The sequence below is a fragment of the Cervus canadensis genome, chromosome 16 (genome assembly GCF_019320065.1).
Source record: "Cervus canadensis isolate Bull #8, Minnesota chromosome 16, ASM1932006v1, whole genome shotgun sequence".
Taxonomy (NCBI): Eukaryota; Metazoa; Chordata; class Mammalia; order Artiodactyla; family Cervidae; genus Cervus; species Cervus canadensis.
The window spans coordinates 23,144,886-23,289,064 of record NC_057401.1 but is presented as its reverse complement, the minus strand read 5'-3'; the positions used below and the strand labels follow the sequence as shown (position 1 = coordinate 23,289,064).

The 144,179-nt window shown below is 42.1% G+C and overlaps 2 protein-coding genes across 3 annotated transcripts; both read right to left on the bottom strand.

Moving 5' to 3' along the window:
- Positions 1 to 36,833: 36,833 nt before the first annotated feature.
- On the bottom strand, positions 36,834 to 72,493 carry LOC122454403 (chondroitin sulfate proteoglycan 4-like). The gene is made up of 4 exons (XM_043488866.1): positions 72,478 to 72,493; positions 60,272 to 60,444; positions 43,463 to 43,646; positions 36,834 to 42,822 (listed from the first exon to the last, which is right to left on the bottom strand). Exons 3-4 carry the CDS (start codon positions 43,614 to 43,616, stop codon positions 41,573 to 41,575), a joined length of 1,404 nt encoding a protein of 467 aa, XP_043344801.1. The 5' UTR covers positions 43,617 to 43,646; positions 60,272 to 60,444; positions 72,478 to 72,493; the 3' UTR covers positions 36,834 to 41,572.
- On the bottom strand, positions 72,384 to 112,005 carry LOC122454404 (chondroitin sulfate proteoglycan 4-like). 2 transcript variants are annotated; one of them, XM_043488868.1, is made up of 6 exons: positions 111,846 to 112,005; positions 100,927 to 100,976; positions 94,927 to 95,397; positions 89,967 to 90,143; positions 76,227 to 76,425; positions 72,384 to 72,609 (listed from the first exon to the last, which is right to left on the bottom strand). In XM_043488868.1, the coding sequence occupies exons 1-6, from the start codon at positions 111,922 to 111,924 to the stop codon at positions 72,551 to 72,553; spliced, it is 1,035 nt and encodes a 344-aa protein (XP_043344803.1). In that variant the 5' UTR covers positions 111,925 to 112,005; the 3' UTR covers positions 72,384 to 72,550. The 2 variants fall into 2 exon arrangements, with proteins under 2 accessions (XP_043344803.1, XP_043344802.1); XM_043488867.1 differs by lacking the exons at positions 72,384 to 72,609; positions 100,927 to 100,976 and adding exons at positions 72,658 to 75,441; positions 97,032 to 100,599 and having other exon boundaries at positions 76,223 to 76,425; positions 111,846 to 111,976.
- Positions 112,006 to 144,179: the final 32,174 nt, after the last annotated feature.

Genomic DNA, 144,179 nt, shown 5'->3' with positions numbered 1-144,179 from the left:
CAAAGCTATGGTTTTTTCATTAGTCGTGTATGAATGTGAGAGTTGGACTATAAAGAAAGCTGGGTGTCAAGAATTGATGCTTTTGAACTGTGGTGTTGGAGAAGACTCTTGAGAGTCTCTTGGAATGCAAGGAGTTCCAACCAGTCAATCCTAAAGGAGATCAGTCCTGAATATTCATTGGAGGGACTGATGCTGAAGCTGAAACGCCAATACTTTGGTCACTTTATATGAAGAACTGACTCACTGGAAAAGACCCTGACACTAGGAAAGATTGATGGCGGGAGAAGGGAACGACAGAGGATGAGATGGTTGGATGGCATCACCGACTCTATGGACATGAGTTTGAGTAAGCTCCGGGAGTTGGTGATGGACAGGGAAGCCTGGTGTTCATGGGGCCGCAAAGAGTCAGACAAGACTGAGTGACTGAACTGAACTGAACTGACCACCCTCTGTCCTCTCTTCTACTTGCTTGCTAAACATCTCCACAGCAAAATCCCTCTTCTCAGCAAGGCAAAGGTCAAATGGCAGCTTAGCCAAAGCAGTTTGAAGGAACAAGCAAAACACCATCTCCTTGTTCTTTGAATGGCTCATCCCTCTAAACTAAGATACTTCATAACAGATGGGTTTTCATTAAAGTGTTAACATATTTCTCAAGGGATGTAGAATGTCAGTAGGACATCTGAAATGGGGTTCAGAATTAAGAGCTCTGCATGCAACTGAATCTGCTTTAAATTATGCTCTGCAAAAGACAAAAATATAGCCCTATGTGTCTAAAAATACTCCTTAGTAGTTGGCCAAAAATGCATTTATTCTTGGATTCATAAAAATGCAGGCCATGTGAAATATGTGGGGGGCATGCACTCTCAAAAAAACTGACCAAAGAAAGAGAACAAAAAGTTAAAATAAACTTTGAAAATCCTTTAGTGAGGGGAAAGAGAGAAGGTGGAAATGGTAAGGCACTGGGGTATGACTGGAAAGAGGAATGGTGAAGATTTGCCTTTGGGGAAGATGACACATCTGAGGACCTGACTCCCCCTACTCCTCAACTCTCCTCCACACACTCCAGGAAGGTCCTGAGCAGCTGTGGGCCAGGGTCCCCACTCTCATCACTTAGGGGAGGCTAGAAAAGCCAGAGTGGAGGGCCCATAACAACCCCAAATATCAGCATTGTGATCAGCATAGTACTTTTCAAAGCATCTAGGATTTGGAACCAGCCTTTTTTTTTTTGCCTCCAATCCAGAGTAAGTCTGACTCTAGGTGAGTGATCACACCATCGTGGTTATCTGGGTCATTAAGACCCTTGTTGTACAGTTTTTCAGTGTATTCTTGCCACCTCTTCTGCTTCTGTTAGGTCCTTGCCATTTCTGTTCTTTATTGTGCCCATCTTTGCATGAAATGTTCCCTTGGTATCTCTCATTTTCTTGAAGAGGTCTCTAGTCTTTCCCATCCTATTGTTTTCCTCTGTTTCTTTGCATTGTTCACTTAAGGCTTTCTTATCTCTCCTTGCTATTCTCTGGAACATTGCATTCAGTTGGGTATATCTTTCCCTTTCTCCTCTGCCTTTTGCCTCTCTTCTTTTCTCAGTTATTTTTAAGGCCTCCTCATACTGGGGATGATTTTAGGTGTGGTCACTCACCTAGAGCCAGACATCCTGAGCGTGAAATCAAATGGGCCTTAGGAAGCATTACTACAAATAAAGCTAATGGAGGTGATGGAATTCCAGCTGAGCTATTTCAAATCCTAAAAGATGATGCTGTTAAGGTGCTGCACTCAATATACCAGCAAACTTGGAAAACTCAGCAGTGGCCACAGGAGTCAAAAGGGTCAGTTTTCGTTCCAATCTTATAGAAAGGCAATGCCAAATAATGTTCAAATTACCCTACAATTGCACTCATTTCACATGCTAGCAAGATTATACCCAAAATTCTTCAAGCTAGGCTTCAGCAGTATGTGAACTGAGAACTTCCAGATGTACAAGCTGGATTTAGAAAAGGCAGAGGAACCAGAAATCAAATTGCCAACATCTGTTGGATTATAGAAAAAGCAGCTGCTGCTGCTGCTAAGTCGCTTCAGTCATGTCCGACTCTGTGCGACCCCATAGACGGCAGCCTACCAGGCTCCCCAGTCCCTGGGATTCTCCAGGCAAGAACACCGGAGTGGGTTGCCATTTCCTTCTCCAATGCACGAAAGTAAAAAGTGAAAGTGAAGTTGCTCAGTCGTGTGTGACTCTTCACAACCCCATGGACTGCAGCCTACCAGGCTCCTTTGTCCATGGATTTTCCAGGCAAGAGTACTGGAGTGGGTTGCCACTGCCTTCTCCATAGAAAAAGCAAGGGAATTTAAAAAGAGATCTACTTCTGCTTCATTGACTACACTAAAGCCTTTGACTGTGTGGATCACAACAAACTGTGGAATAGTCTTAAAGAGATTGCAAATACCAGACCACCTACCTGGCTCCTGAGAAACCTGTATGCAGAACAAGAAGCAACAATTAGAACCGGACGTGGAATAAGGGACTGGTTCCAAATTGGTAACCCATTCCAGTATTCTTGCCTAGAAAATCCCATGGAGAGAGGAACCTGTTGGGCTACAGTCCACGGGGTCGCAAAGAGTCAGACATGACTGAGCAAATGAGCAGGCAGGAGTCATCCTAGCAGCATCCTACAACAATTTCCAGGGCCTTCTCTAGTTTATTTTGGGGGTATCTTGGAAGAGTGCTCCCAAATCAATAAATTTCCTCTCATCCACCTTTGTATGTCACCTGTTGCAGAAGTAATGGTCATCATATTTCCATGTAATGCACCAGTCTTCCCCCTGCAGAAACTAGACAGACACTGAAGCAGGCAGTGGACTAGTGCAAACTCAACTAAGTAGTAGCCCCAGCTGCAGCTACTGTGACAGAGCAGATGAGCGTGTTTTCAGGCTCATGGGATGGAGTCAGACATTCTTTTTGATCAGAAAAGAAGGTTAGATGCTTCACATTTATTTGGAATATGCATTAGTATGTGTCCACTGTCTTTCCCTAGGACTATGTGAACTTTCTCACTGTCTCATAAAATACAGTCTGGAAAGACCTGGATGTCCCACTGAACTCCATTTGGTCTACTCTGTTGATGGCATCATATTAATCAGACTAGAGGAGCACAGTGGCTGCTTAGGTCATTGGAGGCCTTGGTGAGACACACACACCCTAGGGAATGTGAGATAAATCCTTTGAAGATTCTGGGGAGGGCCACATCAGTAAAACTTTTAGGTTCCCAGTAGAAAATGGCAAACCATTCCAACCCATTCCAGTATTCTTGCCTGGGAAATTCCATGGACAGAGGAGCTTATTAGGCTACAGGCCATGGGGTCACAAGGAGACACGACTGAGCACAGTGCCACCACCAACACCTTTTATAAGTGTTGTGATACAAGCAATATGTATCACCTGCTATTGCAAAGAAGAGAGAGAGAGAGAGAAGGGAGGGAAAAAGGAAGAAAGGAAGGGAGGGAGGAAGGGACAAAGGAAAAAAGCGAGGTAAGGAGTAAACAGATATCATTATGGCAGAGAAGGAAATTACCCTCCATCCTTCTAGGTTCTTCTGACTGGCCTAAGAATTAAATTGACACAACCAGATTAAAAGGAAAACATCAAGCAAAAATTTAATAACACATAGACAAGGCAGAAACCCAGAAAAACTGAGTCATTTGCCAAAATGGCTGAAGCCCTCACCTTAAATACAATCTTCAGCTAAGGGCAAAAGAGCATGCTGAGGGTAGGCATTTGGGACTTCAAAGGGGAGCAAGACATTTTATGTGGAGATGAAAAAGCAGATGTTTATAAAACAAATATTTGTCAAGCCAGGCAGAGACAGTGGGACACAGAAAGGAGCTTTTACAAACAGACTTTGCTAGGTCCCTCCCTGTCTACACACCTAGTTCATACTATACTTATTTATGGTGATAGTTCCCTCCCAGGAACAGGTCTTCTATCTACATTTTTTAGGCAGTTAGGGGGAAAGTCAAAGGTTTTTCCTGAGGCTTTTGAGTCCAAAAAATAATCAGGCTAAATTAATCCTCAAGGAAATGAGACATATTTGAGGACAGCAAATTTTGTTTCCCTACACCAGATATGATGATAAAACATAGAAGAAAAGAAATCATGTTTAAACTAATGTTTAATGTTGAAAAGATGATACAGACCAGAAAGGCTATCCTGAAGATTATCAGTAGAGAAGATAATCCCTCCTCTTAAAAAAAGTCACCAAATGTGGTTTATACATCCTATGGATATTATTCAGCCTTTAAAAAGAAGGAAATTCTGACATATGCTTGAAGTGAAATAAGCCTGTCAAAAGGACAAATATTGTATTCCACTTATACGGGATGCCTGAAATAGTCAAATTCAGAGAGACAGAAAGTGGACTGCTAATTACCAGGGTCTGGGGGGTAGGGGGTGGGCAATTTTTGTTTAATGAGTATAGAATTTCCATTTGAAAAGGTGAGAAATTTCTGGAGATGGATGGCAGAGATGGTTACACAATAGTGCGAATGTTCAGCATTAATGTCATTAAAATGTATACTTAAAATGGTTAAAATGGTAGATTTTTTTGTTATGTAAATGTTACCATAATTTTTTTTAAATCTAGAATTTAAACAAAATCTTCTCCAATATTCACATAATTCAACACTCATTATAAGCTCAGAAAGCAGACCCAGTCCTGCTGAATTCTGAAATGGACTGAGTCTCTTCAGTTACCATGTGGATTTAGATGAGAAAATTTTACTTCAGGGAGGGACAGGGCAAAATGTGTCCTCTTTCACTGGCAGCCACTCTCTGAAAGGAAGTAGAACCTGAGGATGCATTTGGTTCTGTGAGCCCCATTCAGCTAGAGAGCTGGGGGCCAACGAACTTCACCTTTTTCCTCTTCCCCAAAGCCTGCCTTTCTCAGACATAACATCTCAATGTCTGTTGTTTTTGTTTTTTCTTTATAGATGAGCCTTGATGCAGGTGTTTTAATGCCCTATCTTAGTCCCTAATCCTGAACCCAGTCTCCTGGCCTCTGTGGCTCTCATTTAAACTCACTACAGAGTAAAATTTTTTCTCTTTCTGTGAGAAAGAGCGTATCTTAGATATTGCTTTATTTATGATTTCCCCTCTGTGTTTTGCGTTTCCAAAACTGGAATTGTTTTTTTTTTCATCAGAAGTCTATATAATTTCTAATTTGAAAAAAATAGATAAACAACAAAGGTTTACTGAACAGCCCAGAGAACAGTCAATATCTTGTAATAACCTATTATGGAAAATAATCTGAAAAATAATATATGTGTATATGGAAAACTGAATCACCTTGTTGTGCACCTGAAACATTATAAGTCAACTATTCTCCTTGTGACCCCACGGACTATAGCCTGCCAGGCTCCTCTGTCCATGGAATTCTCCAGGCAAGAATATTGGAGTGGGTTGCTATGCCCTCCTCCAGGGAATCTTCATGACCCAGGAATCAAACTGGGGTCTCCTCTGTTATAGGTGGATTCTTTACCAGCTGAGCTACCAGGGAAGACCATTTATATAACAGAATCACCTTGCTGTGTACCTGGAACATTGTAAGTTAACTATACTTCAATAAAATATATATATTAAGGGAAAAAAGTTTTTTTAAATCAAAAGTCTATAAAAATAATTACACACAATAAACCTTGAAAATATTTCTTTCTGTAAAAGAAAAAAAAAAAAAGTAAAACTGAAAAAACCAATCTTCTAGCTTCCAGAGAGTATACTTTCTTTTGCTAATGAGGAATTAGGGTTCTGTTTTCACTTATGCAAATTAACCATGACCTTGAGAAGACAAATGGACAAACTCCTGAATTGCTCAAAGCAAAGCAGGCAGAGGGAAGCTGTGCTGGAAAAGAAGTGTTCTTTCTTGAAAGTGATCCCCCATCCCACCCAGAGTGTGGTCTCTTCTTAAACACTACTGTAGAACCTGTTTCTTAAACCAGCTTTCAAACTCAGTCTCCCAAGTTACATAGCAGAACTTTAACTTGTACCCAAAACCTTCTTTGTAACACTTCTGAAATTTTGGTTTTTAAGCTTTACTGAGTTGAGAATCATTGCCTAAGTAATAAATCAGAGAATGCAGACATATGTTACCTGGATAGTACTAGACGGCTCATGATGTAGCAAATAGAATTAGTAAAATTAGGATCCTTTTCCATTTGCTGTTTATAATAATGACTCTGGCTTCAATTGGTCATATACATGTATATTTATACACTCATGGGAAATTAACTTATCCTAGGATGATCATACTGAGTGGTGGTATCTATTCATCTTGTCTACCCAGCAACGTTTCACATCTCTTCTTTAGTAACACATCTGCTCCCCTAATCATAATGCCCCAATTGCCAGGCAACAGAGATCAGCTCAATGGACAACTATTTACTTATCAGTTGTATGGTGGTGGTGATTTAGTCACTAAATCATGTCCGACTTTTGCGGCCCCATGGACCAAAGCCCACCAGGTTCCTCTGTCCATGGAATTCTCCAGGTGAGAATACTAGAGTGAATAGTCATTTCCTTCTCCAGGGGATCTTTCTGATCCCGGGATGAAACCCAGGTCTCCTACATTGCAGGCAGATTCTTTACCAACTGAACTACCAGGGAAGCCACTATTTACCTTTTGCTGCACAACAATTTTTTAAAACGTTGTGACTTAAAACATAAGTAATGATCTATTATAGCTCATGGGTGCTGTGGGTCAGGAATTTGGACAGGGCAGAGCAGGATGGCTCATCTCTGTTACACAGTGTTTGGGGTCACAGCTGGAAGAACTGAAGGCTAGGGCTGAAATCAGGTGCAGACTCACAAACATGTCTGCATGTTGATGCTCATATTGCATCTCCATGTGGCCTGGGCTTCCTCACAACATGGAGGCTGGGATCAAAAAATGAGTATCCAAAGAGAGACAGTGTGGATGCCAGCCATAAAGTGTTTCTGACATCCTTTTGATATCCTTTTGATGTCCTATCCTGAAGAGTTCCATGTTACCACTTCTAAAGTACTCTGTTGGTTGGAACCATGAAGTCCCCACCCAAAAAGAAGAAAGGGAAATATAGGAACCCCCACCAATCCCTGTCCCCTTCTCTCACTTGGTAGAAGGAGTATCAAATACGTTGTAAGATGCTTATTTAGAATGAAGAATGAATGTATTGATGTGATCATCATCTCACCAATGAAAACATCATCTGCCATGGTTGGGCATGTGACACAAGCAGAGCCATTCCAAATATTTCCCTCAGAGTGACAGATGCTGAAAAAAAGTAGTTCCCTTTTCTTGGAACTTCTAAGCTGAAGGGTGTAAATCAAGGGCAGAGGAAGTCAGCTTCTCTACCATGTAGAAAAAAAGTCTAAATGAAAAGCTAAGATCAAGTAACAATAAGGCAAGAAGAGAAAAGATCAGAGAAAAAGAGTTCTGATGGCATTGTCACTGCCCTCCAGAATCTAGCATTGAGTGAGTGACTGGCATATAGCTGTGGTCAATAATATTTAGTGAAAGAATAAAATGAAAGTCTTAATAATGAACTATTAGCCATGAAAAAGAACAAAATAATGCCATTTGCAGCAACATGGATGGACTTAGAGCTTATCATACTAACTGAAGTAAGTCGGACAGAGAAAGACAAACGCCATATGATATTTCCATTCATTTGCGGAATCTCATTTTAAAATGGATGCCTCTTGAGAAACCTATATGCAGATCAGGAAGCAACAGTTAGAACTGGATATGGAACAACAGACTGGTTCCAAATAGGAAAAGTGGTACGTCAAGGCTGTATATTGTCACCCTGCTTATTTAACTTATATGCAGAGTACATCATGAGAAACGCTGGGCTGGAGGAAGCACAAGCTGGAATCAAGGTTGACGAGAGAAATATCAATAATCTCAGATATGCAGATGACACCACCTTATGGCAGAAAGGGAAGACCTAAAGAGCCTCTTGATGAAAGTGAAAGAAGAGAATGAAAAAGTTGGCTTAAAGCTCAACATTCAGAAAACTGAGATCATGGCATCTGGTCCCATCACTTCATGGCAAATAGATGGGGAAACAGTGTCAGACTTTATTTTTCTGGGCTCCAAAATCACTACAGATGGTGACTACAGCCATGAAATTAAAAGACGCTTACTTCTTGGAAGAAAGTTATGGCCAAACTAGACAGCATATTGAAAAGCACAGACATTACTTTGTCAACAAAGTTCCGTCTAGTCAAGGCTATGGTTTTTCCAGTGGTCATGTATGGATGTGAGAGTTGGACTAAAAGATAGCTGAGCACTGAAGAACTGATGCTTTTGAACTGTGGTGTTGGAGAAGACTCTTGAGAGTCCCTTGGACAGCAAGGAGATCCAACCAGTCCATCCTAAAGGAGATCAGTCCTGGGTATTCATTGGAAGGACTGATATTGAAGCTGAAACTCCAATACTTTGGCCACCTGATGTGAAGAGTTGACTCATTTGAAAAGACCCTGATGCCGGGAAAGATTGAGGGCAGGAGGAGAAGGAGATGACAGAGGATGAGATGGTTGGATGGCATCACTGACTCAATGGACATGGGTTTGGGTGGACTCCGGGGGTTGGTGATGGACAGGGATGTCTGATGTGCTGCAGTTCATGGGGTCGCAAAGAGTCGGACACGACTGAGCAACTGAACTGAACTGATACTCATAAATGAACTTATTTACAAAACAGAGACAGCCTTACAGATTTTGAAAACAAGCTCATGGTTACCAAAGGGGAAATGTGGGGTGAGGGATAGATTAGGAATTGGGGATTAACGTACACACATTACTATTATATAATAGGTAATCAATAAGGACTTACTGTACAGTGTAGGGAACTCTACTCACTATTGTGTAAAAACCTATATGAGAAAAGAATCTGAAAAAGAATGAATATATGTATATGTATACCTGAATCACTTTACTGTACATTTGAAACTAACAACATTGTAAATCAATTAAAAAAAAAAAAAAAGCCTTAGCATTACTTGTTAAAAAAAAATGAAAGTCTTGACAAACAAAACATATTCAAGGTATCTAAAACCACTAGAAAAGAGAGCTCAAAATTTTGAAGATAACTGACCTATGTTTTTTCCTTGAGGCATGTGGTGATTATCCACATGTATCCCTTCTCCTTGAGGATGGATGGGTCTAATATTACCCAACCTCTGGAGCTTCTCTGGTGGTTCAGTGATATAGAATCCACCTGCCAATGCAGGAGATGTAGTTTCGATCCCTGTGTTGGGAAGATCCGTTGGAAAAAGAAATGTCAACCCACTCCAGTATTCTTGCCTGGGAAATCCCATGGACAGAAGAGCTGAGTGGGCTATAGTCCATGGGGTCTCAAAGAGTCAGACATGACTTTGTGATTAAACAACTACAAACAAGCCAACCTCCAAGGATGAGACTTTTTATTCTTTCCACCCTTTGCTAGGTACTGCCTCTGCAGCTAGAGCACAATTAATTTTAGTGACTACTGCTGCTGGCCAAGGTATTCTTCCTAGAAAAAAGAGCCTTACTCCCTTTGTCTACAAATGCGGCATTTATTCCTGTATCCTGTAAACCTTCCTGCTCTTATATCCTCCAGTCGTTTTAAACTGGCTGTCTCCTTACCCATGAGCTACAGATTTCCACTTAGAAGAATTTTTTCCCAGCGACTTTAGAATTCCACCCTTAGGGTGGTTTTGATACACATTTCAGATGAGGAAACTGGCAAATACATGAAACCATCTGCAGAAGAATCACTGTAAAACCTTATAAACTACACAAGGGCTAAGACCCTGCAGTGCCCTTGCTACTGAATTAGAATATTTGGGCTCATTACCTGACAATTATATTTCTAGAAAGCTCCAGAGATGACTTCAATACATACCCAAGAACCACTGGGATTTGCATTGCACTTGGGATAGAGGTAACAAGAGAGCTCCATCTTCCCTCTGTCCCCAAACCTCTAAAACAACTTTTTAAAAATTTGACCATTTATTTATTTATTTACTCATTTATCTTCATTTAGTAGTATTTTATTTTCACTTTTTTTCTTCTGGTTTTAAGATATAATTGACCTACAGCACTGTATAAGTTTGAGGTGTATAGCATAATGATTTGACTTACGGGCATCATAAAATGATGACCACAATAAGATCAGCAAACATCCATTATCTCATATAGATATAAAATTAAAGAAACAGAAAAAAACTTTTTTTCTTGTGATGAGAATTCTTATGATTTACTCTCACATTAACTTTCAATATATAATATGCAGCTGTGTTAATTGTATTTATCATATTGTACATTACATAAATAAAAGCTTATTTATCTTATATCTGGAATTTTGTACATTTTGACCACCTTCATGCAATTATCCAACCCCACCTCCCTCTAGTAATATAAATTTTCTGTCTTTCTCTATGAGTTTGTTTATTGAAGTATATTATGTAAGTTTCAGGTGTACAACATAGTGATTCATAATTTTTAAAGGTTACACTCCATTTATGCTGTGCTGTGCTTAGTCGCTCGGTTGTGTCCAACTCTTTGCAATCCCATGGACTGTAGTCCTCCAGGCACCTCTGTCCATGGGGATTCTCCAGGCAAGAATACTGGAGTGGGTTGCCATTCCCTCCTCCAGGGGATCTTCCCAACCTGGGGATCGAATACAGGTCTCCTGCATTGCAGGCAGATTCTTTACCCTCTGAGCCACCAGGAAAGCCCACAGTCCCTTTATAGTTATTATAAAATATTAACTATAATCCCTGTGCTGTATAACATATGCTTGTAGCTTATTCATATTTACACAGTTGTTTGTACCTCTTAATTCTAACACCACTTTTGAGGTCAAACTCTTAGAAGTACAGTTTACAGGGATTTGGAAGAGATGTTTTACCCCTTCCCACCTGAGCTTCCATTGAAAGGGGCAGATCCCACCATTTATTCCCACAAAGGAAATGACCTTCTTCTTCCCCACAGACTGGGGTAGGAGATGGAGCTGGGAAGACTGTGCATTGCAGGACCAATGGGTACAATGGGCTCTCATAAGACCTGGGGCAAATCAGTAATTTTGTCCCCTCCCCTTCCCTCTACAGGGCCAACCTTTAGAATCCAATCCTATGTCCCACATTCTGCCAGGGAAGGTAGAATGAAGCCTGAAGCAGATGCATATTAGACAGAAATGCAGCCCTATAGCCAACTTTCCAGAATGTTCCTTAGGAGACACTGGAAGAAAAGCCCTCAGCTGGCCAGCTTACCCTAATCAGGCAGAGGAGGAAGAAGCATGGAAACTCCAGAGCATAAACTGGAAGAGCATTTCATTTAAAACACTTCAGGCTTCATTTTAATTTCATCTGATGGAAAAAGGGCCAACTGGTAAATAGACAGGTTTTTTTAATTTCCCTCTGAATACGGCCAATGACACTGTGGATTTAGAATGGCTGTAGGGGGCAGTGGGCGCGTTGCAGTTCAACAGGAACAGTTTGCACAGCTGTAAAAGGGAGTTTTCTGTGTGTTTGCTCCAGTCTGAGCAGGAGGGAGGTGAGGGCTTGACGTCAGCGGTGCCTCTGGGCATAGTAACCAGGTCCCACACCCTCTCCCAGTATTCACGGAGTCCCCCAGCCCACTCTGGCTTCTCCCCTCTAAACGCGGAGCTTCTGAAAGGTGCCAGAGTTCTGTCTGTGAAATGGTGGGTCCCAGCCTTTCGGCAGGGACGAGAGGCATGTTCTGACACATTGCCAAGCTGACTCTGAGAGAACTGAACAGATTTTGTGGTGGCTGGAGTTTTGGCATAAGACTTTTATTCCCATCTTGTACTGCTATGAGCTGATTTAGAAAGTTTCTCTTTCTTAAATAGGAATGTATTTTAGATGTGCAAAATCTGGTTACCATATTCCATGGGCCTATTTGCCTCCAACCAACTTTGAAAACCTACTTTGTCCTAATTGTGCCAACTCTTAAGCCATCCACAATGTTGAGTGTTCCACAAATCCACATTTTGAAAAGCAAAGATGATTAGTCTAAAGCATTTTCTTTTATGTGGAGATTTTCACTTTGACTAGATTGTCAATGATGTTCATGACATCATGGAGATGATTTAGGTCTAACTTGGCAGTGGGCATGGTGGCAAGAAGGGAGCTGTTCCCACTAAATCCTGTTAACAACATGAGCATACACTTGTCATACTGGTCTCTTAGCTCCCAGTTCATCACTTTTCTGTTATGGTTCTGCCACTAAAATTAGTTATCATATGTGATCTTACCAAGTTATTTAACCTGCCAGGCACTCAGTTCCCTCATTTGTAAAAGGAAGATCATTTCTTCCATTACTAAGTTGTTATAAAATGAAATTGTGGATGTGGAATGTTTTAGCAAGCTCAGAATGCTACATGAATGTTTAAACAAAAAACAGGGATAGAGAAATGGAGATTGTGAGGGAAATTCCAAGAGAAGCCAGGAGTTCAAAACACCATCTGCCAATTTAAGTGTTTACTGAAGGTGATTTCAGATTTCCCAATCCTGTGGAGAAATGGAAGACCCACTTAGACATTTCACAGGAGGGGCAAAGGAAAGATGCTTGGGTAGATATTGCTTTTTTATGGCTTTTAATTTACGGAGCTAACAGTCCAGAGAATGGAACATGATGTCCGTGCCTGTGGTCCTGCCTGCTCCAGTTCACTCCATCCCCTGCTGCCAGACCAGAAACAACTCTGATCATAGAAGTCAGGAATGCTAGATGGGAAAGGAACTGTGAAATCATTTTATGTATAAGTTGGTTGATACTTGTATAATTCTCTTATTCTAGACCTAAGTGGCTAGACACCTAGAATACCTCAGACAGTTACTATTTCTATGATCTGTACCCAGTTTTCTTACTGTTTTCCTTCAGAACTCCCATGCTCCAGTCAAACTAGAATACAGTTTATTGCCTTAAAAGTCTACACTTTTTCAAGGCCAAAAAAGGTGGGGAGAGAAGTTGACATAGCAGGAATAAAATGAGCAAGAACACAAAGGAGGATGATACAAATATATTCAGGTGAGGTCAGAGATGTAGACTGGGCTTTGAGTATGATTTAAATAGGGGGAGAAGAAAGGTAAGGAGAGTTATGGACACACAGAATTTCAGAGCAAGGGCTCAGAGCCTATTTAGTCCAATGATTTTTAAATTATGTTCTGCAGATTGTTGGAAGTTGTCGGGAGTAGTTCCCTCTTCCAACTCCAGGCATCACAGTGAAAGGGAGTGTGGAGTTGAGGTAAGAACAGTATGTGAGAATCTGAACTCTATATTGTTTGTCAATTAAAGTGACATATATTTCTTAATCTGCTCTACTTCTAAGCTTTTATATGAAAAAAAAATGGTTTTGCATCAAAGGCAGACATAGATTATAGAATAAAAGTAATTGAGCTGAAAAGGACCTTTGTCTTGACTGGAGACATTTTAGTAAACTAGGAAAACTTCATTTGTATCTCAGTTCTTCTTACCCAATGGCTCTTCTTTGAAGCCTCCTTTGCACAAATTTCTGCCTTTCTTCCATTCCTGATTTAATGTTCAAATATAGTATTTAAAAAAAAGGTTGAAAACGTAGATGTGAAAACAAAATTGGTAAAGTAGGGAAATGAGAGAAGAAAAAGTAGCTTCCAGATAAAATAAAAAAAGATAAAATAGGGTACATTCCACAGCGCAAGAATAATTCAGAGATGCTTCTCAGAATGTAGACAAAGTGGGAAAAGTCCTGAATTATTGGACTAATAACTGAATAGGATGGATGGAGGAATAAAGTATATGACCAAAGAATTTGAAGAAGGTAAAGTTTCTCTGTACCATTAAAAATAAATGAATGAAAACTTAGTTTAAAAACTATCTTTTATGTCAGTTCAGGCAAACAAGCTAATACAGGGGCCTATATAGACACAGACTTAGAGAGGTTATTTGTAAGTAGAACATATCTATATCTATAACTATCGATCTATATATATGGAAAATGTGAAGAAGGAGAACCACAATCCTGCAGTGGCTAGAACCAAAATCACATCACAGAAAGTTTATCAGGATGAGAAAGCAGAGGGTTTTGTCCCAGATGAAGGGACAAGATAAAACCCCAGAAAAACAACCAAAATGAAGTGGAGATAGGCAACATTCTAGAAAAAGAATTCAGAATAATGATAGTGAAGATAATCCAGGATCTCAGAAAAAGAATGGAGGCAAAGATTGAAAATATGCAAGAAATGTTTACCAAAGACCTAGAAGAACTAAAGAAGAAACAGAGATGAACAATACACTAGAAGGAATCAATAGCAGAATAATTGATGCAGAAGGATGGAAAAGTGACCTAGAGGACAGAATGGTAGAAATCACTGCCACAAAACAGAATATAGGGGGAAAAAATGAAAAAAAAAAAAAATGAAGATAGACTAAAAGACATCTGGGACAACATTAAATGCACCAGCATTCACATTTCAGAGGTCTCAGAAAAAGAGAGAGAGAAAGGACCCAAGAAAATATTTGAAGAAATAATAGCTGAAAACTTCCCTAACATGGGAAAAGAAATAGTCAGCCAAGTCCAGGAAGCACAGAAAGTCCCAGATAGGATAAACCCAAGGAGGAACACATCAAGACACATAGTAATCAAAATGATGAAGAATAAAGACAAAAATAAGATATTAAAATCAACAAGAGAAAAAATGACAAAACACAAGATAACTCCCATAAGGTTTTCAGCTGATTTTTCTTCTTCTTCTTTTTTTTTTAATAGAAACGTTATCTTAATGTATGAAAGTGAAAGTGAAAGAAAGTGAAGTCGCTCAATCGTGTCCGACTCTTTGCGACCCTGTGGACTGTGGCCCACCAGGCTCCTCCGTCCATGGGATTTCCCAGGCAAGAATACTGGAGTGGGTTGCCACTTCCTTCTCCAGTCAGCTGATTTTTCAACAGAAACTCTACAAGCCAGAAGATAATGGCATGATATATTTAAAGTGATGAAAGGGAAGAACCCACAACCAAGAATGCTCTACCCATCAAGACTTTTCTTCAGATTTGATGGGGAAATCAAAAAAACTTTCTGGACAAGCAAAAGAGAATACAGCACCACCAAACCAGCTTTACAACAAATCTGAAGGAAATTCCCTAGTCAGGAAACGTAAGAGAAGGAAAAGACTTACACAAAATACACCCACAACAATTAAGAAAATGGTAATAGGATCATACATATCAATAATTACCTTAACTATAAAAGGATTAAATGCACCAACCAAAAAGCATCAACTGGCTGGGCAGATGAGAACATGTGCATGTATGCACTTCCACTTAATGCATCACTCTACTTAACCCCCAAAATTGTATGTAACTATTTTATACTGTTAAGTTGATCATGTTTCCATATGACTTGAAAGTGCAATTATCTTTTATTTTTTGTCTGACTACTGATTTTGAAAACTGATAAACATCTTTTACTATTGAAAAAATAAAATAAACAATGTTTTTCTAATATTGTGATATTTTCAGTGGAGAGAGGAAAGAAGATGGGACTAAATGCCAAGTTCAACTAAAATAGCATGACACTTTCCCCTCACCCTGAAGAAATTTCCTCCCAACCACACACACACACACACACACACACACACTCACTAGTGATATAGCAGTTGGCTTCTCCAGTGATCCAAGAGAGAAGTAACAATGCCTTTTATGACTTAGCCTCAGAAGTCATGCCATTAGAGTAAATGCTTCTTTTCTTTTTGTGTTCTGAATGAGGATGTACATAAAGCAATATTTCCAAAATGAACAAGTTTTATATATAACTAACCTTAGCTGTCCCACCCATGAAGAAGTACCCAGTTTTATATTTAACTCTTTATTCTTTTTAAAGTAAAATGTGGTAATAGAGAAGAATCTGGGGGAAATTCTTAGCAGACACATCACCCTTTCCAAACAATATATTAAAGTAACTTCTGGACAGAAGGTGGGGGTCATTAAAAAGTACCAGAATTGTCATATTCACAACCAGCAATCCATATTCACCAAGTAGAAATTTGTCTCTAGTCACCAGGGTTGAACACATGAATGTTGTTGCTGTTATTCAGCAGCTAAGAACAAAGCTAGTGGAGGTTTGGAATTCCAGTTGAGCTATTTCAAATCCTGAAAGATGCTGCTGTGAAAGTGCTGCACTCTATATGCCAGCACATTTGGAAAACTCAGCAGTGGCCACAGGACTGGAAAAGGTCAGTTTTCATTCCAGTCCCTAAGAAAGGCAATGCCAAAGAATGCTCAAACTACCGCACAATTGCACTCATCTCACATGCTAGTAAAGTAATGCTCAAAATTCTCCAAGCCAGGCTTCAGCAATACGTGAACCATGAGCTTCCAGATGTTCAAACTGGCTTTAGAAAAGGCAGGGGAACCAGAGATCAAATTGCCAACATCCACTGGATCACAGAAAAAGCAAGAGAGTTCCAGAAAAACATCTATTTCTGCTTTATTGACTATGCCAAAGCCTTTGACTGTGTGGATCACAATAAACTGCGGAAAATTCTGAAAGAGATGGGAATACCAGACCACCTGACCTGCCTCTTGAGAAGCCTACATGCAGGTCAGGAAGCAACAGTTAGAACTGGACATGGAACAACAGACTAGTTCCAAATAGGAAAAGGAGTATGTTAAGGCTGTATATTGTCACCCTGCTTATTTAACTTATATGCAGAGTACATCATGAGAAACCCTGGGTGGATGAAGCACAAACTGGAATCAAGATTGCTGGAAGAATATCAATAACTCAGATATGCAGATGACACCACCTTTATGGTAGAAAGTGAGGAAGAACTAAAGAGTCTCTTGATGAAAGTGGAAGAGGAGAGTGAAAAAGTTGGCTTAAAGCTCAACATTCAGAAAACTAAGATCATGGCATCCGGTCCCATCACTTCATGGCAAATAGATGGGGAAACAGTGGAAACAGTGGCTGACTTTATTTTCTTGGCCTCCAAAATCACTGCAGATGGTGATTGCAGCCATGAAATTAAAAGACGCTTACTCCTTGGAAGGAAAGTTATGACCAACCTAGACAGCATATTAAAAAGCAGAGACGTTACTTTGCCAACAAAGGTCCATCTAGTCAGGGCTATGGTTTTTCCAGTAGCCATGTATGGATGTGAGAGTTGGACTAAAAGATAGCTGAGCACTGAAGAACTGATGCTTTTGAACTGTGGTGTTGGGGAAGGCTCTTGAGAGTCCCTTGGACTACAAGGAGATCCAACCAGTCCATCCTAAAGGAGATCAATCCTGGGTGTTCATTGGAAGGACTGATGTTGAAGCTGAAACTCCAATACTTTGGCCACCTGATGTGAAGAGCTGACTCATCTGAAAAGACCCTGATGCTAGGAAAGATTGAGGGAGGGAGGAGAAGGGGATGACAGAGGATGAGATGGTTGGATGGCATCACTGACTCAATGGACATGGGTTTGGGTGGACTCCGGCAGTTGGTGATGGACAGGGAGGCCTGGCGTGCTGTGGTTCATGGGGTCAAAAAGAGTCAGACACAACTGAGCAACTGAACTGAACTGAATTGAAGTTGTGTTTGACTCTTTGCAACCCCATGGACTGCAGTATGCCAGGCCTTCCTGTCCCTCACAATCTCCCAGATTTTGCCCAAGTTCACATCCATTAAATTGGTGATGCTATCCAACCATCTTATCCTCTGCCACCCTCTTCTCCTTTTGCCTTCAATCTTTCCCAGCATCAAGGTGTATTAGAATGAGTCAGCTCTTCACATCACGTGGCCAAAGTATTGGAGCTTCAGCATCAGTCCTTCCAATAAATATTCAGGGTTGATTTCCTTTTGGATTGACTGGTTTGATTTCCTTGCTGTCCAAGAGACTCTCAAGGGTCTTCTCCAGCACCACAGTTCGACATCAATTCTTTGGTGCTCAGCCTTCTTTATGGTCCTACTCTCACATCTGTACACGATTACTGGAAAGACCCTAGCTTTCACTATATGGACATTTGTTGGCAAAGTTATGTCTCTGCTTTTTAATATGCTATGTAGGTCTGTCGTAACTTTTCGTCTGAGGAGCAAGCGTCTTCTAATTTCATGGCTGCAGTCACCATCTGCAGTGATTTTGGAGCCCAAAAAGAGACAATCTGTCACTGCTTCCATTTTTCCCCCTGTTTGCCTTGAAGTGATGGGACTGGATGCCATGATCTTAGTTTTTTTAACATTGAGCTTTAAGCTAGCTTTTTCACTCTCATTTTTCACCCTCATCAAGAGGCTCTTTAGTTCCTCTTTGCTTTCCATTAGAGTGGTATCATAATTACCCCAGTTACTAAAGATGAAGTCTGATATTACTTACAAAGTTTTAGTTACAATTAGTATCCACAGTGGTACAATTTTGACACCAATGGGTATCAAACAAGATGACCAAAACATACAGACAAGAGATGGAGTATAGTATCTAGACTCCAAAATAGTCTCCAATGAGCCCTGTTTTTAATAATAACATCCTTGTGTAGTCACCTCCCACACTGTATCAGGATTTGTGACCAGTGAATATGTCAGAAGTGATAGCGCATAATTTATGAAGCTAGGTCATAAAAGACATTGCTTCTGTCTCTCTTAGATCACTTACTCCAGGAAAAGCCAACTGCCACGTCATAAGAATACTCAAGTGGCTTCTAGGGAGAAGCTCATGGCAAGGAACTGAAGCTCCAGGCTCATGGCAAGGAACTGAAGCTCCAGCTAACAGTCATACTCTCCAGCTCCAGTCAAGTCAGTATCTTAATTATAATGTCATGAGGGATCATGATCCAGAACCATCTAGCTAAGACACTCCTGAATTCCTGACTCATAACAGTTGTGAGGGAATAAATGTTTGTTGTCTTAAGCCACTAAAGTTTGGGGGTAATATATTATATGCATGTTATATGCATGCTAAGTCACTTCAGTCGTGTCTGACTCTTTGCCACCCTATGGACTGCAGCTTGCTGGGTTCCACTGTTCATGGGATTCTCCAGGCAAGAATACTGGAATGGGTTGCCGTGCCCTTCTCCAGGGGATCTTCCTGACCCAGGGATCAAACCGAGTCTTATGTCTCCTGCATTGGCAGGCAGGTTCTTTACCACTAGTGCCACCCGGGAAGCCCTAATTTGTTAATATAGAGGGGCTACATGCTCAATAAGAAGTATTCTCACTTTGTTTGTGGGATGTGACCCAGAGTAATATTTAAAATTCATTTTAAAAGGAAAAAGTCATTTGCAAAGCCATCTATGAAGCCAGAATCACATGTATTCTAAACCTGAAAAAATGGCACATGATAAAGAAAAGTATAGATTAAGTCTCACTTAAAAATATACAGGCAAATATTCTAAATATTATATGAGAAAATGGAATACAGTAATATATTTTAAAAATATTTCATAATCAATTAACTCATTCCAGGAATTCAAGGATGATTTGATTCATTCATCTATTCATTTAATATATTTTGGAAAATCAATTAATAGAATTCATTGTATTTTATATTGAATGAAAAAACTATATAATTATCTGGATAAATGTCAAAAGACAGTCAGTGAAATTAAACACCTATTCTTGATAAAATATACATGTGTGGGCTGTGGACTTAGGTCATAGTTAGTTGCTAAGTCATGTCCGACTCTTGTGACCCCACAGACTGCTCCTCTGTCCATGGGATTCTCCAGACAAGAATACTGGCGTGGTTGCCATTTCCTTCTCCAGGGGATCTTCCTGACTGAGGAATCAAACCCGGATCTCCTGCATTGCAGGCAGATTCTTTACTGACTGAGCAGTTGCATATACATAAATATACACAAATTTTTAAAACCAGATATAGAAAGAAGTTTCCTTATTTGACAACATTTTGTCAACAGATAACACATACTTAAATTGAACTACTTCTAGTGTTGTACATTCCATCAGAAATAAGGTAAATATGATCGTTTGTAATATTATACATTTTTGTGAAGGTTCTAACAAATTCAATAAGACAGGTTGAAATATCAGGAAGGAAGAGACCGATGGTCATTATTTGTAATACAATTATACCTCAAAAACAATTAGAACTAATAACAGAGAGTTTAGGAAGACAATCATATAGCAGGACAATATCTAAATATCAAACAAATCAAAAATTTATTAATATAATCAAAATTAATTAATCAAAAATTATTAATTAATATAATCAAAAAATTATTAATATAGCAGAAATAATTTAGGAATTACTAAATATTTTTAAAAGTTCCAACAATAGTTTTATGCTATTATAAATGGAATAATTTTAGATTATATTTTCCTAAGATTTCCATAAAAAAAAAAACTTTGCTGAAAAACAGGAACGATTTAAATAAATGGATTTCTATATTGTTTCTGTTTAGGAAGATTCAATCTCATATAAATTTCAATTCCTTTCAAATTAATTTATAAATTTACACAATTCTAATAAAGTTCTAATAGCAGTTTGAAAGAATCAAAATATTGACTCTAACTTTCATTTGAAAGAATAAATGCACAAAAAAATTAATGAGTGGAAATCTGCCCTTCTAAATATCAAGACATACTTTAAAGCCACAGCAATGAAAACACTATGGGTTTGAATTAACTATGGAAAAAGAGATCAGTGAAACAGAATATAGGGTCTAAGTTAAAATCCAAACATGTATAATTTGTTTTTATGTTTAAAACCTACAGATGAATTTTAAAATAACTGGAGTATTTTAATGTTTCACATTTCATTATGTAGCATTGAAAGAATGGTTATATGCTGGGTAAAGAAATATGTTAACTCCATTTTGGAGAAATATTTTTTATATGATGAGAGAATATTCATAAGTTCTTTTGTTTTTATACTTAGAAGTACTTGAAGGAAATGTAGAAAACTTTTATTCTTTTGAGGTAGAAAGGGCTTTTCTAAGCATGTCACAAAGCCAGAAACATTAAAGCAGAAAATTACCTTTGTGACTTTTGCTTTTACAGAAGTACATAAAACTTTAAATCAAATCTTTCAAAATGAGAAACTAATAAAATGTATTATAAAATATTTTCAATGTATATCACAAAGGTTTAAGATCTATAAAATATATAGAACTTTTATCTATCAGTTATAAAACATAAGCAAAAGAAAAATGGGCAAAAATTAAGCACTCAATTAGGTAAAATACAAATGATTAACACTATCTGAAAAGAAACTGCTTAAATTCAATAGTAAACAGAGAAATGCAAATTTTTTTAAGGCAAGATTGAAGATTTATTTAAACCTTTCAGAGTAATTGGAGTGGTAATAGTGATCCAAAGGTATGGCAAAAATGGGTACTGTCATTCTAGTTTCTAGGAGTATAAACTGTTGCAACATTTCTAGAAAATAGTCTGTTAACAATTTGAAAGATTTTCTGCACATGCCTTTGAGCTAATATTTCTAATTCTAGTGGTTTATCCTAAAGAAATTATAGGACAGATGTACAAAGATATACTGTATAAAGATGCTTATTGTAGTATTGGTCATAATAATAAATGAATGGCTGTAACCTAGTGTCTATCAATGGAGAGTTAAGTAAATATGTCATGGTCCACCCACATAGTTATACACTGTAGATTTTCTTTTTTTAATGAGGTAGATCCTACTGACCCAATACCTTAAAATGAAATAAAAATTAAAGTTACAGAGCAATATATATGTGTAGTATGATCCCACTTGGGCTTCCCAGATGGCACTAGTTGTAAAGAACCCTCCTGCCAGTGTAGGAGACATAAGAGACAAAGGTTTGACCCCTGGGTCAGGAAGATTCCCTAGAGTAGGGCATGGCAACCCACTCCAGTATTCTTGCTGGAATTCCATGGACAGAGGAGCCCTGCAGGTGGGCTACAGTCCATAGGGTTGCAAAGAATCAGACACAACTGAAGCAACTTAGCATGTGTGCATGCATGATCTCATTTATATTTTTAAAATATGTGGATTTGTGTGCGTGCATGCATGCTAAGTCACTTCAGTCCTGTATCCGATTCTCTGTGATCATATGAACTATAGCCTGCCAGGCCCTTCAATCCATGGGATTCTCCAGGCAAGAATATTGGAGTGGATTGCCATGCCCTGTGGATATTTTAGCATAAAAACATGGAAGATTATATGTCAAATTGTTCACTTACCTGTTAGAGATTTAGGACTAGAAAATGACCATTTCTTTCTGTTGTATTACTTTAAGCTTTACAATTGAAACGGATTTTTCAAAAAGATAAATGTCAGGAAAATAAAGTATTTGTGACAATAACTCCTTGGTTTTTTGCATAAAATGTTGGGCATTTGCTGGATATTCTAATTCTTTATTTGCTAATTATTATATCTACCAGAACCTAGTGAAGACTCTATCACTATTAATGAAAATGGAAGAGGTCAACCCAGTTACAGGGATTTCTTATATAATCTATATGATCAACAACCAGAGAATCACCATCCAGCTGTATCACATCCTGTTCTCTGAGAAGAGTCTGCATGCAATGAAACCACTGTGACTTTAAATAGTAAGTCTTATCAAAAGCTACATGAGGTGAGGATATGAAAATCTGGCCTTGCACCTGCTGACACTGGAATATGTGACTGTGATCATCTATGGGGGAGTCAGTCTGAAATAAAATGCCATCTGTGGAGGGAGAAGGCACAGGCAACCCAGTTCTCCATCAGTGAACTTCACCACGGAGGGTGTGCCAGGCTCAGTGGCAGGACACCCAAAACCACCAAGGCCAGTTGGCCAGAATTCCACACTGGGGCCAGCAATCCATGTTTCAGTTTGAGGTCCTAGAGCCAATGGCCACTCAGTTATTGCTACAGAACCAACTGCCTGGCAGAGAGGGGTTTGTTTGGAAACACAGTTGTGCCCACCAAGGGAAAGGGGTGTGAATTCTCAGTTCAGAGCCAGGTCCTGAGAGGCCCACTGCAGGTGGGGCATGAACTGGGGTCTGAAGAAGAGGTTTCATAGAGAAGTTTCATTGGCTCAGTTCCTCCTACCAGTTCTGAGGTCACTTGTGAGAGGGGATGCAGCTGGGCTCAGGCTTGAAAAGGCAATGTGGCCACAAGCTCACCCTGGTTGTTAAAAGAGAATTGAGGGATAACACACCAGAGCTGCCTAACAGCCTTGTCTATATCCGTGGAAATTTGATTTCCTAGAGTAGGAAGTAGAAGTACTCAAGTAGCAACTGGTCTTCTTTCCTTAACTTTGAAATTCCTGCCTTCTCTCAGGCCTCTGTCTCTGAGTTGAGAAAGAGGTGTCCAAGTGATGGGTACCACATTCCTATTGACTTCTCCCACATGGAGTCCTGCTGTTGCCAAATCTTGCTCCTTATATCTTGTTTCAGCAAGCTGGCCCAGAAATAGAAGCCTGTTCAGTTGGTAGTGGATACTTGCATCTCAAAGGCAAACTTTTGAAATCTCAGTGGCTTCAGAGAGCTGTGGCTTATTTCATGCTCAGACGAAGTCTCACGTAAGTTGGGAGGCCATCCTCTGCCTTGCAGCTTTGATCTCTGAGTTCTCCTTTGCAGAGCATGTGAAGAATGGAGAAGGGACACTGACCCAAACTCACTAGCCTGGATGAGACTCCTCCTCCAGTTCTACTCACGGTTCAAGCCGATGGTCTCGTGATTCCAACCTAATTACAGAGGAAGCTGGGAAGTGTTAAAGGGACACATGGAATACGCACTGTACATCAACTGTCTCTGGCACGTTCATCATATTGGAAACGCTTTATGAAATCTCAAAATGGAAGAGCAGAGCAGTAGAAAGAGCCCTTGAGTGACAGTCCAGGTGCAGTGTTCCAGAGCCATTTCTGCCACTGGTTAGCTGAGGGAACCCTCTGCTCTTCTATACTTCAGCATCCTCATCTATAGAAGATGAAGTGGGATTACATGTCCAGAGCTATTCCCACATTGAAAGACACAATTCCATAAAGCTTGTGAGGATGGTACATGGATGATCACTAAGCTTTTCACCAAGGATTCCACATAGAGAAAGCCCTGATGGAGAAAGCTGTGGTGGTTTCTAACTTTCTTCCAGGGCCTGCCTCCCTTGCTGTCATCTACAAGGCTCAGTTCTCAAGGGCCCAAGAGTCATTGAACTCAAACTTTTAGAAGCTCTTTGAAAAACAGTAGAGGACCTTATTTCTACCAAGGTAGGCAACAGATCTCTATTCATATCATTAAAACATGTGCAGGGCTGGGGGAATGCATTGGCTAAGAACGTGGCCTAAGGAGCCAGATGGCCCAAGTTCAAACTGTGACTCTCGCACTGTCGTGGTATGGGTTCTCCAGGAAGCAGACTCTGAGTCAAGGGTTTTAGAATGCTGGAGAGTTATTAGGGAGTGTTCCTTGGATCAACTACTATGGAAGGAAAAGGAAATAAGTAGGACTGGGTTATGGGAGAAGTTAAGCTGCAGTGTAATCTCAGTGAAGGCCTGAGTCAACTTTTCAGGATTCTGAAACTGAGATGGACCTTCAGCATTTTCCTGAGATGAACCGGGGGTGGGGGTTACCTTCGTATTCCTCTGTTAATCAATCACTGGATACGGGCTGCCCTAAGAAGCAAGTATGGCCCTAGGCTTGATAGTTCTCTTCAGCAAAGGCCTTTCCCAAAAAGGGCTGACAGCTAAGGGCTATCTGCAGCCACACTCTCAGCAGCTGGAGGTGGAAGTCCTTCACCTCTGAAGAGGGAGACATCTCAACATCTTTATAAGTACTTATTAGTTACATGACCTTGAGCAAGTTAGACTCTTTATGCTTTACAAAGGAGAAAAACAAGATACTATTGGAATATGTAGTTCACCGTGCCAGTGCTCAGTCATGTCTGACTCTTCGTGACTCTATGTACTGTAGCCTGCCAGGCTCCTCTGTCTATGGGATTTTCCAGGCAAGAATACTACCTTGGGTTGCCAATTCCTCCTCCAGGGGACCTTCCTGATCCGGGGATCGAACCGATGCCTCCTGAGTCTCCTGCATTGGCAGGCAGATTCTTTACCACTGAGCCTCCTGGGAAGCACACACGTCATAGAGTATGATAATTAAATAAGTTAAGACATGTAAGACATTCATTAAGTACTTGCTATATGCCTGGCACTGTTGCAAGGGTTAGTTATCACATGCCTCTCATAAAACTGCACAGTAACAAGAGTGTTTAACATTTGGGGATTAATTGGAACTGTGGAATCTTATGGGAGACCAGAAAAAGGGGAGATGTCCCCACAAAAATCTCTCTGGACGCAGCCCATTGATTCCTCAGAGGTCCAGGCTCTCAGCCAAAATGGTTAGCATGAAAGACTTCAGACCAGTTCTCATTCATTCCTAAGCTTACAACCATAAAAGCTCAAGGAAGTAACTTCACCTCAAAGGTCCTTTTTAATGCTTCTGAATGTGATCAACTCTAATCTCAGTACCACAGGGAAAACGTTTTCTTTCTCATAAGGAATGCATGTAAGAGCTCTGCCTCTTGAGCTTAGCCCCCAGATTCTCTGGATTCTTCAAGTAATGGAAGAATGTGTCAGATCTCCTGAAGGAATCCCAGCCTCTACTCTTTCAGGGCTGGAAGAGACACTGCTCAGGGAGGAATTGTTCCATGTGGGCACCTAGCCGGCAAAGACTCCACCCTCATCTGCATTTGGTATGGGCCATTTGCTTAGGAAAAAAATTCTGACTTATGAAAAAAAAAAAAAAGGCTAAGGCCAGAGAATATGGAGTCTGCAGGGAACGAAAGGCAAATGGCACGATGGGATGAATGTTCAACCTTCCTCGTGTCAGACAGATACCTGGAAGGGTAATGGGAATTTTCCTTCTAAGGCTGGGAGGGTGTCTCCTTATCTTCTATAAACTATTAATATCCCCATGGCTGTGTGGACTAGCCTCCCCTTCTCCTTTTTTAAAATGTGGATGGCAATAAAGAAAGGAAGGTTTCTGTGCTGGACTCGCCTTCTTACTGCCTGCCTCTGAGACTGTTACTCTAAAAAGTTCAACCAGCTTCTCTCATCCATAGCCTAGTTTGCCATCAGGGCGGGTCAGACGGAAATGTGTTCTACGTGGAAACCTCCAATTATTTTCCTTTCTTGTCACCAATAAATTTTTTTTTTTCCTGCCTCAAGCCAACCACTATTTTCCCCTCCCCTCCTCCAAACCATTCTTCCCCCACCCACTCCTGGACTAGCTGCCAGTGTTGGTTCCAACTCCCTACACATTTCAGTAGAAACGGAACAGTTGTTTTCAATTACATTCCAAAGCACAGGCGAAGGTTTCTGCAAGCAGCTTCCTAGTTCTCAATTGACCGTGGCAATAACAGCCTCAGAGAAGAAAACTCTTTCCAGGAAGAATGCAGACCTCACTTACTCAGAAACAATTTGAGGCTTCTTTTTCCATTGCGCGCGCGCGCGCACACACACACACACACACACACACACACACACACACACACGCAATTATTGGGGGCTTTCCGGTGCTCTCGTAAGGAAGGGTTTCTCGGCAAAGCATTCCATCTAGAAGTAAGCCCATCAGAGAACAGGATGGAAGGGCCATAAGATTGTTTTCTGGCCTCTGGAACTGGGAGGAAATGCAAGAAAAGCAGGCGTGAAGGCCAAGGTCCTTCATGACTGGACTGTGTAAAATGCAGGCCAAAGTGGGGCCCTCACAGTCTGCAAAGCTAAGCTGCTCCTTCATCTGTAACATGAAACAAACCTTGGAGCAGCAGAAAATGAGAAGTCAGAGTGTTTTAAAGAGCTTGATGATACAAGTCTGGAAACTGGAGTTCTAGGCCCGGTTGGGCCACACACCATCTATCTTGTACCTTCCTTGTGTTTCTGTAGAGCCGTTTCCCCACCCTCCCCACCCTGCTGTCTGTCCGGTAAGGCTGCCCTCTATGGACTAAATCAAGGGCAACCTGGCCCTCTGGCTTCCCATTGGGTTCAGTGGATGGCAGGAGGTCAGAAGGGAGGAGGAAGGGATAAGTGTGTATCCCCCCCAGCTTTCTCCCTTCCATTCTCTGAGGTTGGTTGCTTCTCACAGCCAGGGAACCTCTCTCTCCAACTCTAGGAACCACTCCTTCCTTTGTCCTTCCGGCCTGAGGGGTTGCGATAGCTCCCTGTGGTGGCAAGTCCTGGGCGTACTGAGCCATACTTCTTTTTTCAGAACCCTGTCCACATCTATGTAGCGTCCATTGTAAACTGCTTCTCGGTGACCCAGTTTGGGTGTGCCTTCTGGGACCTTGAAGGTTTTATTACTAAATTCATTGTTATGATGTTTTTAGAGGCAGGAACTCTGAATTTCCCAGGGCCCCTCAGTATAGTTTCATAGAGGAGAATGATATATGAAAGCAGTGACTTTTCATTCTTCAACATGAAAACTGAGGCCCAGAGAAGTAAGTCATTTATCTGGTCTACATCCCTTAAACCATATTCTGAAGGGGATCTTGGCAGTTACTGGGGAGAGGATGGAGAGGCTGAGAAGGTGACATGAAAGCCCCCACCAAGGCTTCCAGAGCAGCTATATTTTATCTGCTTAAGAAAATTTTAGGTAGATACTCCAAAATATTCGAGAATAAACATGATCACTGAAGAGCACTGTGTGGTAAGCAGAAGAGCCCATATGTAGACTTTGAAACAAATGCAACTCTGGATGTTATTTTAGTTGTTGTTCAGTCGCTAAGTCATGCCTGACTCTTTGCTACACCATGGACTGCAGCACGCCAGTCCTCCCTGTCCTTTACCATCTCCTGGGGTTTGCTCAAAACTCATGTCCATTGAGTTGATGATGCCATTCAACCATCTCTTCCTCTGTCACCCCCTCCTCCTATTGTCTTCAATCTTTCCCAGCATCAGGGTCTTTCCCATTGAGTCAGCTCTTCACACCATGTGGCCAAAGTATTGGAACTTCAGCTTCAGCATCAGTCCTTCCAATGAATATTCAGGGTTGAATTCTGTTAGGATTGATCGGTGTGATCTCCTTGCTGTCCAAGAGACTCGCAAGAGTCTTCTTCAGCACCACAGTTTGAAAGCATCAATTCTTCAGTGCTCAGCCTTCTTTCTGATCCAACTCTCACATCCATACATGACTATTGGAAAAACCATAGCTTTGCCTATATGGACCTTTGTTGGCAAAGTGATGTCTCTGCTTTTTAATACATTATTTTAGTAGTAGAACCCTTACTCCAAGAAGAGCCAAAGAAAGTGCAGTAGGAGTATTTTGCAATGCCAGCCCACCATACTGGCATTTTTTTGGCCAAGTAATTCTACCCCACTGCTAGTCACAGCTAACTGAATTCAAGTGGATACCTGACTCGGGAAGAATGACTCTATAAGTTAGGCTGAGAAAATTCCTTTCTCTTGAGAATTTGAGCCAGGTGGCCCTGGATTGTAGTCAGATGATATTATGACCTGATGCAGCAGTCATGTAGCCTGGGGATAAAGGAGAGGCTCAGGCTATATGGAGGCTCTGGCTAGCTGAAGCCATGAGGAAATTAAAACCAAGAACCTTGTAGCCCGCGCGGGTCCATTGCCAAGGAAATAGAGCAGGTTCATAAAGATCATCTCTCTTGTTTCCTCCATGTGGTCTCTTGTCTCAGTTTATAATATTTCTCTAGACCTTAACATGCCGGTTATTTTTCCTGCTATTGGGTTCTAAACTTTCTCTCTGAATTTTTGCTAACAAATGCCCTTTTCTTGTGCTAGAATGAGAATTGTATAGATAGATAAATGTCTATAGACATATATACATACATACATAGAGGAGAAAGGACAAACCTTTGAACACAAGCCTTCTCTAGCAGATGGAACTCAACTTCCCTATCTCTAAGTGTGAGCTGGACTTAGGGACTCCCTTCTAACAAAAGTATGAAAAGGGAAAAATAGTAGCTTCACAGTGGAGAAATCTGTCAGCACTTTAGCTGATCAAAGTTAATATACCAGTGATAAGTCATGTGGATATCATGTATGCCCTGATATTCAACACTTGAAGGGAAAAGACACCACCTCTGTGCAGTTCTTCCCCCAAATCCATAATTCCAGTCAAATAGTGAGAAAACATCAGATAAATTCAACTTGAGAAACATTTTACAAAACAACTGACAACTTCTCTTAGAAAACAAAGGAAGACTATTAAGAAACTGTCACAGATGAAAGGAGACCCAGGAGACATGATAACCAAAAGGAAAGTGGTCTCCTGAACTGGATCCTGTAAGAAAAAAGGAACCTTAGTGGGAAAGTTGGTGAAATAAATTATGTCATTTGGATAATAGTGTTATACCAATGGTCATTCCTTAGTTTTGACAAAAGTATTATAGTTATATAAGATATTAACCTTAGGAGAAGCTGGGTGAGAGTACCTGAGGACACTCTCTACTATGTCTGTAGCTTTTTGTAAATCTATAATTACTTCCAAAAAAATAGAAAAGAAAAAAGATGACTTGAGAAGCTCAGTGAATGTCCAGGAGCACCAGAGAACCAGGTGTAGCTACGGAGCCAGGATCTGCTGCCAAGCCCAGATGGCAGAACTGGGCCAACAGACTCCGTGGCCCCCTCGGGGCATCAGCTCTGCAGGCTCTACCCCCCCACTATAACACCAGGCCCTTTCCTCGCTCCCTGCTGCCTCTGGAAACAGATGTGGCTTCCGCTACCACCATCTGTCACCACAATGAAGTCCAGACACCCCAACTCCCCCCATTGCTGGGCTACGCTTGCACGACCGCCACAGGGAGGGTGGGACTTCAGTACCTGACATTTTGGCTTCTATCCCTCGGTGGGGTTCTACTTCCTAAGATGAGAGATTTCCCAGACATAGGAAGGAGGTTCCAGTGCTCAGTGGCCAGGAAGAAGGACATAGGTCCATTGTGGTGACTGAGTCCATATAAATATCAGACAAGGTCAGACAAGGCCTCTGGGAAGAAATAGTATATAGATAAGGCATTATTAGAGTGAAACCGAATTTGAAATAAAACTCAGCAGCCTCTGGCTCAGCCCTGTGGTCGAGGTGTGATTCTAACAAATAAAAATGCATCCTTCTCATGCAAACACTGTATTGAACAAGCAGTACACAGACTGTCAGCAAAAAAAAACAGTACACAGACTGTTTCATTTTTGTCTTTCACTGTCCCCTTCAATCAGCTCTGTGAGGCCATGTCTGCTGAGTTTTATGCCAGGAGCAAGGAAAGCCCTCAAGAATTCTCTGGTCACTCTTGAGTAATACACACAATTCTAGGGTCACTTCAAGTCATAACTCATAATTTCATATTTGCTTTAAAATGTGTCTAGTCTTACATAATAGTCAAAATTTCAAATTTGCCTTTAAATTGTGGTTTCTCCCCCTCTGATGGTGTGGGTCTGATGTCAAGGAAGTAAAGGGCCTGTCTGCTCTCTTATCTGTGCTTCCTCTGGCTTTTATGGTTTCAATCCCTGCAGAGCTGAAGCACACTCAGGGTGAATAGGTCAGGGGAAAAGAAAAGTTTCTACTTACCTGGTACTGTCAAATTTATCTACAGATTCAATGAGACATGTATCTGAATCTTTGCTGCCTTCTTTGAAGAAATTAAAAAACTGATTTTAAAGTTCATATGAAAATTAAGGAGCTCAAAATAGGCAAACCAATCTTGAAAAAGAAGTATAAAGTTCGAGAACTCACTTCCTAATTTCAAAACTTACTATAAAGCTATAGTAATCAAGACAGGGTGGAATTGGCATAAAGGTAGATATAAAAATCAATAGAATAGTATTGAGAAGACAGAAATAATCTTCTCACAGTCAACTAATTTTTGAAAATGGAGTATAGACAATTAAATGGGGAGCTAATAGTCTCTTCAACACATGGTGCTAAGATAAGTATACATTCAATGTAGAATGAAGTTGGACCTACACTTCACACCATATATACTATGTGTAAAAATGAACTCAAAATGAGTCAAAGATCTAATTTTAAGGCCTAAAACTCTAAAACTCTTACAAGAAAGCACAAGCATAAATCCTCATGACTTTGAATTAGGAAATGTTTACTTAGATTCTGCACCATAAGTACAAGCAACAGAAAAAATAATACATTTTTTAGATATCATCAAAATTAAAACATTTTGTGTTTCATAGGACACCATCAAAAAAGTGAAAAGACAGTCCACAGAAAGGGAGAAAAATTCTGTATATAACATATGTGATAAGGATTACTACCATAATACATAAATATCTCTTACAACACAAGAATAAAAAGAAAATGCCATTAACAAAGGATCTGAGTAGATATTTCTCTAAAGAAGAAAGACAAATGGCCAATGAGTAAATGAAAAAATGTTCAGTATCATTAGTCATTAGGGAAATGCAAATCAAAACCACAATGAGATAACCACTTCACACCCAGTGTGATGGCTAAAATCATAAAGGCAAATAATAAGTATTGGGGAGGATGTAGAAAAATTTGAACTCTCACACATTGCTAGCAGGAATGTAAAATGTAGTAGCCACTTTGGAAAAGTATAGCAGTTTCTCAGAAGACTAAACATAGAATTAGCATGTTACCTAGCAGTTCTGCTTTCATTTCAAGAGAAATGAAAACATATCAACACAAACTGGTTCATAAATATTCAAAGCATTATTTTTTACAATAGCCAAAAAAGAGGTGGGAACAACCCAAATGTCCGTTAACTGATGCATGGATAAATAGCTCAAATGGTAAAGAATCTGCCTGCAATGAAGGAGACCAGGGTGTGATCCCCGGGTGGGGAAGATCCTCTGGAGAAGGGAAACAGCAAACCACTCTGGTATTCTTGCTGGAGAATCCAATGAACAAAGAAGCCTGGCGGGCTACAGTCAATGGGGTCACAAAGAGTTGGACACGACTGAGTGGCTAACACACACACATGTTCATACACTGAAACATAGACAGCCACAGAAAGGAACGGATACATGCTACAGCATGATGCACCTTGAAAATATTATGCTAAGTGAAAGAAGCCAACCTCAAAGGCTCAAACACTGTATGATTCTATTTAAATGAAGTGTTTAGAATAGGCAAATCAATATAGACAGAAAATATATTAGGACTGGAGGATTTGGGGATAAAAGAAAAGTGATTGCTAATGGGCACAGGGTTTCTTTTTCAAGTGATGAAAACATTCTAAAATTGATTGTAGTAACGGCTGCACAGCTCTGTGAATATACTAGGAACTATTGAATTGTATAATTTGAGTGAATTGTATGGTATGCAAATAATCTCTCAATAAAGCTGTAATTTTTTGAAAAGTGCCAGTGTAGTCTTTGCTATGTGAAGACCTGCAATGCTAAAATGAAATGCAGAGTTTTTTTTCAAATATTACAAAATGCAGCAAATTTTGGTCCTGCTACAAGTTGTGGTGCATAATTTATTGTTTCTGGGATCTAACACAACCAGCAGAGAAACTGTAGTCTAGAGTGAGGGGATTTTCAACTAGAAGGTGGTTTGGGAAAAGCCTGGCTTCTCAGCATGAGGCCAAAACAGCCAAGTCTCCCACTAGCACAAGGCCTCCTGGCCCCCACTTGCAGGCAGACAGCAGTGTCCGAGGAGACCTGGGTCCTCTGGGGAACAGATCCTGGAGGCAAGTAACCCAGAGCATAACTGTGTACCTAAGGGTTGTGCAAGAGTTGAGACCCTGAGAGTCCATGGTCCTGGGGCACACAATACAAGGACAAAGTGAACTATCATCTTAGCCTAGGTTTCCTCCAAAGCAAAGGGTCCTCTGTGAGACAGACAGGGCTAATAAACAGCACTGGAAGTATCCATGCCAGTGTATTTGTGCTCAACTTTTAGGACATTCTGAGAAGCCTCACAATGCATTTTATAGCTGTTTACCCCTGAGATGAATGGAGGAAGTGCTTTTTTGTCAGCTCCACTTGGCCAATGGCCAAGGGCCATTCTGTGGAGAAGTAACTCTCCCTCCTTCTGGATTGTGCAAGCATCAGTTCCCACAGGCATGCTGTGGAGACCGAGGGACCCAAGGTAGAAGGTACCAGGCGCACCATACACCCATTTTTAGCTGTAAACAAGTTGAGAACAATGCTTACGAGGTGTCTGATGCAACCATCAACTAAGTTCTGTGAGGTCTCAGAATCAGCTACAGAATTTTTAGGGTTCAGCAAAACATGAAAATGTGGAGTCTTTGTTCAAAAATTATTAGAATTTCCAGATGGTGACAGCAGACATTAAGCCAAACCCAGGGTTCTTCTGAGAGGGGACCTTGTGTGACTGCACTGGTTGCACATGGCCATGAAGGTGGCCTTGTCCAGACTCTAAAGTAGCAAACTACCCTCACCCCAACTCCCATTCTGGCAATACACACACACACTCACCTGCTACTCCTGACTAACATCTCCATAAGAAACACCGACATCAAGGAGCTGAATTCCCCTGTCCCTGCCTCTCCCTCAGCCCTGACCACACACCCATAAGCAAGGCCTCTGCAAGGGGTCTCCTGACCCTGGTGTGTGCTAAGATTTTTCAAGGCCCAGGTCAAGTCTGGACAAAGGAGAGAATTTTTCATGAAGCTGCTTATTTTTTCCCATAAGATTCTTTAATATAAGATTTCTTCCTTACTTTAGAAATGAAATTATGGTGATAGTAAGCAGTGTTGTTGTTGTTGTTGTTGTTGTTTTTTTGGTCTTTTTTTTGTTTTTGGCTATAAAAGGATATTAGTTTTTTTGAGTGTCAGTCCTTTGCAGTTTTGGACTTAAGAAAATTACTGGCTCATGAATACCTGGAAATACTGGGTTGGAGGAAGAAGAGAAGATAGGTGTTCAAAATCAAGAGGTTGGTTGATGTAAGGATTTGATGCTACTTGGATAGACAGAGAACAGTGCAGGGTATTTTATCAGCAACCCAGCATCCCTTACAAGATAGAGAACCATCAATACCTCCAAACTCGTCTGCCTCTTGTGAGTGTTCCTGATGTTCTTTCTCCTTCATCCATTTTTCTTGCCAAGGTTCTGTAAGGATGAAGGAAAAAGCCCTGTCTCTCAGTCCCTTGGACTGCAAGGAGATCCAACCAGTCCATCCTAAAGGAAATCAGTCCTGAGTATTCATTGGAAGGACTGATGCTGGAAACTGAAAGTCCAATACTTTGGCTACCTGATGCAAAGAACTGACTCATTTGAAAAGACCCTGATGCTAGGAAAGATTGAAGGTGAGAGGAGAAGGGGACGTCAGAGGATGGATGGCATCACCAACTCAATGGACATGAGTTTGAATAAACTCCAGGAGTTGGTGATGGACAGGGAGGCCTGGCGTGCTGCAGTCTATGGAGTCGCAAAGAGTTGGACACGACTGAGCCACTGAACTGAACTGAAATGTCAGGTAAGAGTAGGAGCATTCGGGAAGCTCTTCTTAAAAAACCTCATCTATCCTTAGAACACCCACGTGGAATTCCACTGCCAGTACTGCACTACTTTGGGTAGAATATGAGCCTCTGGTTTACTCAAGTGTTAATGTGTTAATTCTTTAAATATGCATTAAAACCCTAGGCAAGAAGATTCAGCAGCACTTAGTATAGTGCCTGATGCATGGAAGATACTGCTCACATATATGATGATGATATTAACATCAGGTGATTATATCACTAAATCCTAACAAAACCCAGAGAAATAGGTTCTAATATCATCCCCATTTTTTGCTGAGGAAACTGAAGTTCAGAGAGACTGAACAAGTTACTCAAAGCCACACTGCTTGGAAGCAGAGGGCCAGGATTCAAAACAGATCCAAAGTCTATTGTTTAACCCCCCTGCTATGTCACTAGTCCTGTGAGAACATGAGTGGGGCACCCTGAGGGGCAGTGATGCAAGGTTGGAGGTTGATGCCAACCACATTGAGAAGTGTGGAGGTTGGTGCCAGCGAGTTCCATAATTCTTGCTGCATCACTGGGCGTGCAGCACTTACCTAAGAGGGCTTCAAATGAAAGCACAAGGTCCTTTCCTCACCTCTGTCTCTCTTTGTCCTTCTTTTCTCTACCCTTTTTCCTCCTAGCATTCCTTGTGTGATTTTGGCAGAGCCAATAGAGAAAACAGACCAAAAATTTCCTTTTAGGACAAAATCTTTGCATCTTAAATATCTAGAAGCAGTATTTAGCATTTAGCATCTCACATACAGTAGGAGCCTAATAAATGCTTGCAGATCACTCTGAGAAGGCAGCCTCTTCCAGGTCCCCATGAAATATCCAGTGGTGTTCTTGAGCAACCTGGCAAAGTCTCTGTCATCCAGCATGCCACATATTGGGCTCCATGCCTACTTTTATTCCCACATCTCTCCCTACATGGGGTCAAAATGAAAGGTGGTTGCTGAACCACAAAAGACACCAAGATTCTTGACCTCTGGAGGAAAACAATTCAATCTGGGCCAGTGACAAGGCTTGATCGCTCGGAGTTTTTGTGTAATAAAGTTTTATTAAAGTATTAAAGAGATAGAGAAAGCTTCTGACATAGACATCAGAAGAGGGCAGAAAGAGTGCCCCCTGCTAGTTTTTAGCCAGATGTTAAATAGCTATTAGCAGTCTACAAATTAGAGAAAGGAAATATCTCAAAACTCAGAGAATAGCACTAGGCCCTTTACCCACAACATGCATTTTGAGATAACATTGGCACCAGGTGAGTCATCCGGGCCATAAAACGATTGACATGAATCTTGAAGAAAGGCAGACTTCCAAGCAAATATATAGTTTCATTAACATAGATTCGGAGAACAATGTATGAGTTAAACATACTGGTTTGTCAAGTCGGTTCTGAGTCTTAGGCAGAACTGATTTGAAGACCAAGTCTAGGGTAAATACATAGTATATTAACATAGCTTAAGACAAATATTTCCATAAGAAAAATGCCTTGGTTAGCTCAAGGTTTGAGAAAAGTTAAGTTCAGGTGGAGCCAAGTGTCATCATAGCAACACAGAATTTTAAGAGAAACCTCTTTTTAAATTTGTATAGAGAATGGAAAAAAAATCTAACACTTGTTTGTTTCCTCCTGCTGCTTAAGAGAGAGAGAAAAAAATGTCTGACACTTGCAGCCCATTTCCTCTGCTTGGAGACCCCTGGCCTTCCTGCCTGTTACCCTCTCAAAAACAAACCTCATTATTAATTACAATGCCTCTGAAAGATGCAGGAGGTGTGTAGTGCAGGCCCCATTCCCAAATTCAGGGAATGTCATCTGATATGGTCCATTGCCTCCCATTACCTATCATCCACCCTCCAAATGTGTCTACTTCAGCTTCAGAAATCTAAAGAAACAGCTTCTGTGTCATCTCCACTTAATTAATGCACGACTCTAAGAAAGTACTCCCAAGTGTTTGAACAGGACCTCTTGATGCTGTTTGAGCACGACTGGCTCCCCTGGTGACTCGGATGGTAAATAATCTGCCTACTATGCGGGAGATGTGGGTTCAATCCCTGCGTCAGTAAGATTCCCTGGAGGAAAAATACGGAGCCCATTTCAGTATTCTTGCCTGGAAGGTTCCATGGACAGAGGAGCCTGGTGGGCTACAGACCATGGGGTTGCAAAAAGCTGGACAGGATTGAGTGACTAACACTTTCACTTTTCTGAAAGGTTAGAATCTGCCAAAGCCTCCAGATAAGGAAAAATATTAGATCCTCCACTCCCAGTCCACCTCAGACAAAATATACCTTCTCTTAAGCACAATTAGCCTATTATCTTCTGACACTAACCCTTAGTATCCACTTATTAAATCACCAGTCACTTGTTAAAATGAAAGTGAAAGTTGCTCAGTCGCTTCTGACTCTGCAACCCCAAGGACTATAGCCTGCCAGGCTCCCCTGTCCGTGGAATTCTCCAGGCCAGAACACTGGAGTGGGTAGCCATTCCTTTCTCCAGGGGATCCTCCCAACCCAGGGATCAGACTTAGGTCTCCTACATTGCAGGCAGATTATTTACTGTCTGAGCCACCACGGAAGCCCAGTCGCTTGTTAAGAAGCATTGAATTCATCATGACAGAATTGAGACTATGCAGTTACAGTTCTGCATACGGGAGAAACCTTTTCGGACTGATTTAACACTAAACAAAGCTTTGCCAAAATGTTTTATTTCATGTTTTATTTGAGCCAGCACCAAATGATAGGCATTGTTTCCTTTTAATTGAACCCATACGCAAATCGGTAGAATATTCCAGATCCTCTGGAAAAAATCTTTCCAAGCTCTATTTGAATTACTTGATTTATGACTGAGTCTTGACATCTGGATCTCACACTGCTGTTCTTATTCTAGCAGGCACACTCACAAACAATATGAATTATCATTTTAAAGTAGTTGTGTGTGTCTCATTCCAAAGTGGACACCAAGTTTGTTTGGAGTTGCAGAGTTAACAGGAAAAAGAGGAGGGAAATCAGGCCTTTTTGTTTGGTTGGGCTGGTAGTCCTAGCTTCAGAGACTTTATGGCTGAAGTAAGGAAGAGGCCAACATAGTCATAGAGCCAAGTATGTCCAGCTCTTCCACAAAGAACAGGCATTCTCCTTCCCAGTCGAAGGAGAGCAAAGGCTCACTTACTGTATGCAAAGATGCTCCTTAGCCTTCTCTTTCTATGTATAAACTCAAGCACACAATGCCATTCTGCTTCTTCTGAGCATCTGACTACTTAGAACAGACCTAAGAACAATCCTATGTTGTACAGTGATCAAACCAACCTTGGATTGCAACTTTCATTCCTCCTTTTTTCTAAAGGGATCAAGTATAAAAAACACTTGGAAGGTCTGTATAAAATTCAGGAATCCAGAAACTGCAGGAGAGAATCACTTTTGGGAGAAGAGCAGAGAAGTCTTACTTCTACTAGAGGATGAGATGATTAGATAGCATCTCTGACTCAGTGGACATGAATATGAGCAAACTCTGGGAGACAGTGGAGGAAAGAGGAGCCTGGTGTGCTGCAGTACATGGGGTCACAAAGAGGTGGATATGACTTAGTGACTGAACAACAACAACAGAGAGAAGTCTAGTTCAGCAGCAGTTGTACATGGCCAGGGATGGTGGCAATAGCTGTCTGTGGCATACATCTAAGGATCTAAGACAGGGTAGTTGTCTCTAGGCCTACATATACTATGGTGGTGGTGGTTTAGTTGCTAAGTCGTGTCTGACTCTTGTGACCCCATGGACCGTAGCCTGCCAGGGTCCTCTGTCCATGGGATTCTCCAGGTAAGAATACAGGAGTGGGTTGCCATTTCCTTCTCCAAGGAATCTTCCCAACCCAGGAATCGAATCCAGGTCTCCTGCATTGCAGGCAGATTCTTTACCGACAGGCACAAGGGAAGCCCCTACATATGCTATACTTCCATTTATTTTGTAGATTGTGAAATCTGCTTCCACAAAGAGACAGTTAAAATTGGGTTGGGAGAGAAAAGCAACCTAGAAGGGCAGAAAAGGGAGAAGGTGAGGAAAAAGCCTTTTCTATATGGAACAAATTAGGGGCATCAGACTTCTGGGGACGGGGACACTTTGACCTCATCTTTACCTTTGTAAATATCCTCCCCACTCCCCACTTTGCTCTCTTTTTCTCCTGATGTATTCCACCTGTTAGTACAAGGAAACTTTTTTCCTTGGACAAAAGATTATAAAGAAATGAGTCTGTCAAGTTTTGTTTGGCTTTTAATATTCTCTTTAAAAATGTTCATGTTTGCCATTAGCCAATCACAATTTCAAACACACTACGGAATTTTTACCCTTCCATTCCATTTTTAGAATACAGTTTTTGCCTAGACTTGGTAATGGACCTATTAATCCTTCACTGGATAGAAAGGAAAACTCCACATTTATGACTTTAACCAGGATTCTCAACTTGGCATTACTGACTTTTGAGGCCAGGAAATTCTTGTACAGTGTTGGATATTTAGCAGCATCCTTGGCCTATGCTTACTAGATGCCATCAGCACCAGCTGTAAAATCCAAAAATGTCTCCTGATATTGCCAAACGTCTCTTAGGAAGAAATTCCTCCCCTCACCCTAGAAACACTGGCTTTAAGAAAATCATTAACATATGAAATGGAGATATTAGATACCAATTTTAAAACTCAAAATCTTCATTTCCCAAGTATTTCAATATTTCATACTTGAAAACTTTTTTAGTAGATCTTATTCATTGCCTATCTAATGGCCATTTCCCAGCCCTCTGTAATTACATGGTGGGCTGATTCATTGATCTCTTTTCTTAAAATTTTTTTGGCCATGCTGAACGGCTTGTGGAATCTCAGTTACCCCAACCAGGGACTGAACCAAAGCCATTGCAGTGAAAGCACTGAATCCTCACCACTAGACTACCAGAGAACTCCTTGATTCATTGATCTCTGAGCTGATGGAATCCTGTCCCAGCCCCTGAAGAGACGCCAATCATGCAAATCCCCTTTCCCTTTGCCAGTGGTTGGTCAAGGGATGGGAAGCATGTAGCTCGGTTCTAGACAATGAGAGATAAAAGTGGGGGAATGCTTGGGAAGCCCTCAAGATTTTAAAAAATATCAATAAATAACAATAAATAAGATCCTCTCTAAGAAAAAGTCTTTCAGCCATCTCTCCTTTTCACCCACTAGGATTTTTGCCTTTGAGTGTTGCTTGGAGCTTCAGCAGCTATCTCACAGTCACAAGGAACTAAACAGAAGGCTAAAATGCCAATAGCTTGAGGAAGGTAAAGTAGAAAGAACAAAAGAGCTTCAGTCCTTGATGATGTCTTTGAACTGTTGAACTGGCCTTGGAATATCCACCTTGGGCTGCTTGTTAGTTGAAATAATTCAACACTTTCATTGCTTAGCTAAACCAACAACTGGTACACTGTGGTCTGTGTGTCACATCCAGGAACTAAGAATTGTTCTTACGGTTTTAAAAGGTTGTTAAAAAATAAAAATAAACACCCATATGTGATCCACAAAACCAAAATATTTTTACAATACAGCCCCGCACAGAACAAGTTCACCAGTCCCCAACCTAAATCCCACTCATAGCAGATGTCTGATGATTTGCTACCCAAAGCATTGCTAACTAATAGAAGTACTGATGTATCCAGTTTATAGCTATGGAAACTGAAGCTGGGTTGGCCAATTGTAGGCTTGACTAGGCAAGTCAAATACAAATTTGCCATTATTTCATTCATTGTAAAGTTAAGCCAAATTGAGGCATCACAAAAGCATTAAACCTATTCCTTAGGGCTTTAAATAATGTTTGTACAACAGGTTTGATGTTACAAATCAGAATAGACAAGGCCTCTTGATTAAACACAATGTGTTCAATGAATACCTTCAAAGGGGGCCAGACTGTCCCACTATCTAGAGCACCAAGGCATTTCCTGCATTAGGAAATCAAAGCTGGATACTCCAAGGAGGAAAAGTCATTACAGAAAAACACCAGAAACAAACTCACAGATACTATCAATTCCCTCTTCTACTTGCTGACACAGTTCCTTCACTTCCTCACTGACTCACTCAGAGAGTGAATCTTTAGGGAAAAGCATTCAAAGCCTTCCTCCACTAACTATAGCTCCTGTGTAAATCTGCAGTCAGGTCAGCACGTTCTGTCATGTAAACAGTGACAAAATCTTAAGTACACTCAGAGCATTGGGTCTAGAAGAAGGCACACAAGACTGTGGACAGCCCCTAAGGTGCGTGTTGTACAGAAGTTACAGTAAACACCTGCCAGCATCTAACCATGGAGCTGAAACTGAGCACCGAGGGGTGGCAGAGCCAGGCTTTTCTCAGTTGATCCAACCAGCCTTTCTCTGCCTTGGTATCCCAGGACCTGGCACACAGCAGGTGGTCCGTGAGGAACAAGCGCCCTGAGTCTACACCCAGTACTGGTCGTGCTTCAGTGCTGGGTTGGTTTGTCGGCAGAGCGTGACCATGTCAGGATCCAAATTCACCCATGTCTCCCAAGGAGCACATCTTCCTGCTGGCTCGGAAGCTGGAGACTTCTCCATGCGTTCACACTGTGGGGCCCTGAAAAGACTGACTGGAGGACTGCCAGAGCTTCTTAGGAGAGGCGTCACTGTGACAGCGGGAACCGTTGTGCTCCTTTCTGGCCTAGGACCCACGGTTGGGGGTTCTAGGTTGATCTGGGGCTTAATAAGAGGTTTTGCCTGCTCTGCTTTCTGGCCCAGCAGCCAGACACATGAGGCCACCACGGTTACTATTAGCAGGAAGAGCGCCACTGTCAGTGGTGTGATGACCATCAGAGGGTGACTGGTCTCCCTGGGCTGGGTGGGCGCCCCAGGGCTGGCTCTGGTGGTATCTGGTGACCAAATGACTCTGGTGGGAGAAGCCGTGACATCCAGAGTGGGCTCCTCACCACTCTGTCGTCCCCAGGGAGCTGCTTCCGGCCATCTGGTCTGGGTCAGCTTCCCCAGAGTTCCTGTCTGTGTTGTGGGTCCTGAGGAAACCACAGGCTTTTCCTGAGAAAGACCTATAGTCACAAGGTTATCAGTGACTAAGAAGGAAACATCGGGGGTAAAAGCCTGCAAAAGAAAGGGGTCAGGTGGCACTATGGTGAAGGGGAGACACGCTGTTGCTGGCTGGACGTGGTCTGCCCTGAGCAGAAACGTGAAGGAGTCATTGAGGCTGTTGGGGCCTGTTAGATTGGCTCGAGCATCAGCAGTCCTTGGTCCATATCCCACTGAGTGAACAGAGTAGCACCTTCCAAGGCGGTGTCCCGGCCTACTCTCCGTACAAGTCTGCTGTGGACAGGGGGTTCTGTCACTTCAAATTTGGGATCACTGTTAGTCCTGTCAGCAAGCTCAGTAGCATCAAGGTCCTTTCTTGTCAGCTGATGGGCGGCTCTGTTGGCCACTGTCAGGTTTGACACAACCCGCAGTAAAGGCTGCACTCGGATGCACAGTGTTTGTCCTGTCAGCTTGCTTTCTGAGGTAAACAGTGAGAACTGTAGCTGGTCCTCTGAGGCAGTGAGGTTGGTCATGTGGTAAGACAGCTTTCCTAAATTCAGGTCTTCCTGTCCAAAACTGACGACCGCCTGGTCTTCAGTGAGCAGATGGCCATGTTGGAGGGGCCACATTATCTTGTAAGTGATATGGGGGCTCCTCCCATTGGTCACTGCTGACAGGTGAGCACTGGTGATGGTGACACTTGTCTGGCCTTGTGGAAGAAGAAGGTCAGCGAGGTTCACAAGGGAGATGGGGATGACATCCAGGTGGAACAGCTTGTAGAGTGGGCAGTGCTGGCCATCGGTGACACTGAAGTAAAACGCTCCGGAGGATGGGCTTCCATCTTGTATGAACCACACCTGAGAGTTATCAATGTCGGCTTGTGTGAAGCGGTGAACAGGTATGTGTGGATGGTGAGCCATTGCCAAAAAGCCATTATTAGGATCACGGATGATCACATACCTGATCTCTTCTGGAGGACTGTCTAGATCTTCCACTTTTAGGTTTTCAGGTCCTAAAACCAACCTACTACCCTGCAGAACTTGCAGTCGAAGCCCTTTTGTCTTTAGTTCTGGTGCTTGGTCGTTTATAGGAGTGATGGTGATGTTAAACATCTCTTCAAGAAAGTCGGCCTCTGGCTTCATGGTGGACTTGCCCTTTTCATTGGGCCAAATGGCAAAGGTAAAGTTATCAGCCAGTGATTCAGAGTCATCGTGAAGGTATGTGACTCCAAATTTATTGATTATATATTGAGAGAAATTGGGTTTTCTTTTGGTAATATTTCTCTCTCCAACCATAAGAGTTCCATGGTGAGGAAGAGATGTAACTTGGAACCAGATTTCATAGGAAGAACGCTGAGATTCGGGCAATTTAAGTAAGAGATTGGACGCATCTAACTTAGATTGATCAATGAGAACTTTGTCTCCCTCCTTGACAACAGCTCCTGTTAGAAACACACGTAAAAAACAAAGTGGCATTTCATTAGAACTTTCGAATGATCTCATATTTGCCTGTCCCAGTGGATGATTCAAAACACCTCAGTATCTGAATTAGCATTGCTACCCAAGGCGTACTAAAAAAAAATAAATTTTAAATACACACGCCCACACTATTAAGTCAATATTTCAAGTAAGAGAGTTTTGAACCTTGAGATTCACTTATAACAAGTTCATCTCCTAACTTTCCTACTACTGGACTTTCTCTTACCATAGAAACAGGCGTAGCTTTCAATATCTCTTTCTTTTTAAGAATTTACCCTTTCTGTTATGTTCATTTTCCATCAACGGTTTTCAGTCATGGGCATGGTGAAGTCCCCACTTGGAAGTACAGATAGGAATTCTTGAAAGCTAATTTTCCATCCTTTTCCCACCAAAACTATTAAGGCTCAGGAGAGGAAAAAGCAGAGGCCCAGAGAAAAAGCATACATAAAGAAGTAACACATTTCATAGCCATATAAGTTTTATTTCAAAGATTGATATCGTGGCATTGATAATTAAAAAGGGGAAGATTTAGTCTCCAAATGTCCCTGTTTTAGTAAGTGGAGATAAGATATTGACCTTATCAGTAGAATAAGGTGGAATTACCTGTATTTGCAAGCAGACGACTCTGACGACCAGGTTCGTTAATTTCATATGAAATAGTTATATGAAATTCCTCAGGGCCTAGAGCTGCTGGCGGGGAGGACACTGTGAACGTGAAAGAGTCTTCCGCAGTCCAGCCTGTGTTTTCCCAGTCCATATGCTGGTATAATATCAGCTGTTCACTCACCTGGCCAGATAGTAAGAAAAATCAGCCCCTGGTTTCAGGGATCATATGAGAATTAACATATATCCCAATTGGAAGAGATACATGTTTTTTCAAGGTTTATTCATCCTCAGAATATTGCACATTTCCATGCAAATTCAGGAACATTAAAAGTGTGGTAACTTATTTGTCAAACCTAGGTGATTCTCTTACCAAAAAAGAAAGAAAAGCACATTGATTTTGAGATGACTGGTGCCTATGGTATCTATATTATAGCAAGTTTATAATGAACCTTTACTTCCATGTCAGCATCATAACTACCAACTCCCAACCAATCTTGCTTCATATGTATTCCTACTTTTCTGCCCAACAGATTATTTTGAAGCAAAACACAGACATTGAATCATTTCATCTGTAAATGCTCTAGCAAGTATTAGTAAAAGATGATTATTTTCAAATATTCAGTTACCACCCATACGGCATCATTTAACATGGTCTTCTGGCACCTATAGTTTTCATGTATTTGCAGTTATATCTAGAGGTTTAATAAAAATCAGGTTCAATTTTTCAGTAAGAATGTTTTACATGTATATTTCCTCTTGCATTGCATCACAAGGCAAAATAATGTTGGGCTTCTTCTCTTTTGGATATGTTAAGATTGATAGGTGACTTCAAGTGTTGCCAGACTGATCCAACTATCTTTAAGCTCCCCATTAAGTCTATCAACTAATAGTTTTACGTGCTCATTTATACAATTGCCTCAATTCATTATTTTCATGGGTTTCCCCAGTGGCTCAGACAGTAAAGAATCCTCCTGCAATGCAGGAGACTTGGGTTCGATCCCTAGGTCAGGAAGGACCCCTGGAGAAGGGAATGGCTACCCACTCCAGTATTCTTGTATGGGAAATCTCATGGACAGAGGAACCTGGTAGACTACAATCCCTGGGGTCAAAAAGAGTCAGACACGATGGAGAAACTAAGCACATTATTTTCACAGTGACAAAACACTGATATTATTCATCATTCCTTCTTCATTCTTATTTGGAATTCTTCTATATAGAACTTTCTCTTATCAGCAAGTTGGCTGCACTGATATACAGTACATGCAGGACAGACAGGATAAGTATTTTATTCTTTTCCTTATCATATCATTCTTCAGAAGAATGAGTCCCTTGGCTCCAATCCCCAAACACTGACCACTGGTTTTGTTTTGTTTGCTTGAGAATCATCATTAATTCATGAATTTTAATATAAGGTGTATATCATTCTCTTGCAAGTATTACTCCTACTGATTTTCAAATTTTCCCATCTTCTTAAGATATTTTTCAAGATTTAATCAAAGTCCTTAATGTCTGTGGTCTATCAACATCCTTTTTTTGAAAACCTTTTATTTTATATTGGAGTATATCCAATTATCAATGCTGTGATAGTTTCAGGTGGACAGCAAACTCAATCATACACATACATGTATCCGTTCTCTTCCAAACTCCCCTCCCATCGAGGCTGTCACATAACACTATCAAGGTCCTTTTTATATCAATTGATGGAGGTGGTCCCACCCAGCGTGTTGTTGTCCAGATACCATGTGAGCAGCCCTTCCTCCAACAACAGTGATTGAATGCTCTAAAACTATAACCACAGAAGGGAAGGCTAAAGAGAAAACATTCAACCCTTAGTTGCAATAAGTCACATCTTTTTCTGACCTGCTATCTATCATAATATCTGAACTTACAGGTAGGTTCTGCCAAAGTGCTTGACTGTCTACGTCAAAAGTGCTGAGGATAAACCATCATATAATTTAGCGAAATTTTCATCAGTAAGTATTTGGAAATACTGCCTTCCATATCCATGGGTTCCACACCCAAAGATTCAACCAACCATGGATCAAAAACATTTGGGAAAAAAATCCCATAAAGTTCCAAACGTCAAAATTGTTATGTATTACATACTGGCAATGATTTATATAGCATTTATATTGTATTAGGTATTGTAAGTAATCTGGAAATGATTTAAACTATACAGAAGAATGTGTGCAGGTTATATGCAAATACTATTCCATTTTATATATGGGACTTGAGCATCCTCAGATTTTAGTATCTGCAGTGGTGGGGGAATGGTCCTGGAACTAAAATCCTACAGATATGTAAGGATGACTGAAATGTATTAATTAACAGAGGTTTGGCAATGCATTGCTCTGACTCTCTGCTCATGACAGTGGATGTATCCAGAACCAGAAAGGCTTTTGGCTAGTGAGTTTCATGGAATAAAAGATCTGTGTTCCCAGAGTAGCCAAAACTGCTGATGATGAGTTTTTTGTTTCTTATCCTATTCAAGGATAAAGCAAGGAAGTGCTGTCACTTGGGGATTTTAAGTGGGGAGAAGAAAATATCATCTCTCAACATTTCCTAATTAAAAAAACAAGGTTACTCATGAGAAATTGGACTTTCTCCAAAGATAGTAATTTCTGCTACTAACTAGTAACTGAATACCCCAGAAGTTCCTGGAGAATAAGTCAGTTTTATTTAGTAGATCTACCATTTCTATTCCTAGTTTACAATTTACGACAAAAGGTTAGTTATAAATATATTCCTCCTCCTAGAAGTAGGTGACTGTGCCATGGATTTTAGACCAGAGGATGGTTCCTGAAATGTTTCCATTCTGCTTAAGAAGTATAATATTATAAGGCAAACAAGATCCAGTTTCTTAATATGAACAGTAACAGACTATTAACCAGGAGGAAGGTTTTTGTGGATACAGGTCATTCGTGCCCACTGCTTCTTTGGTATGAGTGAAAGTCAGCTTCCCTAAAAATATATATAACAAATTATTAGAATAATCTAAGATCTTTTGATGTCTGTTGTAAGGAAAATGATTTTCCCATGGAAAGAATGGTTTTCATAGATGGGAAGAGCCGACATGAAGGTCAGAATTCTTCTGAAAGAAGTAACTGCAGAAGAGTCTTAAACATAGTTTTGCATTTCAGGTGCCTAATGTAGGAGAGGTCTGTTCTGAGTTCTGTTTTTGAAAGGCATTTTAAGACTAAGAAATTGTGGATAACAAAGTGACACTTTACATTGGAGAGTGGGAGAGAGAATAGAATTAGATTCATCTTGAGTGTGTGAGCTTTAAGACCAGAGAACAGGTTACTGAAAGGGCTGAGCTAGAAGTCAAAGGAAGTGAGGGCCCCTGTGGAATGTCAACTTGCCAGTCATGCCTTGAAAGAGGATAGGAGGGTTGAGGTGATGTTTAGAAAACAACTTTGACTTCACCAGCTTTAAGAGTCAGGTTCTAAGGGGAGTGTGTGTGTGTGAGCATGTGTATTTGTGAGAGTGCATGTGTGTGTGTGCATGCTGACAGAGGGCCAGAAAAGGGAGAATAAGATCAAGACCTCGTGAGAAAAAGTATAGGGTCAACCTGAGGAGAGAAGGTTCTCAGAGAAGATTAGGAATTACATGTTACCTCAAATAGAAAGCAGCCTTAGGAGCAACTTCCAACAGCTCTGCATATTTCCACTGTGTTAAATATAGACAGATAAGCCACTTAGCAGAATACCTGGGCTCTGGGATTAAGCGGAGGGGAGAGGGGTGTTTTTGTTTCCTACGGATTTAGATTAGCCCAGATATTTTCTCTTTTACAATCTTTCTGTTATGTCATTAGAAACTGAATGGTGTATAATTCCAATATAGAAAGAAAAATAGAAAATCAGAAAAGTCAGGGTTTCCCTGGTAGCTCAGTGGTAAAGAATCTGCTTGCCAATGCAGGAGACACAGGTTCCACCCCTGATCCCGGAAAATTCCACATGCCACAGAACAACTAAGCCTGTGTGCCACAACTATTGAGCCTGTGCTCTAGAGCCCTTGAGCCACAACTACTAAGCCCATGTCCCAGCTACTGAAGCCCGTGCACCTTAGAGCCCATTCACTGCAACAAGAGAAGCCACCACAGTGAGAAGCCCGTGCACCACAACTAGAGAATATCCCCCACTTGCCACAATTAGAAAGTCCACATGGCAGTGAAGACCCAACACAGCCAAAAATAAATAACAGATACAACTATTTTAAAAAAGGAAAGAAAACTCACCATTTAGCAACCAACTAGTAATAAACGCTTCAGGTAAGAATCCTAAAATGACTGCTAAAACTAGTGAGCTAAATTATGATGAGAAACAGGATATTTAGATAGTCCCAAAGTATCTCCTCATAGATACTTACTAATTTTCAAAGGGGAAAATAGTACCTTCACAGTTGAGAAGCCTGAAAAACAGCACCTGACCAAGTGATGAAAGAAAATATCATCAGGGAGAGGGCAAAGCGAGCACCGGGCAGGAAGCTCTGGGAAGAATCCAGCCTCTCTTGTGGCTCTCTTGCCCCAAACAAGAGGAAACATCAGATAAAACCAAAATGAGGGGCTTCCTACAAATAATTGGCCTGTTGGCCACAGAAAAGAGCAAGGTCACAAAAGTCAACATGACTGTGGAATGGATCCAGATTAAAGGCAACTAAAGGCTCCTGACACTTATTTGTCATGTTTTGTGCTGTGGGTTTTCCCCTCTGCCATAGAGGACATTCACTGAAACAACTTGTCATATGTGACTAAGGTCTATAGATTATAAAACAGTATTAGTGTTAATTTCATGCTGTTGAAAATTAAATTGGGGTTATATAAGAGAATGGTCTCTTGTTTTTAGGAACTATACAGAGCTAAACATAAATGTACTAAGTATAGAAGTAAATAAATACAAATATGTTACTAAATATAGTGGTAAGGGGGCCATCGTGTCTGTATCTGGCTCTCAAAACTCTCAAAATATCAAAAGTGTGTGTGTGTATAGGGAGAATGATAAAGGCAGTTAAAAGGCAGTTAAATGCCAACATTTGGTGAATATGGATGAACAATATAAGAGAATTCTATATTCTATTGTGATTTTTTTCTGAGTCTGAAATTATTTCAAAATAAAAAGCTAATCTAACAATTTAAAAAGTGACTCCTGCAGTGTTTAACTACATCAACTTCAAGAAGGGATCAATAGTCCCTTTGCTCTGATGACTCAGTGTATGTAGAATGGGGGAAGTGCCTTGGGCACTGTGAAATCAACAAGAGCCTGTAGACTATCCCAGCATGCACCCCACCTCCAAATTGGTCCATTTCTTTAGGACTTTACTGAGGTTGTATTCCTCTTCGAATGGGTGAATATGTAGTTCCAAATCATAGACCTTCTCAGAGTAGTACTGTTACTAGAAGGGACACTAGGATAACACCCTTTGGATCTCTGAGATCTAAACATTCTGGATCCCATATCCTTTATTCCTACAGAACCACAAAGAAAAACATTTATCAGAGACTAAAGAGACAGATTTGGCTCTAAGAAGGCTAGGGATTCTATTGGTTTTTGTGTGATGGGTTAAAGTTTACAGCTGAGAAGCTCCTGAGATGCTCAAAGAAGTTGGAATTTCAGTAACTCCTCTTCCTCCCCGCAGTGACAGGGCTAGCTGGAAGCAGAGCAGGGGCCTGAAGCCAGATGTCCAGGCTTATAGATAAGAGCTCTTTCTTTAGAGCCACATTACTGGCAACTTTTTGACCCCAACTACTTGAACCATTAACCTTCTTCCTCCAAGAAGGAAAAGGATGTTCATTAATATAAAAATGGAAGCATAGGAATGTAGTAAAATTTGAACCCTGGATTGATCAGCCACTGCATGGTGCTTAGTTACTCAGTTGTGTCTGACTCTGCAACCCCATGGACTATAGCCCACCAGGCTCCTCTGTCCATGGGATTTCCCAGGTAAGAATATTGGAGTGGGTTGCCATTCCCTTCCCCAGGGGATCTTCCTGACCCAGGGATCTCCTGTGTCTCCTGCATTGGCAGGCAGATTCTTTACACTGAGCCACCCGGGAAGCCAGATTGATCAGACCCAAAGTCAAATAAAAATATGACCAACTGTCAGCTCTGTGGCTTTCATGCAAATTATTTAATCTCACTGAGCCTCCATTTATGCATTAAAATACAGAATCGTATCTGACTTGCAGATATGCATTTGACCTAATTGGTCTTTTGCCAATGTTCAAAATGGCAGGCTTTAGGCATTTCTAGGGCTTTCAAGAAAGGATCTAAGCCTTAACTAAACAATTCCTTACAGATGGAAGGCTATATTTGTTTTTTATAGTGAATCATGGCATGAGAATATTAAGCAATCAGAAAGTTCTAAAATATGCCTAATAAAATAAATATTTTCCCACAAAACAAAGGAAGTTGTAGGGTGGAATTTTGACACATATTTTGGAAGCTTATTTTCAGTTGCTTTGTAAATAAGTATTAGCTCACCATTCTATGGGCTGCCCAGGTGGTGTTAGTGGTAAAGATTGAACCTGCTGATACAGAAAACATAAGGGACACGGGTTCAGTCCTTGAGTCAGGAAGATCCCCTGGAGTAGGAAATGGCAAGCCATTCCAGTATTCTTGCCTGGAGAATCCCATGGACAGAGGATCCTGGTGGACTACAGTCCATAGAGTTGCTAAGAGTTGGATACAATTGAAGAGACTTAGCATGCAAGCATGCACCATTCTACACTTGGTGACTCAGTAAATATTTGTTTAACAAACAGATACACTACTTACAAAGTGTTTTACAAAATTTAATTATAAAGTGTACATTTATATCATGAAGCAGTAGAAATAAGGCAATTCAAGACATCTTACCCATTTATTTAATAAAAACACATTGACAGTACCTAACTTTACTTGTGCCCTAAATATATGCCAGGCATTCTGTTTGGCACATATGTAACTCACTTTATTTCTGTTTTAGGAGGGATTGTTATATTCATTTGACAGATTAAAAAAAAAACAACTGAGGCTCAGAAAATTTAAATAATTCACTAGCCAACAGGTGTAAGAACTCAGTTTTTAATTTAGTCCTGTGTGACTCCAGAGTTCATTGTACCTGTGTGTGGAAAGCTCAGTGTGTGCTAAGTCACTTAGGTCATGTCCGACTCTTTGCAACCCCATGGACAGAAGCCCGACGGGCTTCTCTGTATATGGGCGTCTCCAGGCAAGAATACTGGAGTGGGTTGCCTTTTCCTCCTCCAGGGGATCTTCCTGACTCAGGGATCACACCCGAACTCTTACCTCCCCTGCATTGGCAGGCGGGTTCTTTACCACTAGTACCACCTGGGAAGCCCAGAAAGCCCAGTGACACTATAGTAAACCAGAAATTCACAACATAGGCTCTGTAACCCTAAGGAATTCAGGAATGTGGAAAGTGAATGGGTAGGTATGATTAGGGCAGACAAGCGCCATTTTGGTCTGGCCTGTCTAGGACACAGTCACTAATCTCACCAAAAAATCTCTATCTTGGGCAGATATTTGTAAGGAAAGGAGATTGCAGGAATCCAAGCAGTTAAAAAAGATAAAATCTCCAAGGTTCCACATAGGTTAACAAAAAGTCCTAAAGGGAAAACAAGCTCCTGTGCTCCTGAAGGATGATCTCAGAGAAATGACTCCTTTCTATGTGCCCTTTCTTGTTTCCACCAGGACTGCAGTGTCTGCATGGGACCACCACGTCTACAGTCACTACTGGCCAGAGCTTGTAAGGATTCAAAGAAATATCTTTCCCATACTGTATCTATTACAACAGCAAGTTAAGGGAAGGTTGTATTCCTTTTCTTTACTGCTGCCATTGCAGATAAGGTAGATTTTCTCACAGGACACTGAGGGAAAGAGGATGGGGCCGAAAGGAAAGGAGTTCCCACCTGGCTCCAGACTGAGGGCAATTTTTGTCCAAAAGTACATGTGGTCAGGACTGTGTTGGAGAATAAAATTGTCAAACTTGGCCAAAGGGCAGGGCTAGAAAGTTTTGGATTACATCTTCATTCTGGGGGTCTTTCTAAATATAGCTCCCCATGACCCTAATAAGAAAATCAGAACATGAATTCTTTACACCAATCTTTCCCTCTGACTGTGCTTAGTCGTTCAGTCGTGTCTGACTCTTTTCAACCCCATGGACTGTAGCCCACCAGGCCCCCCTGTCCATGGGGATTCTCCGGGCGAAAATATTGGAACGGGTTGCCACGCCCTCCTCCAGGGGATCCTCTCAGCCCAGGAATCGAACCCAGCTCTCACGCATTGCTGAAGGATTCCTTACCATCTGAGCCATCAGGGAAGCCTGATCTTTCCCTCAGTGGGTACTAAAAGTCGACTGTAGCTTTGATATTCCCACTGGAGGAGAGAATAACCAAATTATCTCAGGGTCAGCTGGGTGAAGAGGAAGGGAGAAGGAGGGACATGCAGGCCACTCACTTGATTCTCCATAACATGATGGCTTTGCCAAAAGGCATGTTTCTAGATAGGATGATGATTGGCCAGAAGGAGCAAGGGAAAAAGAACTGGCCAAAAAATCTCTATCTTGGGCAGATATTTGTAAGGAAAGGAGACTGTAGGAATCCAAACACTTCAAAAAGATAGAATCTCCGAGGTTTCACATGGGTTAATAAAAAGTCTTAAAGGCTAAGAGTGGGAAAACAACAAGATCCTGTGCTCCTGAAGGATGATCTCAGAGAAATGACTCCTTTTTGTGAGCCCTTTCTTGTTTCCACCAGGACTGGGTCCACCATGCCTGCAGAGAACAGCTGGGCATAGAGGGCTCAAAGGTTCCCAGAAGAGGTCAGAAGTCTGGAGCAGCTCAGGATGAATCAGCTTAGAGGGTGCCCAGGATCAGGCATGCGTAAGTCCCAGGCATGACTCTCCTTAGTGGAAATGGATAGAAGAGGCATTTTAGGAAACTTAAGTTCTTAAATGGTGATATCTGGAAATCTCCAGCTAGAAATGGGCAACTGAAAACCAGGCCCAAACAGTTATCCATGCTCCTCCATACTCTACATAAAAATATTACAACAAAAAGCTCTGCATGGGAGCCTAGCAATATATCCATCTACAGCCCTACCTGACAGAGAGGTCCAAATCCACATTTATATGGAAGCAGACTTGCTGCCAGACCAGAGTTCTTTTTTTCTGGAGAAGGGAATGGCTACCCACTCCAGTATTCTTGCCTGGGGAATTCTTTGGACAGAGGAGCCTGATGGGCTACAGTCCATGGGGTCGCAAAGAGTTGGACACAATTGAGTGACTAACTTTCAGACACAGATTTGGGCTTCCCAGATGGCACTAGTGGTAAAGAACCCAGCTACCAATGCAGGAGTTGTAAGAGACTCGAGTTTGATCCCTGGGTTGGGAAGATCCTCTGGAGAAGGGAATGGCAACCCACTCCAGTATTCTTGCCTGGGAGATCCCATTGAAAAAGGAGCCTGGTGGGCTACAGTCCATGGAGTTGCAAAGAGTCAGACTCGGCTGAAGTGACTTAGCACGCACACACAAACATAGATTCTCATGGGCCTTATACCATTACAAGCATGGAGCCCTTTAATAAAACTACCAAGTGAGATCATAAGGGACACCTTGCTTTTATTCCATATGAGCATACTAGGCTAAAAACACCCACCAAAAATATCAGGTCCAAATCTCTTGAACCTGTAAATGTTACCTTCTATGGCAAAGACTTTGCAGATGTGACTAAGTCAATCTTCCTAAGATGGGAAGAGTATCCTGGATTATTCAGCTGGGCTCTAACTGCAATCACATGAATAAGAGCGATGCAGAGGGCTATAAGATACAGACAGAAGAGGAGAAGGCAATGTGACCACGAAGACAGAAATTAGAGTGATGCAGCCACATGCCAGGAAAGGCTGGCAGCCACCGGAAGCAGCAAGACAGGTGAGGAATAAGTTCTCCCCTAGTGCTTCCAGAGACAGCATAGCCCTGCCAACGCCTTGATTTCAGCCCAGTGAAAAGGAGTTCCAACTTCTGGCCTCCAGAACTATGAGATAGTAAATTTCTGCTGTTTTAAGCCACCAAGTTTGTGGTCATTTATTGCAGCAACTTTAGGAAATTAATAAAAGGAGAAAGGCTCAACCATGCTCACTGAAATGGGAATTAGTTCTCTCTGCTTTTTTGGTTATTCAAAGCCAGCTTCAAGTTTGAACAATGAATAGGTGACTAGATGACAATGCAATACAATAATTTCCATGCATGCAAAAATATGCTAGCACATAATTCAGTGAACTGCAAGGGCCAAGTCAAAATTGCTAAAACAAGAAACCAGAAAATGTTCAAAATGTCTACTGAATCTAGTTCCCATTAAGCTTATCACTGAAGAGACGCCAAGAAAGCAGGGGTCAGGGTGGGGCAAGAGTGATCACTAACACAAAGAAGCTTATCCTACCCTGCTCAGAAAATAAGAGCCAAAGTTTAACCATCCCATTGCACTCTCCATTAAGTTGTAATAAATTAGCTTCTCTCCTATGGGAAATGCGTTCACAATTTCTTAAAATGTACATGCTGATTTCAGAGTCTAGAAGGGGTTATTAGATAAAACTCATAACCCAGAATCGATTGTATCACTTTCTAAATGTGGTCCTGGAATCCTGTATCTGTGCTGAAGCAGCAGGCAGAGACGAAGATGGATGATCTACCCATAACAGCATAATAGCTAAAACGCAATTACTGGCCTCTAAGGAAAAGAAAAAAGGCCAGGCGTCATAAACCTCAAAACCAGAACACTTTGCTTTTTAATGATTCCAAATTATCTAAACAAGCACTGGAATGAAAATCACTCAATTAGCCTTGTGCTCTACTAGTAAGAGAATTCTTTAGAGAATTCAATTCTTACTTTGCACATTTTTTGAAATGAACAATAATTTCTCTACATTTGTAAAAAGGTTTTATTTCATTTTAAAATTTGATGATTCACCTTTTCTGTGTATTTGTGTGTTTAATTCTACAGGATATAAGATTTTCAGCACAAATTTTTTGTGGTTTAGCTATTGCCTCTTGGGCAGTTGTAAAATTACGCAGGTGAAAAACAAGAATGTTACCTGTTTATCTTGGTAGGTTGATATGGTATGGTTTGAAAATCATTAATTTATTCCAGGATAAGAAAGTATTTCGAGCTATTAACTAACAAATATTTTCCCCACAATTACTCTTCCAAAGGATGATATTAAGCAAGAAATGTCTTGATTTCTTTCATAAGCTGTAACCATCCAGAGCCATTGATTTAAATGGTCATTTTTGTTTATCCATCAAAAGCAAGACAGAGTATAGGTTTTACATGCAAATGATACAGTGTTTTTGCCTCCCCCAGCTGAGTGGTACAGAGCTGGAAAGAATTTAGTCCTTTAAGGTAATGGTGGAAAGAAGACTCAACCACCACCTGTCTGAAGCCCTCTCCCCATTGGACCCTTAGCAGGTTATGGGCTGGAACCAACTCTTAAAATTAGAAAAAACTGATCTAAAAAGTCAAAAGGCAACTGAAGCCATTATATTACATGAACATGGCTGAACAGCTCTGAGCTCCTTTTAAAATGAAAATTGTTGCCTCTGTAATATCTCTTCTCACCAACCAGATTGAAGAGGACTAATCAAAGCACACAATAAGTGTTCAACAAAGGTCCTTGTTCAGTAATTTCAGAGAAAAGGTTTTAACCATCATCACTACCTCCAAAACCTACCCCACCCTCTTTTTCACTTGTTCTGGAGCTGCTGGGGAGGAAACTGAACCATCATAAAATGGCTGAGAATTTGACCAAGGTCCTGTGTGATAGAGGCCATAAAACTGCAGATTTTATGAAAGGATTCATAATCCATTTGCATGTGAAGAAGACAGGATCTGAAAAGAGGAAAGTGAGAGAGGTAAAGAAAAAGTTTCTTTCTCTTCCCAAGGCACAAATTAAAATGTTCATTTTTGAATACACAAGCTAAACAGAACGCCTTCAGCTAAACACCAATTGCACTGAATTTTTTGATGATGTTCTACTCTTTTTCAGTATTAATTTTCTTTGTTTTGATGTCGGGACCTTTTTTATTTTTATATATTTTTTAGCTTTTTATTTTATTTTGGAGTATAACTGATTAACAATGTTGTGATAGCTTCAGGGGGACAGCAAAGGGACTACGCCATACATATCTCAATATTAATGTCTTGCTTTAATGTTTCCTAATTTTATTTTTACAATCTGCATGTGTTCTATAAAAACTCAAAAAACCCACACACACTGAAAGAGCCAGAGTTAGCATTTGGGTTTCTATTCTTGCAGAGTTTCCTCTGCACATTCTCCTCTCCCCCATAATACTGATGCTCTTTGTGACTAAAGAAGTAAAAGGGGAGTCAGGGTATTTTGATGAAATTTATTCACAGAAGTTTAGAAACTTAGTCAAACACATCCTGCAAAAAAACACCAGCTTTGTTCAGCCGCGCCCAGCTGCTCTGGTGAGGAGCCCTTCCACCGGGTCCTCCTTGCCCTGACCCTCTGGGGTGGGATCCTTGGCGCTGCCCCAGCCTCAGGCCTCAGTCTGCCTCCAGCCTGTGCTCTGCCCAAGGACGCAGTGCTGCTGGATCCAGACATGAAGCCCCTGTCATGGCTCTAGCCTCCTCCTCTTGTCGTCGCTCAGGGAAATGTGTTCCAGAATACCAGGGACTCTTCCACAAAGGGAAACAGTGAGTGGGTGACAGGATGAAGCAAATGCCACTTTCTTCTAATGGCCTCATTTCCATTCATGGAATCACCACAGCCCATTAGAGGGGATATAGCAGCCAATTCCAGTGTCCCAGAAAATGGTCTGCCCCGTGAAATTAGTCCTTTGGCTATGAGAGAAAAGGAACCTCTCGCATTTTCAAGGACAAAAAGATAATCACAACAGCCTTAGCTACTATTTAGTTAGCCATCTGCTACATGCGGGGCAGTGTGCTAAACATTTTGTATTTACTTTCTCGTGTTAATTCATTACAAACTCTAAGAGGAAAATATGGACTAGCAGATAGGAGCATGACCTATAGTTAAGACCCTGAGTTCCAATCCTGACTCTGACACTTGTGAACTGTGTTAGCTGTAGGCAAGTGGCTTAATTTCCCTGTGCTTTAGGATCCAAGCCTGCAAAGCGATAAAATGAGTAATATAAAAGAAATCTGTTAAAGTGCTGCACTCAACATGTCAGCAAATTTGGAAAACTCAGCAGTGGCCACAGGATTAGAAAAGTTCAGTTTGCATTCCAATCCCAAGGAAGGGCAATGCCAAAGAATGTTCAAACTACCACACAATTGTGCTCATTTCATGTGCTAGGAAGTAATGCTCAAAATCCTTCAAGCTAGCAGCAGTATGTGAACCAAGAATTTCCAGATATACAAGCTGGGTTTAGAAAAGGCACAAGAACCAGAAAGCAAACTGCCAACATCTGTGGGATCATGGAGAAAGAAAGGGAATTCCAGAAAAACAGCTACTTCTTCATTGACTATGCTAAAGCCTTTAACTGTGTGGATCACAACAGACTATGGAAAATTCTTAAAGAGATAAGAGTACCAGACCACCTTACCTGCCTCCTGAGAAACCTGTATGTGGGTCAAGAAGCAACAATTACAACTGGACGTGAAACAATGGATTGGTTCAAAATTGGAAACAGAATATGCTAAGGCTGTATGTTGTCACTCTGCTTACTTAACTTTTATGCAGAGCACATCATACAAAATGCCAGGCTGGATAAAACCACAAACTGGAATCAAGATTGCCAGAAGAAATATCAACAACCTCAGATATGCAGGTGATACCACTCTTATGGCAGAAAATGAAGAGGATCTAAAAAGCTTGTTGATGAGGGTGAAAGAAGAAAGTGAAAAACCTGGCTTGAAACGCAACATTCAAAAAACCTAAGTCAAGGCAAACAGTCCCATCACTTCATGGCAAATAGATGGGAGAAAAGGGGAAGCAGTGACAGATTTATTTTCTTGAGCTCCAAAATCACTGCAGACAGTGACTGCAGTCTCAAAAGACGCTTGTTCCTCAGAAGAATAGCTATGACAAACCAAGATAGCATATTAAAAAGCAGAGACATCACTTTGCAGACAAACGTCCATCTAGTCAAAGCTATGGTTTTTCCAGTAGTCACATACGGATGTGAGAGTTGGACCATTAAGAAAGCTGAGTGCCAAAGAATTGGTGCTTTCAAATTGTGGTGCTGGAGAAGACTCTTGAGAGTCCCTTGGATCACAAGGAGACCAAACCAGACAATCCTAAAGGAAATCGACCCTGAATATTCATTGGAAGGATTGTTGGTGAAGCTGAAGCTCCAATACTTTGTTTGGCCACCTGATGCAAAGAGCTGACTCCCTGGAAAACACTCTGATGCTGGGAAAGATTAAAGGCAAAAGAAGGGAGTAGCCAGAGAATGAGATGGTTAGATAGCATCACTGACTCAATGGACACGAATTTAAGCACACTCTGGGAGATAGTGAAGGTCAGAGAGGCCTGTGCTGTAGTCGCAAAGAGGGGTCACAAAGAGTCAGACGAGACTCAGCAACTGAACAACACAACTCAGCAGAAAGCTTAGAATGGCACCTGGGACACAGGGAACGTTCAAAATGGTTTAAACTGTCATTACTACTATTTCCCCCCATCTTACACATGAGGAAACTAAGGATTAAAAGATACATTACAACCACAGAGTTAATCTTCCCACTTCAGAGGCCAAGGCACCGTCCTCAGTCATAAGTGGTCAGTAGTGGCTCAAGGAGCAGCAAAAGGGCACCCGATTCCTATAGGATATGCTCTGTCCACACTCATACACCTAAGACGGGGAGAATGGGCTGCCGTGCTAAATTCCCACAGACTCTCAATGTATCTTAGATGCTGTTCTGGGGAGACAGGAATCATCCCATCCAGGAATTACCTGCATAAAGGGCTGATGCCTTGTACACAACACAGGGGCTCTCCTTTGTCCTCTGATTCAAAGCACTGGGCCAGGCCACTGGCACGCTGGGCGCATGCTCTGGAGAGGAAAGGGCTGTGTGGAGAAGAGGGATGTTCTCCTGGTCCATTCAAGAAGAACACACCTTTCTCTCTTACCACATCTGACCTGCGACATTGAGGTTGTGCTTCCACACTGGAGCCTGCCCCTGCCTCCACGAGGACCAACAGCCGGGTCTCACACCCCTCATCCCTGACACCACACAATGCAGGCGCTTTCCAGCCCTGAGCCCCACGGTAACATCACCCACAGACGAATACCTGCCATTGATGATACAAACAGCTGCCACTGATGATACGTTTTCCTGATACGCGCCTCCTGATTCATAAAGTAGAAGAAATAAAACCTTAAATAATTGATTTTTAATCAATCAAGACTTTTTCTGCCTTACTAGCTGGCCTTCTGGGCTTCCCTGGTGGCTCAGATGGTAAAGAATCTGCCTGCAATGCAGGAGATCCGGGTTTGATCCCTGGGAAGATCCCCAGGAAAAGGGAATGGCAACCCACTCCAGTATTCTTGCCTGGAAAATTCCATGGACAGAGGAGCCTGGTGGGCTATAGTCCATGGGGTCACAAAAATGTTGGCCATGACTGAGCATGCATGCACTCCAATCTAAATGATCATATATTTGCAATGAAAAGTAGTGGAAATTAAAGCTTGAAATGATCACCATAAAAAAATAATTTTTTAAAGAACTAGGGCTAGAGTCAAGACATCTTAATATGACTGTCATCATTCTTGCTAGTATTCAAAATACTAGCAAAAAGAAAAAAAAACTGGGCAAGTTTTGATGCCTTTGGGCACATTAAGCTCGCCCTCACAATGTAGTTTTCATCCTTAATTCCATTTTCCCTTCCTCCGAGTGCATCTGTGAACTAGAGAATTTATACTTCCTCTTTTCAGTGTCCCTTTCAGAACTTCTGCTAACCTTATGATCTGTTCCCTTCAATGAATCCCAGACAAAGCAATCGCAAAGCAAAAGCTAAATTCAATTCTACTACATCACACTGGAGAAAATGGCTCAATGGTTAAAGGCAGACTTGTGGTTCACTCTGGCTATTTCCTCTAAACTTGAAGACTTTTTTATTCCTTAGTCATGTAAAGCTATAGCCAGATCAGCTACCATATCCCTGTATCCAATGTTTAAGAATGGAAAAAGAAAGTTGAATGACGAGCAATAGTTATATTCAAGAAGACAATCTGGAAACAAAGATTTTTAGAAAATGAAATCACATATAAGCAGTCAGATCCCTAGGGTACAAAAGTAAAAAAAAAAATCAAATGACTTGAAGGCTTATACATTTAAATAAAAAGGTACGTACATAGATGCCAGTGGTGATGAAGTACCAGTGAAGTTGGAAACAGATGGCTCTGGGTGCAGATTAAACACACACACACAGACTTTATACACATACATATTTACATGCATACTTACAACTGTAATATATGAAATTATGTATATCACTTCATATATTAAGCATAAATGTACACAGACATATCCTGCAGGATTTACTCTTGCACCTCTGCTTTGGGTAAAAAAATTCATTTTTAGTGATAAAAGGATCCCCTCTTATTTATTAGACACAAGGTTTGAATTTGCTTGGTATTTTCTGCCAGTGTGTTTTATCCTGTGTTCACCATGAAGTGTCCAGTTTTAAGACCAGCACAGCTGGAATGAGTAACTGCCTGGGCAAAGGGGCATCTCTGCTTGACTTTAACAGGATGAGGAAGAGGAGCGAGGGGCCCGCTCTGCACAGACACCGAGCCCTGTCCAGCTGCACAGAAGGACACCAGGACTCACCAGATTCTGCGTAAACACAGAAACGTCCTCTGTGCTGTTGTCAGAACTGACACATAGCAGCCTCCCGAGTCTAGGGGAACATATGACAGTAAAGGTTATAGTTCTGTTTCCTGCACTGTCCACGTCATTGGTCACAGCTCGCAGATCATGAGATGAAAGGGGCTTCACGGAACCTATGTGAAGATTAAAACATGCATGTAAAGCATATGAAAGCTATGGTTAATGACCTTTAAAGATCCCTGGGAACTGGAGAACATGTAGTTATGTACAGGAGACTGGCTAACTCTAACTTGAAATTGGGGTGAGGAGCTAATGATCCATGAGGGATCTGTTTGTGGATGTGCTTTGCTACTGGGGCTGGAGATGAAGGAGGAAAATCCCACGAAAAGACCTCCTCAACCCCCACAACCCTGTGTGTCTAACTGATCCCAAGAGAAAGAAGGCATTGCCAGGTGAGTGGCACCCAGCTCAGTTCCGGGCACAGGAAGGGGGAGTGGACGCTGTGCATGGAGAGAATAGGAGACAGCCCCCTCCCTGGGAGGACAGGCACATCCTGGCCTGATGATGGCTGCAGGTGCTCCATGGAGTGTCCATCTATGGACACCTGAGGGACAGGCTGGCTCTAGAACAAATATGAGAGGTCTCCAGAGGACCCCCAGAGGTACACGCTGCATGGATAACATGGGGAGGGAAGAGCCTGTGTGGATATCATGGGGAAAAGAGCCAGTGTGAGTGGTCAGTGTGCTAATGTGACCTCACTGATAATCAGTGGCCAGAGAGACGGGGACACGCAGGTTAGAGCAGTGCTTGTCACATACTCTGTACTGAAGGATCGGTGTTTCCCCCCAAATCCACTGTGGGCCAATAATTTTATAAAATACAATAAAACTTTGCAACAATGTCGAATTGCTATAAAAATTTCTAAACACCTCCTTTCACTTTCCATTCTTATCACTTCACAGACCAGAAGGTTCATGGACCACAGTTTGAGGAATATAGGGCTGAAGTAATTATCCCTTCACTTTGCATGGGATTAGGGAATAATTCCAATCTGATAGGATGGCAGATCTGAGAGAGATTTATGCAGTCCACCTGGCCCAGAATCTCACCTTTTCTGTTTCAGCCCTTGCTAAAGGGCTTTACCGGAGAAGGCAATGGCACCCCACTCCAGTACTCTTGCCTGGAAAATCCCATGGACGGAGGAGCCTGGTAGGCTGCAGTCCATGGGGGCGCGAAGAGTCAGACATCACTGAGCGACTTCACTTTCACTTTTCACTTTTATGCATTGGAGAAGGAAATGGCAACCCACTCCAGTGTTCTTGCCTGGAGAATCCCAGGGATGGGGTCGCACAGAGTCGGACACTACTGAAGTGACTTAGCAGTAGCAAAGGGCTTTACGGAGAAGGCAATGGCAACCCACTCCAGTGCTCTTGCTTGGAGAATCCCAGGGACGGGGGAGCCTGGTGGGCTGCCGTCTGTGGGGTCGCACAGAGTCGGACACAACTGAAGTGATTTAGCAGCAGCAGCAGCAAAGGGCTTTAACATCAGGTCTTGCACAGGGGCCTTGCACTAGCTCTTGGAGTAGGCACTTGAGATAAATTGTTTATAAAGTTGAGTTAATCACCCAGTAATAACTAAGACTTCTAAGTGACATCCATTTTGCTTTCATTACTCTACCATTAGAGCCCTGGAGAGTGAGGGCCACCAACTGCAGTATTTAAACCATGTTAGGTGCTTAAAGGCAGGACCTTGACTATAGCTAATACACGGGGAAAACCAGCTTTCAGTAAGGTTTTCAAACATGCAAGGACTGTTCTGAACCTTTAATTAATTAAGGTTCCCTTTAAAATAGCTGACAATAAAACCAAAAATAAACAAAATTTCCTCCGCTCAGCAAAGGAAACCATCACAAGATGAAAAGGCAACCTGTGGAATGGGAGAAAATACTTGCAAACCACATATCTGATAAAGGGCTAATATCCAAAATATACAAGGATCTCATACAACTTAGTAGCAAAATCCCCAAATAACCCAATTTTAAAATGGGCAAATGACTTAAATAGACATTTTTTCCCAAGAAGACTTACAAATAAGCAACAGGTACATGGAAACGTGTTCATCAATGCTAACCATCAGGGAAATACAAGTCAAAACCACAATGAGATATCACCTCACACCTGTCAGGATGCCCATTAACAAAACGACATGAAGTGACAAATGCTAGTGAGGGATGTGGAGAAAAGAGAACAGAACCCTTGTGCACTGTTGGTGAGAATGTAAATTGGTGCAGTCACCATGGAAAACAGTACAGAGTTTCCTCAAGAAATTAAAAGTAGAACTACCATATGATCCAGAAATCCCACCTCTGGGTATATATTCAAAGGAAACAAATTCATTATCTCAAAGGAAAATCTGTACTCCCGTGTTTATTGCAGCATCATTCAAAATAGTCAAGGTATAGAGACATCTTAAATATCAATCAGTGGATGAATAGATCAAAAAAAATGTTGTAAAATGTGATATATATATATATACACACACACACATATACATATTAACATATATAATCTAAAATAAAATATTGTAAAATGTGCTATACACACACACACACACACACACACACACATATAGACACACACATACACAGTGCGGTGCTTAGTCGCTCAGTCGTGTCTGACTCTTTGTTACCTTATGGACTGTAGCCCACCAGGCTCCTCTGTCCATGGAGATTTTCCAGGCAAGAATACTGGAGTAGGTTGCCACACTTTCCTCCAGGGGATCTTCCCAACCCAAGGATTAAACCCAGGTCTCCCACAATGCAAGCGGATTCTTTATCATCTGAGTCACCAGGAAGCCCAAGAACACTGGAGTGGGTAGCCTATCCCTTCTGCAGGGGATCTTCCTGACCCAGGAATGAAACCTGGGTCTTTCGCATTGCAGGAGGATTCTTTACCAGCTGAGCTACAGTGAACATACACACACACACACACACACACACACACACACACACACAGGAATAGTATTTAGCCTCAAAAAAGGAGGAGATCCTGTCATTTGCAACAACATGGATGAAGCTAGAGGGCATTAGGCTAAGTGAAACAAGCCAGACAAAGACAAATACTGAATGGTATCACTTAAACGTGGAATTTTTTTTTAAGTCAAATTCATAGAAACAGAGATTGCCAGGGTCTGGGGATGAAAGAAATGGGGAGAGTTTTGGTAAAAGAGTACAAACTTTCAGTTATAAGATAAATAAGGTCTGAAGATCTAATGTACAGCATGTACGATTATAGTAAATAACACTTCATTGTATAATTCAAATTTGCTAAGGGAGTAAAAGTGAAAAGAAAAAAGTAAACATAGGAAGAGATGAATGTATTCATTAGTTTGATTTGGGGGAAGATCTTTTCAAAGTGTACACATATATCAAATCATCACATTATATATTTCAGATATCTCGCAATTTTTGTCAATTATACCTTTATAAAGCTACCAAACAAAAGACTAAAATAAGATAAAATAAGACAAAATAAACAGAATAAAGTAAAATAAAATACCTGAGCTCTGGGGATAGGCACTAGGCCCTGGGGCTCCTGAGAGAAGGCAGAAGTACCTGGAAATATCAGCCTCAGGAACACAATTCTGCCCCAGAGTCAGGTCAGGTCTGCCTTGGTACACACACACAAAAGTATGCTTTAATTGCCTCCTGTATTTCTATAGTTCTTGCTGCTGAAAGTCACTGCCACCTTTTAGCTTCTGGAACTGGGGACCCAGGCAATGAGGTCATCCTGGGGAGGCCAAGAGGAACCATTCTGTACATTCAGTCAATGTTACATGAAGTCATAACTGAGGCCCATTCTCTATTACCTGTCAAGCGAGGGTCCCCCCTCCTGTCAGGATTATATCTGATTATATTATATATATAATTATATCTGATTATATCTCTTTTGTGTGCAGTCTCCGGGCACCCCAACATCCAGCTTCTTCTCATCTTCAGTTTTTCTTTGGAATTTTTAACACTGTGCTTTCTTAATTATTTCCTTAATGAAATCAGACTCTTTATCTTTTCATTTATTCCTTCACTCAAGGATTATCTTTGGCAGGTGAGGGGGGGTTTGGTGGGAGGGCTCTTTAAAAAATCGTTTTATTTATCTTTAGTTGAAGAATGTGGCATCTAGTTCCCTGACCAGGGATTGAACCTGAGCCTCCTGCACTGGAAGGGCAGAGTCTTAGCCTCTGGACCATCACAGAGGTCAATTTCAAAAAGTCTTTTTGGGTAGAGGGCCCACCACAGATGTCCCAGGTCATGAGTACTTCTCACTCAGCCAACGTATATTAATCCCTCATTCCCTTGTCCAGCTTCCTAACCCAGGAGCGTGTCCAGTTCCTAGTCAGCAGTCACCCAGAGCATGCTCAGTCAGCAAGACTAGCTGGCTCCTTGCTGCAAATGCCTGATGAGCATCTCTGACCACGCAGCCCAATTCACTAAGAGCCAAACATCACTTCCCCCTAACCCCACCTTCTTCCATCCAAACATTGATATTTTCATCAGTGAGCTTCAAGCACTTAATTTGGGAAAGATTTCACTAAAGTCCCACCTAAATTTATATTCTACAGAAGAACTGCCCTACCAGGAATGTGGTAATAAAAAGGCCCTGTAGCCATATCTGTTTGGCAAGCTCCCACTCTACATGTACCTCATGGCAATTTCAAAAGCAAGTTGACATGTTAAAGACTCTAAGTCTTGGAGTAAAGATATCTTTTTACCCTTCTTTTAAGTATAGCAATTCTCAAACATACTCATATCCTATCTGCTTCATGAAAAACAACCACCACCGTAACAGCAAGAGTCTCATGGCCACTGGGCTGGAAGGTCTTGTGCATCCCTTCAACAGACATTATCAGGTGCCTTGTATGCAACAAGCCCTCTAATACAAGGAATGGAGATATACCAGGAAACAGCACAGACCCAGTCCTGCCTTTTCATTTAGATGTCATGATAACTCCTAAGATGTATGTATTTTTTTCCTCATCGCTAAGAAGGGATGATAAGGCTCAGAGAGGTTAAGCAACTTGCCTAATGGTCAAACGTAAATCTCATTGACTCTGAAGTCAGTATTATTAAAAAGTTGGCACTATATTGCCTATATCATACTATTGAGTTGGCCAAAATGTTCATTTCGGTTTTTCACAACCGAAATGAACATTTTGGCCAATCCAATACTTTGAGCTCAGTTAAAATGACCCCTGAGTTAGGAAATGTGATGAATGATTCAGGAAGTCTGATAGATGTAGCTCTCCACCTTCCAGACAGAGCCTGTATCCTCCCTGAGCTTTGCCTCTGCATCATGCTGTCCTCACTGGTACCCTCTTCCCTCTCTGTTCCCACCATCACAACGCTGCTCGCTCTGCAGGGGCAGCTTAAGGCCCAACTGGCCTACAAGATCTCCCTCCCCAGTGTTGCCTATGGGAAATTTTCCTCCCCTAAACTCAAGGAGCTCACCCAGGCTGCACCCTCACTGGACACTTAGGATAATATACTTTGCATGATTACTATATGCCTGTGTATAAGTCTCTTATTTCCCCAGCAAGTAAGTCTTTAATTTTTTCCTTGAGGATTGACAGTCTTTTCTTAAAGCTCTTGGTTATCTCCCGCTAAGTCTTACAATATTCAATTCAGTCAAGACCATCTGACTAAAAGCTTTTATAAATCTCTGCTCCAAACCCTTTAACAACATGCTGTGACTTCCTGCTGCTTTCTTCTCTCCCTCAATTCCCATCATGCAGACAGATGGCCCACTGGTGAGACATGATTCCCTCCACAGCATAACCAAACCCCCAGGGAACTGAAGTCACACAGTTTGCTATGAATATCCTTCACTGATCAGTTACTTAACTCCAGGTCTGTGTAAGCTTATATTCCAGACCAGTTTGACAAAACTCTCAAGGTCAACCCCCACCCCCTACACTCTTTGTAAAAGAGTCAGGTACAACTTAGATACACAGAAACACTAGGACCTAAGGCCACAGTATGTTCCAACATGCTATAACTAAATATAAACACATTCAATGGTGGCATTCAAGGTGAAATATTGGTTACAAAATTCCTTTCTGGGGAATAAATTTTCCTGAAAGAAATAGAATATATGTATAAGCATAAGTGAAGTGAAGTGAAGTCGCTCAGTCGTGTCTGACTCTTTGCGACCCCGTGGATTGTAGCCTACCAGCCTCCTCCATCCACGGGATTCTCCAGGAAAGAATACTGGAGTGGGTTGCCATTTCCTTCTCCAATGTATAAGCATACACACACATATATATGTATGTGGGGGCTGCCGTCTATGGGGTCGCACAGAGTCGGACACGACTGAAGCGATTTAGCAGCAGCAGCATACTTATAAAAAAATGAAAATATACATTAAGTTTAATTTCTTAGTTGACAACCAAAAAGTCTGTTTAGAACTACAGCTCCTCCTATTTTAAAATAATTGAGTTAAAGATTGACTTTTCAAATTTGGTAGGGCATACAAACTTTAACTGGGCTTCCCAGGTGACTCGGTAGAAAACCCGCCTGCAATGCAGGAGATGCTGGTTTGATCCCTGGGTCAGGAAGATCCTTGGAAAAGGAAATGGCAACCCACTCCAGTATTCTTGCCTGGAGAATCTCATGGACAGAGGAACCTGGCAGGCTACAGTCCATGGGGTCACAAAATAGTCGGATATGACTTAGCAACTAAACAGTAACAACAACACAAATTACAACTAACCTTAAAATATTCAGTCAGTGAGTATTTTTATAATTATTTTGGCTTACCCTACAAATTCTCACAAGTCTCAAGCAGGGCCACTTTTTAAGGTGGTATACAAAGGAGGCAGAACAGCATGGCCCAAGTCTGCTGGGCTGATGGAGAAAAGCCAATTAGTATGGGCTCAGTGGGAGTGATAAAAATTTTTTTAAAAATTGACTAATGCTGGGCTATAATATTTTAATAATCCAAGAGAGTAAAACACACATGAAATTTCCACATAAGCACTGCTGCTTATTAAATTGCTGTGCACCTTTTCCTGGTTGTGTATATCAATCCATCAATAACATTAAGAAGGAGACAAACTGAGCAGCCACCATGATGGTCCTATTCTCAGGGAGCTGATATTCTAAAATAGAGGCAGTCCTGGAACGTAGGCATGTACAGAAAGAACAGGTACTGTGATCCAAACACAAGGTTTGGGGGTGGTATCGGCACTTGGTCTCGAGGCTTACGATTCCTATTAGTTACCTGACTTTGAACCTGCCCACGTCTCAGGAACTTATATGCCAAATAGAGATGATCAAAACTTGCTTTTAAACACATTATTTTGTTTAAATCTTTATAACAACCCAGTTCAGTAGATTAAAAAAATACAAAACACTATAAAAACATAGATATAATAGTATCTATTGATACTATCCTATAATAGAAATAGATTTTCTCCTATTATAGTTCTATGAAGTCCATAGCTCTATAAAAAGGAATAAACTGTCTCCGATATTTCAGAACATATAGATCAACTCGAGTCTGACAAGAGCTACAGTAGCTGACAGCTGACACCTGGATCCACCCCAGAGGTGGGACACAGAGAGTCTCCCTATCTCCTTCCCCTGCCAAAGGGCTGGCTAATAGATGAAGGAGGCAGAGGTCACTCAAGGCCTGCTCCCAGCAGGACCTGATATGGTGGAGGGGGGTTCCCAAGGGAAGATGAGTTGGGCATCTGTCATCATCACCCCTGCAGCTTTACACGGCATCAGGGACCAATATCCTCAGGAGGCTGCAGCAGAGGCAGGCTGAGCAAGACTCAACTATGCCTCTGGAGAGAGGATAAGGCCATGTGGTCTACAGAACCACCCCTACATCCAGGAATTCTGATGCAGAACAGAGGGGACACTGCTACTTGGGGACATTAGGGTAGGAAGAATGCCAAGAACAACTGGACCAAGGGACCCATAATGTCCACCCCATCTCTAAAATCTATGACTCCCTCATTCTCATTTCACACCCACCCAAGCTCAGATAAAATGTAATAAATCAACTGATGGAAACGTACACGAAAATTCATCTTCCTTCCTACTGACCAGGGGCTGGAGTTGGATATAAGTCATGGTCTGGGGATAGAGAATGACAGAGAACCAAGGATAACAGACCTAACAAGCTAGGGGGAGCTGGGAAAAGAAACAGCTCACTTTGGGATCTGAGGATAATGTGCAAGTTGTGGTGGAGGGTTCTTAGATACAGGATGCAGGGAGGCCACAGTACGGCAGATGTAGTGCATTTTAGAAAGGGAAAGGGGATGGTTACTCAGGGCCGTGTCCTTGGTTACTCTATGTTTTTCAGAGTTGCACAAGGGTGACAAGAGATACTTTAACATGTTTTTCTTGCTAAATTAATATTCAGTAAAACAGGTGCCAAAAACTTGAAACTTTCTAAGCTGTAGTGGCTATAACTCCCCTTGAATCTAATAAAAATGTCTTCAGTCACAAACCAGAGTTTAGCCAGAATAGATGAAAGGTATTTAATCTTTTGCAGCAACCAGATTTACTCTAAGTTTAGACCCTCTTTTTAATAGATGGCTGTATTTTTTTCCAAAATATTAGGGTGTAGTAGTTTGCTTATTTTTTTTTCCATTTATTTTTATTAGTTGGAGGCTAATTACTTTACAATATTGTAGTAATATGGTAATATGGTTTTTGCCATACATTGACATGAATTCGCCATGGATTTACATGTATTCCCCATCCCGATCTCCCCTCCCACCTCCCTCCCCACCTGATTCCTCTGGGTCTTCCCAGTGCACCAGCCCTGAGCACTTGACTCATGCATCCAACCTGGGCTGGTGATCTGTTTCACCCTGGATAATATACATGTTTCGATGCTGTTCTCTCAAAACATCCCACCCTCACCTTCTCCCACAGAGTTCAAAAGTCTGTTCTGTACATCTGTGTCTCTTTTTCTGTTTTACATATAGGGTTATCATTACCATCTTTCTAAATTCCATATATATGTGTTAGTATACTGTATTGGTCTTTATCTTTCTGGCTTACTTCCCTCTGTATAATGGGCTCCAGTTTCATCCATCTCATTAGAACTGATTCAAATGAATTCTTTTTAATGGCTGAGTAATATTCCATGGTGTATATGTACCACAGCTTCCTTATCCATTCATCTGCTGATGGGCATCTAGGTTGCTTCCATGTCCTGGCTATTATAAACAGTGCTGCGATGAACATTGGGGTGCACGTGTCTCTTTCAGATCTGGTTTCCTCAGTGTGTATGCCCAGAAGTGGGATTGCTGGGTCATATGGCAGTTCTATTTCCAGTTTTTTAAGAAATCTCCACACTGTTCTCCATAGCGGCTGTACTAGTTTGCATTCCCACCAACAGTGTAAGAGGGTTCCCTTTTCTCCACACCCTCTCCAGCATTTATTGCTTGTAGACTTTTGGATAGCAGCCATCCTGACTGGCGTGTAATGGTACCTCATTGTGGTTTTGATTTGCATTTCTCTGATAATGAGTGATGTTGAGCATCTTTTCATGTGTTTGTTAGCCATCTGTATGTCTTCTTTGGAGAAATGTCTGTTTAGTTCTTTGGCCCATTTTTTGATTGGGTCATTTATTTTTCTGGAATTGAGCTGCAGGAGTTGCTTGTATATTTTTGAGATTAATCCTTTGTCTGTTGCTTCATTTGCTATTATTTTCTCCCAATCTGAGGGCTGTCTTTTCACCTTGCTTATAGTTTCCTTTGTTGTGCAAAAGCTTTTAAGTTTCATTAGGTCCCATTTGTTTAGTTTTGCTTTTATTTCCAATATTCTGGGAGGTGGGTCATAGAGGATCCTGCTGTGATTTATGTCAGAGCGTGTTTTGCCTATGTTCTCCTCTAGGAGTTTTATAGTTTCTGGTCTTACATTTAGATCTTTAATCCATTTTGAGTTTATTTTGTGTATGGTGTTAGAAAGTACTTAGTATATCTACCTAAAGAAACAAAAGACCTATACATAGAAAACTATAAAACACTGATGAAAGAAATCAAAGAGGACACAAACAGATGGAGAAACATACCATGTTCCTGGATTGGAAGAATCAATATTGTCAAAATGACTATACTACCCCAAAGCAATTTATAGATTCAATGCAATCCCTATCAAGCTACCAACAGTATTTTTCACAGAACTAGAACAAATAATTTCACAATTTGTATGGAAAAACAAAAAACCTCAAATAGCCAAAGTAATCTTGAGAAAGAAGAATGGAACTGGAGGAATCAACCTGCCTGACTTCAGACTATACTACAAAGCCACAGTCATCAAGACAGTATGGTACTGGCACAAAGACAGAAATATAGATCAATGGAACAGAAGAGAAAGCCCAGAGATAAATTCATGAACCTATGGACACCTTATCTTCGACAAAGGAGGCAAGGATATACAATGGAAAAAAGACAACCTCTTTAACAAGTGGTGCTGGGAAAACTGGTCAACCACTTGTAAAAGAATGAAACTAGTTTGCTTATTTTTTAAAACACCAAATGGCACTCTAATTGCCTTGAAAAATGATAGAAGCATTGCACTTTTCAGAGAAAAATTACAGAATATAAAAAGGTTTCAGAAGAGAAGAATCCAGGCTAACATATCTTCAGTTAGATTTTGATAAAGATTCTTTTTGTGAGCTCAAATGCTTAAGGCACTTAAAAATTTCAAAATTTTTCCTTAAAATTCTTGTGTTTTGGAAAGTTATGAACAGTGATTTTTCTCTAGGTTTATTTAGAGATATGTAAGCTTTATCTATTTCCTGGTTGCACAATCAAGTTATATCGTCTCTTTAAGCCACAAATTCTGCCAACTTGCTATGAATATATCACCTATCTCACACAGATATAAGGATTAAAAGACTAGCACACCACTAGTCCCATGATCTCAGTCCTGGTTGTACTTCAGGACCACTTGGAACTTAAAATGGTGGCCAAGACCTAGTCCAAAGACTCCCATTCAATTGGTGAGGCTGAGACACTGGTATTTTTAAAGCTTTGCAGTGGTTGAGAACAACTGGCTAGAGTAACCATGAAGTGACCATATTATTTAAATGATCAGTGTCTATATTTTACTGATAACATTGCTGTTGTTGTTCAGTCGCCAATTCACGTCTGACTCTTTGCAATCCAATGGGCTGCAGCATTACTGATAATGTATATCAGTTAAACAAGTTATAATACACAGGTTTTTTTTAAACTGTAATGTAAAATTTTATTATTTCCTGTGCCATCTACCTCAGTGCCTTTGGAGGGAAATAACAAATTTTACATTTTTTTTCCTCCTCTTTTATTACCCTTGCCATTGGGTAAAACCTTGTTCTATCCTTGCTGTGAGGGTTTTGAGTCAGAGATGCTCACTTGTATCTCTCCATCTCAGCCAGGCTAAAATTCTTGGCCAAAACCAGTTCAAAGGCTGCAGGGCCTCAAAGCAAGAACTGCTGGTCCCCTGATACACAAGGTTTTTATATTCAAAAAAAGAAAACCCCAAGATCTAGACAGTCATAACAGAAGCTCTCCTGCTTCATTAAGGATCCTAAGGCTAGTGCAGGAAAAAAGTGCACATGGACCATAAAGATTCCTTCCCCCATTGCCCTTCACCAGCATGCCCTCTTCTGAGGAACAGGAAAGAGGAAGGACAGGGGTGGGGGATACCCAGCCTTACTTCTGTTAAATTCCTGCAAAGAGACAATCCTTTTTGGGACTTTGTAACTGTTGTTGACAGAGAAGGCAATGGCACCCCACTCCAGTACTCTTGCCTGGAAAATCCCATGGATGGAGGAGCCTGGTGGGCTGCAGTCCATGGGGTCGCTAAGAGTCAGACACGACTGAGAGACTTCACTTTCACTTTTCACTCTAATGCATTGGTGAAGGAAATGGTAACCCACTCCAGTGTTCTTGCCTGGAGAATCCCAGGGACGGGGGAGCCTGGTGGGCTGCCGTCTATGGGGTCGCACAGAGTCGGACACTACTGAAGCGACTTAGCAGCAGCAGCAGCAACTGTTGTTGAAGTCACTCTATAGTAAAAGATAATACTTTATACCATGCAGGTAGAATTTTCTACATTTAGAAAGATATTATATTAAATTATATTTCAATTTATTAATTGAAAAACACTTAAACCCAAACACTCAATGAAGTTAAAATCTTACCTGGGAAGATGCTCAGTCCTCTGTTTACTTCCAAGCTAATGATCAGAGCTCGAGCTGTGATGCTAAAAATTTGTCATGGTGCAAAGTTCAAACCATCAGTAACCTGAAAATTAAAGCCTCCTGACATTGCTCCTTCAAAAGAAGAAATTACACTCTGGTCAGTCTGGTCATTTTGCAAAAGCCACCCACTTTCACCTTCTCTCCCACCTGATCTCCCTGCAAAGCTACTCCTACCAATTTGAGAGTTAGTTAATATGGTCACCAAGCTCACCAAATCAAATACTGCCAAAACACAAAATGAAAAGAATACCAACAAAGGTCTAAAATGAATATTCCTACCTCATCCTCTCCTGAAAGTAATAAAAGAAAGCAAAGATGTCACCTCCAAGAAATTTTTTTAAAAATTTAAGACATGTTCATTACCTGTATTTTATTATCTTGGAGTCAATTTATACCAATAAAAGTAAAACAAGGATGCCACACACACATGCATCCCTTAGCAGTTTCTGAACTATTGATAACACTTACTTGATGATAATGAAACACTTACTTGATGATAATGAAAATCAAAACTAGAGGGAATTAAATAACACAGCCCCTCCCCCCAAATACTTTCCCATTATTCATCTATCTCTGTTTCCTGCTAAGAGGGGAAAGAGAAAAGTGGAGAAAGACTCAGCCCCAGTTTTGTTAAATTCCTGCAAGAAGACAATTCTACTCTCATACTTCTGTCAGGGGATCAGTGACATCAACAAAGTTATAAATTAACTTATGTGTGAAACAGAAGTTGGGCTGGGCCCCCTATTGATCCTGTTCCCCCGAGTGCTTTACCAGTCTGACTCCCAAAGCACCAGGCAAGATCATCATGCAGAGAGCATGATGATCACAGTCCCCTTGCCTTTTGAAATTGTTCATCCAGCGGTAAATGTGCAGCCCACAGGTCTCTGCATCATGTAATGGGTAGAAATGCCCTCCTCGTTGCCCTCAGGGACAATGTGGCAAGGAACAAAGGAGGCATGATCAGGATCTGCAATTACCTACAAGTACTCCCTTAATAACATGATTTAATAAAAGGCTGGTGACTTAACCTTCTCTTAAGTCTCTGTTATTTAAGCAAACCCAGAGAGTTCTGACTCCTCAAAATAAAAGGTTACAGCCTTTAAACATTTTTTCCCCAATACACTGGAGTCACCACATTTAAAAAAAAAACAGAGGAAGAGAGTTCTGGGTCTGCCTAATTTAGAACAGAGGCGCACAGCCAAATAGTATTTTTGTTTGTTTGCTCCTTTTTACTAGAAATAGCACTTTGGAAGTTGTATTTAATTAAATGTGAAACTATGGAGAAAATGTTTTCTGCTATTAGGCACTTTGAACATTTCATGAATTCAGAAACAAAATGGAAATGGAATCCAAAGAAATTATAACAAAACAAATACTAGAATAGTGTACTAGGTACACTAACTATCATACAAATTATGACCAAAAGACAGAGGGAGGAAAACATGAAAGTAGCTGTGACCTGTGGATTTTATTGTACAACCTTAGATTCTCCTGACCTGACAGTACTTTCAGAAGGGCAACCTGAAATCACTTATCCCCCCACTTATTGGCTCTATCGACCTACTTAGGTTGTTATGTGGAATAATGAATTAGATTAATGGAGGAGCACTTTGCAGATATAAATGCTAAGAGAGACTAATTAAACCTAAGCCTTTGTTTGGGGCTGCTGAGGGACAGATGTAGCAGGGAGAACCAGCTGGTTTCAGCAAGAGGCTCATCTACAGCTGGTCTCCTGCCACTTTGAAGGCTATTACTGCCTCCAGATCCATTTAGAAAATGTGATGGATTGACTCTCAAAAGAGCTTGACTTTAACTCTCCTTTCTGCTTTTTTAGGAGAAATTATTTTCTCTATTTGCAAAAGCAAATATTGACTTGGTAGTTGACAAACAAATCAATCCAAAGAGCTAATTTATATTTCAATCCTTCTCTGCAAAGAGTAACTTCAGCTCTTCAAACTACTCTGCCCTTCTATGGGTGGCAGTTATTAGAGAAAGCCCAGCTTTAGAGTCAGACCAAGTTACATCTTTCTGGGCCTCAGTTTCTTCATTTCTATAATGAGATCGTTTACTCCCAATAACTCAGAAAACTTCTGCAGATTAAATGAAATGGGTCCTGTCATTGTATCTCCTGCAGTGCCTAGCCCATGCCAGATAATCAGTAACTCCTTCTCACTGCACATTGCTTAGTCTTAGAAATTCTAAACTTTATCTGTGCAAGTCTCTAAAGCAGTTCTCACTATTTTGAACATATAATAATCCTTTCATAGAGATATAAAACTTACAGGCCCTTGCCTAATAATACCTGGATTTTCAGTATCTACTTACCAAAACCACACATAATTGGCAGAAACATCCTATCAATTCAATGCCCCTTTAAATGAATTGTATTTTACTAATGAGAACAACTGCATACAATTGAAAAATAAAAACACATGGAAAAGATCATTCAGTCTAGAAACAATGCTTTGGTACATATGTGGGTAGATTTACGATTTTATTGCAATAAAACTAACCCCCAACATGTCCCCAGGCTACAGGTTTGGAACCACTAGATAAGAGCAGTCACATAGTAAATGCTTTTCAGGTTATCTGGGAATTCTTTGTACTTAACTGCAGAGATAATCAGGAAATTACTACCTTTGAATTTACCAGATTTTTATCTTTGTTTTCTTTATTATATTTTCAAAGAAAATATAATAAAAGTGGCTGGAAAGATACAGCTTTTGGCTTTCCCATCATGCACCCCAGGCTCACACTCCTTCTCCCCCCACTTCCTCCTGTGGCTGAGAATGGGCACCTTGCCCTCTCTGACCACTGTCAAGGGCAGCCAGGAAACAGAGGCCAGCTAGATCACCGCTCCTGCAGATGTACAGTGGTGATGTGGCTTATTGATTTACTGATGGCCTGAGGGAAGAAAACAAAGCCTTTTAATATCAGGGTCTCTTAGATTTACAGTTATATCCATTCATTCATCCTTGTATTCATTCATTTAACAAATGCATTTGTTGTGTTCACTAACACAACATTTGGAACATTACCCGGCACATAATAGGTATCGACAGGATTTCATTCTTACAACAAATTTACATTAAGCACCTACTAAGTTCCAGTCACTGTTCTTCGGTGCTGAGAATATAAGAGCAAACAAAAGAAAGATCCTATTTTTCTAGCCCTTATACTCTAGTGGGGAAGACAGCACACAAATGAACAAATCAATCTATACTACAACGTAAGGTAGCCAGAATAAGGGATAGAGATAAATGGAAGAGATGTGATTTCAGTGGGCGGTCAAGACAAAGATCTCTGAGAAGTTTACATTTATCTATTTTATATACAATGGATAAACAATAAGGACTTACTATACGGCACAGGGAACTATATTCAATATCTTGTAATAACCCATAATGGAAAAGAATCTGAAATGTACATATTTCACCTCACATGACAATGGGAGTAAGCCAAGTATGAGTTACAAGCACCCTCTGATGTTTGCTATTATTGGCCTTACTCAAATGTAAACTTAAACGTATTGGCCTTACTAAAAAAGTGTCACTTTTTAAAAAAACTATACAGTCTGCAAGGTTTTTAGATGGCTTGTGGTTTTCCGTCAGCAGCTATTAGGTTTGACTACATGTTAACCTTTGATTGAAACACATTTTAGTTTCACATTGCTTTTCTCAGTTACCTATCGGTGTGTACAAACACTAGCTGGCCCTCGTTGATCTGAGCCTGGGTGAAGTTCTGGATGCTACGTCCAGGAATGGACTTGAAAGCCAAATGTCCATTGCTGGGTGGAGAGACCAAGTAGGCCAGGTCCTGTGAGGGGGAGTCCCCATCCACTGCACAGAGTTCATCACGGGTAATCTCAGTGCCAGAATTCACCCACACCTTAAAAAGAAAGAATCACAGATCTTGTGAGGACAAATTCCAGTCACATAACACCAGTAAACTGAATAGCTATGAGACACCGGCCCCTAGCACAAAGACTTAAAAGAAAAAAAACCAGAGCAACTCACCCAAGTTTTTAAACCATGATGAGTCTTAATTCAAAACAGACATGTAATTAAATGCCAGATGAAATGCAGAGCATGTTACAGTGTTTATTTAATTTATGAGGTTTCAATAAAAAAAACAGGATTCATTGTTATTTATTCAAAACTAATTATTTAAACTGCATATGCATTTATGTAAAGTACAAAAGCAATAAAAGCTGATGGTTACTAAGTACTGTCTGTGTGGCTGGTATATGCTAAGCACTCCATATGGAATCTCAAATAATCACAGAAACTACCCCATAGGGTTGACTTAAGGATTTCTATTCATTACTTTAAGAAGCAAATGATTTCATCAGCTTTTAAATATTTGAGGGCGGAACACAAGCAGTACATTTTTTTTTTAATTCTCCTTTATCCTATCCATCTTGCAGGGAAACAAATACCTAGTCCCTATGGACTTGCAATGTTTCTGCTGGTGTGTGTGCACTCTGGTGCTTGGTTGTGTCCAACTCTATAGGACCCCACAGACTGTAGCCTGCCAGGCTCCCCTGTTCATAGGATTTTCCAGGCAAGAATACTGGAGTGGGTTGCCATTTCCTTCTCCAGGGGGTCTTCCCAACCTAGGGATCAAACCCGAGTCTCCTGCCTGCATCTCCTGCATTGGCAGGCAGGTTCTTTACCACTTGAGTCATCTGGGAAGCCCCGGTGAGTGCTTATTACAGTTGTTTCTGAGTAACAGTCTCTATTTTTCCAGTTGTATTTAAAATCTATTTACATTACTCAACAAGTCATCCTTGTTTGAGCATCTGCTATATCCCAGGCAATGTTCTGGTGCTTGAAATACATCAGTATACGAAAGAGAGTCCGGTCCTCATGGAGCATATACATCCCAGCAGCAGAGGATGAAGGGACACAGGGAAGCAATGAGAGGAAAAATGAAGAAATAAATTACACTGTCTGTTAGAAAGTCACAGGCACTGTGAAAAAAATTTAAATGAAGCAAAATGAGGTGCTCAGGAGCGGGAGAATGTTAAATAGGAGGCTTATCTGAGGAAAGCTGGGAGGAGGAGAGGGGGGAGCCATGAGGACCCGTGGGAAAGAACAACCTAGAAGAGAGCACAGCCCTACAGGGCGAGTGAACCTCGGCCGTCTGCGGAGCAGCAAAGAGGTCAGGGCAGTGGGACCAGAATTAGCAAGCTGAAGAGTAGAAGGAGGCATGTCGACACGGCCTCCAAGGTCAAATCCTGCAGGCTCTTGAAGGCCACCTGGGCTTCACTTGAGTGCAACCAGGAATTACCATGGGGCTTTTTAGGTAGTTGTAACCTGGGTGAGGTTAGGTAGTAATAGATCCCCGTGGCCTTGTGTCAAGGACAGAGTGTGGGAGGCCAAGGATAGAAGCAGGATAACAGGAGACGACTGCTATAATCCTGCAGAGAGAAGAGAGTGGGGACTTGGGAGAGAAGGGAAGAAGCGGGGGAATTCTGGGTGCTGTCGACAGTTTCTAACGAGCTAGGGGTGGTAAGGTGCAGAAGAAGGAAGACGGTGAAAAGGACCTGGTTTGGGTCTCAGCAACTAGAAGGACCAAATCACCATCAACCGAAATGAGGGTAGCTGCAGGAGAAGTGGATCTGGGCAGTAAGAGAAGGAGTTCAGTTTTGAAACCCCCAAAACCCCACAAGTCACTTCCGTCGTGTCCGACTCTTTGCGACCCCATGGACTGTAGCCTGCCAGGCTCCTCTGTCTGTGGGACTCTCCAGGCAAGAATACTGGAGTGCGTTGCCATTTCCTCCTCCAGGGGATCTTCCTGACCCAGGGATGGAGTCCCTGTCTCTTATGTCTCCTGCACTGGCGGCTGGGTCCTTTACCACCAGGGCCACTGAGTTTAAAGTGCTTGCTGAGACATCACATCACATCTCATGGAATCATGCTGCTTGGGGTTTCTCTAATCCTGTGGTCATGTGATATTTCACCAACACTAAAGGCAGCGGCTTTATCACTAAATAGATTTTCACATTTCTCTCTGTATTTATAAAGTCCTCCCACAAAAACACCGTGCATATTTCCAAGCTTATGTGTCATTCTCTCCTCTCTGACAAGAACCTTATCCTCTTCTACACTTGTTATCAACTCTTTAAAAATTCAATTCTAAACTATTTAGGAGGTAATCTCTCTGGTCTAATGGGCTGTTCTCCTCAGTAGAAAACACAGTTTGTGAAATTAACTATAACTAAACAGAATTTGAGAAAGGGAGATCAGAAAGTACACAGGATTTCTACATTTTTCTACCAGAAATGATATGCCACTTTAGCTATGAAACTTTGGGCACATTTCTCAGTTTCTCTGTGCCTCAATTTCCTCATTAGTGAAGTAGGAATAATAGAATTATTATGTAGAATGAGTGATATAAAGCACTGTAAAGTACTTAGAACAAGTTTTACCTGGCACAGAGTAACCATCCAATAAATGTTAGCATTATGTTACTCATCTTTCTTCATCAGATTTGGCTCTGAGAATGGATTTGATTTTTTAATATTACTTAAAAGTCACCTGGAGTGTAATATCACTCTTGACGCTATTCTTTTTTATTTTTTAAGTTTAAAAAAAAATTGGAGTATAGGGACTTAACTGGTGTTCCAGTGGTTAACCACTTTCCAACACGGACGGGGTTTGATCCCTGGCTGGGGAACTGATCCCACACACCACGGGGCAACTAAGTCTGCATGCTGAAACTACTAAGCCCGTGGGCCACAAGGAAAATCCCCCACCCCCTCAAAAAAAAATTTTTTTTTAAAGAATATTGGAGTGTAGGTGATTTACAATAATGTGTTACTTCCTGGTATATAGCAACGTGATTCAGTTATGTATATATGTATGTATTTTTTCAAATTATTTTTCACTATAGCTTATTACAAGATATTGAATATAGTTCCCTGTGCTATGCAGTAAATCCTTGTTATCTATTTTATGTATAGTGGTTTGTATCTGTTAATCCCATACTCTAATTTACCCCTCCCCCATCTCTTTCCCCTTTGATAACCACGAATTTGCTATTCTACAATATGCACCGCACATTTTGTTTCATCCCACAGCATTCCTCCATAATTTGGGATGCGTAGTTTGTCTGTTTAATGTTTGTGTTGCCAGTGGATGCTCCTATGTCTTGGCATTTGGAATATGCTCACGGAGGATTTTTCAGCCCTAAACTCTGAGAACATCAATTTTAATAGCTATCAGAAATACTAATCAACCTAATGTCAAATTGTAAGTTTTGGCTTTCAGTTAATCCATGAAAAGGCTACAGTGTCTATAAAATATACAAGTTGGACTGCCTAACAAAACTCTAAGCCCAATCATCCTAGTTTTGCACTTTTTACGTTTTTAAATCCATATAGGAATCTTATCTTCATTTCTTCAGGAACTTGAACTGATTTGGAACTATACTGCCGTTTCCCTTCCTGTGACTCGTAGACACTCATTCTTTCCAATGGTGCACACAAAAGCTGGATGAGGCATGTTTTCCACTGTAGCTACTCTTCTGTGAAACATTGTTTTGCCCCTCTTGCCTCTAGAATATATCATCTTCCAAAACCAATGTAAAATCTGCCACTCAAAACAAGAGCTAGAAACCTCAGTTCTCCATTTCTACTCAAACAAAATTTAGTTCCATTTAAAGTCCCATTGCTTTTGATGAGACCTGATTTAATGCCTAGTCTTTGGTAACAGAAACTTCAAATGGGAGGGAACAAGAAAACAAAGACTCCAAACTTGAATTCAGATTTCAGTGTGATACAAAGCCCAGTAAATAATGGCTCAGGGAATAAATATCTGAAAAAACACTTGAACCTGGAATGGTGTATTTTTTTAATTCACTTTTAATTTAAACAGGACGTTAGATTTAGAAAAATGATCCAATATATCCAAATTATGATCCAAATATTTAAAAACCCAGGCCTCTGTTTTGAGTATCAAGAGGGATGTGAAATATTTGTGAATGGACTACCCCACCCTTTGACCCTTCCAGGCCTTCAGGCCTCCCAGTCACCGTTTTGGACTTCGCTGCCTTCATCGCTCCACTGTCCATAGCTCTCAGAGATCTTCACAGTGATGGCAAGTGCTTATCAGAAACAAGCAAATCGTTCTATTTTTGGTATAAACAACAACAACAAAACAAAATGTACAGTATCATTGAAAGCAAAAGGTGAAAAATAGAAAAACGAAGCCCCCTTGTGGACACCAATACATTTTATCAAGCATGCACGAAAACCACTGGTCATGCCTGAGTACAAAAGTACTCAGGAGAACATACTTCAGAGGAAAATGCAAAGGATTCACCCCACACAGTCTAACTCCAATTCCTAACTCCAGTTTGTCATGCTGAAATGACCTCCTGTACCACCACTGATTGGTCATCATCAGCCAGCCATGTGCTTCAAAGCAATGTTGTTTAAAGTACTTCAGGAGAAAGGAGTGCACTTGGAATGCTGGGACTGAGTGGTTAATGCTCAGATTCCTGCCTCTGAACTCCCATCCAGAGTCTGAGATGCCCTCAGCAGTTCTACCCCATCCTCCCGCTATCTTCTCCCACACAGACTGTGGATGACTCTCCGTTCCACCTCCTCTAAGCTCCGATGGCAAGTGAGGGGAGTGAGCGGTCATGTGGGGTGGTCTGAAGGTCTTGGGAAAATGCTGCTTGAAAGTCAAAGACAGCAAGAGAATCTGAAAGACTCTGATGGTTCATTTTATATGTCAACTTGACTGGGCCACAAGGTACTCAGATATTTCGTCAAATATGACTCCGGGTGTTTTTACAAAGATGTTTTTGGAGGAGGTTAACATTTAAATGAGCTGAGTAACACAGATTTCCCTCTCTCAAGGATGTGTGTGTGTGTGTGTGTGTGTGTGTGTGTGTGTGTGTGTGTGTTAATCACTCAGTCACCTCCGACTCTGTGCCACACCATGGACTGTAGCCTGCCAGGCTCCTCTGTCCATGGAATTCTCCAGGCAAGAATACTGGAGTGGGTAGCCATTCCCTTTTCAGGGGATCTTCCCACCCAGGGATTGAACCAAGGTCTCTCTCCTGCATTGCAGGCAGATTCTTTCCTGTCTCAATCACCAGGGAAGCCCCCATTTCAGCTGAGAGGGCCTCTCCAATCAGCTGAAGGCCTAAGTGGGACAAACTGGCTGATCCTTCCCTGAGTGAAGAGTATTCTTTCCTGCCTGACTGCCTTTGAACCAGGAAAGCCTTTACATGGGGCTTCCCTTATAGCTCAGTTGGTAAAAAATCCATGTGCAATGCAGGAGAGCCCAGTTCGATTTCTGGGTCAGCAAGAGCTGCTGAAGAAGGGATAGGCTACCCACTCCACTATTCTTGGGCTTCCCTTGTGGCTCAGCTGGTAAAGAATCCACCTGCAATGTGGGAGACCTGGGTTTGATCCCTGGGTTGGGAAGATCCCTTGGAGAAGGGAAAGGCTATCCACTCCAGTATTCTGGCCTGGCGACTTTCACTTCACTTCACACTATTGGCTCTCCTGCACCTGCAGCCTGCCCCCTTGCCCTGTAGATCTTGGGACATGCAAGCCGCCGTGATCACGTAAGTCAATTCCTTATGATAAACCAAATAAATACACACGCACATGCACCCTATTGGTTCTCTTTCTCTGAAGAATGTTTTGTAATACAGAGGCCTTATTAATTCATATTTAGGACTGTTTTTGTCCCAGACTCTGCCACTGTCTAACTTGATTATTTTGGGCAACTCACTTCATTTCTGAAGCTTTCTCTCCTTTTGAAAATGGAAATAACAGTAAAACTCACTTTATCTACTTCCTCAGGTCCTTGATATTTGTTGGAAGGACTGATGCTGAAGCTGAAGCTCCAGTATTTTGGGCTTCTTAACTATAACCATGAAGGAAGACAGAATAGAGGGTCACGGTTACAAGTGACAACTTACATCCTCACCTCTGTCACTTACTGTCTACCACGGGCTCTTCCATTTTTGATCATGGGCAAATGTCTGAGTCTCTCTGTGCCCCAGATTCCTCATCCTTAAAATAAAAACCATATCCCATAAAGTTGTTGAAGATTCAATGAGTAAATAAATACAAGATGCTTATAACAATGCTAGAAGCAGAATAAGTGCTATGTAAGCATCAGCGACTGTTGTTGCTCAGTCACTCAGTTGTGTCCAACTCTTTGTGACCCCATGGACTGCAGCACTCCAGGCCTCCCTGTCCCTCACCATCTCCCAAAGTTTGCCCAAGTTCATGTCCATTGCATTGGTGATGCCATCCAGCCATCTCATCCCCTGACACCCTCTTCTTCTGCCCTCAATCTTTCGCAGCATCAGGGAATTTTCCAATGAGTCAGCTGTTCGCATCAGATGGCCAAAATACTGGAGCTTCAGCTTCAGCATCAGTCCTTCCAACAAATATTCAGGGTTGATTTCCCTTAAGATTGACTGGTTTGATCTCCTTGCTGTCCACAGGATTTTCAGGAGTCTTCTCCAGCACCACAGTTTGAAGGCATCAATTCTTTGGCGCTCTGCCTTCTTTACGGTCCAGCTCTCACAACCATACATGACTACTGGGAAGACCACAGCCTTGACTGTACAGATCTCTATCGGCAATGTCTCTGCTTTTCAACACACTGTCTAGGTGTGTCATAGCTTTCCTGCCAAAAGCAATAGTCTTCTGATTTCATGGCTGCAGTCAACATCCGCAGTGATTTTAGAGCCCAAGAAGAGGAAATCTGTCACTACTTCCACCTTTTCCCCTTCTATTTGCCATGAAGTAATGGGGCCAGACGCCAAGATCTTAGTTTTTTTTTTAGTATTTAGTTTTCAGCCGACTCTTTCACTCTTCTCCTTCACCCTCATCAAGAGGTTCTTTCGTTCCTCTTCGCTTTCTGCCATTAGAGTGGTATCATCCATGTATCTAAGGTTGTTGATGTTTCTCCTGCCTATCTTGATTCCAGCTTGTAACTCATCCAGCCCAGCGTTTCTCATGATGTGCTCAGCGTATAGGTTAAACAAACAGGGTGACAGCAGACAGCCCTTGTTGTACTCCTTTCTCAATCTTGAACCAATCAGTTGTTCCATTCAGGGTCCTAACTGTTGCTTCCTGACCTGCATTCAAGTTTCTCAGGAGACAGGTAAGATGGTCTGGTATTCCCATCTCTCTAAGAGCTTTCCACAGTTTATGATCCACACAGTCATAGGTTTTAGTGTAGTTGATTAAACAGAGGTAGATGTTTTTCTGGAATATTCTTGCTTTCTCTATGATCTGGCAAATGTTGGCAATTTGATCTCTGGTTCCTCTATCTTTTCTAAACCCAGCTTGGACATCTGGAAGTTCTTGGTTTGCATAATGCTGAAGCCTAGCATACAAGATTTTAAGCATGACCTTACTAGCACAGGAGATGAGTACAATTGTCCAATTGTTAGAACATTCTTTAGTACTACCCTTCTTATGATTATGTAAATAATAGTTATTATTACTGTTTCCCATGCTCTGAAATCTAGAAAAAGAAAAATCACCGCCTGAAATAATTCCCTACATTGAAACTTTTCCCTAGAAAGAAGTAACTAGTAACCATAGCTTTGGGGAAAGTATTATTTTTTGGAAAAAGTACTCCCACAGCTTTGCTATTTTGATGAAATGCATACACTTTATATATTAATTTTCAGAAAGTTAACAAGGTTAACATGTGGCATTTCTTTAATTGTATTAAAAGTTGTCAGTTTTGGAGAACACTTTGCAATATGTTCAACACACACAGTTTTTCCAGGAAGTTTTCTGTGTTCATTTGTCATTGCTATTACACATTGTCATGGATATGATAGAGAGATCATACTTCAATTAAAAAAAATATCAGGGGCAAAAAGTAAAGGATATCTTAGGTGTTATAAACTGCCAACATTGGCTCTCGATATTAGCTGCCTCTTGGCTCTTTTTCATCAGGTCTAAATTATACTAAGATTGATAACAGACATTATAATTATATCATAAAATTTTAGGGCTCAAGATTTCCTTCTTCTAAAATCCTTAAACCAATTTCATTCACATTATACTATATACAACAGAAAAGGAAGGTTGTCATTATATATCCTGGTCTACATCCTTTTTTTCCCTAATATTTAAAATCTTATAATTTATGATGCTCTTCCATTTCTGTATATGCCCTCCTCACCATGACTCTGGGCTGTAGAGCGGCACCTAAAGTGAATCAGCCATGTTTGCAGACAATGTACCCAGCCTGACCATCCCCGTCTCTTTTCCTGCTGGACGGAACAGGCAGATGGGCAGCAAATGGGCGGGTAGGGCTGAGCTGGCAGGCAGGCCTATGATGATGGTGTTCACAGGGAGACTTCAAAGCTGATAGTGACAATTTATGCCCCCTCCCCTGAACACAGAGACTTCTTGCAAGTGGTAAAGTACCCTGATGAAGGGGTATTTGGCGGTGGGGTGGGGGTGGGGGTTGTTACAGGCTGCATTAACTCTGTTACAACCCTCCAGTATCCACTTCCAGGTTCCTTCTAGATAGAAGTTTCTATAAATGAACTTCCAAGACTTGACTCAACCTGTCAAAGGTCAGATGTTCCTAGGAACAGGAAGAGTAATTTTAAAAAGCGATTTATCTATATCAAAGCATTTAGATTTGCTAGATCAGTGGCATACAATGTTCTTTAACACACAAAGAGAGGGATACTTTTTACACAACAACCTAGAACACATATGTGTATTTGTATGTGTGTGTGTTTAAAATGAAGCAAAAGTTTCATATAACAATCCTGCCCTTGCTATACACAGTGCATTCTGATGCTACCTGTTCTATTTGATTCTATTTAATTTGTTTTTAAAATGTTGGTCCTGTTCCACTCAATTAATTTCACAGACTATGAACAGTTTGCAACCTGGAGTTTTAAAACACTGTACCAGATCATTCACATCGTGGATAGCTGAGTGGATTCTGCTCAGACCACCTGGGCTTAAAACTCACTCTCTTACTAACTGTATGACCCTGCTCAAGGAACTTAACCTTTCTGCACCCAGATCTACTGTAATCCTCATTCTACATCAAGGACTGTGAGAGAAATGAATGAGAAGTCACATGTGATGCTTTTAGAATGGAGCCTGGCAGGGGCTCAATAAATGCTGGCCCACTTCCCCATCTCCTCTTGGCTAGTGGAATGAAATGGTCTAGCATAGGAGGTCCTTATGCCCAGCAATCAGCTCTCACCATGGAACCTAATGGTTGACCACTCTTCTTCCTCCATTTGCTCCAGTCACTCTGAGCTTCTCATGTCCTTAAACATGCCAAACCTGCTACAGGTTCACAACTTTTGCTCTAGCTGAATCCCTTGCTGGGAATGCTTGTGCTCCTAACAGTCATATGGTTCCTTTCTCCCCAACCTGAGCCCACTCACCCTGGCCTTTATTCAGAAAAAGTAGGCTTAAGACTGCCTTTCCTTAGGAAGTCCTGTGTGCAAATTGGTACTTCGCTGGCATCTGGGAACTCTATTATTAAAGTTTCCTGTACTGATACAAACCTTTTCCTAAAATAATAAGAGTGTGTATCTAAACAGCACAAACAATGTAGTTTGTGCTGAACCCCTGCTTTCCTCCTGGGAATCTGGGACTTGGTACATACTAGGTAGAGGGCGCCTATGTTTATTGGGCTCCAGCCCCCAGTAAACATCTTGGGTACTCGGGATCTAATGATCTCCCTGGTAGACAACACTTCCTGCACATCATCACAATTTGCTGCTAGAAGAATTGATTGCGTCCTGTGTGACTTCACTGGGAGAGGACTCTTACAGCCTGACCTCCTTTCCTCTGGACTTCACCCCACGTGCCTTTTCCCTGAGCAGGCTTTGCTTCATATCTCTCACTGAAATAAATCTTAGCCATGATTTGACTCTATGCTGAGTTCTATGAGTCCCTGCTAACCAACAAACCTGTAGAGGGCTTGTGAACCCCTGACACACAGGGCTCTGCTCAAATGTCCCTTCCTTGATAAGACCTTAGCTCACCATGCTCTCTGCAAGATCATCATCCTCTGACCCCGTGGCTCTCTGTCCCCTTAAGAGCTCTGCAGAAAAATACCACAGTTCATCACTCTGTTTATCACATACTTTCAAGGTCTACTCCAATCAACAGAAGCTCCGTGGAGCACTTAGTCAAAATTTATTGCCCTTATTACTTGTCAGGGGCTGTGCCAGACACTGAGGCCACCACAGGAAAGAGAGAGCAAATTCCCTTCCCAATGGAGCTTACATTTATGGGAGGAGACACACTATATTTGTTTACTACAAAGGAGAATAAAGCAGGGTCAAGGGACAGAGGACGGCACACTGCTCCTTCCGCTGGTGGTCAGGGAAGCATCTACGAGAGGAGCATGTCTAGAAGGCTGGGCGACCAGGGTCCAGCTAGGCTTCCAGAGCAGGCAACACACCCATGCTTAAGGAGTCCTGGTACTATTAATATGTTCTGCACCAGATGACCAGTAATCAGTGAAATCTAGAAAGCCTCTATTCATAATCATCACAACTTAAACAACAACAAAAAAATCATTTTTGGCAAATAAGCCTAAACATCTTGATACAGAAAGATTTTCATTGTTAGAGCACCATGACCACCATCTACAACTGAAGAAACAAATTCTTGAGATGTCTTCCATTTTAAAATAATCAAGCAAATCCTACCAAAACTATCTCTACATGTGTACATGACTAGTTAATATGTCCTACAGTCTTACCTAGTCACCTCCAAATTTTAGACACACTGACTTTAAAACCAAAACCATTCATGTTTCCCAGTCAAAGAGAAAAGGTTCCCCCAGTCTAGCCTGGAATGATTCCATCCAGCAGAAAATGGAAGCTCAATAGCCCCTTCATCCATTCCAAGTGCAGCTTCACCCAGAGAGTGTCACACAATGTTTACAGTCATAAAAACCACAAGATGTTATAACTAGGAGGGACTGCAAGATGATCAAGGAAAACATACACATGCATAGACACTCACATACTCCACCCTGCAGATATGCTTATGGTTTTGCTATCGAGGAAGGTGAGTCCCAGGGATTGTTCAGTTGCTAAGTTGTGTCCAGTTCTTTGCAACCCCATGGACTGCTGCACACCAGGCTCCTCTGTCCTTCTCTGTTTCCCAGAGTTTGCTTAAATTCCTGTCCATTGAGTCGGTGATGCTATCTAACCATCTCATTCTCTGCTGACCCCTTCTTCTTTTGCCTTCTATCTTTCCCAGCATCGGGGTCTTTTCCAATGAGTCGGCTCTTCACATCAGGTGGCCAAAGTATTGGAATTTCAGCATCAGTCCTTCCTATGAATATTCAGGGTTGATTTCCTTTAGGATTGACTGGTTTGATCTCCTTGCTGTCTAAGGGACTCTCAAGAGTCTTCTCCAGCACCACAGTTTGAAAGCATCAATTCTTTGAAAGCTCAGCTGAGGCCCAGGGAAATTTTGTTTAAATTGGGCAGTTTACAAGCCTTTAACTCTGGTCTCCTAACTTTAATCCAGAACTTTCACAGAAGAAATGAGTTTCTTACTAGATAAATAAAAAATAACTTCAGAAAGAGCCAGTGTCAAATGACTACGCAACTCGAAACTGGGAAGTTGCATCTTTCCTGGCCTGGATCCAGGCTATCAAGGGGGAAAGGCAGGAATAAAGGCAATGGCCCCTGCCCCCAGCTACTATTATTTTTTTCTATTGAGAAACACACTGGAATCCGGGATGGGGCAAGAGGTCTGGGCAAACTACTTGAGCAAGCAAGGTTCCTGGCAGACTATATTTTCCTAATTTTAAGAAAAGACAAAGTCTAGGGCACACTTTTTTCTCCTCACAATTTAATGTTCTGAACATCTTAAATTGACAAGTACATTTAAATATAGTAAAGCTATTATTAAGTTGATAGTGCCTCTTACAAATTGACGGTACCTCAGAACTGAACGCCAAGCCCATAGCGGGGCTTCGGTTCCCTTCCATAAGGAAGCCTGAGAGTTCATTACCTAATTCCTTGGTCCTTCTCTCTCTCAGGCAACTCTAGCTCTTCTCTTTCTAGAGCCTCAGTCCCTCCCCTGGATCTTTCTCACCCCGCAGTTGGCATCACTCAGCAAAGTGCTCAGATCCTCTGCCGAGGTTCCTGAGCACACGGAGGTGTCAATACGCCTGCTTCGGACCTATTCCTGTAAGCCCACTTTAGTAGGAGCAAGAGGAAGAAAAACTCTGGAGACTTTTCTTCACTAATAAAACAGCCCTTGATCACACAGACACACTGGGAGAGCTTGAGTCAGTCATGGGTAAGAGGGGAAGTGGCAGAGCACAGTGGTGAGACAGCCAGGCTTGGGCACACTTGGCTTCAAGTCCACACCTTCCCTTGAGACTGCTCAGGGCCTCAGCACTCCCATCTATAACAAGGGTATTAATCACAGCAGTTCCTTTGTAGGGCTGTGAAAATGACACCAGCATGGAAGATGTACAGTACTCTGCTCAGTAATAAATGTAAACTTTTATAACTGTGTTTAATAATGATTGACTCCTCCCGTTCATCACACTAGCCCACAGCCTACTTCTCAGATCACTTTGCTGAGAGTGGGTCAACAGGTACTAAAATAGGAAGTGTGGAGAAAGGGAGAAAGGAAGCTGAAAACAGAGCGGTGGCGGGGGAGGGGGGGGGCGGGGCAGGGAGGCCCACACGGTTGACCAGTTGGAACACACTATCCCCAGGTACCTGGGCAATGACTGGGAAGTCAACTAAAAGATAAAGGAATGGATTCCAAAGATCTAAAAACACCATCATCAATTTTTCCCTTAAAATGTAGAGGCTGCATAACGAACAAGCTGTAATAGAATTAAAAGCACTAAAAAGCCTATTCCCAGATCCAATTATTGTGAGCAAATAAAAACATAAAAGCTCCAGTGATTTTTAACAATGTAAAATTTTCTATTTAGATTAGCCCTTGGTGGGCTCCTGGGTATGCTGGCATAATCATCCAACTGGTGCTGGAGTGTCTTTTAAATCAAGGTCAAAGGCTTCTTGTTCCTTATTTCTTTGTTGTTCCCCTTGCTTTCTTCCTGCCCCTCTCTGTCACCTGCCAGGACACCACTCTCCAAAGATCCTTTTTCTCTTTGTGTCAACTACCAGCTGGATAGCAATGGTTATGTCGCACCAAGTTGTAGCTTGGTGGACTAGATCCTTTGTCACTTAGAAAATAACATTTTAGATGACTGGTTTAGAACAGCACAAGCCAAAACCAACATAATGTCTTGGTAATGACTAACATTTATTTAAAACCAGCTGGAATATGTCAACTATACATACATAGTCATATATCTTATTAACATTAGAAAGAATACAAAAGAAAATCAAGTGGGTAGCTCTGCATTATTATGATAAATCCAAAAGCACGGAGCACTTACCTGGAGGATTTTATTGGCTGTTATTACTGGAGCCTCATCGTTTACTGACTCAATGGTCACAAAAAGAGTTTGGGGCAAACTCTGTTTTCCAAGCTCTGAGCTATTTGCAAAGATGGTGAAACTGTCAAGAAGCTCTTCGCTACCATCATGCACATAGGAAATCAATTCATTTTCTACCTGTAACCAAAAAAACAAATCACCAAACTACGGGATATGTAATTTTAAAATATGACAAAAACGCTCTAAGAGAAATCCTGATATTTTATATCTCTTTAAAACACAGAAGCATGTGTTCATCCCATAAAATTTGATTCTGACAATCAGAGTGCAAATTCTAATGGATGGCATAATTGTGATGAAGTAGTGCAGTATCCCAAAATTAAGTTTAAGAATGAACAGAGTGATTGAGCAACATGGGGTAATAAAGAAAATGCTGGTCTGGTTATCACAAGGCCTGAGTTCAAAGGCTATTTCAAACACTAAAATGGGTTGTAGGCGACATAATCTTTCTTTTCTTCCAATGGATCAGCCATTAAAATTCAGACTCTGCTTGTGTATTTAGAGAGACTAATTTTTGAAGTTATAGACAATTCAGAAAGTTGGACAATTCAGAATATTGGGCTTAGGCTCTGAAGTTTCCACCCACTGGTTGGATTTCTGCTCTTTGGGGACACATGGACCAGTGAAACTATTGTGTGCATGCATGCCTGCTCAGTCAGACTCTTTAAGTTTCCCCAAACTTCTCTTTTCTGAGCTAAGTATGCATTATTCCCTTAACTGCTCTTTGTATGTGAGGTTACACCTGCTTCCTCCTCCTCCTGCAGAATACAATAATTTTTTGGTGCCTCTCTTAACAGCTACCATAAAGCTCCTGAGGACAGAGTATAATGAAATATATTGGAAATAAATTATTTTATCAAGCCAGATTTCTCTCACTGTAATAACCAAAATGCAAATGTTTACTTTTATCCCTGGTTGATTTCATCTTTCTAATTTTCATTCTGAAACGGTTGTCCAGTAAATTAGTTATTCTTCTTGGATTTGCGATACCCACAGATTTCATCAGAATGCTTTTCATGTCTTTAAGACTCTGATGGAAGCATGGATCAAAACCAGACACCAGAAGAATTTTAAAGGTAGAAGGGAACTTGGCTTCACTGAACCTGTGACCCAAAAATACAACAGCAGAGAACTTCCAAAGCCCAACAGGAGTAGTTGAACTTCCAAAAAGTCTCTGGGGTTGTGTTTGTTTTGATAAAATACAGCCAACATTCTTAACAGTTCAACTTTGTCCAGTTCTATGGCGCACTTCCTTTGAGCAAAGACTTTTGATCTCTCAGAGGTGTCTCTGACAAGAGTTGAAAAGTTCACCAACTGTCTCAAGGGAAAGTTGTAACCACTTGAACACAGGTGCATGAAAGTTTCTTTGGAGTTCCCTGGGAAGAGTATTCCAGACCATAGGCCTGACCACATATTTCTGGAACATACTATTTTAAGCTATTTTTTAAAAATGAGGAAGATGGGCATCAGAGGGCAGGAGAAATTCTAACCTAATATGCTTTAGGAAGATAGCATTTAAATAGACATCCCTTCTCTGTATCCTTCCTGTAGAAATACATCATTTCCTCAATGGAGTAATACTCTCTCAAATTACCATTTAAAATGTCAGTGTGCATGTGCATATGCTAAGTCACCTCAGTCGTGTCCAACTCTTCTTGACCCCTTGGACTATAGCCTGAAGGTTCCTCTGTCCATGGGGATTCTCCAGGAAAGAATACTGCAGTGGGTTGTCATGCTCTCCTCCAGGGGATCTTCCCAACCCAGAGATCAAACTCGCAGCTCTTACACTTCCTGCGTTGGCAGGTGGGTTCTTTACCAGCTGAGCCAGCTGGGAAGCCCAAAATGCCAGTTAGTAGGTATTAATCTAAAGGCAAGGAAGGTTTGGTGGGAATGTATCTGTTCCTAGCTCTAATGCTAGAAAAACATCTGCTGACCTTTAGGTACTTAATAAACTTGTAGAAAATCTTAAAAGGTTAAAAAGTGTTTGGTCCGCCATCACCAGTCATGTTCAGGGAATATTAAGTTCCCCCCTTCTGTTTGCAGCAGGCTTTCCAGGGGGCTCAGTGGTAAATAATCCACCTGCCATTGCAGGAGACATAAGAGACGCGACCCCTGTTTTGATCCCTGGGTTGGGAAGACCCTCTGGAGTAGGAAATGGCAACCCACTCCAGTATTCTTGCCTGGAAAGTTCTGTGAACAGAGGAACCTGACGGGCTACAGTCCATGGAGTCACAAAGAATCAGACGTGACTGAGCACACAGAAAAATAACAACAAATAAATAACAAAAATAAATCAACAAAAAAATAACAAAAATAAATCACATTCTCCCTCCCTCATTGTTCTGAATCTCACTAGGGGTCAAAGGTGAAGTCAAAAGCCCTCCCATACTGGACCTCCCTAACCTCACCTACGGCCCCTCACCCTTGTGGGAAGCTCCACACGCTGAGCTCCTCCTGCTCCCCTCACAGAGCTGTTTGCTTGCTCTTCCCTCTGCCTGAATGCTCTTCCTCCATATCCACCAAGCTCACTCTCTATCACGTCCTCCAGGTGTCTGCTCAAGGCTGCCTTGGGCCCCCAACCACTGTATTTGAAGCTGAGCATCAGCACACCCAGACACACAAACATCACTGATGTTCCCAGCACTTCCTATCTCTCTTTCCTGTTCTATTTTTCTCCATAGCACTAATCTTCATTCATCTATTTTATTTATATAAATTTACTTATTTATTTCATTTATTCTCTCTCTGTCTCTTTCTTTCCCCCCCAGGAAAAAAAAAAAATCCATAAGGGCAGGGTTTGTTGCTGGGTTAATTCACTGCTTTACACTCAATACTTAGAACTAGCACACCTGACACATAATGAACACTCAAGAACTATTCATTGAATGAATGAAGGGCAAAAATGGCCAAGACCTCTCCTTCTTTGAGTCACTGAAGGTTATAGCCACAAGTTGTTAGGTGTCACCATAAGTGAAAATGACCATGTGTCAAACCCCAGGGACCTCAGAAGTCATCAAAGAAGAGAAATTGTAAAGGTCTTGAGAAATGGAGGATTTCCAGTCACATCAGTAAACAAAGGATGTCACAGTGATGTTCTGGTTCTCCAAATGTGAATTCCTGAGCCTTATGGGCACTCAGGAAGGAGAAGAATACCCACAACCTGGCAGCCATTAGGCTGTAGCCACTCCCTACAGTGAGCTCTGAGCAGCTCAGGATATGAAAACAGGATACTGGCCCCAGCTAGTTGAGGTGCATGTGAAAGGAATGATTCAAGTGAGCCCAGACTCTTTCATCGTCTCATAAATAGAAAAGTGCTAAATTCTTTGGCTTTGTTAATCTGGTTTTATTTCATTGACAATAATCTTTTGATGTTCAGACTACCTGCTCTTTGTTGCAAACTTCTATATAACCTGATTTCTCCCCCCACCTTCTTGGAGCAATTCTCTCAGGGTCACTTGAGATGCTGTCTCCTGGGCCTGAAGCCCTAAAAATTTCCACCAAATAAAACACAACTCTCAACTTTTAGATTGTGACTATTTTTTAAGTCAACAGGGTCACCTGAAGATCAGGAACATATAGTCTTGACTGTGAACAAGGCTACACAACAACATGGATACTGTAGGGAACACACACACTTGATGCATATTTCAACCAACCATGCTTAAATACACACTTCTCATAATACAAAGCACAGACGATAAAGAATCGGTTAAGACAGAACCAAAATTTAGGGCTCAGTCTCTCACCCAGAGTACATGGGGTGAATAGAATTAAATTCCATTCACATGAGAGCAGGTGGTTATCTTATGTGGTTTGTCCAGCCTTTGGGAAGGAAGCTATGATTAAGAGATGGCTGCATGGAGTCACGGAAGAAATCACCTCCCCTGGATCCCCAGTTGAGAGGCACCGAGCTCCAAGGTCTTTTCCACCCTCAGCACTCTCCACTTCTCCCCGTGGCTCTGAATACCACCTGATAGAGTCTAACCCTCTTGACATGTGCCTCAGGGCTCTCCAAAGTTGGCCCCTAAGCACCCTCCAGCACACTCTGTCCATCTGGGAACCTCGTGAACTATTCCTTGGCCCCTAGAACACCATTCACTTCAATGCCTTCACACCACTGACATATAGTCCCCTTTTGCTTGCATTTCTTTGCTTTCTCTCTTCACCCCTATTATCTCCCTGCCCTTTCACTCTATCCTAAAAGTCTAGCTTAAACTTTATTCCCTCCGAGAAGCCTTCAATTAGAGTCAAATGTGACCATTCTGCACACCCACAATATCACTGTTAAAGTGCTACATGAAAGACAAGAAGAGTATAGCTTATATTAAAGTTCATGTGCCTAACTCCCCCACAGCAATTCTTGCAGTCAAAAAAATATGTCTACTTGTCATGGAAGCCTTACATAGTAACTTGAACAGAATAAGTTTTTAGTAAATGGATTCAAGTCACTTGATGAGGTGAAATCCTTAGAAGCAAAATGAAGCAGCAACATGCGTTCTTAGCTAACTGGACAAAGATATCCAAAGATGCTACATAGCTGTTCATGGTTTCCATCCTGAAGACAGTGTGTTCCTAGGAGCTTATAAAGGAAATAATGGGGATCTGAAAGATACTTTGCAATATTTTTTTTAAGTATGGAAATCATTCTTTTATTCATTGTAAGAAAGCAAACTATCACAATAATAACACTCTAAAAACCCACTGAGGATATTTAAGCAATGACTAGATGACCTTTTGTAAAGGGTTATCCTGGAAGGGCTTCTCCATCTGCTGGGAGGTTGGACCAGATATCTACTAAGGCCCCATCACTTCCCAAAGTCCAAGAATCCAAGTGATAAATAGCCAATTTTTTTCTTATCCAACATATCCAAATCCAAATATATTAACTGAGAGTTATTACCTGTTTCCTGGTAAATTTCATCAGCTTTACTCTTGGAAAATGAGAATTTTCAACATAACCATGTTTTGGTGGTTTGAGTAGAACAAATTCACAGTCAAGTCCCTCAAAATGCTTGCCTGGAATTTTGAAATAGTCTTCTGGAAGTGCCTTGGAGCCACCTTCCTGGACTGTGAAATTTTGTACTGCCAGAGGAATCTGTTTAGGGACAACATCCACCAGGATTTCAAGTCTGCTCACAGCTTGGAAGCCACTCATAACATCCAGTATAAAACGGTCCTGTTGTTGGTCAGGCATTGTCTGTACATAATGAATGTAACCATCATCAACATCCTGCTGCGTAAACATCAAAGGGAACTTCTCCTCTGCACCCGCACTACCCTCGTCCGGTAAAGACCTTCGAAGGTATCCATGCACTGGCGGAGTTCTAACAATGAACACTGCCTCTGAAGGAACAAGGTCTTCATGCACAGCCTTGAGTGCACATTAACAACACAGAGACACAAAAAGAAAAACATTAATCTACGGAAGAGTCAAGACCCTTGATGAACCAAATTTTTTTTCTATTAATGTTCACAAATGGCTTAAGTTACAATCCAGGTTAAGACACAATTTAAGCCTGGGTCTGTTCTGGTAACCATGCTAATATTTCGAATTTTAGTCTTGATCACAAAGACAAAGCAACATTTGAACAGTTACTAATGTATTATCAAGATATCATTCACAGTGGCAAGAAACCTAGGACTCAGAAAATAGAGCTGAAAGAAATAAAATGGTATCTAGAGAAGGAATAAAAGATGGTAGAAGAAGTAGCAGTTAAAGCACTAAAATTGCAAGGCTTTAAAGGAAAGTCTATTTTTAAACTAGCTCAGCATTTTGAATATACATTTAATTTACTGATTCAGCAAAATTCATCTCAAAACTTTCTGTGATAGATTTATAGTCCATGAACTGTGTACACCCCCTTGTGGTGAAACTTAAATTCTCTAAGATCCTGAAAAATAATTGAGAAAAAAGCTGGGGGGGGGGCTCCATATTCTCTTGGTCAAAACTCATTATTCAGTAAATTGCTCTGACTTGAATTCATTTCTGCTGCTGCTGCTGTTCAGTCGCTCAGTCGTGTCTGACTCTTTGCAACCCCATTGACTGTAGCCACCAGGCTCCTCTGTCCATGGGATTCTCCAGGAAAGAATATTGGAGTGGGTTGCCATGCCCTCCTCCAGGGGATCTTCCCGACCCAGGGATCAAACCCAGGTCTTCTATACTGCAGGCAGATTCTTTACCACTGACCCACCAGAGAAGTCCAAATTCACTTCTACTTGATGTTATTGGCTGTATTTAGCAAGCAGGCAAACTTGTTTGCAGTCCTGAGGGTAGATTCAGAATAGCTTGCATTTGTGGCCAACTGTCATAAATCAGTTTACGTACCCTGCACAGATTACTCACTCTCACCTAACTCTGATCAGTAGGGCTGTGCTGCTAGAAGCTCTCAAGTCGGGGCCTCAGGAAACCAGGAGGCTTCTGGTGTGAAGGCTCACCCTTGGCATTCCCCGGGTCTGGGCCAATTTATCCACCAATTTCAAGAAACTACACAAGGCCACATTCAGAGCTAAAGAAATAAACTGTGCAATATAGTATCCTCATCTGTTTTAGGAATCCTTTTTATGTCTGTTAAATTACACTTTTATACCCTGCTTCACCACATTACAAATGTAACTCAGATCAAATGAAATATTGGCAGTGTTGCCATGAAAGATGAAAAAAGTAATGACCTCTTCATTGACTGTAATATATACATTCCCTCCTCCTTCGCAGGTTATTCTACATTATAAACATATATGCATACTTGTGTAATCTTGTGCACACAGCTTTAAAATGAAGGGATTTTAGGATTCTTTATGTTCCATTTCCGACTATAGAACAATTAGCAGTATCAAAATCATGGAACCTTCTGGCTTTTCTTTTCAACGGCATCTGCATTTTTAAAAAGTCATTCCAAATACCAGGAGAGAAATGAGCATAAATCAGCTCTCAGAAGCAAACAAAGAGATCACTTGTCCCTGCGGTTCCAGAGGGGGAGAATGCTGGTAGCTGGGACCCCCACCTACCTGGAGCCTTTCTCTACTCAGTTTTACTGGTTTTCCTTCTTCAACCACAAGGGTCTTACTGTGCAGAATCCGCGTGTGATGCTGGTGGCTTTCTGAGTCCACCTGCATGTAGACTCCCACATATAAATGTGTATCTTTAACTCGCACTGTTAGGTTGAACATATCGAAGCTGCCACTGCCGTCATGCCTGTAAATCACAGGCCCTTGCTTCAAGTCATGTATGGAAAATGAGCCAGATGCTGAGCTGTTGACCAGCACGCTGCCACGCTTTGCGGGCTGCACGATGTGGAATTGGACCTCGTGGTCTGTTCTGACATCTTGGTTGGTGGTGACACTGAGGTTGGCTGTCATGAGGCTGCTGTCCTTTCCTCTCTGCACGAGCAGCCCCGTGTTGTTGACTACACGGACATAGGGGTCTGACACGCTGACCTCGAGGAGGGATGACGTGAGTGGACACCGTCCGTCACGAACAACACAAAACAGGCCGAGTCTGCACCCCGGTGCCTGAAGAGCACGCGTCCTTCCCACAGGTCCTCTTGCCTGAACCAGTAGAGTTCCTGAGTTGGGTCACTGGCTTGCACCAAGTCCCCATTCGGGATGCCCCGCCGGATGTAGAGCAACTGCCCGTCGTCAAAATCTGAGTCAGGGTCATGGTAGCAGAGATCTGAGAGGGTCAACAGCGCTGGCCGTTCTGCACAACCTGAAAGACCTTATCCACCATGCGCACTGGTTTCTGGTCATTCTTTAACTCCACAGAAATGGTGACTGATTTCTGTAAACAGATGCTCCATGTCAAGATCCCTGAATGCTCCCTCTTGGTCTGGTCCTGCGGTGGAGGCCACAAGGAGGAATTCATCACTCTGGGTCTCAGAGTCATCGTGCTCATATATCAGCCGCTCACCCAGGATGTCTTGATCTGTGAAGGCGGTGATGTTGTCCTGATTTCCAGGAGAATCTGAAGAGCGAATCAGTTTCAGCTTCCCGTGCTGCCGACTCTTGGTGACTGTATATTGGAAAGTCCTCTTGTCCAAGATTTGAGCAAATAATTCCGACTTTGTGATTAATTTCCCTTCTCCTTCTTTTACAAGTAATCCTCTATTTGTTAAAATAATATGCCTCCTCTCTGCTTTAAAGTTGATTCTGAAAGTATAATCTTTTGATTCTATGTGTTTTGCAACCATCAAGAACCTGAAAATATCTTGTGAATGTTCCCTGGGCCTCTCTTGTGGTTCATAACTTATCTTACTGTCTGTAATGTTTTGTTGGCTGAAGACCGAGTTTGTCTGTAGAACTTCTGTGCCAAGTAGCAATTTTCCTTTCTTAGGTGAGGTCAGTAACTTAAAATGCAGTTCCCCCTCAGCTACTTCCACCCCCTCTGTCACGGCCTGTAAGTGATCAGAATTCAATACGTGCCTGTTTTTTTACTGATCTCAAGGGCAACATTTTTCAGAAGGGTAAACTTCAGCCACTGTATCGTAATAGGAAACACCAGCTCTTTGCTGCTTTTTCCTTCTATGTCAACTTTAAATTTAAAGTGATCCGTAACATTTTCTAGTTGCAAATCTTTGAATGTAGTACAGTACCGAATCTGACTCTGATCAACAGAATGCTGAGAAAAGGTACTGATTTGTTCCCACTCACCACTTGGCCCTTGTTGCTGAATTTGGCCAAAGCGAGGTGGATAAGTGATAACATAACGGGTGTCCACCTCAGGGCGTTCACCATTAACCTCCACTGACAAGTTGCTCTGCGTAATCAGGACTGAGCTACCCTGCTGCACGGCCACACCGGTCCGATTGGCCACTGCCAAGTCCCAAGGAATAGCCATGACCCGCAACACCACTGTACTGCTAACCAGCTCTCCATCATTTGCTCTCAGAAGGATCCGGGAGTTTGGATGGCTCTGTGCACATAGAAAATGTTGCCATCTCTTAAATCCCCATATGAGAAACCATTAATGGCTCTCCCAGGATCATTGATATTTTCTAAAAACCCAGCATCTGAATTAAAGTTGCCAAGCACTGAGACACTAAGACTCAGGGAATCTGTATCTGGGTTTGAAATATGTATGATATTTGGAGTCAGTCATTTCTTAGAATTCTCAAACACGAGAAGCAAGTTTCCTTCAGGGAGCTTAAGGTTTGGGGGATCATTTACTGGAATGACAACAATGTTAAACACATAAGAAACATGTCCTTGCAGATATAGTGGCACTTCCCTCTTGCTGTTGGAAGAGAGTGAAAATGTGAAATAATCCCTAGGTTCTTCTGAACTGTCATGGACATACCAAACGTTCCCTTGCTCCAAATCCAACAGAGTGAAAACTTTCTCCAGTCCTTGCTCGGGGGAAACATCTAATCAAAGGAACCCATGAACAGGCATCTCCTTTATTTTAAAGAGTATCTGAGACTGATGGATACCCAAATCCTTTAGCTCCACATCCACCTTCATATGCCTTTGTTCCAGTAAGGCTTGTCCACCTTCTTGGACCTCCAAGTTATTCAGGACCAAGAAACAGCTACTCACATCTTGAAGATTAGGCTTGCCTACCTCAGAGTCAGCAGTGGAAAGGGGAACTTCTGCCAGCAGCAGTTTCTCCATGGTTGTTGCAGAAGGACTTTCATTATCACTGCCCTTCATTTTACACCCAGCAGATATATCTTTGGAAACAAAGGCATCCTTTAATGCTCTCTTTTCTGAGTTGGCTTCCAAGCCTCTTAAGCACCCGTTAAAAGAGATTCCTCCAGCAGATTTCCCAGGCACAGAGGCAAGTCCTAACCTCTTAAGTTCTTCTCTCTTGTGTCTATCAAGACCTCCCATGAAGAGGGGGCCCGCAGATACAAACAGTTTGCTCTGCAGAGGCAGGTTTGTCCTTACGGTTTGTTCATCCACCATCAGGCCCAGGTATCTTTCAGTAAATCTGAGTTGAATATCGTGCCACTGGTTGTCACTAACTAATCTAAAAGAAGAGAGCTGAGTATCACTCCTATTCCTTCCTACATGAGCCTTCAAAAAACCTTTAACTATTTCCAAAGCGACAAAATCTCCTTCCCTACCTGACTGAAATAAAAGCAAGGCTTGTTGAGTTCCAGTCTGCAAAGCAAATTCCAACAGCCCGTCCCCTTGGACCTTCCACTATGGGAAGGTGACATAGGATCTGGAGCTAAAGAAATTGATGGCTTCATCCTCCCCTGCAAAAAATTCATCACTGCATCCTAGTGACACCTCATAAACTTTCTTAAAACCAGGGTAAGATCTAAGAGAGGAAAGGATCTCCCTCTGGTTAAACACCACATCCTCCATACAGCCACGGAAATTAGGGGGCTGTCCATCGAGATATGAGACATCAAGTCCACTGCGGCCTGCTATGTGGATTCCATGCTGAAAGTGCAAATCGTGCATCCCACCAGTGATCTGGCCCGTCATCTCATAATGTTTGCCAATAACCACAGAGACATGATCCTTAACACAGTACAACTCCACTAAATGCCAAGCCAAGTCATCCACACGAAGTCTTTGCTCAGAAAGAAGCACTAGTTAGTTCACCTGTCCCCAGATTCACTCTCACCTGAAAGACAAAGAATCACAATTAAGCAATCTCATCTCCTAGTGTTTTATTGAGAAAATATGGCCATTCACAAAAAGAAAGAAAGAGAAACCCGGACATGGAAACCCCTTCCCACACTTATGAACAACATATTGAAATTGAAATTTTCTGAGTTGGAATATTTCAGACATGCTCGTAAAATTGGGGAAGATCTCAACCCTTACATGTGGCATCTGATTTTATTCTAGTGAAATAACAATAATCAAGTGTTTTGTTCTCTTTCTCTCACTGTTTTTCCCTCCAGTAATTGAATCACTGTACATTTTTAAAGATTTTAAAAAATCTTACCCGTAAGTTTCCTGATAGAAGTTCTATTATACAGTAGTCATTTACCCCAGCTGCAAGAAAAAGTAATCCCTGTGGTTTGCTGGTTTGAAATTTTAACTGAAGAGATAGCTCAGAGGAAACTTCTATGATATTGAGCCCCATGTAGCTTTCACCATAAAAAGATGCTGTAGGAAAAAAGAAGTTAGTAAACTTATTACACGGCGACTGTTACACTTATATTGTCATCTCCCTGCAGGAGAGACCTGCTGAAGACAGCTGCCTTACCCAAGGCCACACCTGCTTCCTGGGGTAGCCCACAGATCTGTCGTGGGGGTATAAATGCTGTGTTCTCTTGCTCCAACTCAGGACACTTCTGATGGGTCAGTCCCTCTTCAGAACTCTCAAGAGGGCTGAGGCTTCTACTGAAACTGAATTGCAAATCTGCTTCTCTAGCTACCCAATTCTGCTTCTTTCCCTTCTAATGGGGCTGATCCTAAGTCGCTGATGGTGAACTGGTTTTATAGTGAAAGGGAACACATTAGCCAGCTCTGAAATATCAACCTATGAGAAATATAGGGCAAGTAGTAGCAATGAGAACAATGGAATTGGATATCCATCCATAAGTTTGAATGAAACTTTGGAAAAGATAAGGAAAAACTAGGATAGATTAGCTGACAATTACAAGGCAGGTGTGAAAGCCAAAGGACTTCCCTCATAGCATATAAAGTCTTTCTCATCTCCTACAGCAGGTGGGCAGGGGAAGTTGAGACTCTCACCCAGGAAATGGCATTGTCAGCTTCAAACAAAGTTCAAGTTCCAATCATGTCAGGCTGCCTCTGACAAGTCCAAGGTCTTGTTTGGGAAAGAATGGAAACTTGACTTATGGGATGGGGACATCTGGATTGATGCTCAAATACCCTGTGTCCCTAGATCCCTCTGAACACTCTGATCCTGAAGAAAAGACCCATTCCCTGATTAAAGTGATCCTCCCTTTACTGAAAGAGGATGCAGAAACCTCTCCCCACAAATAACATGTAACCCCTGAAGACATGCCCCCATCTCTCCTCCTGACCACTAGACCCAAAACAAAGCCTAAGTCACAACATAACCTATAGGGAGGCATGGACTAGACCCTACAGGAGCTGCAGGATCTATCCAGAGGGTAGTACCAGCAGCCGGGAAATGCACATGGGACCAAGGGTACATAATCAAGGGGGCAGGAACATAAAGTTAAATAGGGGGAGTTAATAATACTTTTGGGGGCACATCCCCAGGGATGCAGGATGCAACCTGCTGGCACAGACAACTGTAAATGATGCAAACTCACAGCTAAGGTAGATCTTAGAAGCACAAAAAGTGCAATGACCCAGTCTGAGACACACATGACAGAATTGCCATGACAGATGGATGGTGGAAGCAGAGATTCAAGGGACAGAAGTGGTACATCCAGAATTGAGCATGGACAGGACCAGAAATCATGAGCAAGCTACATGACATGGTGGCCTGGAGCTTCATGTCATCACCTTTCTTGTGTCAGCACCTTTTCCTCAGCTTGTGCGTCTGGTTGCCTAATAAGGGAGAAACCCCTTATTGCCAGCTGATGGAAGGACAAAACACCTAAGCCTGGTTCACGGCTGAGTCAACATCATCATGTGCATGCAGACTGGAAATGGACTCCAACTACACTACAGCTGCTCTTAGGCATGGCCATGAAACCACCAGTGAGGGAAAATTCCTCCCAAGGTAAAACTATGGGTAGTATATCTAATCATTTGGTTTAAATGGAGCCAGAAGTGGCTTGAGGTTAGAATAAAGACTGATAGGTAGTAGCAATTGGCCTGGCCAGATGGGCTTCCTGAGTAACCCAGGCTGCAATGCCTGCTTCTCCTCTTTGTTCCTACAACATTGTGCATTTCTTTATCCTAGCATTTGCCTGGGGGATTAAAATTACTTGTTTATTCATCTATCTCCTGCACCAGTCCATGAGTTTCCTATGACGAGGGATTACCTCTTTTTTGCCTTCCTCTCTCCAATACCTAGCACAGTACCTGGCACCCATGTGGTATAATAGATTTTTGGTACCCTATTTAGATCTCTTTTAACAGGTTGGTACATCCATCCCCCAGCTGATGAACTCTGTTATCCAGAAATTTCAGTAAAATCATACCCTCTGTCCTGGAGGGCAACCTCTAGCCAATGACTGAAAGAGGTGTTTTGTTCTCCATATTCCAGAGCTGAGATGAGACCACATCTTTGTTTGGTTTCTTTCCCTGCCCTCTCCTGATTTCATCACTTCCTTAAAGTTCTCTCCTGGTAGCACTCACTCAATTATTCACTCCCACAAGAATCCTTTCCTAAGCCTCTCTCTCTAGGGAACCCAATCCAAGCTAGGTAGGTAGCAGGCAATCATTTACTCAACCACACTGAAGTAACCAATAAACCTTCATTTTATAGTTGAGTCAAGTCAGGCCTAAAGAAGCTTATGGACTTAGGTAAAGTCAAAGTTAATTTGAAGCAGAGCTGACAAAAAAAAGTCGGCATCACCGACTCGATGGATGTGAGTTTGAGTAAACTCCGGGAGTTGGTGATGGACAGGGAGGCCTGGCGTGCTGCGATTCATGGGGTCGCAAAGAGTCGGACACGACTGAGCGACTGAACTGAACTGAACTGACAAAACCTAAGCATAACCAATCACCACGCCAGGGTTTTTTTTTTTTTCGCCAAGGTACAAAGTTGATACAGAGATGAACATGATCTCTTTCAGACTTCCTCAGATACGCAGAAGCATCCTTTTTCCTCATTAAAAACATTCATTAATAATTAAATTCAATAAAACTAGAACATAGGATCACAGTCATAAAGTTGAAAGAAGCAATTACAAATCCACTAGCTTATCCTTCTGGCTCTCCCATTACTGAAACCTCCCATTCCAATTTTTGACAGACTTAGAGGGTGTATTGTTAAGTTTTCAAAACCAGGAAATGTTTTCTAAATCATAAAATCTACTGCTGAGAATGACTAAGTAACCTTAATAAACAACATCCCTATATTTTCCCATGTTTCACCTCTGGCACTGAATCAATCCCAGTCTCAGCTGATGGCTAGAAATTTCCATTGCCTCAGGGGAAAAACAAGGAAGCAGGTTTAAAACTTCTGGCTTGACAGCCTGAAGCCACATACTTCCAAGTCGACCCTAACTTTTGTGGTCCCTAGGAAGTGTCTCAAAATTAGAATAAAAAGCAAGTAGAAGCACAAGTAAAACTGGTTTCTAGAAAAAGAAAGGCAATCTCTACCTGCAGTGAAGGGAAGGCTGTACTTGGGTATTTTATAGGAGGGCAGCGAATCAAGTTGAACCAAAAAATCAGAGCAACTTCCTGATTTTGTGTCCTTAAATAAATGGTGAAATGTCTGAATAGAAACCAAAGTTTTACCATGAGGTAAAGTACTTTGCGTGGAAGGTTTCTGTAATTTTCCCCAGGTAGGTGACTATGTGATTCATTTTACCATTTAGAATTGGCTTCCATTCCTTTTTTCAAACTCTATCTTCCTGGATTTTTGTCTGATTTTGGTTTTATGTTCAAGTTTTTTGGCATTTACTGTGTGCCAGGTACTATGAGGGGTTGGTTGGAGAATTAATAAGACAAAGGAACTCCCAATCTATCACAGGAGAAAATTGTTTAGAAAAAAGAGGGTATCCAAGTGATAATAGGAAGGGCTAGAACAGAAGCTTGGCTTGAGCCCAGTGGGGTATGAGAGAAAGAGCAATCTATTAAGGTCTCTCCCTGGCAGATGTAAATATCCCATCCCATGTGCATATTCTGTCCACACAGACTGCTTGGTCCTAGGAATTCAGTGGTGACTGAGAAAGACTGTATATCAAGCAATTACAGTTGCCTGATTATTAACCAGGAAATGCAGACCACAACAGAAGCACTGGGCCTTGTCAAGGAGGGTAGAAGGAAGAAAAGTGTTTCAGGCAAGGCACTGGCTTCTAGGAAGAGCTGGTGAGGGGCGGAGGAAAGGAAGAGGAAAGAAAAAGAGTGGGGAGAGATAGAAGAGAGGAGACTGCAAGGAACCAGAAGCCCAGTGTGGCTGAGCACAGCATAAGGAGTGGGCAGCCAGGATTGAAGCTGCACAGGCACGAGGGGTTAGGGGGCAAATACCACTGCATCCATTTGAGGCCTTCCCTGAACTTTCAGTTTAAAGGGCATGCGCACAGCCCCACACACACACACACACACACACACACATGCATGTTTGCAAAGGTAGATACCCAGTCCCAGTACCTGGCTACTCCCTTCAAGACTCTTACTTGAATCTCTGATTATCTTCTTTATTTGTTTTCTGGGTTATTATTCAGTCCCAACACCACACCACTCCAAACAGAAGGTAAGACTCTGAGGTCAGGAGCCTTTGTTGATCTTGATCACGGCTTCACCGTGCACACAGCAGTGCGGGGCACATTAGGCACTCTGTAAATGATGGCTTAGAGGCCAAGCTGAAGAGTTTAGACTATCTGAAGAGGACCATAAAGTGGTCACACAGGGACATGATATAACCAGACTGCAATTTAGAAGAGGACTCTGGCTGAAATGCAGAGAATGAATTCAAGGGGATGGTAGGGATGGGGGGAAGCAAACAGTGGGGAGAGGTAGGCAGGTTCAAGAGATATTTTAAAAGTAGGACTGTCAGGAGAGGGGAAGGGAGAGGCCAAGGGGGCAGTCCAGATTTCTGGTTGAGTAGCCAGCTATTAAGTGAGGGAACCTGGGAGGGGAGCTTTAGTTTTCCTTTGTTTTGTTGTGTATATATGACAGGAAATTCTCAATAAACGTTTAGGGAGCAAATAACTGACTGATCACCTGGATCCCGACTTACAGGGGTGGGTAACTTACAAGCCATATCAAGAAGGTTGAACCTTATTCTGCAGACAGTAAGGAAGCACTATGGTTTTCAGTTGGAAAAAGACGTATCTGTTCTGTGTTTTAGAAAGATCAGTCTGGTGACTATGCAAGGGCAAAACAAGAATAGGACGGAAATTAACCAGGAAAAATATTTTAAAGAAAGATTTCAGAACTGTTTGCTTTCACTGAAATTAGAATTGTCTTTTCATAATACAGTATTTTTGGTAACTTTATGTCATGCCTTTTTATGTACTGTGTTTCTTCCAAGATGTTCTATAGATGATATGGCATAAGTGTAGAAACTTATTTTTTAAATTAAAATAAAAAACAATGAAAACAAACTTCTCTGCTAGAGTATTTGCATTATACAGACTCCTAAGATGAAGTCCTTAGAGAAGGGCTGAAGTTATAAAACAGCTCTTACTCATGCTGTATCATTTGAGTGGAATAACTTCACTTGGATAGGAAAGCCACATTTTACCCCACAATGCATCCATAAGAGCCTTGACAGTGTTTCACCATGGTATTGACGGCCCATACTTTATCAAACTGATGTTGAGCACTTAGTCAAGAGATCACTAACTTTATGCACTAGCTTCCCAGGTGGTGCTAGTGGTAAAGAACCCGCCTGCCAATGCAGGAGACGAAAGAGACGCTGATTCGATCGGTCAGGAAGCTCCCCTAGAGGAGGGCATGGCAACCCACTTCAGTATTCTTCCCTGAAGAATCCCATAGACAGAGGAATCTGGCAGGCTACAGTCCATAGAGTCACACAGAATCTAATATGACTGAAGCAATTTAGCTCACATGCATACAACTTAATCCACAGCACTCTAAGAAAGAAGAAAACTTATAAATGTGAAAAAAATTAGCACAAATATCTAACATGCCCTAGGAGGCCCGACCTCCTTTATTCACTGAAAGCAAATCCCAATAGGGAAAGTTCTAAGTTTCTCCCACAAGAGTCAGGTCCACTAACATGTAAGTTAAGAAAGAAAATCAATGAGTGAATAGATATTTGCTCCACAGCCATAGGCTGGGCAGCTGACCAGGTATTCACTAGGCTGGGAGGGTAGGACAGGTCCCTGGCTCCACATCTCTGTACTAAATGTGTTGCTGACATAGTTGGGAGGGTGGCGGAGAAGCGAGTAGTAGGCCCAAGGCCACTGTGAGGATGGAAATCTTAGGTTTCCAGGAAGAGTTGGAGCAATCCACAGCCCTGGAATCCTGGCTCTTGCAGAACATGTCCCACCAGCCTCTCAACTTTCATTCATTCCCCAAATACCAGTCTCCATGCCCACTGTTCAGGTTGCAAGAGAAAAGCCGCACTGGCCCTGCCCATACCCCCTCTCAGTGGGGCGTTCTCTAGGCCTGCTAAAAATGGTCATAAAGATTGTGTCCCGCACAACTCCAGGGGGAGCTAATCCTGTAGATGCTGTAGATTCCTGTAGAAACCCCTAGAATGAGGCAGTGGTCATCCTGGTCCCCAGCCACCTCAGGCTGAGCTGACAGCTCCTTCCTTAGTGACCGCAGAGCTTATGTCCTATCCTGAATGCTCCACATGTGACACTCAGACATTTTTGTGTCTGCTCCCCCGCTGGCTAGGAGCTCTCAAGGCCCAGCCACAGGCTCTAGAGTGAGTGCTAGAGCCAGACTCACTCTGCACATGGACAGAACCTTCTCTAAAGCTCCCAGCTCCCTTGCTCTCTGATGGCATGTGCCTTCTCCTGACAATCAGAATCAAATGGCCCTTGGAACTCTGCTCAATGATATGTGGCAGCCTGGATGGGAGGGGAGTTTGGGGGAGAATGGATACACACATATACATAGCTGAGTTCTTTTACTGTTCATCTGAAATTATCACAACATTGTTAATCAGCTATATTATAACATACAGGGCTTCCCAGGTGAGGCTAGTGGTAAAGAACCTGCCTGCCAATGCAGGAGACATAAGAGACATGGGTTCGATCCCTGGGTGGGAAGATCTCCTGGAGGAGGGCATGGCAACTCACTCCAGTATTCTTGCCTGGAGAATCCCATGAACAGAGCAGCCTGGAGGGCTACAGTCCATGGGGTCACAGAGCTGGACACTATTGAAACGACTCAGCATTCATGCATACTCTAATATAAAATAAAAAGCTTAAAAACAAACAGAATTAAATAGCCCTTTATATGATCTCTTACTAGTTCAGAAAACCTCTATAAACTTCCTATTGCTGCTGTTAGGGCTTCCCTGGTGGCTCAGCTGGTAAAGAATCCGCCTGCAATTCGGGAGACCTGGGTTTGATCCCTGGGTTGGGAAGATCCCCTGGAGAAGAAAAAGGCTACCCACTCCAGTATTCTGGCCTGGAGAATTCCATGGACTGTATAGTCCATGGGGTCACAAAGAGTCAGACATGACTGAGCTGCTGTTAACAAACTGCCACTAATTTAATCGCTTAAAATGACACACACCGATTAGACAATGAAGAGTTCTGGAGTTCACTGAGCTAAATCAAAGTGTTTGAAGGACTGCATTCTTTCTGGAAGCTCTGGGGGAGAATCTGTCTCATTGCCTTTCCCAACTTCCAGAGACCATCACATGTCTTGGCTTGTGGCCCCAGCCAGCAATCATATCACTCTGACCTCTACTTCCATCACATCATCTCCTTCTTTGATTTTGACCCTCCTGCCCTCCTCTTATGGCACCCCTATGATCACCTTTAGGGCCCGTTGAGATAATTCAGGGTGGATAATCTCTCTACCCTCAAAATCCCTAATTTGATAACATCTGCAAAGTCCCTTTCACTATCTAAAGTAATACAATCCATGTTGAATGAATTGAAGATGTAACTATCTCTGCAAGAGTATCTGTAGCATCCCCAATCTGCTTACCAGACAAAAGTAACTTCCTACTGTGATGAGACTCCATGAGGACATAACACCCTGTGTCATATAAAGACTGAGAGCAGCATTTATCTAAGCCTTTGTCAACCATAAACTGGCACTTGCCATCTACCTCTACAAGGACTAAATCAGTTGCTACTGCAGCTGCTGATTTTCAACAAAACACCCTCTGCAAGTTTAGGGTGGAGAGTAGAAGTGAGGCATTCTGTGCTCTGAGAAAAACTTGCAGAACAGGTCCTCAGATAGTTAGATATTTTCAGGAGACGATTTTATAAGCCCATTTCTTGAGTCTCCTCACATCTAGAAAGGCACTAAAATCCTTCATGGTGACAACTGCTCCTTGTGACTAGCAAAAACCTTCTGCAGAAAATAGATGCTTGAGTGCATGTACTCCACCTTCACCAAAATCACATATATACTGAGCTTCCTCACTACCTCTTTGGAGCAGTTTCTCAGAGCTATCTGAAATGCTGTCTCCCTGCCATCTCCTCATTTTGCCCCAAATATAAAACTTAACTTGCAACTCTCATGTTGTGTGTTTTTTAGTTGGCATCTTCAACAATTAGATTCTTCAAAACAACAGCCTGAATCACCCAAGGAGGAAAGATAAACTCACATTACACATCTGGCTAAGCAAGAATATATTCTTCAAAGTGCCCGAAAGCAGCTTTTGGTGAGATCTCAGTATTAGATATTTGTCATACAATTAGAGTCGAGGGTGAAGAACAGTATAGATGTTGAATTATATGCTGTGGAATTCTTCATTCAATGTGTGCTCGGTCACTCAGTTGTGCCCAACTCTTTGTGACCCCGTGGACTGTAGCCTGCCAGGCTCCTCTCTCCATGGAATTTTCCAGGCAAGAAAACTGGGGTGGGTTTCCATTTCCTTCTCCAGGGCTTCATTCAATAAATCTCCTCTATCCATATTCTGTACCCCTCAATGGATATCTAACCTATTGGGTCTTTCTCATGCCCAAGCTAATCTCACAGATGAAGAGGACAGGAGAGTCATTAGTAGGAGAGAAGGGAAATGAACATTTATCCAGTAGTTTCCAGGCTGCCGACTTCCCTGGTGGCTCAGATGGTAAAGCGTCTGCCTACACTGCGGGAAACCCGGGTTCAATCCCTGAGTTGGGAAGATCTCCTGGAGAAGGAAATGGCAACCCACTCCAGTATTCTTGCCTGGAAAATCCCATGGATGGAGGAACCTGGTAGGCTACAGTCCATGGGGTCATAAAGAGTCGGACACGACTGAGCGATTTCACTTTCCAGGCTGCCATGTCTTGCCTGTGTGGAGGTCTTGCCTGCACGCGTGATCAGTCACTTCAGTCATGTCCAACTCTATGTGACCCTATGGACTGTAGCCCACCAAGCTCCTCGGTCTGTTAGGGGAAGCACACTGACTGAAACCGCCCACCCTGGCCAGGCACCATAGTAACCATTTGCATGAGTTGTTTTAGACAGGAGGTCCTGGTAAGGAACACAGAACTAATAAGCCACCTCCAAATGGAAGAGTTTAGGAAAGGTCAAAAGGAGACACCACATGTCTGACCACCTCCCAGAATCCTCCTCTCTGGCATCCATCTTGGCTGAACAAGGTATGCACCACCAGGAAGGACTCTGAGTCGGATGATTGGCTAAAGACAACCCAGAAACTAATCCCATCACCATAAAACCGGAGACTGTGAGCCACTGGCAGAGCAGTTCTCCTGTGTTCCCTTACCTACTGCTCTCCACCTGGGTGCCCTCTCCCAATAAAATCTCTTGCTTTGTCAGCAGATGTGTCTCCTCGGACAATTCATTTCTGAGTGTTAAACAAGAGTCCAGTTTGGGGTCCTGGAAGGGATCCCCCTTCCTGCAACAGGTCCATGGGATTCTCCAGGCAAGAACACTGGAGTCAGTTGCCCTGCCTTCCTCTAGGTGATCTTTCCAACCCAGGGATTAAAACCCTTCCCCCACCTCCCCTGGCCCTGACCATCCCCACCTCACCTGTCCCCCAACTCCATTCACTGCTCACTCAGATGCCCCTGGCCTGCAGCCAGCACCTTCCCTCTCAAGGATACACCACAGCCACAGCCACAGTGGCCTCACACCTGGACTCCGGTACCCTCAGGTTGCTCCCTGCAGGCCAGGCAGGAAGAGGCCGGGAAGCGGGCAGAAAAAAGAATCTGGAAGGAGGAAGATGAAGAGGGAGGAGCTCGCAAGTGCCCCAAACAGCAGAATTGACTGCGCAGTGTCAGACGAACTTTGAAGCAGGTCCGCACGGGGGTGAGAGCCAGGCGTGCCTGCGCACAGGGCCGGGCGCTGAACATCACTCCAGAGCTCCTTGCGAAATCGCCTAAAGTGAGGTAAAGAACCATTCTGAACTTAATCTGGGGACCACAAAGATTGGCAAGGCCTTTGATTAAGAATGCGTTCTCAAGTCTCGAAGAATGCCTTTTGTTATAAACTGAATTAAATTTCAAAGAGCCAGAGAGGGCGGGAAGGCCCCAGTGTCCAGCTCAATGATGTAAAAAGTCACTGTGCTTTCATTAGTCATCTTTGACTTCTGAAAGCCGCCAAGGAAATGTAGAGCACCTCCAGCGAACGGGGTCCAGAAAATGTCTGCGGACGTGTGCGGGGACTTAGGGAACAAGAGGGCAGCCATCCACAAAAGAAACTCGGCGAGCAGTTTAAGGCCTCTTGAGGGTCACGAGCAGTCGAGGAAGGGCCTGGGTAGGGTAGGGGGGAAAGCCTGAGAAGGGAGGACAGCAGGACGCCTTCCGTCTACTCCTCCGAGTGCCGCCGAGAGTCCGGCCCCAAAGCCCAGACCCGCGGCCCAGGGCCCGCCCCCGGGGCTCGCGAACTGGCCGGGACCGGAGGGGCCGGGCCGCGCGAGGCGGGGAATCGGAAGTTTTCCGTGGAGGCCACGGAGCCACTGCGCAGGGCCGAGCGTTCTCCTCCCCGGGCTGCCCGGCTCCCAAGGCCCCGCCTGAGAGTCCAAGTCGCGGTTGCCACGGGACTGGCCGGGCCGCGGGGTCTCCCGGGGCCCTCGGATCACCGGGGGCTCCCGCCCGCGCCCTCCGCCCCGCTCCCCGCCGCTTCTAGCGGGCTCCGCGCGCGGCCGGCCGGAGAAGGGACGGGGAGGGGAAGTGGGGAAGTTGGGGCGCGTACCTCCAAGCACCCTGCGCGCCCCGCAGAGCCCCAGGAAGGCGGCGAGCAGGAAGAGGCTGCGGGCCCCGAGCCGCCCCATCCCGCTGCAACAGCCCCGCGTCCCAAGCTCGCTCCCCGGTGGCGGCGGAGCTACCTGCGCCGGCCCCTCCCCGCCCCCGGCCGGACCCGGAGCGAGACCAGGGGGCGCCGCCCCCAACCAGCGCGGGGGCTAGGCCGGGGCGGGGAAAGCTGCCGGCAGCCCGCAGCTGTTGCGCCCCATCACGCTCCGCCCGGCGCCCGGGTGCACGGCGCCGACACGCCGCGGGGCCAGAGCACCCTGACAGACTCGGTACGGACAGAACACGAGTCGCCCGCCCTGCGCGGCTAGTTCTGCGGTGGAGTTTACTGTGCGTGCGGGCGCTGATGAGAAATGGAGAATGGAGGGGGAAGCATTCCTGGTGGAGGTAGGACCTTACCGAAGACGACTTTAAGGTGCCAGAGTGAGCTCCAGCTTATTGTTGAATCCCCAACGCTGACCTGGTGCATATACACCTGCAGATAAATGAGTAAGAATTAAATGCAAACTGAGCCTCTGTTACTTCCTTCTGGAAATGGAGATTGCACCAAATCTCTTAGGTCCTTCCAGATTTACCATTCTCACGTTCGAATTCTGAACAAATGGAAAGGCTGTCCAGGAGGAATGTGAGTGTTAGCACAGAGAATGGTCCCGCCCCGGGCCGGCTGTGTCCTAGGCAAGAGCTGGAGGTGTAGCTGTGCCTGGGTTGGAAGGCCAGGCTGAGCCAGGCATGCAGACTTTTCTTCTGGCAGGCTCAGGTAACCACAGAAATGTAAATGCACAAGCAGTGCAGAGCGAGATTGCCCAGAGAACCCCAGACTGTCACCAGTGTCCCCAGGGAGCCTCTACTCAAATGTCATCCCTGGTTAAGGACATAAGCTTGGTTCCTTAAGAGACCTGAGGGCAAATCACGGTTCAGATGTTATTAGGTGACCTTGAACAAATCTCTTAATTGTCTCAACTTCTGCCTCCACTCCTGTAAAAGGAAGGTAATGATGCTGATCCCGTAGGTGGGTTGTGTGGTTATTCCAGCCCATGAGGACTGAGTGTTGAGCATGGTGTCTGGCTGGTGGTAAGAACTCACTGGGCAGCCTTGTTATACCCAGGACCCCTGCCAGGCCCATGGGGCTTCTCTGACCAGTTTGGAACAACTCTAGCTAGACACACACTCCTGAGACTGAGCCATCTTTTCTCTTTCCTTCAGGATAGAAGGCCGTCTCATTTTCCTTCCTTGGGCTTAGCCATATGTACTATTGAAGACAAAAACAAGACCGGGAGCTGACTTGTGGCTCAGATCATGAACTCCTTATTTCAAAATGCAGACTTAAATTGAAGAAAATGGGAAAAAAATTCAGGTATGACCTAAATAAAATCCCTTATGAATATACAGTGGAAGTGACAAATAGATTCAAGGGATTAGATATGATAGAGTGCCTGAAGAACTATGGATGGAGGTTTGTGACATGGTACAGAAGGCAATGATCAAGACTGTTCCCAAGAAAAAGAAATGCAAAAAGGCAAAATGGTTGTCTGAGGAAGCTTTACAAATAGCTGAGAAAAGAAGTGAAAGGCAAAGGAGAAAAGGAAAAATATACCCATTTGAATGCAGAGTTCCAAAGAGAGAATAAGAAAGCAAGGAGAGATAAGAAAGCCTTCCTCCGTGATCAGTGCAAATAAATAGAGGAAAACAACAGAGTGGGAAAGACTAGAGATCTCTTCAAGAAAATTAGAGATACCAAGGGAACATTTCATACAAAGATGGGCACAATAAAGGACAGAAATGGTATGGACCTAACAGAAGCAGAAGATGCTAAGAAAAGTGGCAAGAATACACAGAAGAACTATACAAAAAAGATCTTAATGACCCAGATAATCATGATGTTGTGATCACTCACCTAGAGCCAGACATCCTAGAATGCAAAGTCAAGTGGGCTTTAGGAAGCATCACTATGAATGAAGCTAGAGGAGGTGACAGAAGTCCAGTGGAGCTATTTCAAATCCTAAAAGATGATGCTGTGAAAGTGCTGCACTCAATATGCCAGCAAATTTGGAAACCTCAACAGTGGCCACAGAATTGGAAAATGTCAGTTTTCATTTCAATCCCAAAGAAAGGCAATGTCAAAGAATGTTAAACTACTGCACAATTGAACTCATCTCCCATGCTAGTAAAGTAATGCTCAAAATTCTCCAAGTGAGCCTTCAATAGCATGTGAACTGAGAACTTCCAGATGTTTTAGTTGGATTTAGAAAAGACAGAGGAACCAGAGATCAAATTGCCAACATCTGTTGGATCATAGACAAAGGAAGAGAGTTCTGGAAAAATATCTACTTCTGCTTTATTGTTTATGCCAAAGCCTTTGACTGTGTGGATCACAAAAAATTGTGGAAAATTCTTCAAGAGATGGGGATACCAGACTACCTCACCTGCCTCCTGAGAAATCTGTATGCATGTCAAGAAGCAGCAGTTAGAACCAGACATGAAACAATGGACTGGTTCCAAATAGGGAAAGGAGTATGTCAAGGCTATATATTGTCACCCTGCTTACTTAACTTCTATGCAGAGTATGAGAAATGCCAGGCTGGATGAAGCACAAGCTGGAATCAAGATTGCTGGGAGAAATGTCAATAACCTCAGATATGCAGATGACACCACCCTTATGGCAGAAGGTGAAGAGGAACTAAGGAGCCTCTTGATGAAAGTGAAAGACAGTGAAAAAGTTGCCCTAAAACTCAACATTCAAAAAACTAAGTTCATGGTATCCAGTCCCATCACTTCATGGAAAATAGATAGGGAAACAATAGAAACAGTGACAGACTTTATTTTCTTGGGCTCCAGAACCACTGCAGATGGTGACTGCAGCCATGAAATTAAAAGACGCTTGCTGCTTGGAAGCGTCAGGTGAGTGTATGTTCCTCGGTTCTTTGTCTCGTCACAACAAAGATTTGGAGTGACGGACATTAAAGCCCCCTCGGCGGGTCACATCTCTCGAGTCTTGGACAGACCGTGTTATAGCTCTCAGGTCTCGAACGGACCGTGTTATAGCTCTTAAAGAAATCAGTGTTACAGCTCAGTGTTACAGCTCTATTTTATTTAGAAGATAGCAGGAAAATCCATCTTCGGGGCATGAGGGCACGTCGATCCAAAGATGCAAAGAGAAGAGCACCCCCATTGTGCGGGAGATAGAGAGAGTCCTTCGGCTCCTCTTTTTATATGTTTTTTTTCCTTCCCCCTGGGCCTGTCCTATGCAAATTGGGCTTAGGCAGGAGCGCTGTTCTACGTGAAGTCCTCACTCTGGTCCTCGGACCTTCCCTTGACCTTCCTCTGTTCTATATTTGCGGGCTTTTCCCTTCCTGTCTTTTAGCCACTGCCAGTTTGGACTCCTTTTCCCTCTTATAACTACCTAACAGAAGGAAAGCTATGACCAACCTAGGCAGCATATTAAAAAGCAGAGACATTACTTTGCCAACAAAGGTCCATCTAGTCAAAGCTATGGTTTTCCCAGTAGTCATGTATGGATGTGAGAGTTGGACCACAAAGAAAGCTGAAAGAAAGTGAAAGTGTCAGTCGCTCAGTCATGTTCGACTCTGCGACCACATGGACTGTAGCCCGCCAGGCTCCTCTGTCCACGGGATTCTCCAGGCAAGAATACTGGAGTGGGTAGCCATTCCCTTCTCCAGGAGATCTTCCCAAGCCAGGGACTGAACCCAGGTCTCCTGCATTGTAGGCAAGTTCTTTACCATCTGAGCCACCAGGGAAGCTTTGATGCTTTTGAACTGTGGTGTTGGAGAAGACCCTTGAGAGTCTCTTGGACTTCAAGGAGTTCAAACCAGTCAATCCTAAGGGAAATCAGTCCTCAGTGTTTATTGGAAGGAGTGAAGCTGAAGCTCCAATACTTTGGCCACTTGATGCAAAGAACTGACTCATTGGAAAAGACTCAGATGCTGGGAAAGATTGAAGGCAGGAGGAGAAGGGGATGACAGAGGATGAGGTGGTTGGTTGGCATCACCGACTCGATGGACATGAGTTTGAGCAAATTCCGGGAGATGGTGAAGGACACGGGGAAGCTGATGTTCTGCAATCCATTGGGTCACAAAGAGTTGGACACGACTGAGCAACTGAACTAAACTGATCTGAACTACTGAAGATGCCGTATGTCATCCATGTTCATAATCTCCAGCATCCCCCACTTGCCCATAGTCAAGCTGATTTTCCTGGGGCTGCAGAACCTTGGACCAGGTTGGTGGGAGTGGTAGTTCTACCTCTAGATGTGTCACGGCTTCCATTTTCTCTCCTACAAAATGCAAAGATTGGTTAAGTGATCTGTAAATTCCCTCCAGGTTCAAAATTTTATGATTCTGATTTGTCATCTTTGGCATCGGAATAGCTCTGCCATTTAAATAGAGCCCTTTTAATTAGTGCACAAAGAATCACAAAATGTTTGGATTTCTTTACTTCAAGCAGTGATTGCCAATAAACTTCAAGATTTTAGTTTAGAAAAAATCATTCAAAGTGTCAAAAAGAGACTAGGAATTATCTCCCTATAGAGCATCACTTGCTCCTCTTCTTTAAATTAGTTCTCATCTATCACATAAGTTCTTCAAAGATTGAATGAAGTCTCCAGCCAATTTCTGCAGCAGTGAAGTTGGCTCTAGAATGATGAGAAATTATCATGCTCAGTTGTTATGGAAAGCCCCATGATAAATATTGTGATTCTAAGGATGTTTATAGTATCTAATCAGGAAACCCACCTATGTAACCCACTTATAGTCACTCAGACCTAATCATCTAGTCATTTTGACTGGCATTCACCTGCTATGCCCCAGCAACAGGAATTATTCTGTTCAGATGTTAACCTGAACACTGTTCTCTGAGGCATGAAGATAAGGAGAACAGAGAATGAATATAGAGATGGACATTCACTCAACAAATATTCATTGACCTCTTCCAAATGGAAAAGGCACAGAAAAGATGTCATTCACAGAAATGAATTAGAGCCCCTGCGTCCAAGGAAGTTACAATAGAGAGGAGTTGGGACTTCCCTGATGGTTCAGTAGTTGACTCTGCACTTCCATTGCAGGGGGCACGGGTTCAATCCCTGTTTAGGGAACTAAGATCCCATTTGGCAAAGCCAAAAACTGAAATAAAATATAAAAATATTGAGAGGAGTGTAAGACAAGGATAGCAGTAATTTTAATAAGGGTGCTTTAGAAACTGGGCTTCTCTGGAACGTCCAAGCCATACATCTTTGATGATGTGACTGGCTTGAGCAGCCATGTCTCATTTACATGACCACCCTCCCTTTAACCCCCACCCCACCATGACTGGGGCAGGGTGGGTTTCTCGTCTAAGGACCATGGACCCCAGAGAAAAGAGTGTCAAAGCTGATTCCTTCTCGAAACTTTCATCCTAGAAGCATTAAGAATGAAATGATTGGTGGTGATCTCAGGCCAGTAAGTCATGTGGAGATGGCACCTTAATGAGCACCAGCCATGTCTGCAAAGGTTTGCAAGGACCATGAGTCAGGAGAGGAAGCTGTTTGCCTCTTTCTAGGTCTTTGCAGAGAGAGGATTGGCACCGGGTCCCAGAGAAAATGTGATTATGAGGGACAGTCAGAGTGACAGACCATAAGTTGCTGCCCATTGGCTTTCTTAGTCCCGTGAAACCCAGATGTACTTCCTAAGTTTTGTTTCCATGAGAGTCTTCTGAGTTCTTTTGATAAATCCACATTTTACTGAGTTAGTATACAACTCTAGCTCCACAAATTCACGTGTACATAAATGATAATTTTCTACATTTTTAAAAAACTCAACTTGATTTCTGTTTTGACCTCTCAATTTGCTGTGGATGAAAAAACTATTTCTCAGTGAACTGAAGTTTTTTCTCCTGCATTGCCCTGTGTTGTGTTGTGTGGTGTTGTGTTCTGTCGAAGTGCCATAGACCTCATGTAGTGCCAAAACAGGAATGACTGGGAGAAGGGGGTGTGGCAGCTCTCTGTTTTTGGATGTCTTCACAAGGACACCCATGATGTTTTGCCATTTGCAACAACATGGAGGGACCTGGAGGGCATATGCTTAATAAAACAAGTCAGACAAAGACAAATGCCATATGCTATCATATATGTGGAATCTAAACAATAAAGCAAATGAATGAGTATAACAAAACAGAGACAAACTCACAGATACAGAGACCAAACTAATGGTTACCAGTGGGGAGACAGAAGGGAGGAAGGACAAGAGAGGGGTAGGGGGTTAAGAGACGCAAACTACAATGTATAAAATAAATAAGCTACAAGGGTATATGGCACAGTGCAGGGAATATAGCTGATGTTTTATAATAACTATAAATGAAGTATGGGGCTTCCCTGGTGGCTCGGTGGTAAAGAATCCGCCCATAATGCAGGAGCTGCAGGAGACCTGGGTTGGATCCCTGGGTCGGGAAGATCCCCTGGAGAAGGATTTGGCAACCTGTGCCAGTATTCTTGCCTGGAGAATCCCATGGACAGAGGAGCCTGACAGGCTACAATCCATAGGGACACAAAGAGTCAGACACGACTTCGCAACTAAACTATAATAAATGAAGTATAACCTTTAAAAATTATGAATCACTATCTTTATATACTTGTAACTTACTTGATAGTCTACCTCAGTTAAGAAAAAGAAAGACCTCCTCAAAATAAATAGTAGAGAAGTTTACTCTGCCACCCTAGTTTGTCAGCAAAGAACAGCATTCCATTAGAAGGGCCTTGGGTAGAACAAAAGGCCATATATGATGAACATGAGGGGACCAAGAACCATTTTGGGCACTGGAGCTTGACTTTGAAGCGTGGGTCACTGGAGATGGCCCAAGAGCCCAGGAAGAAGGAGGACATGAAGGCCTCGAGATCTGTCTCTGAAGAGGGTGAGGACTGAAGACAGTGGCAACAAGTTAGTAAAAAGGGTGGGGGATGCTGGTGGTATAACAAGTTTACCTTTACAAGACCTTCATGTTTCACTTGGTTCTCATTTCATGTTTTGCTGTCAGCAGTGAAGAGCTTAACATTGAAAGAATGTAAAACATTTTGAAATAACATGACTTGATACAATGATGGAGGTCAGGCTCTTTCAAAACTTAAAAAGACTGACATCCTGGGCTGGTGGACCTCTGAGGCCCCTGCCAGCTCTTGTAATCCATGATGCCTTGAACAAATGAACTTTTCCAGAGGCCTTTCAGTAACACAGACCACACAAAGATGACTCTGGTCTGTAGCCATAATGGGAATTCTTGCCACCTTCCCACAGCTGGTGAATCCTCTGCTTCCAATGGCCAGATCTGCTTACAAGTTATATAAGCAGAGTGACAACATACAACCTTGATGGACTCCTTTCTCGATTTTGAACCAGTCCATTGTTCCACGTCAGGTGAGGACAGAAGACAGTGGCAACAAGTTCATAAAAAGAGTGGGAGATGCTGGTGGTATAAAGAATTTAGCTTCACTCAGAATCAAGGCTCCATCAGGCCACAGGCTTCAATGTAAAGCCACCCACCAAGAGACAGGGGGTTCATACAGCCAGCTCTGAGCGGTAAGTTGCTCCCCACAAGGCTCCGTGTAGAGTCAGGCCCCACATGGAAGCTCTACACTGAGTCCCAGGGTGGGGGGTATGGCCATTTAACATGTCCGCAGGATGCCTATGGGCTTCACAACAACTGGAAAATCACCCACTGAACAGCCCCAGGGACTCAGACATAATACCGACAGGCACCAGGCCTCATTAGGGGAAGACGTTTCTGCTAAACTTGCATTTCTGACACAAAGCTGAGTTCTGGTAACCCTAGTGAAAGAAATAGAAGAAGCCACAGGAAGCTATTTTTGGCTATCTGAGAACAAAAGTTGATTTTAAATTGTTGAACTCTGCTTCCCAAAAAACAATTTAGTGCTGCGTTTGGCCTCCCTCTTATGCAAGTTACACATGTGGCCCACTCCTACCTTCACCCCACAGTTGGGTGAGACTTGAAAAAAACTAAGTGCCTCAGCCACATGACTCCTCCAGATCCAGAGCACTGAGGGTTTTCAAGTCAGGGACAAAGAGCATCACCAGCTTCTCTGAGCTCCTTCTCTGTCCACTTGCTCTTGACCCTGTGTTTCTGGTGTCATTGCAGGAAGTAGAAATAGCCAGATGTTCTTTATCTTCATATGGTGTTAGTCCAGGTAACGTACTAGTGACAGTTGACTGTGGAGGAGACTGTAAGTGAGCAGTCTCACAGAGGTACCAAAGAACCAGGAGGTCTTGCTTCATGGAGAATGAGGAAGTCATCAGTGTCCATCAGGAAGGCTCGACAGTGCTAAAGGCATCTAGAGCAGTGAAGAAGGATAAAGGTCATCCAGTGGTTTTGACCACTGGGATAAAGCTAACGTTTTTTTCTTTTGGCCATGCTGCACATGTTGCAGGATCTTAGTTCCCCAACCAAGGATTGAACCTGGGGCCCGAGCAGCAAGCGCGTCAAGTGCTAACCACTGGCCCACCAGGGAATTCTCCATAAAACTGACCTTGATGAGACTAGCTTTAATAACTCAGAGGGAGACAGAAATTGCTCAACCCTGTATGGATGGGACACAAAGAAGAGGAGACATCACATGCAGATAGCACTTCAAAGGGTTTGATTAGAAGAGAAGGAATGAAATTAGATTATAGGATGAGGGGGTCATAATATCAAGAAAGAGATTTTTAGGATTAGAGTTTGCTTTTAGGTGGTGAAAAACAGAGAAGAAGAGATTGAAGATTACAGGAAAGAGAGGGGAAGCTGGCGGTAGATCCTGGAAGGAACGGGGTTCACATGTGAGTGAGAGGAGAGGAGGGGAGGGCGAACTTAGATATATGGCAAGTGAGATATATGGCAAGTTTATGGGTCAGAGCACAGGGAAATGAGCTTGGTAGCCTCGATTTTCTCTATGAAATGGGATGAAAGATGCCTATTAAGTACAGATGGGTTCAACACAGGTCTGGAAGGTTTGGAATCATCCTTTTACTAAAAAAAAAAAAGTTATCCCCTACCCAGTATCCCCTTTGGGAAACATAAGTTTCTTTTCTTTGTCCATGAGTCTATTTCTGTTTTGTAAATAAGTTCATTTGTGTCATTTTTAGATTCCGCATGAAGTGATATCACACACTATTTGGAATCATTCTTGATCTGCTCCTCCTTCCCTTTTCTTTGGTTATGCAAGCTTGTTTATAAGTAGGTTGACCATTACCTGCTCTGTGTTCAAGAGAGTCCTGGTTTACACATGTTGTCCGGGTGTGATTTCTCACAGTATCCATTCACTCTCGACAGTGTCCTAGTTGGAACAATAGTTTATACAGACAGATAGATAGAGATTCATGTTTTTTTTCAATCTGCACAACTGTGTCGTTTTCTCCCGTGGTACAGAACCCTGCATCCAGACACAAAGCAAAAAGTAGAATTGACTATACTATATTTTAGTATAGGGTTGGGATGATTCCTCTGTTGGTGAAGTGGAAGGCTGGGCATTCAAGAGATTCGAAAATTCTGGTAATTGGACAGCATGGAGATAACGACAGCCATCCATGCTGTTTCTTTGAGACACAGGTAAGAAGACAGGAAAAGTTTGCAGTTTTAAGCATCTCTCAGAGGAGAAACCCTGCCTTAAAAGGTGCTTTTGACCTGTGCCCACTTCCAAGCCTCGATTACTTCCCTCTCATTTACTCATTGTGGGGAACAAGACAACAGCCTCGGAGTTTACAGTGAAGACTGCACTGTAGGAAGGAGAGAGGGAAGTGCCTAGAACTTGCATGAACACCACAGCCCACGTCCTTAATACATTAGCATCAGAGACTTTCTTTTGTTGTTGCTGAGTCACTAAGTTATATCCGACTCTTTGGTGATATCGTGGACTGTAGCCTGCCAGCCTCCTCTGTCCATGGGATTCCCCAGGCAAGAATACTGGAGTGGGTTGCTATTTCCTTCTCCAGGGGATCTTCCCAACCCAGGGATCGAACCTGCATCTCCTGCATTGGCAGGCAGATTTTTTTTTACCACTGAGCTACCTGGGAAGCTCTGACTTTCTTTTAAGTACTGATATAACCAAAGGCCCACCCACCACCACCTGAGAATTGCCTTATGCATCAGGAGAGGTGTGGAATTTCGTGATGCATAGATGGGACTGGAGGGACTTGTGATAGGTTGGGAAGAGGAAATCTGGGGGTCACCAGAGAAGGGGAAATATTGTCATCCTGAATGGCAAACTCCAAAGGGCCATATATGGAAGGAATGGCAATTGTGTAGTCAACCATTAGCAACCTTCACTTTACCAGACTTTGCTTTCTTTTTCTAAAGAGCAGTTTATGAAATTTGAAACTCGGAAGGACAATAAAACATCAAGGATGTCTGGAGTGGATTCCTAAGGAAAAATCAGCCCCATAGCAGACAACCACCCTAGGTACATTCCCTGCTATGGACCTTGACACTCACTGTGTCCTCTGCTAGCGATGCCCCTATGTCCTCCTGGTCCATCCCTCTCTATCTGCTGGTCTCTGCTTAAATGCCCTCTAACTAGGGGGACTTCCATAGCCACCTGTGGAAAATAGCTCCTCAATCTCACTTCCCCTGCTTTTTCTCCATAGCATTTATCACTGTCTAATATGTATGTGGACTTATTTCTTGTCTGCCTTCACACACTGTAATATGAACTCTGTGGCAGAGACTTGGTTTGGTCCCCTGCAGTAAGCCCAGTGTTTGGGCATCATAGGTTTTTAATTACTGTGTGTTGACTAAATGAAAAAGATAATAAGTGAATGAGTGGTTACTTAGAGTTTTAATGCAGTGTCTGTTTTAATGGAATTTTGATAAGTCTTCATGATCAAATGGGAGAGAGATTCTATGAGAGTGACTCCATCTTGATTCTTACAATATGAGTAGATGAGTGGCCTCTATCTCCCTTCAGGTAAATCTGTTGGGTAGGTGAGCTATGGTCAGTTTCTTGGGATCAAGGGCAAAAGGCAAATATTAATATTTAATATTTAAAGACCAAAAGCAAAACAAAACTCCATGGAGCAGGCAGTATTGCCAAACCCACGTTGCCAGTGAAGAAACTGACACTGAGATGTGCAATGGTATTTGTTCAAATCATCCAACTGATGCATCTCAGTCCTAGTATTCAAGTCTTCTGACTTCAAATTCCATCCTGTTCCTATAGCCCAACATGCTTCTACTTTTGTAACACAGAAAAGACTTTGGGGGGAGGAGTCATCTCCTTTCACTGCCTCCACTTTCTCACCTCCCAGACCCCTTTTAGCCAACCCCAATCTGGCCTCATCTCTGCTCACCTGCACCTGGTCCTATCCTGATCACTGGTCACCTCATCTAGTGGCATGTCTCCATTCTCATCTTATCTGATTTTCAGAAGCGTTCAAGGTAAGTACTCCCTCCTTGAAACCCTTCCCTTTCTTGGCCTCCATAAAGCACCAGGCCTCCTGGTCAGCCTCCTACTTCAGTAACCACACCTCCACAGTCTCCTTTGCCAGCTCCAAGCCATCTCTACAGGCTGCAAAACCTTAAGAGCTCAACCTTGCCTCTTTTTTCTTCTCTAGCTACAATCCCATGGTATTAAGAATCGAACTGGGGTCTCCTGCATTGCAAGCAGATTCTTTACCAGCTGAGCTACCAGGGAAGCCCACTACATGGAAATGACTCACAGATTCACATCCCTGGTTATGAACTTTACCCTGGATTTCAGCCTTACTTTCATTTCGAAAAACCTTGTTATGGGTTAAATGTGTCTGCCCCTGTATTCCAAATCCATATGTTGAAATTCTAACCCCAGTGTGATAGTATTTGGAGGTGGGACCTCTAGGAGGTAATTAGGCCAAGAGGCTGGAGCTCTCATGAATGTAATTAGTGCCCTTATAAGACGAGACACGAGGGCTTGTTCTCTTCTCTGCCATGTGAGGAGACAATGAGAAGACAGCTATCTGCAAACCAGAAGGTAAGCTCTCACCAGACATTGGATCTGCCAGCACCTTCTTCTTAGACTCCTCAGTTTTTGGAACTGCGAGAAATAAATGTTTGATACTTCAGTCATCCAGTTTATGCTATTATAGCAACCCAAGCTAAGACAAGCCTGCTTGTCATCTTCTCTTGAATATCTAACAGACATCTCAAAATTAACATGACAAAACTAGAACTCTCTATTTCACAACCACCCCAATCCTATCCCTCATCTCTATAAATAACACTACCATCTATTCAGTGGTTCAAATCCAAACCTTAAGCATCAGTCTTCATTCATCTCTTTCCCTCACATCCAGGATTCTTCAGTTCTACCTCTGAACATGACCTGAATTAACCTGCTTCTCTCCATCCCTACTGCTGCCCTTATCCACCTCACCATTGTCTCTGTCTTATACCACTAGAGTCTGGAGCAGTGGTCTGTTGATTGGTAATAGCTGATAGTAAATATAGGGTGAAAAAATGAATATGAACTTTTTTTCAATTTAGAGTTACCAGTTTACTGGAGAATACTTGCCATCCAGGAGTCATTTCACAGTAGAATTCAGAGACCCCAGGAAAAATTTAGAAGTCAGTACACTCTAATACCCCCAATGCCAATCCTGCCCTTACTCCCATGGGACCCTTCTCCTTAGCTGTCTTCATGATGTCTTTTTTTTTTTTCATGATGTCTTATAGACAAAACCTACTCAGAAGAAAATAGATGAAATTCCCCCATACAAAAGTGCAGATCGGTGGTAATCACTTGAGGTAATCTCCCAGAGCATTTGGAAGTTCAGTTCAGTCACTCAGTCATGTCTGACTCTTTGCGACCCCATGAACTACAGCATGCCAGGCCTCCCTGTCCATCACCAACTCCCGGAGTTTACCCAAACTCATGTCCATTGAGTCAGTGATGCCATCAAAGCATCTCATCCTCTGTCATCCCCTTCTCCCACCTTCAATCTTTCCCAGCATCAGGGTCTTTTCAAATGAGTCAGCTCTTTGCATCAGGTGGCCAAAGTATTGGAGTTTCAGCTTCAACATCAATCCTTCCAATGAATATTCAGGACTGATCTCCTTTAGGATGGACTAGTTGGATCTCCTTGCAGTCCAAGGGACTCGCAAAAGTCTTCTCTAACACCATAGTTCAAAAGCATCAATTCTTCGGTGCTCAGTATTCTTGCCTGGAGAATTCCATGGACAGAGATGCCTGGTGGGCTACAGTCCACAGGATCACAGGATCAGAGTCAGACACAAGCAACTAACACAGCACAACAGAACAACCAGAAGCTGACTCTCCAGTGGTTCAGAGTGGGTGCAGTTAGACTTTCCCTTCACCAGAACCTCACTACCAGGTAGTAGAACAATGAAAGGGACAAATTCCACTGAGAATTACAATTCAAACTCCAGTTTCTATGTGGCAGAAACCCCACACTCGGCTCTGGCCATATGATCATGCTCACATAAAAGGCCCATTCCAAGGTGCATGAAAGCCCAGCTTTGTGGTCAAATCCAGTGACAAAATCCTCCTTGTAGCCAGAAGAAGCAGGGACAAAGGTATTTTAGGTCTGGAGAACTGGTGTCAAAGTTCTGAGCTTGCCAGAGTCTTAAACATCATTCATTCAAGGATAGTGAGTCCCATACAATCCTCCCAAAGAAAACTAGGGTTAGGGTTAGGGTTAGGCATTCTCTCACACCATGAATGCCGCTACTTAAAATTATCTGACTGAGTAATATTCCATAGTGTATGTGTACCACAGCTTCCTTATCCATTCGTCTGCTGATGGGCATCTAGGTTGCTTCCATGTCCTGGCTATTATAAACAGTGCTGCGATGAACACTACAATATTGTAAAATAATTAGCCTCCAACTAATAAAAATAAATGGATTCCCACCAACAGTGTAAGAGGGTTCCCTTTTCTCCACACCCTCTCCAGCATTTATTGCTTGTAGTCTTTTGGATAGCAGCCACTTACACTGTTGGTGGGAATGCAAACTAGTACAGCCACTATGGAAAACAGTGTGGAGATTCCTTAAAAAACTGGAAATAGAACTGCCATATGACCCAGCAATCCCACTTTTGGGCATACACACTGAGGAAACCAGATCTGAAAGAGACACGTGCACCCCAATGTTCATCGCAGCACTGTTTATAATAGCCAGGACATGGAAGCAACCTAGATGCCCATCAGCAGATGAATGGATAAGGAAGCTGTGGTACATATACACCATGGAATATTACTCAGCTGTCAAAAAGAATTCATTTGAACCAGTCCTAATGAGATGGATGAAACTGGAGCCCCTTATACAGAGTGAAGTAGGCCAGAAAGATAAAGAACATTACAGCATACTAACACATATATATGGAATTTAGAAAGATGGTAACGATAACCCTATATGCAAAACAGAAAAAGAGACACAGAAATACAGAACAGACTTTTGAACTCTGTGGGAGAATGTGAGGGTGGGATGTTTCAAAAGAACAGCATGTATACTATCTATGGTGAAACAGATCACCAGCCCAGGTGGGATGCATGAGACAAGTGCTCGGGCCTGGTGCACTGGGAAGACCCAGAGGAGTCGGGTGAAGAGGGAGGTGGGAGGGGGGATCGGGATGGGGAATAAGTGTAAATCTATGGCTGATTCATATCAATGTATGACAAAACCCACTGAAATGTTGTGAAGTAATTAGCCTCCAACTAATAAAAAAATTAAAAAAAATAAAAAAAAATAAAAATGGAAAAAAAAACCTCCAAAAAAAATTATCTGACATTCCTTATGCTAATTCCCATGCCCTCTTAGGTCTTACTTCAGTAATAATACTTTAACAGCCAAGAGATCAACTTGAGGTTTAGATTGCTATTTAGGATTTGCTATAACTAACTAAGAACCCTGTGAGTTTCAAAGATGGTTAATCACCTCTGGGATGAAGACTGGAGTTAACTTGTACATAAAAGTCATACTCTTTATACAAATTATTCTAAAGTAAATTAATCCAAAGACAATATTAAATTGACTCTAAAATAGAAGTAAACCTTAACGCTGTCACTCAGGGACACCCTTCATCTTCCTTCCAATATAAATCAACTGGCAATCAGTACTTTCTCTCTCTCTCTCTCTCTCTCTCTCACACACACACACACACATACACACACACACACACAATCTTCAATGCCCTTCTCTGTTTGCACTGGAAGGAACTGAGAAAATGGCAATAGCTGTGCCCTTTCTTGAAGACTCCTATTTCTCAGGCTCAGCACAAGTTGGGGTTTAGACCATTTACTCTCCATGAAGCATTTCTCAGAAACCATGAAGAACCTGAATACAGGGAGCATGACTGGAAGGTTCAGAAAAACTATTTGGTCTTTGTGTGAGTTTAGGGTTGCAGAGTCTGCTGATGTTGCTGTGGAAACGGCCCACATGAAACTTGCCCTGGGTGAGCCTAGGACTCTGTGTTGGAGGAGCCCCAGCTTCTGGGTAGCGCTGTAACACCGGGGCCCAAAATAAAGGCTCTTGGTCCTCTTCCCTGACTCGGCAGCCAAGTGCACGCCCCACCAACCACAGTGTGGGGCTCACACTCCCTCCTCATCCCTCCTGCACCCTTACACTCTCCTCTCATTAGCCCTGCTTGGTCCTCGTGATCTGAGTGCCCTCATATTTATTAATTAGGCAGTTACCTCTAGTATTCTAGATAGCCTCATGGTGTCTTGCATAGTGTAGGTGCTTCGCAAATACCTGTTTCCATTTTCTCTATAGCTCATACATTCATTTATTCAATGATGTTTAAACTCAGGGGGGAGTATTCTAAGGGAAATTTCCAGGTGGATTAATTTTTCACCTTGAAAATTAATTCTGCTTCATGGGCAGGTCTGATCCAGGTTTCTAGACATGATACTACAGAGTCAGATGTTAGAGACAAGGATAGTTTGTGGGGTTTTTTTAAATTAAAGTATAGTTAATTTGCAATGTTGTGTTAGTTTCTGGTGTACAGCAAAGCAATTCTGTTATTTATATATATATATATAGTAGGACCTTGTTTATCTATTTTCCCTTCTTCAGGAGATCTTCCCAACCCAGGGTTTGAACCTGGGTCTCCTGCATTGCAGGCGTATTCTTTACCATCTGAGCCACCAGGGAAGTCCCTTGGCATGCACAGGACCCTGTTTATCTATTTTATATTTTGTAGTACATGCTAAGTTGCTTCAGTTCTGTCCGACTCTGTGTGACCCCATGGACTGTAGCCCGCCAAGCTCCTCTGTCCATGGGATTCTCCAGGCAAGAATACTGGAGTGGTTTGCCATGCCCTATTCCAGGGGATCTTCCTGACCTAGGGATCAAACCTGTGTCTCTTATATCTCCTGCATTGGCTGGCAGGTTCTTTACCACTAGCACCACCTGGAAAGCCATTATATATAGTAGTGTATGTCTGTTAATCCTGAACTCCTAGCTTATCCCTTTCCCCCTTTCTCATAAGTTTGTTTTCTATGGCTGTGAATCTGTTTTTTTGTGCTGTAAATAAGTTCATCTGTATCATATTTTAAAATTCCGCATTTCAGTGATATGATATTTGTCTTTGTCTGATGTACTTAATTTAACATGGCAATCTCTAAGTCCATCCATGTTGCTACAGATGGCATTATTTCAATCTTTTTTATGGATAAGTAACATTAAGGTGATGTATAGATATATCACATCTTCTTTATCCATTTATTGTCACTGGACATTTAGATTGTTTTCACGTCTTGGCTGTTGTAAATAATAGAATGGGAAAACAACAGAATGGAAAAGACTAGAGATCTCTTCAAGAAAATTAGAGATACCAAGGGAACATTTCATGCAAAGATGGGCACGACACAGGACGGAAATGGTAGGGACCTAACAGAAGCAGGAGATATTAACAAGAGGTGGCAAGAATACACAGAAGAACTATACAAAAAAGATCTTCACGACCCAGATAATCACAATGGCGTGATCACTCACCCAGAGCCAGACATGCTAGAATGTGAAGTCAAGTGGGCCTTAGGAAGGATCCCTACGGACAAAGCTAGTGGAGGTGATGGAATTCCAGTTGAGCTATTGCAAATCCTAAAAGATGATGCTGTGAAAGTGATGCACTCAATATGTCAGCAAATTTGGAAAACTCAGCAGGGGCCACAGGACTGGAAAATGTCAGTTTTCATTCCAATTTCAAAGAAAGACAATGCCAAAGAATGCTCGAACTACTGCACAGTTGCACTCATCTCACATGCTAGCAAAGTAATGCTCAAAATCCTCCAAGTGAACCTTCAACAGTACATGAACCATGAACTTCCAGATGTTCAAGCTGGATTTAGAAAATGCAGAGCAACCAGAGATCAAATTGCCAACATCCGCTGGATCACCGAAAAAGCAAAAGAGTTCCAGAAAAACATCTACTTCTGCTTTATTGACTCTGCCAAAACCTTTAACTGTGTGGATCACAAAAAACTGTGGAAAATTCTTCAAGAGCTGGGAATACCAGACCACATGACCTGCCTCCTGAGAAATCTGTATGCATGTCAAGAAACAACAGTTAGAACTGGACATGGAACAACAGACTGGTTCCAAATAGGAAAAGGAGTACTCAAGGCTGTATATTGTCACCCTGCTTGTTTAACTTATATGCAGAGTACATCATGAGAAACGCTGGGCTGGATGAAGTGCAGCTGGAATCATGATTGCTGGGAGAAATATCAATAACCTCAGTTATGCAGATGACACCACCCTTATGGCAGAAAGCAAAGAAGAACTAAAGAGCCTCCTAATGGAAGTGACAGAGGAGAATGAAAACATTGGCTTAAAACTCAACATTCAGAAAACTAAGATCATGGCATCTGGTCCCATTTCTTCATGGCAAATAGATGGGGAAACAATGGGAAGAGTGAGAGACTTTATTTTTGGGGGGCTCCAAAATCACTGCAGATGGTGACTGCAGCCATGAAATTAAAAAACACTTGCTCCTTGGAAGGAAAGTTATGACCAACATAGACAGCATATTAAAAAGCAGAGACATTACTTTGCCAACAAAGGTCCGTCTAGCCAAAGCTATGGTTTTCCCAGTGGTCATGTATGGATGTGAGAGTTGGACTATAATGAAAGCTGAGTGCTGAAGAATTGATGCTTTTGAACTGTGGTGTTGGAGAAGACTTAAGAGTCCCTTGGACAGCTAGGAGATTCAGCCAGACCATCCTAAAGGAAATCAGTCCTGAATATTCATTGGAAGGACTGATGTTGAAGCTGAAACTCCAATACTTTGGCCATCTGATGTGAAGAGCTGACTCATTTGAAAAGACCCTGATGCTGGGAAAGATTCAAGGCAGGAGCAGAAGGGGAAGACAGAAAACGAGATGGTTGGATGGTATCACTGACTAAATGGACATGAGTTGGTGATGGACAGGGAGGCCTGGTGTGCTGCAGTCCATGGGGTTGCAAAGAGTCCTACACGACTAAGCAACTGAACTGAACTGATGAACACTGGGATGAATGCATAGTTTTTTTTAATTAGAGTTTTCATCTTTTCCAGATATATGCTTAGGAGTGGGACTGCTGGATCATATGGTAACTTCATTTTTAGTTTTATGAGGAAACTCTATGCAGTTCTTCATAATGGCTGCACCAATATACATTACCAGCAACAGTGTAGGAGGGTCCCTTTTCTCCACACCCTCTCCAGCATTTGTTTTTTGTAGACCTTTAATGATATCCATTCTGACTAATGTGAGGTGATACTTCATTGTACAATAGCTTTGATTTTCATTTCACTAATAACTAACAATGTTGAGCATTTTTCATAAACCTGTTGGCCATCTGTATGTCTTCTTTGGAGAAATGTTTATTTATCAGATAAAGACAGTTTCAACGGAATTTGGTTCAGCCTGGAAGCTAGTATACCCCTTTCCAAACATGTCTTTGGACAAATAATAAAATAGTAATAGTAGCAAAGAACAACTAGTATTATTTAAATTGTTTACTTTTTGTCAGGTACTGTTGTAAGTGTTTTACCTATTTAGACACATTATAACTTTATGAGATAAATACCATTGATGCCCCCATGCTACAGATCCAGTGGTTCCTAGAATTCTGTTGTTAGAGACTCATTCACTAGATTTAAACCACATCCTCTTTCAGGCAGTTCTCTCATTTTTAATGTACGTATCCCTCAGCATGATGATGCCCAGAAGTATACCAGATGAAAAAGGGAAGCTTCATGTAAATTAATGGACAAAATGCCTCACCCGCTAGTCGTCTGCTGTCTCTGGTGGAACTGGAGGAAGAGTGTTGAAGAGAGGCAGCTGCAGATAAAGAAGGCAGGATGCACATCTGTAACATATCAGACTGGGAGCCCTGTATCTGGGGTTTAGCTGAGAAATCTCTGCAGATGTTGGCCAGAGAAACTTTAGTGTCTGTGCAGTTGTTTATTGAGCCCAGGCTAAAGAAAGAGTTTAGGGAAAGAGAGTCTGAGCCTTGGAACAATGGTCTGACTGATGTCTAGACCCAACATTCAAGACACAAATGGTTGTCCATAGGAGGGCGATTTTTGCCCTCCGTGGACATTTGGCAATGTCTGGGGATATTTTTTGTCGTGACTGGGTCTGGGAGGGGGGCAGTGAGGGCTACAGTCCCTTAGTGGTCAGAGATCAGATATGCTGTGACATGCTACAATGCAGAGGGCAGCTGCCTTGCCTCAAAGATCGGTCAAAAGAGTACCAGTGGTAGTGATAAGAGACCAGATTCTGTATGATTTCAACACCTTTAGCCCATGAAAATTTTGCACCTTGTTTTATGTCCCTGGATATGTTCCAGTGTCTCTCAGTTTATAATCTATGGGACCTTGAGTAGAATTTGTATTCTTACTGTTGTGTGAAAATTGTATAAATCTTTATTATGTTGAATTTGTTCATAGCACTTTTCATGTCTACTATATCCTTCTACTTATACTACTGTATCCATTCTATTAATTTTTTTTGAGAGCTTGGTATGAAAACTCCAACTGAAAATCTTAATTTATCTACTTAAAAAATAATTGCAACTGTGATATGTAGTAGAACTATATGTAAGCTTGCCCTGTATTTTCCAAGAAGTGAAGTGAGAGTCTCTCAGTCGTGTCCAACTCTTTGTGACCCCATGGATAGTCCATGGAATTCTCCAGGCCAGAATACTAGAGTGGGTAACTGTTCCCTTCTCCAGGGGGTCTTCCCAACCCAAGGATCAAACTCAGGTCTCCTGCATTGCAGCCTGATTCTTTACCAACTGAGCCACAAGGGAAGCCCAAGAATACTGGAGCAGGTAGCTGATCCCTTCTCTAGCAGATTTTCCCAAACCAGGAATCAAACTGGGGTCTCCTGTATTGCGGGCAGATTTTTTACCAGCTAAGCTACCAGGACTGTAACTATATGTAACCTTGCCCTATATTTTCCAAGTCTCCCATAAATGTTTTATCATACTTTCATAATTTAAAAAATAAAAGAGAGACAATTGAAAAGAAAAAAAAAGTATCACCAGGGCTGAGGCTGAGAAATCCTGCAATACATTTAGATCTGCATCTAAAAAATCTTGTCTGGGCTCCTGGGCAGTGACAACTCACAGGCGCCCTCCAATGGCCAATATGAATAATGATCCTAAATCCCAGTGAGTGTCTCCAGGTCTCAATCCTTTCCCCACTGTGCTCAGCTTTCTTTGAGTTAGAAGGCATGTCTTGTCCTTTACCGGGCTGTCCCTGATTCCCAGGCACATGCATTATGAGAAAGCATGGAGCGTGAGACGTCTTCCTTCATGATGAAACTCTGCTGATCATCCAGTCTTGTAACTTTATGGAAACAGCTTGGTGTTGCAAAAGTTAGTTCCTTTCCCAGAAGAGCAAGCAAGAAAACCAAGGAACTCTTTCTCTTTTGTGCCAACTAATTACACCTCTATTTGTATTTTCTCTTTCTTGGCTCTTTCAACTTCTTTTCATCTCCCAAGTCGGCGTGGACTTGTAATCTCATGATTAGCAGAGTGGTGTCTGTTCATTGCTTTCCTGGGAATATTAATGAGTTTAGCAACAACGACAGAATCCTGATGTCTTGGAAGCTGATAAACTTCCTGACTTGTGCATACATCTCAAAGATATCTTGCTGAAATTGATCTTTTATTCTCCAAGAAATGAAGAGACATTAGGAAAGCCTTTTCTTTCTTACTCCTATAGTTTTCAAGTTATTAGATAATTACTTTGACCCTTACCTTGGGCCTGTGTAAAATGCCAAAATTATTGGGAAAGTGTAAGCCTGAGAATCACTCTAGGTTATTCCCCTGACTGACGCTGTGTGAGGCAATTTGCCATCCCACACCCCCAGATCATGTCCGCATGTGCCAAGCTAGGTCTGCGCTGACTGTCGATCCAATCACTCATCCTGGTTGAGTGAGGGCAGGGGCAGTGCTTCCTGGCTCTTAGGAAGCTAATTCTTTGGACCAAGTGACTAGTAACACACCCGCGCAACCGACACTGGCCCACTCAGCCACAGCCCTTGGCTGGCCTGCCTATCCTGTCACCCACGTCACTCCTGTTGCACTGGGGGAGGTGGTAGGTCTGGTGAATGATTTGCCATTCACGGGAAGCTCTGAATCCATCTCCTTAGAGTGCCTCAAAGATTCTTTGTTCTAAGTCAGCCTTGAAAAGCAGTGACCAGTATAGTTCTTCATCCCACCAGTAACCTGATCACTGACACTTGGGAGGAAACCTAAGAATTCAGGAGCAGTATTTACTCCCTTGTGAAGTATAAATCATTGTGCTTGCTTGAAACTGCGTGTGTGTGAGGAAGAAGGTCAAGGTATGCTTAGGTTCAAATCCTTTACCTATTTTCTCATGTCTCCCTTGCTCAAGCCTTATCTCAGCAGTGAGCGAACGCACGCTTCCCATGAGAATGTCCTGAGAAACCATCCATCAGGCTTGCTCTGTTGCATCAATGCACGCATCTCTGTTCTTTCCTCGTGGCAGCAGGTAGCAAGAAGCATCTCAAGTTCTCCAGGAATCCAAGGCTAATAAGGAAGAATTTAGAAGCCATCTTAAAAGAGGAGAGACCTAACTGCAGCTTTGTCACTGAAAAAATAATTTCTCTACTTTCTTAGAAGCAAAGCTTGTGCCACTTGAGGGCGCCATTGGGTTTTAAGAAAAGAGCTTTCTGTTACCTTGAAAGCGCCCAAACATGTCCAACAACTTCTGCAAAATAAAACTGAATTTAGGTCTCATTTCTAGGAAAAGGAAGGGAAACAGTAATCTACCTTTTATTTTCAAGAGAGATTAACCCAAATTCATTTAAGTTCTAAATTCCCTTTTACAAAGCTGCCTTTCCCCAGCCAAATGAAATAAAAAAAGATATTGTGTTAAAAGATGCCCTGTGTATTTTTGTAGAAGAGACAGTTGCTTAAGATCAACATTCCAGTGTGAAGTGAGAGAAATAGTGGGACCAAATTGCATAATAGGAAACTTCTGACTTTAAACTGGAGACCTAAGCAATTTGGGTTCCATGGGGAAAAACCTTGCTTTACTTGAGTGTTTGAAAATTCCCAGAAAACAGAAAAGCTGACATGTGACCCCAGTCTCCTTATCAGGGTTTGTCTGCCTAATGCAGGTCCTACTTTCAGCTGAGAATACTAGAAATAACAGGGAAAGCTGAAATTTCCAAGCTGGGGGCTGCAAAGGGTTCCTGTAGGAAGCGAAGGGTAAAGGCTCTAAAATGAATTTTTGAATTCAATCGAGTATGACAGTGTTAATGTGGATTTTTCAGAATGAGACATTTACTAGGCAAATAATCTGTAACAGAGCATTAGATAACAGAGCAAAGCATCATCAATATAAACTGGACTTTCCTCTCCCCACCTTTCACCAAGCCCAATCTATTCAGTCTTTGGTACTCAGTGTGAGCTCCATGGTTTCAATAAAGCCTTTTTTTTTTTCCAGATAATCATCCCATTGCTTAGATTTTCTCTTGCAACTGTATTGCTCTGAATGTTTTCTATATGAATCCAGTCTCTCCCATTGGACTATAAGACCCTTGAAAACAGAGGACAGATTTTATATACTTGTAACTCCTATTGCCTAACCCAGGAACGTTTCAGGCACATAATACAATACTTTCTAATTTACTGAGTTATCCCAAAAGAAATAAGAAGATGGGAAAAAAGTTTCTTTCTATTTTCTGGTCTTTAAAGGAAGAGAAGGTGGTCTCTATTGCTGAAAAGGCTTGAGGATGTCAAAGATCCAAAAAAAAATGTGGATTAAAGTTTAAAAACACACATATACATTACATTCCTTGAGGCTTTTCTTTTAAGATAAATTATCACACAGGCAACGTAGCAAACCTAGATGTGTTTTAGGAAAACTAACTGAGTATATCATTAAGTTTTAATTTTTCATTTATTTTTATTAGTTGGAGGCTAATTACAATATTGTAGTGGTTTTTGTCATACATTGACATGAATCAGCCATGGATTTACATGTGTTCCCCATCCTGAGGGGGGTTCAGGATGGGGCATAAAGTTTTACCAAAAGAGGAGATACAACATCCAATATGCAGAGTATGTGCTAAGTCGCTCAGTCGTGTCCGACTCTTTGTGACCCCATGGACTGTAGACGGCTAGGCTCCTCTATCCATGGGACTCTCCAGGCAAGAATACTGGAGTGTGTTGCCATGCCCTTCTCCAGGTTATCTTCCCTACCCAGGGATCAAACCTGAGTCTCTTATTTCTCCAACATTTGCAGGCGGGCTCTTTACCACTAGCACCACCTGGGAAGCCCCCGCACCCCCCCTCCCCGGTACACATTACTGTTTATGAAATGCTGACTCTGCAAACCACTTTATATTTACTACCTTTAAACTCCAGGAATCTTGCTCAGAGAGAATTAATCAGCTCATCATAGGCCTGGAATGAATGGGTAGTAGAACTGAGGCTCAAGCTCTGAGCATGTGAATCAGAATTCGTGGTTCTTCACTACAGCAAGCCCAGACTCTCTGGGATGATGACTGTTGGTCTTTTCATCAGCAGTCCAAGGACATAGCAAGAGTTGGGATGTAAGAGGGATGTAATATGGCTCAAGCCCACCTCTGCCAACTCAGCATTCATGGGAGCTGTGAGCACCACCCCCAGCCCTGGTGTGATTGAAGTCTGGAGATCCAAGCCTTGGGATGCTGCTGTGTGACCAGCAAGAGGCTTCCTGTCTTGCTACCATCTCATCTCATTATTAGCAAGCCACCTGGATGGCTGGGTTGCATTCAACCCCTCCTTACGTTTCCAGCAGGGCCTTGTCCATAATAGACACTCAGTGTCAGTGGAGTTGAATCTTCAACAGGGAGACTAGGGAAGTCTAACTTCAGTGCAGCAGTAGGACTAGCAGTGGATTCAGAGGCAAAGCAGAAAGAATCTTGAGAATTTATCAACTACTCTGTGTGAATGTGAGGAAGACTCACATGATTCTAAGTTCCTATGTCCGGGGGAAAAATATTAAGAAGAGAGGTGGTTAGAGTGGGATTGGTATTAGGGGCATGATAAATTTGGAGTGCTGAAAAGTCATCAGGTGGCGTTGTCCAGACACAGTTTAAAATTGTGGGACTAGTACTTGGGAAAGAAGCCAATCAGAGATGTCCATTTGGGATTGTTCCTGCCCATCTTGTTGGCGGTGGCTTATAAATCAACCCCTAATTGATCACTCTTTCCTCTAACACTGTTACCCTGGTCCAAACCACCATGATTTTTTACAGATGTGTCTTACCAAGTGTTGTTCTCGTTCAGGCCTTTGACCTGTTTCTGACCTGTCTGGACATTGCCCAGACTCCAGGCCTGCCTGCAAGCACAACAAATCAAAGTGAGCGGTCCTTAGAAGTCTTGAGCCCTTGGAGGTCTGGTCAACCCCTCAGGGTCTAACGAAATCCTATGACTCACAAGGTGAAACAAACAGCATTGTAAAAAGATTCAAGGAAAACTAAAGCTCCATTTCTGCATGCAAACTGATGATGGAATTGTAAGCAGGAGCCCCCGACACTGCAATCTGAAGTCTCACCCATGGAGTAGACACACGGCCCGGGACCTTTTCCCAATGAGGACTGATGATTGCTATTAATGAGGGACTTCCCAGCGCTATTTGTCTGGATGTTAGTCAACCTAATTTTGTGATGTCTGTGCTGTTACTGTTTTCTATTGTTTCTATTTCTCTTTTCTTTTGATGATTGTATACTTAAGTTAAATAATCCTCTATTAAATACTGAAATTGTTTATTGTGTGTATGTTGAGTGGTTTCTTTTGTTAATGAATCCTTCAAACCTAAAACAAAAACAAAACTTTCAGCGAAGCAACTGGTTTGGCTGTTTGTTTTTGCGATACCCCATCCCCTCCCATCTATTCTTACAACAGGCAATGTGGTCCTTCTGAAACATGATTCGGATCACCTTCAGCTAGAACCCTGCAATGAGTAAAAGCCAAAGTCTTCACAAAGGCTTGCGTGACCCCACCTGATGGGTACTCCTAATTCTCAGAACTCTTCTTCCTCTGCTGTCTTCCCTGGTCCTTCAGCTCCAGCAACATCAGCCTCGTGGCTGGACCACAAGCCCCACCAGGCTTACTCCGACCCAGGAACTTTCCCCTGGCCATTTCCTCTGCTTGGAGCACTTTCCTTCCAATGATCCTCATGGTTCACTCCCTTCCCTCCTTTAGGACTTTGCTCTAATGCTGTCTCCACATTAAGACTTCCTCCAGCCTCTCTTTCAAATGACAGCTAACCCCTCCCCTCACTGGTTCTCCTTTCCCTTCTTTAGTTTTCTTGCCATTGCTTATCATCTTCATTTTACATATTTTCTTTAATTGTTTATTAAATTGTTCATTATTCATCTCTTACCATGAGAAGGTGTCTGTGTGTCTGTGTGTGTGTTTCAGCCAGCATTAAGAACAGTATCTAGTACAGAGTGAGCAGGTAGTACATATTTGTTGAACAAACATTGAGTTATTGAACCTGTGCATACTATTAGTTGGGGCCATAAGATTGCCAACGGCAAGAAGTTAGGAAAGGAGAAGAGGTTTGAGAACCAACCTTGGGCACAGGGTTTCACCCAGAGCTATGCAACTGAACTGGGACATATGCCCATCCACTGATTCCTGGACCAGTCTTTGGCCAAAACACCAAACAGCCTTAACTCCCAGAGATTTGGAGCCCCAGTAAGATTGATAGAAGTAGAAGAAGAGAGCCCTGGTGATCACATTTCAGGTCCCAGATGCCTGTTAAAAAAAATAGAGGATTATTTTTCAGTTTGTGGCAATGGGCACTGCTAAGGATCCACTGATTTTGCTTGTGGAGGCTGAACCAAGGATTATTTTATTACCACTATAGTCTTGTTGTACCTCCAGGAGAAACAACATTTACTTTAAAATAAGGCAGGAATAAAACTAGTCCCCAGATGGTAACTGTCACCCAAACTTTAGTTAATTTATTAAAACATGTTAGTAACTTACTAAATTGTACCCTGGCATCATGAGAAGCCCAATGTACTTTCTCCAGGAGCTTTAATTGCCACCAGAGATGTCTAAAAGACTGCGGATTAGTATTGCTTGATGATGTGGTGACTATCCTGTTTCCCTTGGCTTTCTTCTAAAACTCATCTGGTTATTTCCCTGGAAATTTGACTGTATTGTCAAGGTGGTCATGTGTCTTGAGTCATGAAAGGTAGCCCATTGTTCCCCGGCCAAACCCACACGATTATTTCATAAGATGTCAGTCCATCACTGAATCCCTGAAAAACTGGTTCCTTGAAAGAGAGCTGTGTGGTTAATTGCCTGTGACCCTCCAGACACAGCTGTCAGGCTCGGTGTTCAGCCAACCAGCAAAATTCCACTGCAAATATCCTCTGATTAGCTCTGCAGTGAGGCAGGAAATTGGAAAGCCAAAGAGTAGAACCAGATCAGGGGAAAATAATTGCCCATTCATCAGTGAATCTAGACATGAGAAGACCTCCAGAGAGCATCATTAGAAAAATGGTTACATCTTTGCAAACATCAATACCACTTTTATACACCAACCTTCATAAATGCAATGACCTTTGATGTGATCATCGCCACCACCACCGTCATCAGTATTCACAGAGGCAGAATGTATTCATTACATTCCCACCATCTATATAGTGCTGTTCTGACCACCCACCAAACATTGTCCAATGGCCCCAGGCTTTAGATGTTCACTAAATAATCTATGATTGTTGCCTGAAGCTAATGCTGCCTTTCACAGAGACCAACTTCCACCTGTCTGATACGTTTTGTTGCAATTGTTTTTTTAACCTTTTCAATAACACAATTCACATTTTTATCAGACAGAGGCTACTTTGGATTCCCTGACCAAAAGGAGTAATAAGATAATTATTTGAATACTATTTTCATGAATGTAAGTCCATTTATTCCTCACAATAACTCTTTGAGGGGGTAGGTGTTGTTTTCCTCGCTTTATAAACAGTGAAACGATTTCAAATAAGGTATGTGACTCATGGATTTATAATTTTGGGTAAGTGGTAGAGTGCGTATTTGATGACTGAAGGAGAAAGTAAAATCCCAGAGAGCCATAATCTCTTCAAAGGATGACCCTAGTGATTTGGAAAGAGAGAGCCCTTGAAGTCTTAACTTGGAAAGATACAGTGTGTGTGTGTGTGTGTGTGTGTGTGTGTGTGTGTAAAAGGGAGTTGAGCAGAGTGAGAATGCAACAGAGAGAGAATGAGAATGAGTTCATGTGTGCTAATTCAGAAAGGAGACTACGCTCAGGGCAATGAGAAAAATTTAAGTGCCCGGACAAAAAGAAAAAACTCGTCATAGGATTCCTAGAAGAGTCCAGGGGACTGTGATTGAATGAAAACATCAAGTGACCTGAGTAGCGGATTAACAATATTGCGATAGTTTCAGATACACAGCAGAATGGCTGAGCCATACATATACAGGTACCCATTCTCTCTGAAACTCCCCTCTCATCCAGGCTGCCGCATAACATTGAGCAGAATTCCCTGTGCTATACAGTAGGTCCTTGTGGGTTATCTATTTTAAATATAGCAGTGTATACATGTCAATCCCAAACTCCCAAACTATCTCCTCCCCACACCCTTGCCCCCTGGTAATTATAAGTTTGTTCTCAAAGTCTGTGAGTCTGTTTCTGTTTTGTAAATAAATTCATCTGTATCATTTCTTTTTAGATTCCGTATACAATGGATGTCATATGGTATTTCTCTTTCTCTTTCTGACTTCCTTCACTCAATATGACAGTGCCCAAATCTTGACATACTCATTACCATGGTGAATAAGACTCAGCCCTGCCCTGTAAGAGCATCAGGAAGATGCTTGATAGAAACAACTTAATGTGATAAATCTGCAGGAGACATCTGGGTAAAATGCTTGATAAACCAGGAGGCAAATGAGATTAATGAGAGCCTCTCAGAGATGTTGCCACCAATAAGCCCTTTCATGGATCTTTGAAGGAAATCTCTGGACAAGAAAGCCCTGGGTAAGCTCCTCAACATCTCACCACCCCGTACGGAACAGCAAAAGGCTTAGATTCCACAACACTGGAGCTTAGTTCAGATAATACTCCTTGGATGCATCATTAATATCAACGTGTTTCCTGAGGATAAATACAGGTAAGAATCAATACTCACTGACTCCTGGGCTTCCCTGAAAGCCAAACTCCTCTGGGATCGTTTCCTTTTCTTTTCTTCCTCTTCTGATTCACATCTCTAAAATGGATCAGGGCTATTTTTTTTTTTTTATTACCTGTGACTCAGCACTGATTCATTTCTTTGCTATTTTGTATAATTTCCATTGTTATTCTCTTTAGCTGAATCTTATCGACTTCCTATAATTTTTTGCAGCTTGGATTTCCCTTCCCAGGTCACTTATTCAATTGCTTTAGAAATATGGGATCAAGTTTGAATACTGCCTGTGTAAAATAAAACTTCAGATCTATGAGTGTGTAACTCACTCCGGTTGAGAAATTAGTTGGTACCCAGGCCCCATCTCCTTGCCTCCTGCTTTTCTTCACGCTCCTACAGCTAAACAGGCACCATTAATGTTTTGTGGGGGGTTGGCATAACTAATTATTCCACTGGGAGATTTTATAAAATGAAAGAAGGCACTAAAATCATCAACAAGCATTAACTGAGCTACAACATGTATGAGTCGGGACCATCCTGGACAAGCCAAACTGTAGCATCATCCAATTTGTTACATCTTGTAGGCATTCCTTGGTGTGGTTGCCATTTCGGCCAGTCAGATGACTGCAGGGCAGTAGAGAAAATATTTTTCCTTTTCTACACAGTTAGGGCTTTCCAAGCAAAGGAAACTAAAACTTGAGTTAAAAAGCAAACTTTGGAAGTTAAAAGAGTCTTAGACTGGAAGCTGTTAGCTCCCATTTCTAGGGTAACTAAATTTGTCTCTCCAGGAGGCTTGCCTGGTCCAGGGTAGGGATTTTCCCCTTTACTTCCTGAGAGAATTGGTTTACATTCAAAGGATTGTACTTAACAGGAGAGTCAAGGCTTTTCTCCCTCTCTCAGAAGTAGAGTTTCCATTAATTGCTTTTTTCCTGTGTATAGGTCAGACTTTCTTGTTTCTCTGTATGTCTTATACATTTTGTTGAAACCTGGACATTTTAGATAATATAATGTGGCAACTCTGGAAATCAGGTCACCACCCCCCACCACCAGGGTTTGTTGCTGCTGCTTGTTGAAGCTGTTTGTCTTGTGACTTTTCTGAACTAAGTCTATAAAATATGTATTCTTTGTCAAGGATTAGCACTGAGGTCTCTGCTGCTGCTGCTAAGTCCTTCAGTCACATCCAACTGAGGTCTCTACTCAGCTTTGTAATCAACTAATGACTGAATGGAGAATTTCTTAAATTGTCTGAATGAATAAATCTCCAATCTTTGCTGAGGGCTTCTGTGTGCAGGTTGAAGTTTGTCTTCCACATTCAACCAGGCAGCTTATGACTCTGACTTAGCCTTTACTTCTTACTTATACAGAGCCTCAAGGTCAGCCAAAGGTGAGGGCACAGGATCTTCTAGCATCATTCATAAGTGTGCACATGGTTTTCTAGATTTTTCAGGAATATGTTAGAGCTTTTCAAAGCACATGTGGATAATTCATTCTTAAGTGAAGAATGCAAATAAAAATTATGTTCAGGTAATTCATTTGTTTGTGTTTAATCTATTGTTTGTCGTGTTATCCATCACCTGAGGCACCTGTGAAGTACCTGTATTTGCTTCTAAATATCTTCAACAAATGACCCAGAGAAAGGTTTTTAGCCTTGGCTGAGCTCAAGTCAAATAAAAGTCTTCTGATTGGGGTCTTCCAGGGAACCACAAGGCAAAGAAGTCATAACAGTTCTTTGGGAATGAGGTTTTGAAAGAGCTCAATCTCCATTCTGCTGTCTCTAGTACCAGGCATGCAGACACTGATTTTTCAAGGCTACCCCCAAACTAGGGAGCATGGAATGAAAATAGGGCACATTAAATGCCATAAACATCACTTTTCTTACTGAGATTCAGTCATTTTTATCTACTAAATGATCCACAGGTTTCTGTAAGCTTTCAGTTAATTTCTAGATTTCTGAGAAAGTTGATTTTACCCCAATCAAATTCCAGCAAGTTATTTTACAAATATCAACAAGCTGATTCTAAAGTTTAGATAAAGAGGCAAAAGACTCAGAATAGCCAACATGTTACTAAATGAGGACAAAGTTGAAGGACTGAGGCTACCTAATTATAAGACTTACTATCAAGTTACCAAGACAGTGTTGTATTGGCAAAATAACAGACAAACAGATCAATGGGATGAAGTAGAGAACCCAGAAATAGACCTATCAACTGATATAAACATAGTCAATTGATCTTTGACAAAGGAGCAATGGCGATACAGTGGACCAAAGGCAGTCTCTTCAGTATATGGTGCTAGAACAACTGGACATCCACAAACAGAAAAGATGGATCTAGACCCAGACTTTACATCATTTACAAAAATTAACTCAAAATGGGTCATAGACCTAAATGTAAAAGGTGAACTATAAAACTCCTAGAAATAAAGTAAAAGAAAACCTAAATGACTTTGGGTATGTTGATGCTTTTTAGATACAACACAAAAGACACAGCCCATGAAAGAAATAACTGACAAGCTGGGCTTTGTTAAAATTTAAAATCTCTGCTTTCTGAAAGACACCATCAAGAGAATTAGAAACAAGACGCAAACTGGAAGAAAATATTTGCAAAAGACATCTGATAAAGAACTGTTATCCAAAATAAACAAAAAACTAAAAACTCAACAATAAGAAAACAAATAACCTGATTTTAAAATGGATCAATAGTAGCCTTTCAATTTTGATTATAGTGATCTTAATACTAACAATATTTTTTTTTTATTGAGAGGAGAAATATGTCAATAAGAATGATTGTCATACTATTAGAAAAACAGCAAAAGACATGTGAAAGTCACGCTGTTGTGTCTGACTCTTTGCAATCCCATGGACTGTAGCCTGCTAGGCTCCTCTGTCCATGGGATTCTCCAGGCATGAATACTGGAGTGGGTTGCCATTCCCTTCTCCAGGGGATCTTCCTGACCCAGGGATCGAACACAGTTCTCCTGCTTCTTCTGCATTGCAGGCAGATTCTTTACCATCTGAGCCACCAGGGAAGCTTTAATAAAAGAGAAAATAGAAATAGCTAGTAATAACACTGAAATTTTCTCCCTTATAATTAAAATAGATTTTAAATGACTACTTAGTATAATTTCATTAGAAAAATTGAAACATGTAATAGTACAAGGAGAAATTGATGATCACCTGAAGATAACCATCATTAATGTAATGGGAATCATTCTTAAATTTAACTCATTATGCACATACACCTATACAACGAGTATAGGTGAATTTAAATGATATTCTATGTGCTTTTAAACAAAATATATAGACACCTTAAAAAAGTGGGACAAAAATCTTGACACCTCACCAAAGAAAATGTCTACATGGCAAATAAGTGTATGAAAAGATACTCCACATCCTGTGTCATGGGGTAATGCAAAGTGAAACAGTGAGATACCACTATGTGTCTATTAGGCTTTCCTGGTGACTCAGTTGGTAAAGAAGCTACCTACTATGCTGGAGACCCGGGTTCAATCCCTGGGTCAGGAAGATTCCCTGGCGAAGAGAATGGTTACCCACTCCAGTATTCTTGCCTGGAGAATTTCATGGGCAGTGAAGCCTGGCAGGCTACAGTCCATGGGGTCAAAAAGAGTCAGACACG

Excerpts from the sequence above, each read along its gene's own strand:
- LOC122454403 (XM_043488866.1), bottom strand. The coding sequence starts at position 43,616 with ATGGACTGGGAAAACACAGGCTGGACTGCGGAAGACTCTTTCACGTTC. Across the intron at positions 42,823-43,462 it reads TCGTCTGCTTGCAAATACAG|GAGCTGTTGTCAAGGAGGGA; the intron begins GTAATTCCACCT and ends TGTTTCTAACAG.
- LOC122454404 (XM_043488867.1), bottom strand. The coding sequence starts at position 97,382 with ATGACAGCCAACCTCAGTGTCACCACCAACCAAGATGTCAGAACAGAC. Across the intron at positions 90,144-94,926 it reads TGAAATTTACCAGGAAACAG|GTAGAAAATGAATTGATTTC; the intron begins GTAATAACTCTC and ends TTTTGGTTACAG. Across the intron at positions 76,426-89,966 it reads CAGCCAATAAAATCCTCCAG|GTGTGGGTGAATTCTGGCAC; the intron begins GTAAGTGCTCCG and ends TTTCTTTTTAAG.